General features: G+C 41.8%; 7 protein-coding genes and 1 long non-coding RNA gene across 15 annotated transcripts in view; 5 read left to right on the plus strand and 3 right to left on the minus strand.

Moving 5' to 3' along the window:
• Positions 1-206: 206 nt before the first annotated feature.
• On the plus strand, positions 207-16,480 carry mindy2 (MINDY lysine 48 deubiquitinase 2). Of its 2 annotated transcripts, none has more exons than XM_056412312.1 (9): positions 207-1,169; positions 1,531-1,588; positions 3,431-3,495; positions 9,712-9,870; positions 10,374-10,476; positions 11,553-11,695; positions 13,354-13,527; positions 14,384-14,572; positions 15,097-16,480. In XM_056412312.1, exons 1-9 carry the CDS (start codon positions 267-269, stop codon positions 15,319-15,321), a joined length of 2,019 nt encoding a protein of 672 aa, XP_056268287.1. In that variant the 5' UTR covers positions 207-266; the 3' UTR covers positions 15,322-16,480. The 2 variants fall into 2 exon arrangements, with proteins under 2 accessions (XP_056268287.1, XP_056268288.1); XM_056412313.1 differs by having other exon boundaries at positions 15,100-16,480.
• A 2,704-nt stretch (positions 16,481-19,184) lies between these two features.
• sltm (SAFB-like, transcription modulator) lies at positions 19,185-32,459 on the minus strand. The gene is given in 22 exon segments (XM_056412311.1): positions 19,185-20,371; positions 20,466-20,620; positions 21,606-21,744; positions 21,852-22,157; positions 22,581-22,626; positions 22,629-22,753; positions 23,088-23,212; positions 24,007-24,187; positions 24,280-24,419; positions 24,521-24,598; positions 24,668-24,768; positions 24,856-25,016; positions 25,099-25,199; positions 25,655-25,804; positions 25,921-26,033; positions 26,150-26,193; positions 26,757-26,910; positions 26,913-27,599; positions 28,802-28,829; positions 29,210-29,265; positions 29,356-29,443; positions 32,325-32,459. Coding segments are annotated over 22 exon segments (3,228 nt in total). The 3' UTR covers positions 19,185-20,256.
• Positions 32,460-34,202: 1,743 nt separating this feature from the next.
• rnf111 (ring finger protein 111) lies at positions 34,203-61,284 on the plus strand. Of its 2 annotated transcripts, XM_056412007.1 has the most exons (16): positions 34,203-34,241; positions 34,579-34,640; positions 37,403-38,365; positions 41,991-42,123; positions 49,421-49,575; positions 50,842-51,036; positions 51,226-51,608; positions 52,483-52,729; positions 54,448-54,811; positions 54,917-55,042; positions 55,206-55,323; positions 56,573-56,656; positions 57,267-57,362; positions 57,640-57,726; positions 58,733-58,836; positions 59,848-61,284. In XM_056412007.1, exons 3-16 carry the CDS (start codon positions 37,486-37,488, stop codon positions 59,963-59,965), a joined length of 3,090 nt encoding a protein of 1,029 aa, XP_056267982.1. In that variant the 5' UTR covers positions 34,203-34,241; positions 34,579-34,640; positions 37,403-37,485; the 3' UTR covers positions 59,966-61,284. The 2 variants fall into 2 exon arrangements, with proteins under 2 accessions (XP_056267982.1, XP_056267983.1); XM_056412008.1 differs by having other exon boundaries at positions 34,220-34,640.
• Positions 61,285-62,851: 1,567 nt separating this feature from the next.
• On the minus strand, positions 62,852-107,315 carry myo1ea (myosin IEa). 2 transcript variants are annotated; one of them, XM_056412005.1, is made up of 29 exons: positions 107,025-107,315; positions 94,071-94,214; positions 92,970-93,059; positions 91,342-91,436; positions 87,954-88,041; positions 86,530-86,619; positions 85,980-86,111; positions 85,536-85,670; positions 85,108-85,240; positions 81,559-81,755; positions 81,387-81,467; positions 80,930-81,016; positions 80,747-80,830; positions 79,597-79,764; positions 77,938-78,023; positions 75,783-75,864; positions 75,555-75,661; positions 74,314-74,412; positions 73,902-74,046; positions 70,704-70,818; positions 70,455-70,624; positions 70,227-70,372; positions 67,917-68,063; positions 67,581-67,738; positions 66,827-66,916; positions 66,525-66,732; positions 65,604-65,639; positions 64,465-64,634; positions 62,852-64,358 (listed from the first exon to the last, which is right to left on the minus strand). In XM_056412005.1, exons 1-29 carry the CDS (start codon positions 107,025-107,027, stop codon positions 64,282-64,284), a joined length of 3,363 nt encoding a protein of 1,120 aa, XP_056267980.1. In that variant the 5' UTR covers positions 107,028-107,315; the 3' UTR covers positions 62,852-64,281. The 2 variants fall into 2 exon arrangements, with proteins under 2 accessions (XP_056267980.1, XP_056267981.1); XM_056412006.1 differs by lacking the exon at positions 65,604-65,639.
• Positions 88,916-91,314, plus strand: LOC130192218 (uncharacterized). The gene is made up of 2 exons (XR_008831352.1): positions 88,916-89,087; positions 89,698-91,314. It is a non-coding gene; the product is annotated as an uncharacterized LOC130192218 (long non-coding RNA).
• A 3,114-nt stretch (positions 107,316-110,429) lies between the features above and the next one.
• Positions 110,430-127,186, plus strand: mtmr10 (myotubularin related protein 10). Of its 2 annotated transcripts, XM_056412927.1 has the most exons (17): positions 110,430-110,529; positions 110,645-110,882; positions 112,291-112,351; positions 114,462-114,598; positions 115,127-115,199; positions 116,375-116,517; positions 118,855-118,948; positions 119,107-119,254; positions 119,663-119,750; positions 119,955-120,043; positions 120,270-120,400; positions 120,580-120,649; positions 122,100-122,170; positions 122,561-122,733; positions 122,831-123,001; positions 123,439-123,621; positions 124,235-127,186. In XM_056412927.1, the coding sequence occupies exons 2-17, from the start codon at positions 110,826-110,828 to the stop codon at positions 124,835-124,837; spliced, it is 2,292 nt and encodes a 763-aa protein (XP_056268902.1). In that variant the 5' UTR covers positions 110,430-110,529; positions 110,645-110,825; the 3' UTR covers positions 124,838-127,186. The 2 variants fall into 2 exon arrangements, with proteins under 2 accessions (XP_056268902.1, XP_056268901.1); XM_056412926.1 differs by having other exon boundaries at positions 110,430-110,882.
• Positions 127,187-129,998: 2,812 nt separating this feature from the next.
• atxn1l (ataxin 1-like) lies at positions 129,999-139,242 on the plus strand. 2 transcript variants are annotated; one of them, XM_056413181.1, is made up of 3 exons: positions 129,999-130,076; positions 131,222-132,396; positions 133,353-139,242. In XM_056413181.1, the coding sequence occupies exons 2-3, from the start codon at positions 131,344-131,346 to the stop codon at positions 134,793-134,795; spliced, it is 2,496 nt and encodes an 831-aa protein (XP_056269156.1). In that variant the 5' UTR covers positions 129,999-130,076; positions 131,222-131,343; the 3' UTR covers positions 134,796-139,242. The 2 variants fall into 2 exon arrangements, with proteins under 2 accessions (XP_056269156.1, XP_056269155.1); XM_056413180.1 differs by lacking the exon at positions 129,999-130,076 and adding an exon at positions 130,135-130,401.
• A 666-nt stretch (positions 139,243-139,908) lies between these two features.
• The window catches only part of znf821 (zinc finger protein 821), a 15,988-nt gene continuing 11,717 nt past the window's right edge, over positions 139,909-144,179 (minus strand). For all 3 annotated transcript variants that reach the window (XM_056412088.1, XM_056412087.1, XM_056412089.1), the window contains exon 6: positions 139,909-143,415. In XM_056412088.1, coding sequence (XP_056268063.1) covers positions 142,479-143,415 — 937 coding nt within the window. In that variant the 3' untranslated portion in view covers positions 139,909-142,478. The remainder of the gene's footprint in view (positions 143,416-144,179) is intronic.

The raw sequence follows: 144,179 nt of genomic DNA on the forward strand, positions 1-144,179 counted from the left end.
TCAGACATTAAACCCCATATATGGGATACTGTTAGTTACGATTAATATCTTGGACCGGGGCACAGATATAAAATCAGAGCGATGAACTTTACAATCTGAGGAATACGAGCCCACCCAAAGGCATCACCCCCCCACACCCCTTGCTCAACCTGAAAGCGATTCACTCTGATGACGTCACTCGCAGAGTCGTCATGGCGTCTTCGGGACTGAAGCTCCTGCAGCAATTGAGCTAAAAAAATATATCTGTCGACAGTCTGTATATCGAAATGGAGAAAAATGCAAACCTGCATCGAGACACGGACGGCTCTTTGTGTGCCACGATTGCGGGAGCGATGGGCGACGTTACGGCTGTCGGCGGAGGGAAAGGAACAGCCGAGAAATGCAAGACTAGTGAGGCTCCTCTCAGTACTTTGGTGAACGTTAGTTGCATTAACAGCACCACACATGTTTGTGCTCCTAGCTGTGTGAATGTCATTCCCAGTGCTGGGAAGTCTGGCGTTTCGGAAGTGCTCGAAGTCCTGCCAGTCCGGGAAGATAAGAGCAGCGACACCAAGACGAGCGGGTCGGGGTCCGGGGATCAGATCAGTAACGGGATGGGGCATGACTCGGTGCTGGCTGCAGAAGATAGCGAGGGTGGTGTCTCGAAGTTAGTCAACAACAAACCCGATAGCCCGCACGCACCTCTCGCCAAGGAAGGCGCACGTGCACATGCTGAGGTGCTGGCTCGTGAAGAAAGTGAACCGACAAAACTTGTCAAACCGACTCAGCTGTGTCCGGACAAAGCAATCACAGCACAGGTCAAGCCTGCGCTGCCCGGCCATCACACCTTGTCGGAGGGATTGCCGAGTGGGTGTGACCCCGATCCCAGCCTTGGCGGAGAGTCCCGAAGCATAGATTCACTCGAGTCCTTCTCGAACCTCAACTCCTGCCCCAGCTCCGACCTGAACAGCGAGGGGCTGGAGGACAGAGGACTGGCCCTGGCCCTGCAGGGCGAGCACGGGGCTGATGGCACCAAGACGTCGTGCCCAAAGGACCGAGCCGCCGGCCAGTCCATATACCACATCAAGTGGATCAAGTCGAGGGAGGAGAATACGCCGATCATCACCCAAAACGAGAACGGCCCCTGTCCATTACTGGCAATCATGAATGTCCTTCTGCTGGCATTGAAGGTAAAAGTCTGAGATGATCTTGAAACTCTTCAAATTGGCACATTTCCTAACCTTTGCCTGTGGTTATTTTTCTATGGAGAAAAGCCCATTTATTGTAAAACTTGATTTACCTTTCAGATGTTCTTGTTGTTTATATACACATGCAACACTGCATCTATGAGTTCAAAGTGTCTCAATCCATCATCACTCCCTGTTGGAAAAGTAATGTCTGTCAAGACACGTTAGCATTAGGTATTGTTTTATACCAACATGTTTGTGCATGTTGAACGTTCACCTTTTTCCTGTTGTTTTAGTTAACTTGTGCTGCAGTGTTTTCTGAATGAATTGAACAATGGGTGTCCATGTCTCTCCTCCGCTGCAGGTTAAGATGCCGCCGACGATGGAAATTATAACTGTTGAGCAACTGATGGAGTATCTTGGTGAGTGTTTTTACTCTATAGCAGTTGAGGAAATGTTACTTCCTGTATTCTTGTTGTTCTTAGTTTGTACTCTAGGTTGAAATGCACTTATTGTAAGTCGCTTTGGATAAAAGCGTCTGCTAAATGACATGTAATGTAATGTAATATAGCAAGTTGATGCCACATCATTGGTCAAATGAGGGAAATGAAATGCGTATGATAGTGGGGATACCTCAGAGGATATATGATGCCGATTCTTATAGAGTAGCATATAAAGCAACTAGTACTGAGTTTCAAAAGCCTAGCAAACCTTCTCGTGTTTTACGCCCCGTCAAATTTGAGATATATATTCCAGAGTCAACAGAGGAAGAGACCAGAACAGGGGAATCCCCTATGATTAAGTTTGTTGCTGTTGCAAAGGAAGCCAGAGCTATCTATTTTCTTTGGCTGTGTCCTGCCCTTCGTAACTAAAACGACTCCACAATATCAAAGTAGAGTGTATGATTACAGCAGGGGTTCCTTCGAGGTAGAGCCTCCTGTCGGGGCCGTCAGTATCCACTGACATGAGTCGACTGAAGTCATCCACATCAAATCTTTTAAGGATTATTTTCCCCTCAACTGTGATTGTAGAACTGGTTTCTGTCTGGGGCTTAAACATTGCTCTCATCTCTATAATTCACTTGTTTGGGAGGACTGTCCTTGCGTATAATAATTGCACACACAGTAAATCTTGTGCTGTTTGTCATAACACACACAGAGACAAAACCACCCAGAGTGATGCTTAGTGATGTAGTTCACTGGTGGTGTTTTAAAGTGGGTGGTGGTCGTTGATCAGCAGTTCGTTGTGTAATCCGGACGCCTAGAGGCAGACGGATACAGATGTTAAGGTAACCAGGGTGAGTGAGTCCACAGTTCAAAGTACAGAGCAGTAAAACCACTCAGCTTGCTGCCCCCAAGCTTGAGAACAATCGTGATCGACGGAGACCGCATAGAAATCAAGTCGGACACATTTTTTAAAATTGCAACCAGCACTGAGGCTGTTGTTAAGTCCAACGTTGCAAAGCTAAAGTTCACATGTTGCAGAACTCGACTACAAATAGTATATGAGCCTAACTAGTGTATGACTTTGCGTTTAGTTCATACAGCAAGATTGTTTACTAAAAAGAGATTTAAACGTGCCTTTACTGTCACATGGCCCCTCACAGCATCCACATGAAGAAGATTGATTCCATTCATTCAATTCGCTTGCAAAATACTGTCGAACGTGGTTTTTTGTGACGATGTTTTTACTTAATAATGTAACAGTTTATTTGCAAGGGTTTGATGGCATTTATTTCAGTTATACTAAGAAAAAGTATATGCAGCATAGTTCTCTCTCCAGTTCCATATATATTCATGAGGCTGTGTGAAACTTAAACAAATACTTGCACAAGATTTTTTTTTTTTATGTAAGGATTTAACACTAATATATTTGCACGACCTCTTTCAGCATTATGACGAAGTAACAGTTGTGTACACACTACTATACGATTCAAGAGAACGACAAACTACAAATCTACACGTGACTTGCGGTGTTGTGGTCAGCAGGTTTGTAGCGCTGATCAGGCGGATCACAGAGCTGGAGCCAGACAGCTGGCCGGCTGTGCTCTCTGCCACCGAGTCGACAGCTCTCAGGTGACAGACTGATGCTACCTGGCCGGCACAGCCTTTTCCCGGGGGAAAACAGCTAGCCAGTGCGAAACCCTCCCAATGTGGCTCATAAAAACACCCCATAACATCAGACTTAAGCGATGAACCCGTTAATCAGTCAAGTCGACACACGTCAACGTATGTCAACATTTCTCTCCTTTTCTCACACTGCAGGAGACTACATTCTTGAAACCAAGCCTAAAGAGTTATCGGAGGCTCAGCGGCTAAACTATGAGCAGGTAAGACCCGCCTAATCACTGTGGAGTGTTATTCTTGAACAGGCATGCGTTTTTGCTGATGTGTGTGCATTGGTAAGCTGTTCACCGTACATTTTAGGAGCGGAGGGCTTTTAAGATGTACTCCCTGTCCGAGTTGAAACCAGAGTTGTGCAAGTTGAACATGAGCTGTCCCTTTCTCTCATTAACACACTCAAAATATCTCATCGTGTATTTTCACCACGGTATTCAAAGTGAGGCGCACACTGCTCTGACGTGCATTCAGTAGCTCAGTGCTTCCACCGGAAGAGAAGGTCAGTGGATGCCCCATAATGTGGAAATAAGCATCGAGTTTAGGGCTGCAACAACGAATCGATAAAATCTATTATTAAAATAGTTGGAATGAATTGATAATGATATTCATCATCGGTTCGTTGTGTCGCACGATTATTACGACACTCAATAAGTCGCGGAGATGTTTGAGTATTAAAAAAGTTGAGTTGAGCGCGGAGTAGAGCGGCGGGAGAGGGAAGAGCAAAATGCTGCGTTGCGAGAGCCAATCGGCGTCGAGACGCTCCGCTGTTGGTGAATCCAACTGGCTGCTGCTGCTCTTGTAGCGCTGGAAGCGGAAGTCCTTCATACGTAGTCGGTGTGTTATGTTATGAACCCGAACACGAGGGCGTTAGATGTTCCGACTTTTGTGAGATGTCCTCAACAAGTATAAAGCAGAACTAGTGGTTAGTTCTTCCATGGTGGATGGCTAAAGGAGATAAGCCCCGCCTCCAGGGGGCGGGGCTTATCTCTGTTAATGTTTTTGTTGGAAATTAACGTTGTTTTTTTTCTCGATAACTTAATCAACAGATTAATCGGTTGTTAAAATAATCGTTAGTTGCAGCCCGATTACGAACCACATAAAGCGACAGCTTAGCTTGAAAATGTGTCCAGGGAACAACATGGGTCAGGAGTGTCAGATTATGTTGTTTCACATGCCTGTGAATACTCGTGTGTGTGTGTGTGTGTGTGTGTGTGTGTGTGTGTGTGTCCTTGGAGATGGCTCCCCAGCTTACTCCCATCTCCACTGCCTGCTTATCGGGTGGAAGAGGCCGTGCCTCTCCTCCTCTTGCTTGGTAGAGCACCAGCACATCTGTAAATGATTTGAAGCCACACTTGTCCCCCATTCAAAGAGGAGAAAAAAATAATGTGCAGTCTCCCCGTGGAATCTCACTGCAAAGGCCTTTCTAAATATAAGTTTGGCTGAAATACAACCTCTTAAATAAATGAGTGGTGGCCTCAGCATGCACTGTTACAGTAAGGGAGTGGTCAGAGATGTGTTGCATAGTTATTATGGCAGTCTAATCCTAGACACTGGCTTGAGAGCTCTATACCATGTGGGTGTCCTCATGTCCCGATGCTGTGGTTGACCCAGTATGTGGAGACGTCTGTGGGCAGGCAGGGCTCTGGCAGCTCAGAGCAGGTTGGAGATGTGTGTATGTGCATGTCAAATGAAAAGTGTCTTCTTGACTATCTTGAAGAGATGTGCTTCCGTTGCTTATTGGATCGTTATAAAATACAACTAAAGCCACCGTGACTTTGGAAAGAGCTGCAGGAGTTCATAACAGAAGTTTTTCTATTTATGAATTCAGCTTAAAAAACATCATCTGCCACACGAGCGTACGAGGATTAAAATAGCAGTTGCACGGCTGCGCTTTAGCTATTGTTAAATATTTACTCGGCAGAGCACTCTTACAAGGCAAATCCTCCATGATGATGGTTCAAGAACTAAAGAAGCCTCTTTTGTTTTAATTTGATGTCATTCACGGCCTTGTTCACACATTTTTCTTCAAAACCTTTCTTTTGTTGGGTTGAGTGAAGCTTGGAATTCAAAAAGCATTTCTCTCAGTTCTCGCATCTCTCCTGAACCGCTGGCTGTTTGCTGATGAACGGATGCTGTTTTGGACTCCCTGGTAATCAAATTGAAGCTTTCTGAATAGTAACCTATCTGTAATTGAGTAAGCAGCGACATTAAGTGAGACAACCACATAAAGAGAAATTGCTGATGGTGATGTCAGAGACAAAGAAATGGTTTGGAATTATTGAACCTGACAACGGGAGGGCTGTTGGGCACTGATTTAATTCAAGCAGGATCAATGTTGTTAGATGATCACAGATCAAGCTATACACAGGGTTATCTGTTTGTTAGGTACATATGCACAATCTAATTCAATCTATGAGATTAGCTCCAATGCACAAGCATGATCTCCATATACTGTATGTGTGTATGTGGGTGCTGACACGTTAGAGCCTGTGTGATAGAACGATGATTCATCCGGCAGCCATGTAGAGCAGTGCAGCTGCTGATGTGCCAGGATTCATGAATGCATGACCCACATTGTGTGACATTACCGTCTCGTAAACCTGTTCATTATTTACAGCTTCCACTGATGGGTCACAGCATTATGTAATGGCTTACTTTAGTCCTGCAGGGATTGATTTGTTGTTGCTCTTTAGGTTCATAGATCTGCTGTTAATATTTGTAATAACTTTTTTTATTCACATGACTGCAGACAGGCAGATGAAGTTTGCATTAACATAAACGCTCATGAAAAATATCCGACGGTTGCATTCCCTGAGAATAAGTTGATGTAGCAATGGCACCCCACTTGATCACAGTATCAGTGATATTATGTATTCCACCACCAGAACAGTTTTTCAAGTGCATTGCTGAGAAGAAAAGCTTTAATTTTAACCTTAAAATGCAGCACAGGAAAACCGCTCATTCTCCAATCTTCATTTTCATAAAGATAATTTTTTTTATTTCTTGGCTGCATGTTTTAACTGCCTCACAACTATTATCAACCAGGACTCTGGTGTTAATAAATGAACGCTTTGGAACCAAATCCCTCATCTTGGCACTGTAATGCCATTTTCTGTCAACTACCAGTTAATTACATCTACTCAGGATTATATGTTATATTTATAGAATGTAAGAATACAGAATACAGAAAGTCCCGACAGAGCACCATCCTCATATTAAACTGTGGAAGTGCGTCCAACACAAGCACAGATGAATGCAAGTGATGCAATGCTAATCATCTGATCTCCAAGCGCTCATCAGCTGTTGAAGCCCTCCGCCCTAAAGTGACGAGATGTTGTCCATTACACGGCGCTGCTCATCCTGTCATCACTTCTGCTCATACGTGTCCTCCATACACTCCGATTGGCCAGCTGAAGGCTTCGCACCTCCGCTCAACTCCTTTTAAAATTTGACGGCCATTATACAGATTGATGGATATCAAAGAATAAAAATGTAAATCGATAATTAATTTAGAATCCTTTTGAAACACATGGCATTTTGGCACGTGACATTTCATAATTGGTGCACACATGAAATGATTGCAATACATCATGGGAAATAAAGATGCACATTAAAAAGAGTGCTGTTTTTTAACACACCAATAGTTTGTCAAAGTGAGCTGGTCAACACTGTAGTTGAATGATATTAATCTGAATATTGAAGCGTTGTCACCTATAAGATAATATACAATATAATGTGGTGTGTCGCACATTGATTTGTGCTTCAATGTTGTACATTACACCAGACCAAACTCTTTGCACTTATGAAATACACAATATAACTCTTTTATAAAGTTTTATTGGCATTTTTGTATTGAACAGTTGAATTCATGTGCAGACCTGTTTCAAAATGTCCAGTTTATATATATATACATATATATAAATAAATAAATAGTTTCTTGTGAAAGTGTTGAAATGAAAGAGAAATCACTCCTAAAAGAGTTCTAGGGCTCAGCTGCTTGACTTTTCCTGATCCCAGACTGAAATGGCAGCAGAGGTTAAAGCCAGCTGGGGAATGTTTCTCTGAGACTTAATGCAAGAATGTGTCTGTTTTGTTGGGTTCACAGGTGTGTAGATACGTACACATGACATCCGATATTTCATGCATATGATGCAGCAATGTGTATTTAAGGTCAACAGTGTTCATTGTGCAGTGGTTAAATCTTCACTCATACTTAAAGGATATATTAAGTGGAAACAGTCTCTTCAATCATTCAGTCACTAAAATGAAGGAATTTGTGTATTTATTTAAACTCGTTCCTCTACTACAAGAGAAATAATGCTTTGCAAACAGTCCACCACTTCCTGTATCCACTGTATAGCACTATCACATAACACTGACTTCCTGTGCCACTAGGTGGCGCTATGTGATTCTTAGGGACAATTGGCTTGGAGAAGTATTCAGACCATGGCATGGCCAGTCTGGGACAGATTTGAGCACGTCTTCGCTGTCCCGACGTTGTCGGTGCTCGGGCCCTCATTAAAACCCATGGAAACCGAGTGGTAGATTTATTTTATTTAAGCTTGTAAACGCCCTGCATTTAGTGCTGTCATTCTTCTTCACGAGGGCTTAAAAGCTGCTTAAAGAAGAGAACCTGAAGTAGTATTTCTATGAATTGGCTAATCTGGGAAATCACATTTTCAATAATCGCCATCCGCCACATGTAGAAACAAACTGGTAACACGGCGGTAGAGAGCCGTTGGAATTGCCGACACACATTTTGAAAGAATCCTGCTGAAATTCTCACAGACTCCTGGAAGCCAAAGAAAAGTGAAGCAATAGTTTCTCAGTCTCTGCAACATTAATAAAGCAAGCGGCAGTATCATTAGCAGCTGTCAATCAATAACAGCTTTTCTTCCTCCAGGTTGTGTTCTGGGTTTGATTCATTAATCTAGATTAGACGGTAAACCTGCCCCAGGCATCTTGATGCCTTCAGGCTTTTCGTGTTTCATTACTTCCCTGGTGAGATGACACACACCTCATACCCATGAGCTGCATCTCTGTCTACATTCAATGTTCACAGACCATTGAATGTCTCGCACAGAGCCAGGGGGGTTTAGACTCCTGTGGCCGTTACTCTTTCAAGACTTTTGTGTTTTCCTTCTGGTGTCACACCTCCGTCTGTTCATAGTGAGGGGCTTTAGTGTCATGGGAAAAAGCGATGTCATCGCATACTCTCATCCAGTGAGTCAACTCCTATCATCTGGACAAAAAGACATAACAATATGTTCACAGTCTATCTAACCTGAATTTATAATTGTTTTGTTTGCGGAGGTCTACTGACCTTCTTAACTAATTCTGGCCCACGCTAAAGTGAGAACACGCTGCAGGATGAACTCTGGAGTGGTTTGCCACGTTGCTGAATCATTCTGTAACATAATGTTTAATCCTTGAGAAAATATTAACAAATGAGCTTTCTGGAGAACGACTTTCAGTACAATACACCAAGTCAAACGGACCAGGAAGTGAACCATCTGTCTGACTACGGCAAATGAAACATTTTAGGGGCAACCTGGTGAGCTAATGGTTTGGGTTTCTGACCATGTAGTCACAGAGTCCCCTGTGCAAGTCCTGCTCAAGAGCTTTAGGCTTTTTAAGACGTTAAGTTGCAATAACAAACATCAAGAAATCAGTGATGGATTAAAAAACATATTCATCAGCTGAGCATTGTATTGCATGTCCTCTGTCCACTCATTTCCTGTCAAGTCCTCTCCTGTCACCGATCAGAAACAAAGTAAAACATCAAACCAATGTGGGGTAGTTTGCAGAGCTAGTGGATTGCATTATATTGTCAAATGCACCTGATATTTTGTCCACTCCTTTGTAATATTCATACCTGGTCTCATATCGATGAGCCTGAGCGCTCACTCAGACATGTAATATGAAATGTTTCCCTGGCAGCAACTTCCATTTCTTCTTGTGGTTGCACATTGATTCACAGTCAACCGAGCACAACCAAGTGAGTGCAGTAAATAGGAAAACAGTCTCCTTAGTCACATGATTAAAGTAACTAGAAAGAAGAAATATTTGACGAAATCCAACCATTCAAGGTGTGAGTGTGTGGGAGCAGTTTTTGTATTGTAAAGGAATAAAAGGCAGCTAATGGCTTCTTGAATGGTAGAAACATCTACCCCTGATTGCTCCAGCCATGCTGCCTGAATGCTGACGACCAGAAATAATGTAGCAGACAAAGACGGCGCACGAAAACAGCTGGACTGGACACAGCTTCTCGGTTCTGTAGAATGTGTTCAATGCAAACGCTGATATGGGTTTTGGCAAGAGATTTGTTTGCGTATAGCTGCAGTTCATATTGTTGCCTCCCTCTGCTGCATTGGGACCACATATTCCTTCCAAACATCTGAACCCTTGTTTCCCTTCCTTCCTAGAACATGAGTGATGCCATGGCAGTGTTGCACAAGCTGCAGACGGGTCTGGATGTGAACGTGAAGTTCACAGGGGTGCGAGTCTTCGAGTACACCCCAGAATGCATTGTGTTTGATCTGCTCGACATCCCTCTCTACCACGGCTGGCTGGTTGACCCGCAGGTGAGACGGACCTCCCGGACGCATCCGAGTTGTACTGCCCGCCTCTCTATCCTGGACACGTCTCTTTCACTGCGAGTAATGATGAAATGTCCTACCTGCCCACTACTGCACTTTGAGGTCACTTTCCCACCACATGGGTTCATTTTTGCCCTCCAGTTGTTTTCTCTGTTTTCTATCAACTTGAATGTATTACATACATTTAATATTAGTTTAGCTTTTTAATTCAATTTAATGTCATATCTACTTTAACAAAGTCCTAGTCCTCGTCTGGTTTGTGTTCCAGACTTCTCTTGAAATAAGTCTGTCCAGTTGTTTTGTTAATTTGAAATGACAAGCATGTACACCACCTTCTTAAATGAAGATAGTTAGGGGGTCGTAGTTCAACACGCACCCCTTGTCGCCAGAATGTTTTCTCGATTTAGACATTTTGTATACATCTTTCTTTGCTTTTAGTAAAACAGCACGACGGCTCGGTGAATATTCTTTGCTGTTTTTATTTGCAGATGCATGACATCGTCAAGGCAGTGGGCAACTGCAGCTACAACCAGCTGGTGGAGAAGATAATATCCTGCAAGCAGTCAGACAACAGTGAGCTGGCAGGGGAAGGTGAGTGCTTCCTCTTCTCTCTCCCTCTGCTTTCTGGCCTGCCTGAGAGAGAAATAAAGTGATGCATTATGGGTAACAATGTATTGTTGACACTTTTCAGCTCCTGAGCAAAACGAGAATAACACTCTAATTAAAAATTTTTTAAAAATTCTTAATTTGTTCAATTTTGAATATCTTTGTCACATAACTTGTGTCTCAAGTATCGTTTGGTACTGTAGCTGCCATGTGCAGCGTACCCATAATTCAGGGACATTCATTGCTTGTGATACATTTACTGGACTTACCGGTGCAAACACATTTAGTTCAGATGAAACCAGGACATGTGGCCGATCATCGAATGACCTACTTTCAAGGCTCACATTTGTCTTCCCAGCTGTCGCTAACTTCTCCAATAAAAATATTTGCTCATTCGACACTGAGCTTCCGGTTTAGTTGTCGGCTGGTCTGCTGCCAAGTCAACACATCAAAGCCTTTAGTCGATGATGATATTCATATGGGAGATTCACCCCCCTCTATTGTATTTGTTTTTCTTGCTGAGGGCTTTATTTGAGTGTCTTGAGGCTGATTCTACCGACCACATGATATACTCTGAAAACTATAAACATATCTGAGGATTGTGGCCATGCTAAAGCATACTTAAATATTTAATGCGAAGTATTCAATAGCTCTTTTCCAGGAATCTGTAAAAGTTGTGTCTCAGTGTTAGGCAGACGGTTTTCTATCGGAGCAGAGTCCGAATGTTCAAATAGTTCTTACAGACATGACAGCCGGGTTTTCAACACGTTATGGCTCCTTGCTTAGTTAAATATTTGATTATCTTCAGAACTTTTTTTGTGTCACAGGTTAAAAGGCGAAGCTTATCATAATAAGAGCATCACAATTAACATGGCCATAATATCACTTAATGACACATGTTTTTTTTTTTTGTCTGTATATTCTGCAAACTACACGTCTACAATCATGATTAAAGATGCGATAAAGCATTGCGGTAACACTCGTCATGGGTGCATGTTTCCTTGTTCAATCTCTCCTTAGTGTGTTCACCTGTGTGTCTTCCTCCCGTTCTCTGGCCACAGGCATCATGGCGGAGCAGTTCCTGAGCAGCACAGCCACTCAGCTCACGTACCACGGCTTATGTGAGCTCACATCCACCGTACAGGAGGGAGAGCTGTGTGTCTTCTTCAGGAACAACCACTTCAGCACCATGATCAAATACAAGGTAAACACCCAGATAGTGTTGGCATCATTTGCATGAGTCAGATTGAGGACCACTTGCTTACTTTAGAAAGTGTGTCAACTTAAAAAAAGTCATGATGTGTTATGAACTGTCCCTTCAGTCAGTGACGAGCGTTTTGAAGCCTTTTTCTCTTACAGGACCATTTGTATGCCTCTACCACGGGTATATTTCATTCTGTTTTATTGCTAACTAGGATGGGCACTCGGTAGAGCTCATACCTTCGCATATCACAAGATTGGGCATTGAGTTATGAACATTTTGGCATTATTTGCATGCCATGCCAATATAATATACCCGCGCTATGGTAAAAAAAAGATGTTTGACTTTTCATGACCTTGACCATGACCTTTGACCCTTGACCGATCGATCCAAAAAATAATCAAATGGTCCCCCCCCATAAAATTCCCAATCAATCATTTCACCAAATTTTTAATACTTTTTTTTTTTTAAATAAACTTAATAAATAACACATAATAAATACATAAATAAATATATACAAAAATAACAAAACCAAAACTTTTCTTTTTCTCAAGTAATAATCATTCATTTATCAGCCAAACTCATTCTGCCATCTTTTTTTGTCACATTTTTTTATTCGTTTAGTAATATATTCGTTTTGTAATATAAACATAAAACAAGTACAGAAATGTCAGACATAAATATATATATATATATACATACACATATACACACACACACATAGATATACATATGCATACACACATATACACATACACACACACACACACACCCAAAAAGAAATTCTGCCATCTTTAACAGACCGCCCTTTATTTTGTCTGTGAGCTAAATATCATCAATTTGCTTCAATTAAATGCACATCTGCAGGCTATTCAGTAAGAAATGTTTCAGATGCTTACTTATTCTTTGATGAAGTGAATATTAATGAAAAACTGTAATATTTAATTGAGTTTTTACATTTATAATTATTATTCACAGTAGATTATGAACAACAACTTTCTGTCATGTGTTGCCATCTACTTCTTCAGTGATTCTCCTCCTGTTTTTGGCAGAATATACAGAAAACAAAAAAAACATGTCATTGAGTGATTTAGGTCCATGTTAATTATGATGCTTTTATTTAGCTAAGCTTCACCTCTGACACAAAGTTCTCAAGATAATCAAATATTTAGCTTAGCAAGGTGCCATAACATGTTGAAAACCCTGCTGTCATGTTCGTAATAACTATCAGACCTCCTAACATGTTCTTCAAACTCAGGAAAGCTACGTATATTTATGTCTAACAGATTTAGACGGATGATGACCCTTTTAGAGGTTTGCATCTATTCCCTAACAGAGCCAGCCCATCACTCCAGTTTGGACAGACCTTTCCTGTTCTCTGCAGGAGGCGAAATGGAGCCTGCTTACTCTCATTTTGAATAGTACTAGAAAGTGTGTGTCTCCTACAACCCTCTGACAAAGCTTCATGGCAGCCCACGTGCTCTTGAAATGACACAGCTCCACCTTTTAGATGCACACGGGATAAACAGCCAAAGATAGATTGTGTGGGTGTGTGCACTAAAAGTAGAAACCGTGCAGTCCAGTATGTCTGCGTTCCGTGCAACACTGATAATAACATTTGTGTGTGTGTGTGTGTGTGTGTGTGTGTGTTTGTTTCCTAGGGCCAGCTATACCACCTGGTTACAGACCAAGGTTTCCTTACGGAGGAGAAGGTCGTCTGGGAAAGTCTGCACAATGTCGACGGAGACGGCAACTTTTGTGATTCGGAGTTCCGGTTGCGGCCTCCATCCAATCCGGAGACCGTGTACCGCGGCCAGCAGGATCAGATAGACCAGGTCTGAGCACTGATGCAGGCAAGACTAGCAGAAGCAGCAATCATCCACTCCAAAACCACGATAGCGCTTTTATCAGGATGTGCTTTTCACACCATCCGTGAATCAGAAAGTGCCAGACCAGTAAGGTCATACTGGTCTTCACTGTGCTACTGTGCAGACAGTGGAGACACACTGGAGGAACGGAGAAACTAAAAGAAACCAGATATTCTTGTAAACAACACCACCTGTGCTTTCAGCCCAGGTAAAAAAAAATGAAGAGAGAGTATAAAGGAAGTTGCTCAATAGAGATTATAGCTTTTTAAACACACACACACACAGCCTGGAAAGCACATGTCTGGCGCCCACCTCCGTTCTCTTCCATGCTTTGGGTTTACTCCGGCCCAGCACTTATCTCCAAAATGGTGTAGGTGGGAAAAATCCATTCAGGCAAAGTTCTGCACTCCTAATCACTTCCGTTAGATTGGAGAAAACTTGTATTGACCGCAGTTGGGAAATTGGGTCTTTTGTCAATGACAAATTACACGACATATTATAAGACACCGAGTATAATACAATCGATAGCAACAGCAAAAAGTTTTTGTAAATTGCACTGCAACTAATTACTCCAAAAAGAATAATGAAATGATAATAACACAGCGAATGCAAATGAATGAAGACCGACACAAATGGCCCAGTTATTAAATAATGTGACCGAAGTTGAGGATTGCCACAATGCCTGCGTCTGGATTGGACTGGTTGCAGTACAGGCTGAGGTAGTTCAGCTGTTGCATAATCGGAGCACAGCGTATCCCAGTGACAGCTCTGCTCATAAATCATCAAGCCGTTCTCTCTCTTTGTGCACGTTCATGTGTGTCAGGACTATCTGATGGCGCTGTCACTGCAGCAGGAGCAGCAAAGCCAGGATGTGCAGTGGGAGCAGCCCCCCGAGGGCAGCAGTGACCTACAGCTGGCAAAAAAACTCCAGGAAGAGGAGGACCGACGAGCCTCCCAGTACTACCAGGAGCAGGAGCAGGAGCAGCAGGCGGCGGCAGCAGCAGCAGCACAGGTGGGAGGGAGATAAAAGCAAGTGAGAGAGGGAGGAGAAGTAGGACTTTGAACAAAAGTGGGTATTTAATGTAGCATAGAGCGGATGTGCTGCCTTTTAGAGACAGATGGCTGACAGAGACTTGAAGATGAAAAGGAATAGAAGTATTATGTTTCCATGTGAAGCTGCATCCTCTCACGGTCAAGACACAGCATTGTCCCTGGAGTGGCACTGAGGGCAGAGATTACACCTCCATGTGGCATATGCGTGAGATGCGCCACAGAATATCGATTCAATGGTTTCTTTACACGGCATAATTGGAACCAATGTGACGATGCACTTTTTAAGAAGCTCTTGGTTTTGTTAGCTTCTCTGAAAGAGCTCTCTCTCCGACTAATCCTATTCCTCCTCATGTTTATTCCTAAATATATGTGTCTATATATATATATATATGTGTGTGTATGTGTATATGTGTATATATATGTATATATGTATGTGTATATATATATATATACCCTGACTGCCCCACTGTCCTGTTTGTGCAGCAGGGCCATCAGGAGCCTGCCGAGGGAGACGAAGCGGACACAGGCGGTGCAGGTGCAAATGCAGACGGTGCAGGCAGTGCAGGAGCAGGCGGTGCAGGAGCCGCAGCTGGCACCGGGACGGCAGCAGCTGCTGGAGCCACACCCAGCCCGGGAAAACAGTCCTCAAGTGGGGAACGCAAAGCCAAGAAAGAATCGAAGGATAAGGACAAATGTGTTGTTTTGTAACACACAGTGTGTGTCTCTGTGTGTGTTTTGTGCATTTGCTTATACGTGAGAAAGGGGACACATGTGTTCCTCCATGGACTAGACACGCCCCCCCCCCCACACACACACCCCACCTGACCACAAACAAGGTAAGGAGACGTTTTGAGGAGAGACTCAAAAAGACGAACGGAGGATTTGCTGTTCCCAAACCACTGGTGCCTGCTCTCCTCTTTCCTCAGAGGAAGGGACACTACCATGACAACCACAGCGTATCGTTCAGAGTCGGACAAACTGCGTCACAAGTTGCACATATTTGTGATGTGGGGGTGAAGATTGTTTGGGGTTGTATATTTTATAGCAAAAAGACATCATCTGACGTAACAGAATGTTTCCCTCTCGCCATGAAACTAAATCATTCATGTGTCATTATTGGAGCTCAAAAGCTTTTTGGTACGTATCAATATTTACAAAAACGCATATAGACAGAACCGGCTTTTTTTTCTATCAGTTGATGCCAAGATTCACATTTTTATTTATATATCTGTATAAGAGATTAACAAAGCTGTTGGGTGAGTTTTTATTTAGTCTGTGAACAGATCCTCTCACAATATGGCGTGTGAGTTTAACACTTTGTGTCCCCTCCAAAAACACTATGCCCCCCCCCCCCCCCCCCGGGTTATTTAATGCCAGATAGCTGCCAGTTATTGTAGCTACGGAACTCATCACAGCTTGCCCTGGTCAGATTTGCCTTCCCGCAGTATGGTGGTGTTGTGTTTGGATGTGAGTGTGTGTGTTTGTTTTCATGTGTGTGTGTGGTACACTTGAGGTATAATTGGTGTGTTGTATTCATGTTGCGTTTACTGAGCGTCGTTTATGAGAACGCATCCCGATTTGGAAATAGACTCATCTTTTGTGCGGCGTTCATTCAGCGACACATTCGTCTTTTATGTTGAAAGTCCTGTGTCACAAAAAGCTTTGGTTGGGACGGTCAAACTGGGAATAATGTTTCACATTTTTCTCTGAATCTGAAGTTGTTTCTGCGTGAGACACAATTATATTTGAGGCGGATCATATTTGTAGTAGATCACACCCGGTTTAGAGTTAATAGTAGTTCTGCAAGGCCCTTTATTTCTCAGTCTCCTCTTGCAGATTCCTGACGAGCTGCAGCGTGTGCGTGTGCGTGTGCTATCATAATCATCTGTTTTGGTTCTGGATGTGGAAGTTCCCCTGCAGTCAGATTTTAAAAGGAAGTACTGCAGAATTCAGTCATGTGCATGTATTATTCCTAAAGAACTATGACGGTTACATTTAATATATGTGAAGGTGAACTGTTATTTGGCACAAACCTGAATCCAAACCCCCAATTCTGTCACACCAAGATCTACAAAATGAGTTTGAACTCCAATTACAAAGTTAGTGACCCGCCTCATGTCCTGCTGTAGCTGCGTTGAGTCGATGTATTCTACCAGCGTCACGTCTTAAGGGCAATATTCATCTGTCTCATAATAGATGTTCACATATTGAACTGTCCTGGACCATATATATATATATATATTTATTCTGAATTCTGTGGCATCACCTTCTAACGCGTGTACATTTTATTGCAGCGTGCACAACACATGATGTACATATTTACCTGATGCATTCTTAAAATGTGTTTAGCCAGTGGTTTTGTGCCATTATTGTACCACGGGGACGGCCTCCAGAGAACGTTTTCTATCTCTACATTCCAAGTGGATGCCTTGACTCGAGCCTTCTGTTCCAGACCGAGGGAGACGGTGTCCTCGAAGGTCTCCGTCCTCGTGTTCAGTGAGAACCGACTGAACGGGACGATCACATGGAGGCAGCGGGCCTCCGACGGTGTGGGAAATCTTTCTTATGGGCTTCATGTTTATTTGCTCCCAACAAGTCTGTTTTGTGTTTGTGTGTGTGTATATATATACATTCTATCAACTTGCAACATATTTTCAAAGACGGAAGGAGGCGGGCGTGTTACCAGAACGAGACAATCCACGCATGTTTCACGCGGATGTCAGAACTAAGCTCGGGCCTTTTGCAAAGGGACATTTCCTCCAGTGTCTTATGTTCCTTGGCCTGTAGCCACTTTCCCCGTTGCAACTTTAAGTATCTGCTTACGTATAAACACAACTGTTTTTACAGTTTGAAGGACACTTATTTAAGACCCTCATTGTTGAACTTTACACTCTTAAAAAGCTGCTCCTTTTGTGTTAACCTAGACTACCTGATAGAAACAATAAAAACCTCACAGGGTTAATTATCTAGACTTTTCATTGACTCCTTTAGCATTTTTTTTTTCTTCTCCATGCAGCTGAAGTAAATACCACATATAGTCACAAGGTGAACGCATAAAGGCAGGAGGGGACGCTTTGGCTACATTGTGCTATATATTTTTTTATTGTCTTTTCTGAGTTTCACCTCATCTTGGCCCGTAAAGTGAACATGCTGATTAAACATTCCAGGGGAAGTTTAAGAAATGTAACTTCATTTGTGGCAGTTTGAAGATAAACATTTTGACTTGCTGTGTGAGTGAAGAGTGACTCATGCGCCGTATTATTTCAGACGTACTACTGCATTAGCTTGCTATGCCTAGCCATTACTATCAGAATGTGATATGTTGTTGTAATGTGTCGGTCTCATCCTCGTTCCGAAGCAGAATTGATCAGAAGGATGTTGTGTTCAGTGTCTCAAAGTGGTTTTTATTGTATGCCTTGTAAAAGTGGTGGTGGGGTGAATGCTGTAAAAGTGGTGTTTTGACAAGGTGGTTGTTGTAATTGGTTTGCGCTGTTACAATTATATGCACAAACAGAAGAGAAACATACCTCATTTTATACAGAACATCAATTGTTCAAGAGTGCTGTTGTCCTTTGGGTACCTTTTTAAAAACTGAAAATAGACAAAATAATAAACTCAACATGGTAGTGGTATGTTAAACCAGCTGACTGTAAATTTGTAAAAGTACAAAAAGGGCTGTTGCATTTTGGGCTTACAATTAAGGTGCTTTTGTTGAAAGAGTACCACTTCAATAACACTTGCTGCAATTTGATATATTCAGTGGCGGGCACACACACACACACACTCCCAGCACACGGCTGATAGATGGCGAGGAAGCTGTGAATTACAACTAAGCGTAGACGGATGCCATTGGAGTGAAACAGAAGCAGTTTTTCTACAAAGTTTGTGTAGCCGACACTGGTACTCGACTCAATTAGCGAAACTTGGATGTGCTCCCCTAATTCAGGAGATTATTCTTCCAGACCAGAGTCCATCATTTAACTCCAAACACTTTCACAAACTCTTAAACTAACAAAGGGAAAGGCTGCTTGTGAAGGCCGGTGTGTCATCTGTGTGGCAAGAGGGAAACCAGTGCTGAACAATGGAAAAGGGAGACATGTTCTTTAATGCAGTCAAACTCCCAGTTTGTGCATGTATAGTGTGAACTGAAAAGTTACTTAGGCAGAGTAAAATTATGAACTACCCCAAGGACATCATTTCTGCTGTATGGCCTGTTGTTTGTTTCATTAAACATAAGAGGTGTTTGAATATGGGAGGCGACTCATTTGTGTTTTCAATGTTCATCGATTTACATAAACGACCAAATGTATTTAGCCTTTCACATCAGTCACATAATGTATATGGTTATGTATATATAAATTATATATACAAAAAAATGCCTTAAAGACGAGGGACATTCAACCTGATTAGAAGTACCAGGATAATAAAAGACAGATCAACGGTTGTCGTGTCATTCGTAATCTCTACTCAGTTTGAGATGAATCCAAGAAATGTATCACGCACACGTGGAGGTCAACGAATCTCAATCTGCCTTTGACCGGCGGGGAGACAAGGAGGCCACGACAATCAGCGAATATCATTCTGCTCATCAGTTTCCTTTCATTTAATCAAGCTTCAGCGACAGGTTAAATGATGCGTGATGACACATGCAGCGCAGACCTGGATGTGCTGGGCCAACGGCAAAAAAGGAAAAATTAACATTTCCTATATTAAATGAAAACATATGACTCAAACGGGTGAAAACGCAATATGGAACTAAAGTTTTAACCTTTCGTAGTTTCAGTCAACATGCGGATTTCATGCGTTGTGCCAAATCTTTCTGAGCGTACTTCCCACTCTCGTCACAATTTGGTAGCCAGTGTCCCAAAAGCCTATCTTCTGAAATTACTGACTGAAAAAAATAAACCTTCCTAAATTGACATTTGAATAATTGTATTTGCAGAACACTTGAAATAACAATACGGCAATCTAATTAAGTGCGAGGGTCCTTTCAGGGACTCACACACCACTGAACGCTGCAGTAACGGATTCTAATGTCTAACTGTACTTCAGGAACATGAGACTCGACTCGTGGCATGTGGCGGTTTATGCTACAATGCAGGAGAGTTCAGTTTGACTACGTTTTAGCAAACCCAACTACCTTTCTCAAAACAAAGACATCCACACAAAGTATGACTTTTCAAAAAGAAATACAAATAAAAATACTCCATCCTGTCATCAGTTTCCACAGAGAAAAAAATCCAAATGAGCGAATGAACCCTGACATTTAATGCACTCCTTAACACACTAAACTTAAACATTATACAGGACTAGTGAGTGTGACACTATGCTATTGAAAATATACATACGACACTCAGAGGAGAAGCTCATAACATCACTTGGAAACGTGTTACGAAGGCCTGGGGCTGCACAATATCTTCCTAAATTGTAAGTCAAACATATGCACAGGGTTTTTCCAATGGCAACAGCAGGACTGTGGAGAACACCCTCCATCAAGTTCAACGCTTTCCTATACAAAATAAAAGTGTGTTATCAAGCTCATGGCTACAAATGTGCCACCTATAAACAGCCGATATTCTAAAAATAAGTTCAGAAAAGTCTTTACATTTTCAGGTGGTTTGAAGTGTCCGAATTTGGATGCAGCTAAAACTGCCGCTGCGTTCCTTTGAAGGGCTTGAACCCCGCGTTGCCGCCGCCGCCACTGGGGACGGAGCTGTTGGTGATCTGTACAATCCGGTTCATTCCGGACGAGGAGTGACTGCACAAAGGGAAAGGAAGACCAAATGTAAGACGGACGAGAAGAAGGGGTCATTCTAGGAGTGATGTCATCGCTTTCTGTAAGTGTGGCGTACCTGGAAGGAGCCATCGTGCGGCCCCGGCTGCCTCCCATGCGGCGATTATCAGCGAAGCCGGAGCCCTGGGAGCCGGAGCCACCGTGCCACTCCTTCCTCGGGCCCTGGTCCCGGCCGTGACGCTCCACCACGACCTGGCGGCCGGCGCTGAACGGCTGCAGAGACACAAGTTTGGCATTTTGCTTTTATGAATTGTTGAAAGCATGTGTGAGCTGCAGCTTAAGACACACAAACTAACTCCAAGCGTGTGTGTATACATGAAGGAAAAAAGAAAAAAATTTATATATCTTAATAAAATGTTACACTAGCTGACTTCCTAAAGAATAAAGTTAAACATAAAAAAGTATAATGAGTGATACAAAAACAATCGATCACTTATGACCCACTACAAGTGTGTGGTGGTGTCTGTTCTTCCTGTATTCCATTTGGTTATTCAGGTTTTGTTCAGGACATCTTCAAATTCTTCAACTTCTTTCTTTATTAACTCCTGCTCACTCCGCCCCTCCCCCCTCGCGCCCTCACTCGTGAACGCTGGGTTTACCAACAGCAACCGACAATGTGACGACTGCACATTATACCGTCAAGACATTCATTTCTGCATGACCCGTCAATATCCTGTCCCGTTGGTCAAGGGGACCAAAGGAAAGCACTCAACCTCTTGGGTCGTTTATACTTGCGCGAGTCTCCGCAGATGTCGCGTGAGCTCGGAGGACGCACAGAGGCCTTTATGGCCAACGCGCCGTTTGTTGCATTATTCTACAGAAAGCCAGAGGCAACAAAATGAACTGAACAATCAGGTGTGACGATGTAACCGGCAAAAAGCCACAAACTGACCTCCACAATGCGGAGGAGGAATTGGACTCATCTGTAGACTCATCTCTCATATTCACGGTACTTTCTTGCAGTTCTACAATACCTGCACTACATTCATAATAAAGAAAAGGAGGTTGAATATCCTGTCAACAATTTGATTTGGCCGGAATATATTTACTCGCATGAAGATCCAGACCTCCCGTTTATAAAGCATTTAAAAGCTAAATGGCCTTTGTATCATCCCTAGAGGTGTAAATAGTGTTTTTAGTCAGTAAACCGTTTGTTACACAAATTGACCAAGCGCCATGACCCCTTGCAGACGCTGACCTGATCACTCATCCCCATGGGTCTCCCTCCGTCCCGATCGCTAAAGCTGCTCCTTCCACGGTTGGCCGAGGTGCCTCCTCTCAGTTCCGGGCCTGGACCGTCTCTGCCCGACCGCTCTGCACGCATGCGCATGGGTCCTCTGGTCAAGCCAGCATTCATGCAGGTGAGATTTAAAACAAAATAAATTAGCTTTCACTATTAGGGGGGGAGAAAGTCAGTTAAAAGAAACTGCATTATATTCGTTACCGTATATCTCCCTTGTTGGAGTTCATGCCGCCATCGTTCTTCCATGCATTCCCTCCGTCCCTGGGTGAGCGGTTGTGCGACATGCCAGGCATCAGAGCTCTGGCTCCCATCGGGCGATCGGGCCCGGGCTGCCTCTCGTCTCGGACCCTGCGGTCAGTGTCTCGGAGTTCGTTGCGTGGAGGAGGTGGCGGCTCAGTTCTGCGGACCGTTTCAAAGCTCTTAGGGTAGCGCTCGAAGCCAGAGCTCTCTCTGTGAGGGGCCGGGCGGCTCTTCTTTACCTCGGGCTCACCGTCAAACCGGTTACGTCTGAGAACAACAAGAGACCACAGCGGGATTAGTCACAAATAAACTACCTTTACATGGCCGTCTAAAATGTCTTAATTTCATTATTAAATCCTAACGGACATATGTATTGAATTTTTGAGTTCATAATTAGCATAATAATTATTAAGTCATGGCCAAAAATATGTTTTGCGATTTCAAAGTGCCGTTTTACCAATTCCAAATCAGCTCCAACTTGAGTGCAAGTGGACATTTGTGCTCGATTTACAGAAATTCCCCTCCAGGCATTCCTGAGGCGTCACATTCAAGAGATTCTCTCATCAACGATGAACCGATTAGATTTTGTTGGGCAAAGGTCAAAGGTCGCACCAGAGGTTGATCGGAATGGAATTTGGTTGAAAAATAGTCAAAATATCTTCTTCTCCCCCGTCGTGTCGTCACTGGTACCTGTCGTACGTGTTGGGCGGCTCAGCAGCAGCATCTGGAAAGCGACTCTCTCTCTGGGGCTGAAGTTGGAGAAGCGGTTCTGCTGTCGGTTGTAGTTTGAGCCTTGGTTCAGTCGGCCATCAGACTCCGACTGCATCTTCTTGTTGCCGTTCCAATAAGAATCATCTCTCCGGCTGAAACATGAGATATAACAGACGTCATTCAAAGCACATCTATTGCCTCGACACAGGGAGCGCCACATCATGAGATATCTTCACAAAGCACTTTTGTTTGCTGCTTTTTTAGTACTTTGAAGATTGTATAGAGAACCTTTAACCACAACATTGAGTTTGCTTTAAAATGTCTATGCATCGATTTAAATTTCTCCTGGTGAAACCTCAATCACTGCCATTGAGCAGCAAAACAAATCTATGAGGCTGCAATAAACAGAAAGAACTACAATGTCTTTCTCCCCAGAGGAAACAACGTGGAACTGTTGAGGGAAAAATATAAGAATCTTGTACGTACCCATGTTCCACGTCACGTCCCCTTTTGAGGTTGTTTCTCTTTTCTTGCTCAAAATGGAACTGCGCTTGATGCCTCCGCTGCTCCTCGCGTTCACGTGTCATACGCTCTGCCTCTTTACGTCGCTCCTGAGGTAATACAATTGCACCATTTAAAATAACTGAGAAGCCAGAATATCATTATACAACTAGAACGAGCACTTGGTAGAGCGCATACCTTCGCATATCACAAGATTGGGCATTGAATTATGAACATGTTTGGCATTAGTTGCATGCCAATTAGATCGAAATTGACCGCGCTATGGTAAAAAGATTTTGACCTTTTCATGACCGTGACCTTTGACCCGATCGATCCCAAAATCTAATCAAATGGTCCCCGGATAATAACCAATCATCCCACCAAATTTCATGCGATTCGGTTTAATACTTTTTGAGTTATGCGAGTAACACGCATACAAATCAATAAATACACGGCGATCAAAACATAACCTTCCGCATTTTCAATGCGAAGGTAATTACAAGCATAAGGAATAGCAGTCCGAGTGGCTTTAACGACTTTCTAAGACCAATTTGGATCAATTTAAAAACAAGACATCTAATATCAGGCAAACGTGATCTTGCTGATGCACATAGCCGTCTATCCTTCTGCCACTGTTCAATATAATCATTCATTCCTGAGATGTATGCGCATATATATATATACACATACCGAGTTTTTTACATCCAGTTACATTTAATCCATTAAACAAATAGAGTAAATTGTACTTTTTATTTCTATTTAAATTGATTTTGAGAGAAAACTAATTTACTCCTTGACATCTGGATAGATGGAGTAGTTTGCTGGTCCCTGGTCTCCTGCCACCCCGTGATCAAACTACAGCCACACTGACGAAGTCCATGGCAGCGTGGATGGCTCTCTCTACCTGCTCGATACGGATTCTCTCTCTCTCCAGCCGCTCCCTCTCCAAGCGCTCCCGCTCCAGTTTTTGTCTCTGCATCTCAAGTCGATGGCGCTCCCGGAGCAGGTTCTCCCGTTCTTCACGCTCCTGGAACAGACGGTTGCCCTCGCGCTCCCTGCGTTCTTGTTCGGCAATTTCGCGCCGCCTAAAAGCAAAACACATCCCTCCGCTTAGAAATTTAAGACAACGAAAAAGATTAGAAGAACTAGTTTCAACCCGTTTGGTAAAGCAGACTACCTGCGCAGCTCCACGGCTCTACGAGCGCGGTCCACGCGAGCCACCCGCTCAAGCATCCTTTGCTCCTTCATCTTTTCAAAAGGCAGGATGTCTTCGCCCGTGTTAATAAAAGGTCGCTGTTTGACTCTTATCATCTCTAACTGGAAGAGGGAAAATAGAAATTATATTTTAAAGAAAATGCTCAAAAAAGGTCACGCAAGTTAAAAAACAACACTAAACAACATGATCAAGAGTTGTGTACCTCTTCAGGAGGAATCAACCATTTGGGCCTCCTTTGAATATTCATGTTGACGAAGGGCTTGGGAAAAAAGGTATCCGGCTGAAATAAGAGACTTATTTAACATCCTCTGGTGGCAAATTCAAAATATGCTAAATTAGGTAGTCTTACTTTGTCAAAATACCGTCCACTTCTAAAAGGTCTCATTTTGCCAAAATTAGAGTCTCCTTTGGGATGATGTAAAATGACCATCTTGCCTGGACTCTTCATCCCTAGAAAAAAGAAGAAACAAAGTTAGAGGATATATAAATCCCCTTACACACACTCTCTCTCTCTAAAGCAAAAATGTGACAACCTACTTCCATGCTTTCTATCATCTTTCTTCAAAGAATCTGGCCCCAAGTTGGATGAAACGGACTCAGATTTTCCACTTTTTAATTCCTGTTTCTTGGAAAAATCTTTGGCCTTTTCTGAGAGTTTATCCAACTTCTTATCTTCTTTTTTGTAAGATGGCTGTGCTCTTAAAATAGAAAAGAGAACCAAACGATAAATGTGCTTTCAAACAACAAAGAAGTAACTTTTCAGTTTTCTCTGTCACCCACTTGTTGGCCGTAGAACTGCGCTTATCACTTGATTTGATGGAACTTGCTCTGTCCTCAGCATCCTTCTTTGAGCCTTCTTTTTTGAACGGATCATTTTTGGCCTGAAAAACAGCAGCAGTGAAATAAAATTGATACAGGGAAACATTTTTCCCATACATAAATAAGGATTGCATTGGACCAATCAAGCTTTAACGCCATTGTGACTAGGGTTGGGGACCGAAATCCGGTGCCATATTCCTATACGACCGGTGCCACCCGGACAGAAACGCAACGCACATTTCGGTGCTTCCTTTCGGTGCCTGAGCCCATTGAAATTGAAAAATATATATATTTTTAACTTCTCTGGTGACTCCGCCCTGTCAGCAGGTTACGATAGCCTATCATTGAACTTTGAAAGCGGAGGCATGCGCCGTGTGTGTCTGTCAGGGTTTTTTTTTTTTAAGTACCGGTTCAGGCACCGTTTAGGCACCGGTATCGTTTTAAAAGTACCGGTATCGGAAAAAATCCAAACGATACCCATCCCTAATTGTGACCCAACCTCTGCTTCCTAACTTACCCGTTCAACATAGATCTTCTGTCCGTGGAGCTCTGTACAGTCGAGGTGGCAGAGGCACCGGGTCACCTCCGTACTGGAAGACATCGTCACCAAGCCATAGCACTTTGACCCAGGACTGCGAGCATTTGTAACCACCTTGGCACTCAACACCTGTTGGCAACACATTTCCAAATGTTTCTGGCAATAAACATACGGTAAACGTGATAGTTTCAGATGTATTAAAAAATTCGAACAAAATTATTCGAAATAAACTGCACGTTAATTACCTTTCCATATTTGCCAAACAGGTTCTTCAGGACAGCTGCTTTGGTGTTTGAAGACAGGCCGCTCACCCATATGTTGCGAGAACAGCTGCTGTTGCCGCTACTGCAGACGGCTGCTGATAGACGATTTTCAAAACACATTTGGGATTTATTGGGTATAAAAATTATTGCATCCTGCTGAATGAAATTAGTTTGAGTTTTATGTTTCTAAACGCATGGAAATAATTCTTACCCTTTTCATCTTTTGTAGCTTTTCCATCTCCGTCTCTTGAAGAGCTACAAAGCAAATGTTGTAACAAACGTAAAATGAGTGAACGTAAATGTAACCGGATGCAAAGTGACAGGCAAACATCTAGTGGAACAAAAACACACATTATGAACTGTTCAGAAAAAAAAGTCCTGTGCGCAAGGTGTGGCTCTGAACCAATGTCTCAAAGGCTTCATTGCTTGTCCAGTGGTGAGATGGGTCAGGTTGACAGCCAATTTATTCCCTGGACCAATGAAATCTTCGGAGGTTTGTTCAACTTCAGTGAATCATTTGACCAAAAAGGAAAAAGAAAACTGCCATCCTGGTACTAAAGCTCTTATACAAGGCTTTTCGTAGAAACTGGAAATGGCTTTAAAACTGCTGCAAAAGCCAAAGTAACAAAATAAGAGACGTTTTCTCAGCTCCTGGTAAATATCAAAACATAACCAACTTCAGAAAAATAAATCAGTAGTAATGGGCAGGGTTAGGTACACCAGTGAACATTTCCCTTATGGCAAAAGAATCTTGAGGCTACCCACAATGTTGCATTCTTAGTGAGCGGGACTTGAATAACTGACATAGAAAGACAAACCTCTTTGCTTGACCTGATGCCCCAGTAGTGAAGAGGCCTTTCTTCCCAGAATCCTTGTCTCCCATTTCAGCTTTCTTCAGGGCCTCTCTGCCGTCTTTCTTCGTGGGATCACTCCTGGAGCCATCGTCTTTCTTACCATCTTTGTGGCCGCGGTCTCTTCCATCATCATGTCATCATCTGGGACCGTCTCAGCAGAGGCCATTGGCTCATCAGTGCCCTTCTCGGCCTCTGGATATGGAAGTTTCAGATGTTTACCTGTTTCCAGGAGATCATCACCATCAACATCTAGGGTGATGGCATCCTCATTTGGGATTGAGACCGATAGGTGATCGTCATCAGCTTCTTTAGAGGAATTCAGCGTTTCAGTATCACTCTCAGACAGTTTGATCTTCAGCCCTGGCTCATCATCCCCATCCATCTCTGGGTCGGAGTCTTCATCTTCCACCTCTGGGTCGACGTCATCGTCGTCATCATCATCTACCTCTGGATCGGCATCATCATCTACCTCTGGGTTGGCATCATCATCATCCACCTCTGGGTCGGCATCATCATCATCCACCTCTGGGTCGGCGTCAGACTCAGGATCTACCTCGGCCTCAGACTCAGCATCCATCTCGGGCTCTGGCTCAGCATCCATCTCGGGCTCTGGCTCAGCATCCATCTCGGGCTCTGCATCCATCTCGGGCTCTGGCTCAGCATCCATCTCGGGCTCAGCCTCAGCCACCACAGCTTCTGACTCTGGTTCAGCCTCAGCCAGTGTCTCAGCCTCAGGCTGAGCAAGGCTGTCCTCACAGGGCGCAGGCTTAGACTTTTCACGAGTACCATCATCTGTATCAGTTACATCTGAGGGATTTAACAAGGATAAACATGGCAAAACACAATTTTAAGCATTGACATGTTGCATGTTACTTGACCTAAAAAAGTAGAATAGAAATCACATTCAGTGTTAATGGTCATCAAGGGCGTAGACACCACAGGAAGACACAGAACACACATTCTTCACTGAAAACGGGGGATGATTCAGTGATCTTCATTTCTTGACACGTGTTAAGTACTCGAGTCATTCTTCAGACGGAATTCCAGATGCTTCCTACAATGCGAGGCAGTTCTCCAAGGTAGGAATATTGTGGCAAAGTTCAAATCATCAGTTCATCCTTCAGGTTTTCTTCCATTGTGCAAAATACATCCCCAGCTGATCAGTCCACGCAAAGTAATTTAAATGTCTTCCAACAGGTCTTCAATAATCAATATCTTATCAGTACGTTTTTAAATCACTCTGAGAAAGTAATTTTTCATCATCAAAACCAACCAGTTTTTTGGATGCGTCTCGTCAACTGTGCCCAACAGTGTAGAAAAGGTCTGTCCCTTTGGTCACATCGGTCGGTCCTTCCAGTCCCAGGCCATGGTGCATGCCACATTTCTTCACTGCACACATCTGCAGAGGCTGCGATCAGCTGGCAGGAATATGGTCAATTTGGATGACTGTTGCATGCAATGTATGAAGTCTCTTGATCTTTCAGTGGCCTCCTGATTCAAGGCTTCATCCTCTTGACAAAGTGGAGGATCCTCGTGGTCCTTGAGCTACCCAAATCCAAACCCAGCTGCATTCTCAGGCCATCTCACCTGACAACGTGTAATAAGGTGTCCGATTCCCGAGGCGAGGGTAGCAAAGGAAGTATGTCCTTTGTCTGTCCACCACTTTTGTCGATTAAGTGTCAACAGGAAAGTGCAAAGATCCGTGAGTTCTACGAGTTGTTGCTTCTTACAATTCATTGGACATAATAAAATGTCAACTTGTTTGTGAACCATGCCTTTTTGTTTTACTGGAGAATGTGGGAAATTGAATGCCATAGGTAATGGTCTCCAAGCATATCCTTGATGCCGTTTGTTTTCAAGCACACTGACCTATTCAGCAGAAGCATGAATTACCACTAGATGTTGGTTATGCATTCTACCAGGAAGGCTTGTCATCAGAAATGTAAGCTGTGAAGAAGAAACGACCCAATGATAGCATTGGGAATTAGCACGCAGCATATTACACATACCTTTTTCAGATTCATTTTCCTCAGTCTCCTAGAAAAGAAAACACACGTAAGCTCACAAATATTTAGTTACAGCACCAAAAAGGTCGTTATAACTACGTTAACAGATTTTCCAAAGGTTCTAATTTTTATCCAAACACTAACTTAATGTATTTCTACACGCACACACGCCAAGTTACTTCCCCAATAGATTACAGAATCACATGGAGGAAGTTTCAGCCAATGAATTGAATTTATGTTATTGCATTCAGTTAGTGTAAAATATATCCGAGCATGTTCAGTCTTAGAAGGGTCTTATCCGTTTTGTGTTTAAAAAATAAAAGGGTATCGGTTCATCTCTACAAAACAGCAACAGAGAAACATTTATGCAACTATAGAAACATTTAAGCAACATAAGTCCATGTCATTCACCTCGAAGAGCACATCTTCCTCCCCTGCCGTGTCTGCATCTGAATCCACTTTTTTCCCTTAAAAGAAAATGTAAGAAAAAGAATAAATAAAACAAATGGTGTTGCTTAGCCACCCTATACCATGGATTAAATCAAATGCAAGATTACCTTTCGTTTTCCCACTTTTCCAATTTGATGCGTCAGTTGAAAACTGGATTTGGATATTTTCTGTGTCACCATCTTCATCCTCAAGAGTCTATAAATAAAAAGATTTGATTAGAAAAAGAAACAGTTTCAAATATTTTTTATCAAAGACAGAAAATCCTTTTTCATGCTGGTTTTGCACATCACCAATTGTCTAGTCAATTGCAAACTCATCTGCCAGGAAGACAGAATAAACTGTGTAGTGCGGTGTACAAATACTAAAAAGGTCCCGCTGCACCAGTACGTTCAAAACGATACGGTTTTGTATATTTTTAGTATCGAAACTTCATTAAAATAGCGTGCGATCAGAGCGCACTCGCAGCTCCGCTCCCTGTCATGCTGCCTGCAAGAGAGCGGGGCTGCCCAGTGCTCACACACTAATGTTCACACCAAAAGCATTGCTGGAAGCAGCAGTCCTTCAGACGTAGTTGGTGAAACTAACCAAGCAGCGTGAGCCTACGGGCGATGTTACGAACCCAAACACGAGGGCTTTAGATGCACCGATCAGGTTTTTGGTCCCGATCACCGATATCAGTATCTGCCGATCTGATAATACCGATCACGGTGTCGATTGAAGCATTCTATTAATTGTGTAGCATTATTGCCTAGGACTATGAGGAAATACATATATAAAGCAACTCAAACATTAAAGAAATTACCGATTTCTTTAAACATTTAGGACTTTTACTTTGAAAAATGTCCTAATTGATACATTAAAATTGTTTGATTGCCAGTATAGGGGATTTCAGATATGTATGGAACACATCTGCATCATTCATTTCCTGGAACTCTTGGAAATCTATTTACAGGACTTTTTTAAACATACAAAAGTCGGACTTATTTTTAGAACCTCTTCCTTGGTACAGTAAACATGTTTTAATGTTAGCATAATTTAAGATAAATCTCAAACTATCTATAAAGATACAAAATCAGTTAATTGTTTACTTTTATATGTTCGTGTATGCTTTGTCGACATCTTATTTTGATAAACGGATGTTGTTTCACGTGGTTCTTTCCACTAACTTTGCAAAACCGGATGTTGTCACTTAAATCCTTCCGCTAACTTTATCAAAACCCTCGCGCGCTCCCGATCGAATGTGTTTACCGTGAGCATCAGTCTATAGGGGCAGACATGTGAGAGTCGGCTGAGTCGACCCAGTGATTCAACTCGGGGGACGGGGACGCCGCCGTGGTGAGGATCCTCGTGGACCTCTCACTCTGCGGCCCTCGCCGGGCGATCGCTCCGCTTGTGCGCCGCGATTGAAACGTCTGATAGTTCTCGCAGATGTTACGTCATCTGATCGGCCGTTTTGAGAACGCCGATCAAAACGGATAATGGGAATATCGGCCGATATGGATCGGCGCATCCCTAGTTATTGCTTCCATGGTGAATGGTGGAAATGATAACCGTTTCCAGGGAGTAAAGCCACAGAGATAAGCCCCGCCCCCTCTAAGGCACAAATGAAGCGAATAAACTTGTCGGGTGAGTAAAGCGTTGCTTTTGATGTGAACGCAGCATAACAGGCAGCGCTCACTCACAGCGAGCGATTGCTGGGGAGACAACATGGTGTCGAGTGCCGGAGCTTTTGCTGACCGCCCTCGGCTTTTTGTAAAAAGTGAAACCTGGAAATACTTTGGGTACAATGTAGACGGTGAAGGAACGCCCACTGACCGAGACACGCAAGGAAAAAAAGTATTCCATGAATTAAGATAAAATGTGAACTCTACAATCTCCCGGGTAGCGGGATATTTATGGCAGGTATGGATTCAACGTTATAATTTTGGTATCATGATAACCCTAAAACTGTGAGCTAGATATGATTACGGTTAATGAAACTAAATTAGTTTTAACCCTGGTAAAGATTCACTTGTTTGTTCATTCCTCACATCAAGTCTTGTGAATGGAATTGATGACCAATAAAAAAAAATGGCACCCCTCAACATTGTGTTTCTGCCTTGCAGGCAGCAAAAAGTTCGACTACTTTGACGTGTACGGTAAAAGTGAAACGTGAGGTTCTCTTATGGATGTTTTTTTGATTGTGAATATGCCTAAAGATGTGTTACTATGGCTACATTTTCAAGTTGCAGGCTGATGTACCTATGACCTAAAATCGATTAAAACGAAACCAAAACAGAGGGATTTGAAACCAACAATAACATGGCATCAAACACTATTTAAACTTATTTGTGAATTTTAGAATATATCAATTCAACTTAAACAGTTCGGCCAATTGCAATATGTATTATTATTAATACATTCTTCACTCTGCTAATCATAACAAAATATGTAAGGTAACGTGTGTGTTATTTTTAACTCCCACAATTTCCAACGAAGCTAATTTTGACATTCCATGATCTATTCATCAAGACCGTCCATTTCAACGAAAACATGTCATTGGATAAATATTAAAAACATGTATGCACCACCCAGAATTAACACTACTTAATCGTGATCAAGCTAACAATTTAAAGTCGAAATACAAAGCTGCGGGAGTAACTTAAAACGCGCATGCGCACGGTGCTTCACGCAGTCAACATTAACGGTATGTCAAATGGTAAAATGTACATCATAGGAGCTGAGGAAATTCGCATTGTTTGGAAGAACCGACCGCCTACAGGGGCCTTCGTGTCTGTTGTGGCCCCTCACTTCAATGCTAACCTTGATGTATCGTTTTCTCTCAGGATTCATTCCAGCTCCAAAAGTGTTTGGTAACATTCCCCTTGTCTACAGGTATATAGTTATATAAACGTGTGTGTATGGTGATGTATTTCCACAGCTAAACTTTGCATTTGAACTTTTTTGCGTTTAACGTAACTTAATTTGCAGGAAATAGTTCACAATGTTAGCTAGCTAACGTTAGCTTTAGCAGCTCTGTATCACATTCCCCAGCTCGGAACTTTTCTCGGACACATTCGCTCATTCTTCTAGTTACCTGTCGCAATCTTGCGAGAAGAACGCTCTTTACACCAGAAGTGTCCAAATTCCTTTGTTTGAGCTCAGATTTGAGATCAACAACTCTTAAATCGGCTATTTTCTTTGACTCCGTGGAAATGGCACCCGTCGCCATTTTACCTTCCATACACTGAATCGTGCGCGAGCGCATAAGGTTTTCCCTTTATCTTCTTCGTGTATTTATTTGTGTCGTCGTTAAATTCCGCAACGCCACCTACTGGAGTGGGGGTGCAGTGAATTGACTGTCATATTGAAAACATACCACACTGTATTGTAGGGACAAAATAGTCTTCCATCCATTCAACCACGCGTGTTTATTACCTTCGCGTTGAAAATGCGGAAGGTTATGTTTTGATTTCTGTGTATTTATTTATTTATTTATTTGAATGCGTGTTACTCGCATAACTCAAAAAGTATTAAACCGAATCGTATGAAATTTGATGGGATGATTGGTTATTATCCGAGGACCATTTGATTAAATTGAGGGATTGATCGGATCAAAGGTCAAGGTCAAGGCCATGAAAAGGTCAAAATCTTCTTTTGACCATTTACCAATTTGTATCCAATTGGCATGCAACTAATGCCAAAATGTGGCGACGGTATGCACTCTACTGAGTGCCCGTTCTAGTTCCCTATGCATTAGCCATGACAAATTCCTTGTATGTAATACATACTTGGCAATAAACGGTTCTGTTTCTAATTTAGTGAAGAATAGATCAAGAGGAAGCTGTATTCTTGACGGAGAGCGTTGACTTTAGCAGCTTCTATTCACGAAAGCTTCACAAGCAGGAGATTCAAGTATTTGCAATCCAATTGGCAGAGGAGTGAAACACTTAAGAACCATTAAAAAAATGTAGGTGATTTATGATGTGGAATGTAATCTTGAGCAAATCAGGGCTAATGAAAATGTACAGTGACCTGCAGAGTTTCGTGTTCCACTGCATCTGCACTTTATCAATCATGCACTTTATAAATGTGTCCTTATTCTGTTGGCTACCCACGCCACATTTAAGATACCTCAACATGTGTTGTGTCTGCCTAAATTTAAACAGACACTATCGACACAATTGCTTCTCACTTCCTCTATAATTGTTAGGGTTATATGTGTTTTATATATAACCGACCCTTGGTGGGATTATTTGTTGAACTGAAAACTGGTCGGTTCAGACTGCACCTTGGTCCACAACACCCATTCTGTCTTTTATTATGTAATAATGTTGCATTTGAAACAGTTCAGATGACGTCAAGGAGGGCCTACTTGCACTTTTAGAATTGTACCAACATGGTTATTAGCCCATTGAAATAATTGAAAGTGCCTGTGGATTAAAGGGCCATTTTAATACATGTAATGTATAATGTTTTATTTGGCAGGCACATTTAATCTGAGATTGATTTTCATTTCCTCTTGATTATTAATATGGATAAAAAATATATATTTTTGCAATTGTATTTGGGTTCAATCAGTTTAGTCTCTACACGTCAGACATATCTGCTAGTGGGCGCGCCAGTATTTTGAATAGAGGATTTGGTTTTGGATTAAGTAAAGCCATACATGCAAAACAATGATGGGTGAATTTCTATTATCATCTGTACATGGGCGGGCGTATCTATAATCACACAGAGCTCTTGTGTCGACACGAAACAGGGCGAGCAGAGTGTGTCCTCTCCACATAAGTGTTTCACGTCTACCCGTACATCTTCAAAAAGTAAAACGGGATTAAGTCAAACTGTCGTAAAGTGTCGAAAAATTAGCGGACGATTGGCCGCGATCTGGCGCCCCAGTGCGGCAGTCAAAGAAAGGACTCTTGGATCCGGAGCCAGCGAGCAGACGACCTGCTGGGTAAACAAGAGTGGATGCATCGAGAGGCAGGAATGGCAACTTCGTCGAGGGCTAATAGTGAGACATTTCTATATTGTCAAACAGAAACACAAGCAAGAGACCGGACGATCTTTTAAGACCCCACTAGGTTCATTTGCGAGTCAAAACGGCTGAGTTTAATCGGATATTTGTTGAGGGAAGTGAACGAGCCTTTTCGTTAGCTTAGCTCGTAGCCATCCAGGGCCTATTGCCTTCGATTTTGCCTCTCGGCTCAGCTCGGGACTGTGTTGTCAGTTTCACAATCCCAGCCACTAACGTCCTCGGATCGCGATTTCTTTGTAGGCCTGCCTCGTTGTAGTTAGGAGTAACAATTCGAAAAATGCTCGTTTTCAATGGTTGTCATTATTTCCCACAGGATTTAACACCCCGTGTTACAAAAAGGACGGTGACACAGTGTGAAAAAGGACATAGACCCAGGTACGTGCTGTCTTTGTTGTCTTCTGTCTGGATTAACTATGTGTCAGGCTAGGTGGCTAGCTGTCCACTTTGCTTTCTCTTGATTCGTCGTCGTGATAATATAAACACAAGTTACTAACATTGGATATTCGTGTTTTAGTGCTTCTCCATTAACACGAGTAAGCCTGGCCCCACTCACTCCAGCAGCGTCGGTGGCAGACAGACAGACAGCAGCCGACCTTATCGTTGAAGAAACTATGCTTAGCCTCCGTTTCAGGCTTCATACTGTCGAGCTAAATGCATCTGTGGAGCTCTGTTTGTGCTTGCCTAGTCGGAGTGGTTGTTGGTCGTTTCACAGTCAGAAAGCAATGAGTAGCCTCAGCAGTAGCTCAGCATTCCTGTGTCAGTCGTACATTTTCAATGGGTTTACTCTTGCCATTTCTGGTGCTCCATACATGTTCTGCGATTGGTTAACCTAATGCTGTCAGTAGTATCTTTTATTTGTTGTTAAATGTGCTGCTTTATTATAACTGTGCGTTATTCAGCCTTGGTGCAGGGGGATTTTTTCTCTCCCTCCAGTGCTGTCCTCTGAGGCCCATGAATTCATGCATGTCATTGCGCAGCCTTCTCTGTGGCATCTGAAGGACTCTCACTTATGAGTGAGTTGTCTATAAAAGCAGAAATAGCGTTGTGGAGAATCATCCACCTCATCAGTCATATTTCACAGGTGGTGCAGCTTTCAGGACCAGTGACATTATTATTATTATTAGGAAATGAGTTGTGAATGAATAATGTGAAAGCATTCCTTGCTACATTTCTGTCTATAACAGAATATCTAATTCATTGCACCACACAGGTACATCATGAACACCTTGGACACCTGTCCAACCCAATGGACACCTGTCCAACCCAATGGACACCTGTCCAACCCAATGGACACCTGTCCAACCCAATGCAGTACACATACTCTGCAGCAAAACACAACCAGGATTGTAGTTGTGTTACATTTTTTACTGAGACTTTGACAGAGATGGAGACACTAGATAAGTCTTTGTTACCGTGTCCTTTTAAAAAGTCCATAAGAGTCTTGACTTTGCTATCAACTGTCCTACAGTGCAATCAAATGTCTTTAAATGGCTCAATGCAGTGGTTGGACGCTTACATTTGTGTCATGTTTTTCACACTTATACCAAGTTTGATTGAGATGAAGATACAATTACATAGGGAGGTTGACAGGCCCTCCAAATCTCAATGTTGTGAATAGTGTAGTGGAGGAGACTAGCAATGCACTGTATTTATTTCCTTGAGTTGTGTTGCATTACTTGTTCATATAGTCACATAGATGGATTCAGTAAAACATTTCCCCAAATCAATTGCTGAAGTAGTAGCTCCATGAATTTGTTTTCTGATATCAGGAAGTGGCACTGGCTTGATGCTGTGGGCGATATCACCATGTGCAAATAATGCATACTCCTGCAATTGTCTTCACACTGTCCCTAATATTATTAAAACACAGTTGATCAGTGGACTTCACTGCAGATATGCAACATTCTTTGTGATTAATAGCACACATCTGCAATAGAGATATCCCTATTTGAGTATTCCATGTAGAGTCAATATAATTAAATATATTCTGCTTTGGATTATTTTGATTTATATTTATTGTTTGTGTGCGTTTGCTTGAAAATACACATTATTATGCTGCTCTGGTGTTCTATCAAATCAAAGCTGTATTAGTATTAGCTTTATAAAACCTGAACTATTACAAATCCTTGGTGCTTTGAATTGGGAACCGTGTACACTTCAGGTAAAAACCAAACGTTCCCATTTTACTCCATTTAAACACTGGCATTGATCGGCCATTTAAGGGCAATAGGGTATGTGATATATTGCAAAAGAGTCATCCTACTAGAGTCTACTTTACATCAATGTATCTGAAACTGACAAAGAATATATATTCATAAACTATCACCGTTTTCTTAAGAGCAGCATTAAAAGGAACCTTCAGGTTTATTGACAGCTGACTTTTGACTGACAGGATGTAGTAAGCCATGTGTCATATGAAAATACACATGGCGTCTTACCAGAAACACAAAGTTGTTGCTGTGTTTACGAAGTAGCCTACAAGTCAGCAATGCTGGAATTTGGCGTTGCTCTGGGAGACCTTGCACTGCGGTGAAAATGTCTCCACTGCCACATGAGGCTCAACAGTCTCTTTCTCCTGGGAGTTATTTGTTAGCGTACACACAAATAAAAACAGAAATGTCCCAAAGTCATGAGACATAAGACATAAACATGAGCTGGTGGATATTGCCTCTTGAGATCACATTTTCCGTTCTGTCTGATTTGATTGTTTGTGTGGAATCAACAATAAGGCAAACTCTTCGGTATTGACTCAGCCTTACTACATCTTTAATCAGCAACTTTGGGTCACACTCGCACTTTGTACGAACAAACTGTTAATGAAAGATGTTTTGCCCTGGATTGAACACCACGGAGTACTGTCATGGGCTCATTAATGTGTGTGTTCAGATTTGTGTGCTGTGGATATGATATGTTGTAAATCAAACTCTAAAGTGCGGAAGTTAAACAATTCAGTGAAGACGGCGAAACGAGAACTACAATTGTCATATAATCTGTATCGGGACACGACTGATCATGCCTCTCCTTTATGCTTCTACGGTGTTAATTATGTCACTAACACGATGATCCGCTCTTTGGCAGTCGTGTAACACAGCGACTTGTGCTCTCGTAATCTATTCCTTTTCTTCCTTATTTTTCAGGTTTTGTGAGATGCAGCGGATGGACGCTTAGGGACTGATGCGAGTGCACTCGCTGTTTGCCCTTTGAGGACGGACCTGCCATCATGAAGAGTGAGGTGCAGTCAGAGGCCACCAGCAGACAGGAGCATCTGAAGGAGCCCCTGGTGAACCCAGAGCCCATGGAGGCAGCCAAGAGCTTCCCAAACAACATGGAGGTGATTGGAAAGGCAGGCAGCGAATTTGAGACCCTGTGTGAGTCTAGGCATCGGCCACTGAGGGACACAGAAACACACAGAGACCCGGAACGGACCCTCCCTGGTCGCAGGAAAAGAAAAGGCCAACAGGCAGGGCCATCTGACTGCTCGCTGAAGGAGGGCCACATCAGTGAGAGTTCACTGGCCCCTCAGCGTCCCAGGGTAGAACTTTTACAGCACCCAAGTGAGGATGAACATAATCACGACTCCTCTTTTAGTGACTGCGCTTCCTCCCCTTCCTCGAGCCTGCGATTTGGGGACTCGGACACTCTCAGCTCAGAGGAGGAGGGGGGGGAAGCTGGAGCAACGGGGGGCCAACACAAGGCTTCTGCCCTGACAACAGGAGGAGCCGCTGGAGTCGGCCTGCACCCTGTTCTGGGTCGAACTCGGGGGAATCGCTCTCATAAGTGGGTGCGGTCTGAAGCTGAGCCAGTGCTGCTGAAGCGGCCCTGTCTGAGCAGCCGGCGGCCCTTACATAGGAAGCGCTTTGTGAAAACGACTCCTGGAGGGGGTCAGCGGACTCAGAAGCAAAAGGAGCGACTACTGCTGCAGAGGAAGAAACGTGAAGTGATTGCACGTAGGAAGTATGCTCTACTCCATAGCACCAGTAGTTCTAGCGAGGAGCTGAGTAGTGACTCTTCCTCCCCCTCTTCTACTGAAGCAGAAGATGAGCTGTATGTAGATGTCAGCAGCACCAGCAGCCAGCCCAACAGTGCTACTGTAGCCACAGGTAACAACACGTCTCGTACATTTGTTTGTTTGCGTTGCATTTTAATCTCTGTACTCTATCCAACTCTTCTTGTTTTACGGCAGGAGGTATGGTTACATAGGCTGAATAATAATAATAATAATAATAATCATTTATTTTATATAGCGCTTCTCAAGACACTCGAAGTCGCTTTACAGTTCAGAGTCCAGTAGTCATACACACACAGTCATACCGGTGGTGGTAAGCTACATCAGTAGCCACAGCTGCCCTGGGGCAGACTGACGGAAGCGTGGCAGCCAATCTGCGCCTACGGCCCCTCCGACCACCACCAACATTCATTCACATCCATACGTGTGTCATATGTTTCACAGAATTGAGTGTGTTTGCAGCGTGATCACCGTAACGCCGTGGCCTATACTAGGCCAGACTATGCAGTTATGTGTCGGTCTTGTTGTTGCCGTCAGTTACATTTATTTATACATCAAGTTTATTGATAGACGGTAAATAAAATAAACTTTACATGGTTTAAACATATCAGGGCCTTTTTTTTAACTGTCTATATTAGGTAGCATGGGTGTAATATCAACAGGCAGAATGGTAACATAGAAAGTTGCAGGGGAAAAAAATCACAATTCAGCATGAATTAACATTGTAATTGAAGTACATTGCTGCAATGTGAATTCATATGCACTGAAGAGCAGAACAGAAAAACGGAAATGGCTTGTGCCGGAGAAGAGGTCGACATGGGTTGTGCAACTGGCAAGAGCAGCTGGACTTTTTCATTACAAAAATGGTTGTTGGTGTGTTTAAAACCATAATACACATGTATTGTCATTCATCAAACTTGTAAACCATAGACTTCCAGTTCCCTTCACTGAACAATCAGAAATGAATTTGCTAATGCAGAAGTGTGATAATGGTAAGCTCGCTCCATTAATGTGTGTTTACTGAAGTGTAATCAAGAGTCTACAGGTTCTCAATCTGTGCCAGGTAATTTAATTCTGCCTCTGAACCAGAGAAAGGGAAGTCACCTTGTTTCCTTTCGTGAAAACATGCCTACAAATAGAGCTGGCCTTTCTCATGGCAACATATTGCTGCTGTAGTGCGTCCCAAGTCTATGTATATAATTCTTTCTTTTTTTGAAAGTAAGAAATTGTATTATAGCTTTTGATTGAGTTTCCCATAAACATGAGGAATGTCGGAGCACGCATACAACTTTAGTCTGCATGTCTTTGTAACGGCTCGGGCACAGCTGATAAAGGAGTAGTTCCTCCCCTTTGCTTTTCATGGCCCCACACCTGGCAGTCTGTAATGGAAACTGCAGCCCTCTGTTACCTGTTGGAGCAATGAATTTAGAAAGCTCCTAAATCCAAACCATAGCTCTATGCTCTCAATCTCAGCAAAGTAGAACAGACGGACAAACAGAAGTTGGTATATCTTTTTAACAGCCCCACCTTTACCCTGGTTCATTGTTTTCCTCACGTAGCCATTGAGCCTCGGCGCTGCTGCTGCTGTGGCCCTATGGGAGAATGGAAAGTTAGTTGTTGGTGGGAGGCAAGTGGGAGAAACTCAGGCGCTGTTTGGTGACAGCCTTTGCATAGAAACAGCAGGTCTCGCAGGGAAAACATGGCATTTGTTTACAGCCGGGGAGAGTGAAGGCAAGTGATGAAACCTGTCTTCTAGAAGTTCCCGGTTGCAGCAGGTGTGTGCTGGAGCAGTTTCATCATACTATACACATCTCATGATTTGTCACAGTAAAATATTGGTAGCGCCAATTCCAATAACAAGCTGTGTATATATTGTTCAGTCTCGAGCACATTACTTGTCCTGGTACCGAAACCGATAGCTGGACTTCAGACAGTTGTTCCATGGACATTTGATATTTTTGTTCTCTAGTCTCGTAGGAGTAGGTCTTTTTCATCTGCACACATTGCTTACAATTCTCTGCTTAATGTAAGTACGGTGTTGTTGTCTGTGTTAACCTCATGAAGGCTTCACCAGAGGGCCAGGCTGCAAGTCTTGCAGAGGGTGCTAAGCAGCAGTTCTCAGGAGACAATTGGAATAGAAATCACACTGGGGAATTATGGCAAGACTGATGAGCACACAAACACTGTATACTCTTTTGCAGCATATCATGTAGTTACTTTGTTAACCATGTGTGTGCATGAGTGTCTGTGCGTGTATATATATTAAGATCTATGTCTGGGCTTCAACCCTAAATATAACCTTTAGATTATGCTGTGTGTTCTGTTATGAACAATAACACAACACGACATCTATTTGGTAAGTCAATGCCCCCATTTACCACCAATGGGCTTAGCAGCAGCTCCATTACAGAGGCTGAGGAGGAGGATGATGATGCATTTGGTTAGTTTGCCGTGACTTTAACGTGAGCAGCGCCTTTGAACTCGGCTCCTTGTGTGTGATGCGGTGAACAGATGCACGACCTCTGCAGATGAAATATCGACACGGATGAAGTGCATGGGGTCAATTTGATGGATGCAAATATAGATACCACGTATCTCTCATTAAATGTGGCGACTAAATGGGCGACTATGGGTCAGTGGGTAGCAGGTCCATCTTTCAATCAGTGGGTTTGAGGTTCAATCCCCGGCCCTAGTCGATGTGTCCTTGAGCAAGACACTTAACCCTGCATTGCTCCCTGTGGCTGCGTCTACGGTGCATGAATCGAACAGGATTGTAAGTCGCTTTGAATAAAAGCGTCAGCTAAATGAAATGTAAAATGTGACGATTGCTTGAAAGAATAGTTGTAGTAATTGTAGCATATCGCTGTGTAAATCATAAAATTGGAATTATCCTTTGAAAAAACTCATCCGCAAACAATGTGGAACAAAGTAGGTAATATGACGACATGTTGGTGTTCGAATCTGGCCTTTATGGTCAATATTTGTGTCAAGATCTATGCGATTTCACCGAGTGCTCATTTTATGAAAATTTTTACTCATTTCAAACGAGAACATTCAAACAAATGTCATTATTGTCAACTGTCTTCTTTCTGATGTCCTATCGCAACCATCGGCTCTTGAGTGAACACGCCTGAAGGGGCTCTCATGGTTTTTCGCCCAGGCAGAGATAAAGTGAGAGCTAGTGCACAGTGAACCAATCACAGCGCAGATTTGGGAGCGGGAAAGAATAAAAGGCCAATCTCAGTGCAGATAGAGTTGAGCACAGATGACCTACATTCCTCCTGTTAAACTGTTGAGCCTGATGATACTGCTGTCAGAATGATGAAACTATTGTTATCATGATGATGAAAATGGAGAAATGCAATCTGGCCATTTACACAACACCCTTGGTTTGAGAGTTAGCCGTGAAAAAAAGAAAGATCATGAATTTAAAATAGATGTGTACATGTCTGTGCTGTATGAAAGTAGACAACAGCATCATGCACAGACTTAAATGTTCTTATTTGCTGTTTGTTGGTTTATTTAAAACCATTTTTGATGTAAGAACATCGCAGATTAATAGAAGTAAAGTGTCATAATCCAATGAAGAGTGGTCAAATTCAGTTTTGGATCAAGTTAGTATTTTCCGTTCATTTAATTGGAGTTGTATGCTTTTTTTGCCGTTTGTCATATTGTATGTTGTATGTCTGTTGTATACTAAATTCAGCTTGTGTGCTCAGGTGCCCTGGATGAGGATGTTGTGGTGATTGAGGCAACTCCAGCTCCAGCGCCTGTTGTACCTGCAAGCGAGGAGATCAACGTCACCTCCACAGACAGTGAGGTGGAGATTGTCACAGTGGGAGAATGTTTCAGGTAGGCCCTTCAACATTTACAGCATGCATTGAAACAAATGAGCTTCCATTCATGGCAAGGGCTATGAATTCGGAGAATCGTGTCCGGAGTTGCCCTTTAACACACATAGCAAACAACAGGAGGAGGAGGTTGTCCGTGCCAGATGCATTCTCACCTACTGGAAATACTCAGTGCGTTTACATGATGGTATAATTAGAATCTTGCTTTAGTCGGACTATGCTATCTTTTGGGTCATCTGCTGTTATCCCAATATACATGGCAGTGAGTAATTCGAATCATTGGCCGAAAGCATGTCATATCCGATACGATAGGCGGCGCTGTTTTCATTACAACTCGTGGTGATACAGCCATTTCCGCTTGACCTCTTCACCACTACCAACAACATCAACATTTCGAGAAAGATGGCGAACAGAGAGCAAGGCGAAGCTACATCCCTCTACTATTCTTGCATGATGTTAATAGGAGTACAGCGAATGCAAATGGCGCTATTGGCGTTGTTTGTTTGTTTTCTGCCGGCCAGGCTCCCGGCAGTGACAACTTATCGTCTCTTTCGACTTCCGGGTCACGACATGGGAGGGAGGGGGGAGGAGGGCGGCGGGATCTCAAGCATGCGCAAAGACGCAAAGTTCAGTTCCTAATCCAATTCACCGTTACATGCCGCGATAGTCGAATTATCAACCGGATCGGATCGAGTTATCCAGGGGTGTTAATCGGATCGTAGTCGGACCGCACATAGTCGAACAAAGGTGTTTACATGAAACGGATAATTCGATTTCAGTCCGACTAAGCCAGTTATTCGAATGCATGTAAACACGGTCACTGATGCAAATACACCGGATAATTTGTCGTAGTAAAGTCTTTTGTCGTTCTCTGACGATTTTGTCTCTCTGTTTACACATTTCCGTTGGCGTCTTCATTTAAATGACCCCTCTTCATCACCCTTGGATGTTTGTATTGTTCCGGTTTCGCGGCAGTTGCATGGAAACGTCATGAACACGCCCACTCGTTCACCGTGAATTCTCCAGACAGTAACCAGCTCTATTCACACGTGGGCTCGATCCGACATTACACTGACTGTGATCTAGGGAGCTGGCAGTGGGAAGTAGTTTTAATATGTGGTCCAACCAATGTGGACATTTGCATTCTCACACGCAGCTCCACTGGGTAACGTCGAGATAAGTTCAGGGTTGCAATGCATGTGTGAAAGGAGCTTATGGTTCTCAGGGTGAAGGAGCTGAGTGGGCGGGTTGCAGTGTACTCTAGTGCTTTGCTCATGAATTCCATAGCTTGCATTGCTCAGAGAAAGTAGGTTGCATGCCTTGTTGTTTCTAGCAACGTAGCCACATCACGCTGTGTACCCAGGCCCTAAAGGTTCATAATTAGCCAGTGGTCGGGGCAAACATTTCACTTTGAGCAGGTTGAAGGATCCTTTAGTTCGCTACCACTTTAATATTAAAACAACGTGTTACTATTATTAGTTTATTGCTTGTTAAGCGCCATAGGAAGTGAAACAAATTTGATATATATGTACACTACCGTTCAAAAGTTTGGGGTCACTTAGAAATGTCTTTATTTTTCAAAGAAAAGCACTGTTTTTTCAATAAAGATAACATTAATCAAAAATACACACTATACATTGTTAATGTGGTAAATGACTATTCTAGGTGGAAACGTCTGGTTTCTAATGAAATATCTCCAGAGGTGTATAGAGGCCCATTTCCATCAACGATCACTCCAGTGTTCTAATGGTACATTGTGTTTACTAATCGCCTTAGAAGACTAATATCTGATTAGAAAACCCTTGTGCATTTATGTTAGCACAGCTGAAAACAGTTATGCTGGTGATATAAGCTCTACAACTGGCCTTCCTTTGAGCTTGAAGTTTGAAGAACAAAATTAATACTTCAAATATTAATCATTATTTCTAACCTTGTCAATGTCTTGACTATATTTTCTATTCAATTTTCAATTCATTTGATAAATAAAAGTGAGTTTTCATGGAAGACACGAAATTGTCTGGATGACCCCAAACTTTTGAACGGTAGTGTATATATATTTATTTTTGGGGTCAAATAACTGATACTGAACATTTCATAGGTCTCACTTTCTTTTTTTATCTATGGTAGCATGACGTCCAGCTGAAGTGTCCTCTTCGGCTAACCACTCATCAAAAGTCAATCCCCCAAAATATCAAAGTTCACACAAAACATGTTTGGGAACTGTCAAGCTTGAAAACGGTCGCGCAAAAAACTACCGTTATTGTTATTTTGAGTTTGTGCAGGATATTATGGCTCAATAAAGTACACCCCTTGACTCACTCTCAACCAATCGGAATGCTTGATTCCATCTACCCGTATTATAATAGAAATTAGATACATTGTCAAAAGATCTCAACTATGATTATAATTAGACGCACACAGTGGTATGAGGTTCTTCACCGGTAATGACTGAGTCGTGCATAATTAATTCTACGATATGAGAGCTTGAAGGGGAGACTGTCTGACAAGCTACTTGCTTACTGGAATATCTCCGACCACGAGATGAGTCCGGAGCCAAAGCTCATCAATCACTCCCAGTGAGTAACTTGAAACACATTGTAGACCAGAACATGCTGTGTAACCTATTCCATATCATGGTTACCATGTCATCATATAGACCGACCAAGCTTGTATGGTCTTTCTTAGAGGACGTAAATAAGGTATCAATAAGGCTTTAATACTATATATATATATATAGGATGAATAAGTGGAGGATGTAATAATTGAAACATGGACCTCTGTTTCCAAGAGAACTGCTAGATATTTATTGTGAGAGCTGTACAGTAGATAGCTCCCACTGCCATTCTCTGCAGCCCACCCCATTTTCCTCAACCTCACTTATTTCGTAATTCTCAAAATATGACTTCCTGTCTCAATACTGCCCTAATTCCTAATGTAGGTGATTACACAGCTCAATTCACAAACCTCTCCCTCTGTGTTATCTCTATCCCTTTAAAATCTTTTCCAACACAATGTCTTTCTTTCCACCCTCCTTTATACTAACGTATTGGTACTATTTGAAATAGTTCTCTGGCCAGCAGTGATTGCGCCACGCTTGGAATGCTATGGCTTGTATAATCTTCCTGTTTTCCTGGCTGTCAAAGATGTCTTTGCTCCCCAGAGTATGCAAGGATGAGCTTCCCTGAAGGGGGGATGGGCAGCAGCAAGCAGGAGGGCGGGAACCAAAGGCCAACAGAATGAGCAATAAAAGCTTTGTTGACACTGCCAGTGGTCCGATTTGTGAATGTGTGTTTGTGAGCAGTTTATGTTAATATAGGAACAATACATGTGCACACGTTCACAAATACACACATTTTGTGTCATGGCTACGGCTTTTTTTTATAGTATTTTGAGAATAACTCAATTCATTTTGTTGTTTGGGATTGTTTGATGGATTGCTTCCCCCTGATGCAATTTATTTAATTTAATCTATGTGGAAATACCATGTAAAATATGATATTTACAGAACTCCATGAGAATATATTATAATAATTTTTTCTGTTAACTTTTTCCGAGAAGTTTAACTTGTTGGTCCTACAATACACAACTAACTACAGTTGTCCAACAAAAGTATAACATTTGAAGTTTTCTGGAGGTAGGAGTTATTGCAGGATGGTTGTATTAGACTCCATTAGTGACTGTACGTAGTCCTACTTAAAATGGCTGCGTAATTGCACTCGTAGCGTCAAGCAAACTGACATTGATAAAGAAAATTCTCTTATTTCCTTTGGTGTCAAGTGGTTTTCTCATGTTTGTGGACAGAGGAGCGTCGCTCTGTAACTTGTGGTGGACAGGATTCAGACTGTCTCCTCTCTTAATCCCCAGATGGTACAGAATGTTCAAATACAGTTTTCTGCCCACTGCAGCACGTTACGGACATGTAACACAATTATACAAAAAATGTAGGAAAAACAACTATTTTTAACTCAAACCTGCTCCTCTCAGCTTAATTTGAACTGCTGGCTGCTGGTTATTTGTCTGTCGCTCCACAGTGTGCTCACTTGCAAAGCAGTCCATTATGAGAACAATCAAGTGTTTTAACAGTGCTCTGTGCGCCATGTTTGGCAGTGGGTCACAATTAACAAGGATTATGTAGCGGGTATGGATATAAAAAACAACCGTGATCAGCCCCTGTCCTTATTCTGCATATCAGCTTAGAACACTTTTTGAATGCTGTTGGACTTTCTGTGTCTACACTACATACTGCCATCCTAATTCCAGAGTACATCCTTTCCATCTATAAGAAAAGAGATGTGCTTGTATATGAGATGGCTGCAGACAAACTGTAATTAAAGTCACTTTCATTGAATGACTGATCCCCAAACATATCCCAACTGGAGATTAAAGAGATTTCAATTCACAGCCTCAGGTCTACTTTTCCAAATGTAACACTTTTTTTTTTGACCTTTATGATACGTATAGTCTCTTCTTTATTTATACATTATTCTGAATATATATTTTCAAAATGTTTCCCTCATTACAAAAGGTTCAGCCATGTTTATTATATTGTAATGTGCTCCTGATTAAAAGTAAATGTGTGAGACAGTTTAAAAATGGCAGTTGAAAGATCGCTGGATGGTATGCTATAGTTATTGTGTATGTATATTTTTCTTGCGTTTAGGATGGGCTCAAGCGAAATGTAAAGGTTTTGCAAGGCAACTCTGTAATTACAATAGTTTTTTCTATAAATAATAAATAAACATCAGTATTCATTTTATCAGCCAGTTCTTTATTGGTTAGGAAGTAAAGCCCTCCTATCTCCAATTGTGAAGACAAACTTAATATCACTGCAATGTTTAATTCCTAAATAGTTGATCACGAGTACACTATGTTATTCCCGCCTTCTATGATCTCATTCCTTTTAACTCTGTATTACTGCAGTGCTCAGCCCTCCTGATCCCCGGGGTGTGTGGCTCACATCACCTTGGCTTGGCACAGCCTCTGCTTTGCCAAGCCACCCATTCCCATAGTGTTCATGTTTACAATGTATTGTTTTCCTCCTGGCTACACCCCCCCTAGCCTCAGGAGATCATGGTGGTAAACAGATATTTACAAAATAATCCCAGGTCTACTTAATTAGGAGCCCCTCCCTAGTGGCTCTTCCTGCTCCCTGGAATCAACCCAGAGCTGAGGAGCCTGGCCAATTAAACACCAACACATTCACCATGTGCCCCTCTCTGCATACCACCCTCCTCGCGGTGTGTTTTGTGTGTGTGTGTGTGTTTGCATGTGTAGGCACAAGTTTGCTTAAGCGATTTGAGAAATATGAACGTTAATAATCTTCCTCCTACTCTATTCCACTTGCATTGTGCGGCATGTCTCACAGGAAATTGAATTGGAAGCAGACAGTATGATCTGATGGGACCCCCCCCCCCCCCATATCACAAACAGCAGTGAGAAAGGCATTTCCTGTTCAGAGAAATGTGATCAAAGCCAAATTCGTTCAGTATAAAGAGGAATAGATCAATAAGTTAATCAATCCATAACATTACATACTATTAATGCATGATTTACACCTTTTATACGGTATCATTTTGAACTCGTGTATTTTGAGCAACAAGACATCGAACATGTTTGTTCCATAATTACAGTTATTTAAGTTTTGAAATGGAAAATCATCTGTCTGTTTTGCTAATTCATTTTCATTAAAATGTTTAATTGCAAACTTTATCCAGTGCATACTTCCCATCCATGTAGTCTTTGTTTGTGCTTGGCGGGCGATATGTAGCCTGTGTCCATCGGGGGAAGGCCAGAGAAACACCAAGACCAAGAGACACGTAACACGACGTTTATTGACACCAAGAGCCAGTTTAAAGTTTTTCAATTCTCCTGACCTGTATGTTTGTGGCGCCCAGGAAACCCTTGCAAACACGGGCAATAAGAATCATTTTGAAATACCGAAACATTTGCTAAGTTTCTGTGGCTTGATTAAGAGTCACTGAGCGAGTCTATGGTTTCGCCTGTAGCTACAATGACGACTGGTTAACAAGGCAGTGCTGTTGGCACTCGATGGACAGCATTTTCCCTCTCCTCCTGTACATTTGTTTTACTCTCTCAGGGAACAACAGTGAACTCCCCAAGCCACAGAGCTCCATGGTAACCGGCTTTACGGCACTCGCAAATAGTCCCTTGCCCCTCAGGCTCATCCCTCCTCCCTCTGATCACCTGGCTTTACAGCACCGGAGGGCGGCGGGGGGGATGTGGCTATTCCCTGGGCTCTCACTCCAGTCTCAGAGCAAGGGGGAGAGTGATAGAAGCCTTTGAGAGAGAAAATTAAAAGGACAAATAAAGGAAGGGCCCAAGCGCTGGGGCGAGAGAGGAACAGAGCGTTCCAGCGAGGTCTAGGGAAAAGGAAGGCGGGTCGAAATAATGCTGATATTTGTATGGTCGGGTTGTAGAGGCAGAGCTTCATGATGGCGGTCCAGAGAGAAGAAGCTATCTCAACATGCTAATACTTTCAAGTCAACTTGGGTGCCACAACTTGATGCAGAAAGATCAGTGTGGGCCACAGGCTGACCAAAAACACAGTTTTTGTTCCATGATAATCTGTTGAGAAGATGAAGCAGCTTCATGTACATACATAATTAAGAAATGTGAGCTAAGCTTGGTTATCCATTTCAGGTTCAGGTTTTTGTGTTGTGTTCTTTGAGCCATGATGATAGCAAGGGCTGTACAAGTAATCATGTGCGGATTGATCACCATGCTAGCGCCCCAAATTACATAAACTGCATCAGCTGTGATTATGACACTTTGCATTCAGAGTGAAAAGCTTTGCAAAACAAATGAAGTTATTTAAATTTATAACATGAGTGTTAGTAATTCCATGTATGTGTGCTAGAGCTAGGACCCACGAATTATCCCAACAGTCCCATTACATTCGAGCCGTTAATATAAGTAGTTGCAGCAATGCTCTTCCCTCCATGTCAAGATGTCTGCCATGTAGAAAGGTGAAGACGGATTCGTAGCTATTTTATTTCCTTCACAAAAGGTACATTTCCTAATTGATAACATTTCAAAACCGTGTGTGGTCATAACTAATGTACTCACTAGGTATTAAGACCAGAGCCAAATGCTTTGGTCAGAATTTTCCCCTGTTCCTTCTTTGCCTACCTTTGCACCAGCAGGCTCTTGTTAAACAACCCGCTGTCCTGGAAATGAGTGTGAGAGTCTGGAAGATTCTCCACTGAGCTGTGAGACTATTCCTGGTTCCTCTACTGCAGTTGGATGTAATCGTTTGTTCGATGTCTGTATGTCCACAGGTCTCGCTCAGTGGCGGGTATTGGCAGGATTTGGGCTAATAGCTGCTCCCAGAATCGTCTCCAAGAGCCACGTGGACGTCACCGACTCTCCACCGTCATCCAACCACTGCGTCAGAATGCTGGGGAGGTGGTAGATCTCACTGTCGATGAAGACGGTAAGAACTAAAATTGTGAAAAAGTCTTCATCCACATACCTTTTAACTGTCTGTTAAATGATAACTGCACAGAGTTTCAGCTCAGGTCTCATGTTTCAAGTCATCCGGCAGCAGTGATGCCTTTTTATATTTAGCTGTGTCTTCTGCTGCAAATATGTGAAGGTCTTGGACTCTATTCTCATGTGATCTGTGATATTAGCTTTGAATCCATACAGGTATAAGGGGAAATAAAGCATCTTCACAACTTTAATGTCATAAAGTTTCTTTGTATGTCGCAATATGGATATCAGTGGACTGAACTCCCAAATACACACTCTGTGACACTGCAATCCATCTGTACTTTGTAGATAGAACTCATAACAACCATTTTACACATGATACGCATGCACAAGTTTAATGGGCATACTTTATTATATTTTACTCTTATCATAGTGCTTGTGTTTTTGATATTGAATTATTTACATATTTTCAGTGTAGCTCCATTCGCTTCCTGCTGCTGTGGCATGAGCATTTCACCCGGGGGTTAAATAATGTATTTATTGATCTCTATCTAAATACGTACCAGTCATGGAGAAATCCTAAAATATAGTAAAAAAACAACTAAATAACTAGTTTTTTGATCATGATAACTCTAATGTCCATCACTTAATCATTCAGCGATAAGAATTAACAGTTTGTTGTTCGACTTTAACCCCTTTTACTTTAATTCCTATAGAGGACTTTGTACATTTGTGTGACTCTCTTTATCAGCCCACAACCATGACAGATAGTGAATGGTAGAGCTGTGCATATTAGAGTTTTTGCATTTCGCAGGAGAAAGAGGGGAAGTTAATTTGTGAATATGAAAAGCAAATGTAGTGCAAACACTGGTATGCTGATGAGGCCTGCGGTTCTCCTGCTCTTCTCTACGAGTACACACATGTTACAGCTCGGTTAATTATTCCAGACTAAGTGTCGAGTTGGATTTGAGGTTGTCACATGAATTGGGAAAATCATGCCTTTTTAATCTACAAACACCAATTGGTTGAATACAAAATTGAAAACTTAGGTTAAATATATAAATATATTACATTAATAGTCGAAGGATTTGGAAAACAACATCAAATACAGAGAGCAGTGAAAAATGAATGCAAACTTTTACGTCGAGGAGTCGTGTCATGACTCCTTTTTAAATGCATCGACTCTGGGGAAGTAATACCTGAAGTAGAGTTAATGCACATTATTCTCCTTTTCTAAATCGTCACCTGCCTTTTACTTTCTCCACAGATCTCTCCGTTGTGCCAACAACCTCTGGCAGCATTCACCCTCAAACAATCAGGTCATCCTCTTCATCATCTTCCCATCATGCCTCTACCTCAGAGCTCCATGATGCCCCAGGCCCTTCCACTAGCTGCCCAGGCTCAATACCTGAAAGTATGCACACACAGAGGCCGAGCGGCTCCGCTCGCACAGCCACAGAGGGTAAGACTGGACCTGGCATGTTGAAACTAGTTGCTGGAGACCATTTCATTTAAACTATTTTGCTCTGAGGCAGCTGGGGTCCAACATGACTTCCTTTCAGCTGTTGATATTGCTGAAATGTTTCTACAGCAAAGTCGCATCACATGTCACCATCGGCATTTTAACAATCATTTATCTTACTCTCATCAGATGACGGCAGACCAGGTTTGTCAGGTACGGCAGGAGAGAACGCAGGCACGGCTATGCCCAGGCTCCCGTCGTGCTGCCAGCAGCACTCCCCGTGTGGAGGGCCCTCCCCCGGCCACCTGTCCCTCAGCCACTCCCATTCAAGTTGCCTGCAGGTGTCGTCCTCTCAGCAGACCGGCGGCTCTCAGCACGGCCACAGCCACAGCAACGCTCACCACTTCATCCACCACGTCCATCACCCAGCTCCACAGCCCCCGGGCACCCTGCCTTTTCAAGAGCCCAGCTGCCCCGTGGAGCGACCCAGCGCTCTGCCCGCATCCTGTGCTGGAGTCAGCAGCAGCAGCAACAGCAGTAGTAGCAGCAACACGGCCCACTACCACGACCAGGTGTGCCCACGCTGCATTGAGTGACAACATACTGGAGCTGCCTCTAAACGGCTAACATTGTGTAACGGGGAGCGTGAACAGGATCTTCCTGATAAAGAGAATATTCCTCAGGGTGTTGCTGAAACATAACCTAAAAATCGGTCTGCAGCTCAGTCTCGTTGTCTCAGCCCTCAAAAAATATATTTTGCTTTTGAAGCAAATATTAAAAAGAAGATCAAGAAGTGTACAAAGCACAACATAAAATGTATCTGACAAGTAGTAATTGAACAAATTCCATGTGTCTCACTAAAAGTATGAATACTGTTTGATTGAGGTGAGAAGATCACATTTTAAGTATTAAAGTGTCTAAAATGGTCTTGCCAATATTTAAAACTTTGCTATCTTTGTCAAATAAAAATGCGCACAAAGTCTTGAAATAGCATTAAGTAGAGCATTAAGCAGGAGACTGAGGTAAACAGAACATACAAAGGTTCCTCCTATATATATATATATACATATGTGCACATGTGTGTGTATATAAATATGTGTATATATATATAAGTGTGTGTGTATATATATATATAAATGTGTGTATGTATATATATGTAAAAATGTGTATATATATATATATAAATGTGTATATAAATATATATATACATGTGTCTATATAAATATTTATATATATAAATATGTATATATTTATGTGTGTGTATATATGTATATATATATGTTTTTACTTGGAGAGTAAAAATACAACCAAAAATAAATACCATTTCATCGTACATGGAATGTATATGACTAGAATTGTGTGACTTGTGCGGGACTCATTCAGTATTCCATGGGATAAGTCCATCCCTCCTCTTCCTATAACTTCTGTTCCACCTTTCTTCCACAGCAAACACTGCCAGTGGACCTGAGCAACAGCAGTGTTCGGAGCGGTGGAAACAACGGGGCTAGTTTCCATGGCAGCACCTCGGCCTTTGACCCTTGCTGCCCGGGCTCCACCTCACGGCCTCCTACTTACGTTTCCCAGGGCACCCCTGGGCCCAGCCAGCCAGCTGTGGTGGACTCGTTTAGCTCCTCCATGGTGGCTCAGCCACAGACACAACCCCAACCCTGCAGACATTACATGCACCCCTCCTGTGAGTATATTGGCGTAAGCGCTACAAAAAACCAGACATTCACCACTGTTTTCATTGTTTAATGTTTCATTTTACATATATATATATATATATACGTGTGTGTATATATACACACATATATAAATATATATGTGTGTGTGTATATATACACACATATATAAATATACATATAATACATATATATGTGTGTGTGTGTACATACATTATTTTTTACCACAAAAAGGATGACTAAATCTGATAGTCTGATTTTCGATTGTATATGTGTATCTATGTGTATATATGTATATATATATGTGTATGTGTGTATATATATATATGTGTATATATATATATATATGTGTATACATATATATATATGTGTATACATATATATATGTGTATACATATATATATATCTATATGTGTATACATAGATATATCTATATGTGTATACATAGATATATCTATATGTGTATACATATATATATATATTTATTTATATATGTGTCTATATATATATATATGTGTTTATATATAGATATATTTATAAATACATACATACATAGGAACAAACATATACTTTCTGATTTTATCCCCAGAGGAGAAGACATCAAAAAGTAATAAGACAGAGAATATATGATGTCGCAGACATAAAATGTAATTTCAGTTGGACCATCAAGAGGGCGACTGCATTTAGAGAATTCCCTTATTTGCAGTGCCAGTGCCATAGTGCTTCCAAAAATGTAAAGACAGCTGTGCTTCTAATGCTAATAGTAATCAAGAAAGCCTGGTGGTTAATGTGCCATGTGCTGTGGGAACTGCACCGCGCAGAAGTAGTGAATGGATCATCCTCCACACAACAGCTCAGTGTGGAGAGTGAAGCTGTGTGACGAGGTTCTCCGGTGGGGAAGTAGTGAGAGAGTTGGATGCTGCTCACGCTCACCTCATGCTCTCCTCTCCTTGTACTGCTGCTTGGACAAGTAGCGAGGAAGTCTGCACCAAGAAGAGCTACAACAATAGAACTAATTAATATGTATAAAGAGGATGACTCACAGTCGTGAACTTCTGTCTTTGCCAGAGAACAGAGAAGGTTTGTGTCAACAACAACAGCCTCAAATGCTTCAAAGGCGCCATCTTTAACACGATGAGTCTGCTGGCATAAAGTACAAAAGTAGAACTATGTGGTTTTGTAATTCCCTTCAATGGTGAGCTTGCTGCCGGTTGATCTTCTACATTCATTCTAACAAATCCCACAAAACGCCCACAAATTAATGGATCCTTTTAGCAAGTATTTGTCTAGCCTGGTGCAGCTTAGTCCTGTGTGCACCATTGTTGTGCAAGAAAAACACATCACACACAACCAAAGACAAAAAGAGGGAGCTGGGGATCCAACAGTTATACAAAACACATCAATGAGCCACATTGTTTGGACAAGCTGACATGTTTCTCGATCACATTGTATTTCGAGTCCACGCCACATGAACCTTCCTTCTGCTGTGAATAAAGCATTTTTAAAAAAAAAGGAAAGTATACATTCGTGCCCTCGGTAAGAATGAGTGGCCTCGAGGCTGAGTGCCACAGGCGGGCTGTAAAAGTCAGAGTATTGACGGAGAGTCTCACACATGTTGGGTTTGGTCTTTCTATGGGATTTGTTTAGAATAGCAAACATATAGAATATAGATAATCTTATCCTCTCTTTTCTTGTTCTTTCTTTCCCTTTTCCCTGTCCTCAAACCCAGATGGCTCTCTAGCACGCTCACTGCATCATCAGCCCTCCTCCGCCTGTCCTCACTCTCATGGGAACCCCCAACTTACCCCTCAGCCCCCTTCACAAGGCGAATACGTTATTCCCCACACTGTCACCTTTCACCCGCCACTGCCAACCCACCCGTCAGGCCACGCCGTTCCCCCTGCTCCCCCGCCGCCTCTTTCCACCCACCACCTCTCCAGTTCAAGTGCCCCACTGGCCCAGCACCTGTCTACGGACCACCAGACCCTGCCGCACCATATGCCGACGCTGGGGGCCTCGGTGCAGAGACTCCATCAGCACGAGATACTGCAGAGGATGGAGGTCCAGAGGCGCAGGATGATGCAGCACCCAACGTGAGCACCGCCATAACCCAGCTGTTGGTCTCTCAACTGGTATTCATAAATCTGGTAAAAGATGGAACTCCATACGCGAACGCCTGTACTTTGCTGTCCCCGCAGACGAGCACACGAGCGTCCGCCGCCGCACCCCCACAGGATGCACCCCAACTACGGCCACGGGCACCACATCCACGTGCCACAAACCATGTCCTCCCACCCTCGGCAGCCGGAGCAGAGAACCGCATGGTCAGTATTGGGCAACGAGGTTTGGCAGATGGCTCATTTTAGTTTAATGCCAGCCCATCAAATGTTACACGTTTTGAACGTGACTCGGCGGTTTATTGGTTTTACGTTTTAGAATGACGAGAGAAAGTTTTGACGTCATGATGACACGTGTGTTTGTCAACAGGGAGCTCGGCATCGAGGCCGGAGTGACCGTGGCCCCGTACCCTTCAGGGCACCTGCACTCCCACCTGCCCCACTACCACCCTCCCCCCAGACTGCACCACTTCCCCATCCCCTTCATGGTGAGACTAACCCTCAGCACAAATGCAATCATTAGCATAAATGAGAAAGAATCACTTGTTATATAAAGTCTGGCTTAGATTAATGGTGTTGGCCCCTTATTTATAACATCAGTTATTTCAAGGATGGTTTGCTTAACCACATGAATAATGCAGTAGCAATTAATAGTAGCTCATCAGGCATTTCAAGTGCACACTCAAAAAATCCACAAGCCCCGAGACAGATCCTGCTCAAATGAAGGAGACTGTTTCATGACGTTATTGCTTTTTTTACTTGGTCGAGCTCAGATATACCAACGTTGGTTGTCTTCCACAATCAGTTCTTCTCTGCAGCATCGATGCAAGTGCTCATGGAGTCAGGTCGCTGTTGGTCCACAGTTCATCACAGCTTGCATGCTCCAAATTAGGGCGTAGAAATAGGGAAGCAATAGCGATGCAATTTCACTAGTTGGTCTAATTTGTCGACATCTATGACCTTCATCATTGCATATTTGCCATGTGAACAACTTCATAGGCCCCTTTAATATATTTTAAAAGCAAAAAATTATGTTAAAACTTAAATACACTTCGAGAACTGCCTGTACATCTTACACAAGGTAGTTTAACTTGCAGCTGTGATATATATTTATATTGTGAAATGTATCAAATAGCAGTGAAAAAGGGAGAAGTTCATAATAATGAACCTACAAATAGTTGGTCTTCAAATCTGCAGCTCGCCTCAGCTTTATCGAGCTTTCTAGTGAGTTTCAGCTCATGGTTTAGCTTTTCTGCTTTGGTTCAGTCTCACGTTCTCGTGGCGTCAACGTACACAAACAGCAGACAGACCCCATGCTGTGGAACATTTAGCAGCAGCAGAGTCATGTATACAGTATTTCCCTCAGAAGAGTTAAAAGGAGAGTATTAACTGCTGGATGTTTAAATAAGAAACTCTTAACTAATAAGTTCACCATAGCAACTCAGAAGATGATGATGTAACAATGTGGTGAAGTGAACTCTTGTAAATGCAGGTTTATTCTCTGAGACGAGGACAGTTACTCGGATACAATCCTACGGCGTAGCTCTGCGGCCACGAGTCACACGCATGATGTTGAACCCTCACTAGAAGTTTGAGAGTGAATAAAAACAAATTCTGTGAGATTCTGACATGAAAAATGAGCCCTTTGATTCAGAAGAATGTATTGCATTCATTTATGAGAGCGACTGATTATTCTGAGAAAATGTGCTGTGCACGTTTTTCTTTTGTCCCTCGCAGCACACTGGCATATCTGAAGTGACCTACCCGCACATTCGGTACATCTCATCTCGGATGACTGCTGGCTTCGGAAGAACCTATGAGGTGAGCACTGCTCTTATTCATTTATTCTTTTGAATGTGTTTTAATCACTCCCAACACAACTCAGGCAATTGAAATGCAATGTACTCCCATTTCATCCATCACTGCCATCAGACATATTAACTTTAGAATTGCTCGACTCAGCACCGCCTGACTGATCAATATTATAACAGTAATAAGAGAACACATTTGATTATTTGGATTAAAAATAAACTGTCCTCAGCTGTCACAGGGAAAGCAGGATATATAATGATCTAGTGGAAGTGCATACAAAGAAAATGTTTAATTTCTTGACAAAATCTCTAACTCAAGGTCCACCTACTAGTTTTTGTCAAGTCTTCATCACTGGGGGAAGTTAATGTCTAGAGACTCAACTGGCAGAGCAGATACCCACGTCGAATGAACTGAACATATTATAAACGGGTTTAACTCTGAGTCACAGGGTTCAACCACTAAATCTGAATATTGAATGAAAAGACCACCTTTAGTCAGAAAAGGCACCAATGAAGAAACCAATCTGCACAGGTGTGCTTTTCTTCTTAAAACGACTTGGAGCCAAAGCGTGCATGTATCCATCATTCTCACGGAGGTTTGTTTCTGCTGCATCCATCAGGACCTGCTGCATTTAGAGGAACGATTGGGGACCGTGAACCGAGGAGCCTCTCAGGGAACCATAGAGAGGTGCACTTACCCACACAAGTACAAGAAGGTGAGGAGGCCTAATGACACGGCGTGTCGCTACGTGTTTGTTGTGCATCGGATCTTTGCAGATACCGTCTCTAGTCTTGCTCGTCGGTTCCAGTTCATTCTGGCACAGAGTGCACGGGGGTCTGTTGTGCTCATTGCAAACATCTTGATGTTTAAGTAAAATACTGTAGTGTGTTTTTTTTAGATTGCAGCTGTGAAGATATTGTCGAGGAAAAGTTTACGTCGCGGTTATCAAATGTATCTAAACAAGCAATCTGACACCCTGCCACCCAATACAGAAGGCGTTGGAGAGAGACATTGACCAAGAGTTAACCCCTGAAGCGTGGGCATCTATTGGGAAAAATATGCTCGCAACCCCAGAATCGGTGAGAAATAATGAAGAAATCAATTTGTAAACATGTCTCTGCTCACATGTGTGGTAGATGTTAGTTTTAGTATCTTGGGGGCCAGGGAATTCGGCTCTAGAATAACTTTAATTTGGATAATTTTGTATATGTTAAGCACCGATAGAAAGTGTTTGTTTTCATGGAAAAATGACCATTCTCTCTGTCCACAGAGGAATTTGTATTTTCTTTTTTTTAAATAATAACTATTAACTATTATTTATAAAAAAATAGGTTTTGTTCTAAACAGTTACATTTGTATAGACACTATATTTCTATTGAAACGTAATATGTACATGTGATGTTAGCACAGTGTTTAAATTGAGTACAGGACTGTCTCAGAAAATTAGAATATTGTGATGAAGTTCTTTATTTTCTGTAATGCAATTAAAAAAACAAAAATGTCATGCATTCTGGATTCATTACAAATCAACTGAAATATTGCAAGCCTTTTATTCTGATTTATTGCTGATTATGGCTTACAGCTTAAGAAAACTCAAATATCCTATCTCTAAATATTAGAATATCATGAAAAAGTATACTAGTAGGGTATTAAACAAATCACTTGAATTGTCTAATTAACTCGAAACACCTGCAAGGGTTTCCTGAGCCTTGACAAACACTCAGCTGTTATAAATCTTTTTTTTTACTTGGTCTGAGGAAATATTAAAATTTTATGAGATAGGATTTTAGAGTTTTCTTAAGCTGTAAGCCATAATCAGCAATATTAAATGAATAAAAGGCTTGCAATATTTCAGTTGATTTGTAATGAATCCAGAATGCATGACATTTTTGTTTTTTTAATTGCATTACAGAAAATAAAGAACTTTATCACAATATTCTAATTTTCTGAGACAGTCCTGTAATGTGTAAAACAGAGAGTGCATGAATAGGATTATTAACCATATGCTCTGTGTCTGCTGAGGCAGCTTCACCGATCAATGCTTTATATCAAAAGTCATGTTTTCCAAATGTTTCTCCCAAACAGAGAAAGCTGCTTCTTAAGCAAGACGAAGACGAGGGGGTCGATGAAGACACAGAAGAAAAATGCACCATCTGTCTGTCAATACTGGAGGAGGGGGAGGACGTCAGGTAAATGGCTGGCGGCTCGCTGCCCGTCGCTGCTCAGTTCTCAGTGTGTTCAATCACGCTTTGAGGGGCGTGACATGTGGGACGGCAGCTGTAGTAGCTCCATTCTGCCACCGTCTCTGGAGATATTTATTATTTTAGACCCAAAGGTATTGTAATCAACAAAAAAGTGTCTTAATATTACGGCCACATGGAGCTGCCTCTTGGAACACTCCGGTTCTTTTTACAACGTGGTTTTCTGCCCTCTGTTGGTGTAAAAGAGACGAGTGTCACGTTTTTATCTTCTTTCATTATTAAATTAATTATTCAGTCGTCACTTAAAGCATTTCAATGATTGAGTATATATTTGGCAACTTTACCTTAATGTCTTTTATTCTTGAATGTTCATTTAGGTAAATCACACATTTATAGGTGTTTTTATTGTAGATGTGTTAATTCATTCTAGCGAAAAGGAAAAAGTATAAATGTTTTCCGAACATGTTTTTTTAGTTAGTTTTTTGTGTGTTTATCATTTCTACTTTTTAAAAGTGAAAAGACTGAATGAAGAAAGATCCGAGGGCAGCAGTTTCTGACGAATAAACATAAGTTTTATATAAAGAACTCAGATATTTGAGGATCTCCCAAGACATTTTTAAAAGTATACGGTTGGGGATGTTTTATATTTTATTGACTACAAATCTCATAAAATGGCCAAAACCCCAATCTGTTTCTCTGTACTTTTGGTTTACCGGACCCTGTCTGTTAGCGCCTAATAAAGAAACGCATCATTTGTTGTTTCTTTTCTCTAGGTTCGTAACAAATGAGCAAATAGTGTATTTATTGGGGACTACTGTCATCCATGGATGTAGTTCTCTGTGAGAGTGTGTGGGATTGATCAAAATAAACCACAAAGCTCGTCATCGTCATGATAAAGAAACATTATTATTATGATGTTATTTTTAACAGTTTCTGGACAACAATGGAGCTCTATGGCAAAGATACGTCATTGTTGTTTTTGCCTTGTCTCCCCTGCAGACGCCTACCATGTATGCACCTCTTCCACCAGCTGTGTGTGGATCAGTGGCTCCTCACCAATAAGAAGTGCCCCATCTGCAGAGTGGACATTGAGGCGCAGCTGTCTGCTGAGAGTTGATGCTGTTTTTCTAACCACCCCTTTTGTTGAAGAAATATTTTGAGATCATATTAATTTTCTCTTAAGTACTGCAGTCAACCAAAGATGGCATGAATGACCTGCGCAGCTCTACTTTGAGAAAATAATTAAAAAAACACCTGACAATAAAGCATTGAGCCTAGAGTGCCAGCTATCCCATATTACTACAACAGCTAGAATTTTCCATTAAGGGTTTAAGATTTTATTGTATTTATAAAGCTTTTATGTAGCTTTTGATTGTTTCCTCAAGTGTCATTTTTTGTTTTTGTTTTCTCTGCATGTTTCCTTGCAATGCATTTCTTTGCACATATAACGTTGGCCTATCACAGCCTAACAACTCGCAGGTAAGGATAGCTGCTCTGGTAAAGATGCATTTCTGTAAACCTAATGCCTTGCTTTCCTAGAATGTCACCCTCCAGTAAAAAAACAACATTGCAGGATTCATTTTACCAATCATTGTATTGATTAGTTTGTTTAGAAGATGTGGATTGTTAGTGAAAGATGTTTTTTAAGTAAATCAAGACATTCCTAACTAGGGAAATATGTTAACAGATCAGCTGCTGTATTAGTGCACACCCAGTATTTCTAGAGTGGAAATAAACTCCAATGTTCACCTCACTTCCCAGAATATGCACATGCTTTGCTACGATTACACCTCCCTCCAGCACCTTCATTTGACAACAAAACACCGTTATCACCGTCATCTGTATTTTTGAGAATAAGAAGCAGAATGTCACATCCCTCTCTTGACTTCTAAACTGAGCGACTGTTGGGACCGGCTGTGAATCTTTTCTTCTTCGTTTGGTTTTGTTGGGATTCCTCCCTGCAGATGGGCCTGTGACAATGAACTAGGTTTCTGTAAGATGATCTCAGGTCTACATGTGTGTGTAAGGGGTGTGTGTGTGTGTGTACACAGCTCACATTGGGATAAATATTTACTGCTTGTCCTCGCACTTCAAAACATTTGACCCACCCTCCCTTTTGTCTCTCTGTAGTTGAGCAGCAGCGTCCTTTTTGGCTGCTGAAGGAAAAACACTAATACTGTTGATTAACTTACTCGCATAGACTTGCACAAGAGAGAAAAAGGAAGGAGAGTAGTAGTGAATATGACTGAGGCCATGTATTTCCACTCTGATGAATATTAAAAAAGCAAAAAATAATATTTTGAATGGAGTGTTGAAATGCAGTACTTAAAGCAGGTATCCATGCACTCATTGACTTAAAAAGGCACCAAGATTATATTCTGTGGGATTTATATTAGTTTAAAAAAAAAAATATTAATAAACTTGGATAACTCTTAATTGGGTCTTTTCCCTGGTCTCCTCTTTGAAAATCATGTTTGAGTGAATGTTGACTTGATGAAACAGCTGTTTTGTTTAGAACTGTCATAGAACATCATGAATCAGAATCAACAAAGAGTTTAAAGACACAAAACCCTTAATGATTGTTTAAATAAGTTGATTAAATGATCAGAGGCAATACAAGTTGTAAGAGTGACCCTAGGTAGAAAAAAATGAATTTTCAGTTTTTTTACGATGAGACAAATTAAGTTAAAATGTTTGTATTTAATTGTATTTAGTATTAAATGATTATCAATTTGGCAGCAATATTTAATATGTAAATGCACTTTACAAATACAACCAGATATATAGATATTGCTCCTTAGTGCAAGATTTTACGACGGACCACCCCTTTTTTCAGTTGCCAATAAAACAAAACAAATACTCAAATGTATAGTATATAAGTTAATATATGTTTCGAGAAACATCTTGGAGCTCCTTGTGGGGGTCACGTCCAACAGGCTTGGAGCCACCGCTGTCGCCCTTCTCTCTACCAAATGGGTAATTAGTGTGAGTGAAATGAAAAAGATTGAAGTCGATAAAGTAAAATAACGAGTTAAAAAAATATCTAAATGGACTGAAATATGGGGAAATGTTAAATAAAATCTGTAGCAACCACTAAACAGAGTAGACTTAAAGGTGTTAGGACTGTATCAGAGATGGGTCCTTGAGGTCGGTTTCTGGACGTGCAATAAAGAAGTGTCCACAGTCCAGCGCTGATGTTCAAAGAGAATACATATTCATATGGAAGCGTTAACCTGACTGGGGAATTAAAATTAAACCTTAAGTTAAAATGAAAATACAAGACCAAGTGCAGTATCTACAGCAGCCATATACCATAAACCAAGAACCTTCAGTGGAGCGCTAAAGACCCTTTGACAAGGCGAGAGGTCCACAGGCGCTCCCCCAAGATCAATAACCCAAAGCAGTGTTGCTTGTATAGGGAAAAGCATCATTATCCAATGATAGTTACACCTGGGTTGTTCCTACTGTGGCATGTGGCCAAATGCCTTTATCTTAGTAATATTCTGCCTTGATAATTGTGAGATCATCATGTCCTCTTTGGTTATACCTGAAGTGCAGTTTACATTTCAAATTACACTTATTTGTATTCTTTAATGTTCAGTAAGACAGAAAGCAGAAATCCTAAAACTACAATTCAGAACGATTTCTTCACTTTATTCTAGACGGGTAAAAAGGTCAAGGTAGATTTGTTTACCATGTCGGAAACTCTGTGGCACTGCTTCGAAATAAGCAATAACATTCACCAACAACTATATATCTGAACAGTTAAACTAATTTATTTTTAAAAAACTAAATAGGAAAAAAAAGACAACTATTACATTTATTTACAAAGAAATGAGACTATTTATGAACTTATGACTACGGGGATCATTATGCAGACTACTGGTCTGCATTAATGATCCCCGTAGGCATAATGATGCAGTCCGGATGGCATTGATTATATTATGATTGATCACTGTTCATTTAATGTGTACTCTTATAATAAAACAATAACGTAAAAAAATACAATATGACATGCTTTATTAAAAGACTTATCCGCTTTTTTTGTATTGCACAAAGATGTTTTCAACCATCCAAGATCAAACCATATTTCCAGATGCAGAAGATCTATGACAGAAGTCCCAGGTGTTTTTGTTTTACTGACTAGAGCACAATATGGTTATTTGATTAAAAAAATACGAAGGAATGTGTAAGTATTGAAACAGCAGTGCAAAAGATGTGCAGAAACAGTCGGGCAGAAGCAAAAGGAATTCGTTGTCGTGCCACGTAAAAATATCAACAAATGTCTTTCACCAAAAACAACTTTTGCATAAACGAAAAATCCATTCACCCAAATCTGTGCTAACCATTATTATCAATCTGGAACTGAACCAGAAACAAAAAGCAGCCTTATAGTATCAAAAGCAGAGAAAATTTGAATACTAAGATCCTTCAAAAGAAAATACAAAAAACATTAATTTAAACTAACCAACAACAGGCGTACTCCTAACATATGAACACATATACAGAATCAGATCTAAAATGCCTTTTGTTATCATTTCATGTAAACAAACGATTCTCCTCAGTAACTCAGCTTATTTCTCGCTTTACGTGTCCTTCATAGACGTGACTTACCGGCGGTGGCATGAGAGTGAAGATGTCTGTGTCCAAGGTCGTACCTGTACCAATAAAGTGCTCATACACCACAGACCGCATGCTCAGGTTACAGTATGCATCGCCTCTACTCGGTGTCCAAAAGATACTGGTGTGATAGAAAAACAACAAGTAAAGATGAAGATGGCTCTCCGGGTGATTCACCACGTGACCACATTGCCTTCTAAATGGGTTTTTTTTCGGACCAATTAAAATTGTTATAGCTTTGGTATTTAAAATCATTAAAAAATCACAGTGTGATGATTTACCGAAACGCCGTCCCCTTTAAGAAGTAACAAGATTTGCACCAAAATAAATATTCCTGGTAAAGCAGCAGGTCGCTTCGACTTCGCCACGGAGGTGATCGCCTTTGATTCAGCAATTGAAACCTTCTTTTGAAAAATAAAAATCACCAGCCTGGTCCCGCAGATTAAGCATACTTCATTCGTCAAAAAAAAGTTTGAGCTCAGACTCTGAGCAAGATATAAAATGACAGTAAGGAGAATACAGAAAGCTATAAATACAATAAATAGTTTGGTTCTGTACTGAAAGGGACTGTGGAGGAAAACAGACCCCAGGGTCAAGCAGTCTTCTTGTCTTTAAAGCAGAGCCTCATTTCAAGTCTTGTGGTCTGGTGGTGTCACCGAGAGGTGCGGTCCTTCATGGAGGATGCTCGAGTTTCTCTTCTCAAGAAGTCTCGCCGTGCTTCTCTCTGCCCGTCGGCTCCATCCCGTCCCCCGGGGGAGGAGCAGCGGGGATGCAGCGGGCTCTCCTCCTCCTCGAGCTGTAAACCGGCAGCTCCTAGATCTTGGTGACGTAGTTGTTGGGGAACAGACCCTGCTTTCCACGAAGTCGTCCGGTCCACCACCCGGACCCATCTACGCAACAGACGTGACGAGATTAGAAGCCCGCCACTTCCAGCCCGCTATGTGACACAAACATGCGAGCGCGTTACGATATGACGGAGACAGCGGGCCTTCTTACCCTCTTTGATGATGTCAATAAGTTCGTCAGCGTTGAAGCTGAGCTCGTCTGTGTCCTGGGCGTCGTAGGCGTAGAGAGCTTTGCACTGGGGCACCTGAGGTTTGGGTTTAGGTGCAGGTTTGGGTCGCCCTCCTCCCGGCGCAGGCCTGCTGGCTGTTGGCCGGTGGGCTCTGAGGTAAGAAGAAGAAGAAGAAAGGGGGAGACCACACGACTGTCAACATCTGCAACAAGGCGCTGCGGTGGGAGAAGCTCAGTTCACTGGGATACTGCAGTTGGCTGTGAAGTTAAGTCAGAAGAAGCAAAGTGTTTTCTGTGTGTGCATCATCACCATCTTGTCATGCAAACACATTTTGACTCCAATTAGATTTTTTCAGAAGGACAGTGACTGTAAGTGCTTGTCGGTGTTTGGAACGCCTCCTGCTGGATGTGAACACGCTGTTGCAGTTCACAAATCTGCCACAAGATGGTGATTGACACACACACACTTTATCTTTCTCAAACACACTGAAAGGATATTCAGTGCGGAAGCCTTTTAGAGCAGAGAGTTGGTCCAGAGTCAGTGGCACCTTTGATTTTTCTGTTAATTATTCGTTATACTTGCTGATTTCATTTACTTGGAAAGCCCCATGTACTGTATCAGTTCGTTCTCTTTTAAAATGAGTTTTTAACACAATGTCCAATTTAAGAATGAGAGTGATCAACTGTTCAACTAACTGAGGATCAAATCCAAATAAATGAAATGTCAGTTAGATTTTACATATGCAATATAGGCGTTTATAAGGTTAAACATTTAGGCCTCCCAGTGAGATCTGTGTTCATGAACAATCTCTAGACATCAGAAGAGGTGCACAGCAGGGATTCTTTCATGACAAAAACTCTTTCAAGGATCTTTGATTTCATGAATGAAAGATCTATTGTACTCAGATGAATTGTAAAAGAATAACCCATTGGATATCAAAGAAATTAAGCAGCAGCAGAGAATGAAATATTAGTTGCGGACTACAGTTGACTTTGAACTTTGCTTTCTTTGAAGTAAAAAAACCTAAATGTGCATGAGAAGAAGCACCCACGTCTCCTGCTGCCGAAAGCTGTTCTATTCGTTAACCACCACCCAAAACACTGCAAACGCTCCAACTCACATTCCTCCATTTGAAGTTGTCCGTCTGTCTCCATTGCTACAAAAGAATAAATCATCCAAATTATGCCAAATTACAGAAACACTGTGTGCATCAGAGTGTGTGGGCATGTGAAAATATGAGTGTGCATGTGATGCGAGACACTGCACCGTATTGCCATAAAACCTCATCACATTCAGCAGTTAAAAAACACATTGAAGAAATAAAAATATAAGTGATCGTTTGTGTATTAATAGGTTTACTAGACACAGGAATGTTAAATATCTAATGGGAGAGAGCTTTACATTTTTCAGCTGAATGCTACAGGGTGGAGTCATAATAGGCTGAATGATAATTAGCAGCTGTTAAAGTGGTCTCAGATACAATTGTGTTAGTCATACTCGTCAGATTCCCTGTCATGGAAATAGAAAAGGGGGCGTGGCCTTTTGGGAGAATGACAATCAACACTTTTCAGGCCGTGAAAATAAATCTCGACACCACAACACCAACAAACACAAATACAGCAGCACTCACTCAAACCACACACGTTTCATATTCTTTAGTGGACTCTGAGGTTTTCCACTCCGAGGCTGTGAGATTCTAACATGTTGATTCTGTTGGGTTCTTTTACACAAGATACCAAAAACATCTCCAAAAGAGCAGAACACTGTCAAAGTGCCACATCCATCTACGTCGGTTAGAGTCGTCCCAGAAGGAGACGAGCAGGGATTTGGTCGTCCTCTACCGTATGAAGCGTTGACTGATGCTGCATCCAGTTTAAATGGATCCACTTTAGTGCAGCACCAGGTCCGTATTGCTGACGTGTCATCTATGTGTGTGTGTGTGTTATGTTGTCTCCTCCTGTATTAAGTTTCTTATGTAAGTTATTATGTAACTGTGTGGTTGTTGTGCTTCAGTTGACTGTGTTTCGTGGGAGTGTCTCACCCTGCAGCTCCTTGATCCGGCACTTTCAGACAGTCCAGGTTGGGCTGCGGCCGGCTGCCGCCTCGCTCCTTCAGCTGGTTGCCGTTGCTGGGCAGGAAGGGGCGCGTCGCGTTGTCGGGCTGGGGATTCCTCTGGCTGTGATGCTGCGAGTTCCTCTGATTGGCTACGTGGTTGGTGTTTTTAAGGCCACCATTCTGGTGACCAACGGCTGCCAAAAGAAGAAGAAGACAAAAGATTGTTTTTGGACGGTCCACTCGGAGGGAAGAGAAGCTCGCTCCAGTCCTGTGAGATGGCTCACGTACCTGGAGGTCCCGGCGCCGACCTCGAGGGGATGTTCTGGTGAGTTCTGGACGCATTAGAGCGAACCTGAGAGGAGCTCCTCCGAGTGGGGCCTGAGGATGAAATAAATAAAGATAAGAGGTATCACATTAATGTAATGTATACATACAGAAGGCTGTATCTGAAATGATTGTGTATACTTTCGAGAGGTTTTTTAAAAAAAAGGTGCGTTTCAATGAGTTAATCATCATTTTCAACACTATTCAATGGTAACACCAACAGATTAATAATACTAATTCATGCTTTTTAAAGTTTGTGTTACATGGAATAAAAAATACTATATGAATATATATGAAATGAAATGAGCTATTTTAAAGAAAAACCTCCGTCAAAACCAGAAGATATTATCCATTGTGGCTCACAGTCACACTGTTCTCTCTACAGACGTAGCACATGTCCTTATGTGTTGTCTCGAAATCGAAATATTTGCAAAGATTCTATGATGTCGTCAAATTCATGAATCAACTTCAACGTGGATATTAATTCCACCCCTCATGTTCTGTATGGTGTTTCTTTCAAATTTTGTATTTTTTCTCTTTCTTATTATAGTGATATATCTAAACTGTTGACTCTGAGAGCCCTGCTCTAGGTTTCCGATGGGTCTGGACTGTTGGTCTCGGCACAAATGTCAAATAAAACCTTGAATTTTGAATCTTGACATCTCATGTTAACATAACACCTCGCCGTGAGAACGAGCTGTACTTTGTAGATACTCACGCGTGTTCTTCGGAAGCCCGGGGCCGATGCTGATCTGCAGAGATTTGCTCGAAGGCTTCAGTACTGGTATGTCTCCCTGACCCCCAACGAACTGGACCTGCCGGGTGCCGCCCCCGCTCAAGAAGCCCCAGTTCTCCTTCTTCAACTTCATCTCCAGTCTGAGGGACAACAGGAGTTTTGTCACGCGTAAACCAAAATAACTGTGACTTCTTTTTTTAATTGTCTCACTTTGTTTAACAAGTGGTTTTCAAATGCTGTCTTATTATCAATGAGGGTTGAGCACTAATATGATTTATAGTCTAATTGATCAAGAAATGTAAGTTATTCTCTACTTACGTGTTACTAAACTTGAGAGGTAGCTTCCTCTGGGTTTTCTCCTCAAACCTGCGCGCCAGTAGGCTGATGAACTCCGTCTTGAAGACGCACTCCAGCAGGATGTCGTACTCCTGCTCGTGCATGATCATGAAATCATCCTGCAGCGCACTGCAAACACATGAGCGTCACACATGAGCGTGACACTGGATGAGATACAAAACCCCAAAACCTTTGTATCAACTGAGACATGAGGCAAATCTCACTGAAGAAAAACATGCCTTCACAAGATAGTTTTATTTTATGTTTTAAAAAGACACTCCAGTCAGCGTCAGAAATACACGAGGGCAAAACCTCCTCGAAGAGCAGATGGCCAAAAAATGCCCCCATAATTTCCTCTAATAATTCTGGTAATTTTATTGCATTTTGTGTTTGTTCTTTGTTGTGTGTGTCCGATCTGTATTGCTTGTGCTAGTTATGTACACACAACAAAAATCAATAAATATTTTTTTTAGTAAGTTATAATTGTAAAAAAGAAATTGAACAAAAAAATAACCACAAATAAATAAGAATAACATTGAATACAATTGTCTGATTTATGTTTTGTTTGTTTTATGTTAAAAAAAATTAAGAAAACACTTTGGATCTGTAGACTACTGCCAAATAGTCTTAGTATTGCCATTTTAATTACAATTGCTCATATACTGTAAGCCTAAATAAGTATATTTATTATTTTTGAACAAAGGTTAAATCTTATTTCACAAGTTTCAAAAAGTGCCCCCAATTTATTTTTAAATGCCCCTGGATTTCAGTCAGTGGGGGAAAAAATTGCCCCTAAAAAATAGGTAAATGTCCAACCCTGACTCCAGTGCACCTGAACTGCTCCGTTGGATGAAAGTTAAGATGGAGAGTCAGAATCATCTTTCACATTTTCATAGAAGCGGAGGGGGCTCACAAAGCGGCTCACATCTGAAGAAGGAAGACAGCTTGCGCCCGTAACCCGCACAAGGACGCTGTGTTGCTCCCAGAGAGGTGGACTTTTACAACTCCTGCTTTCGCTCATGGCACCACCTGGTCCGTATTACCCGACTGACTCAAAAGCCACATGCTCTGAATTCTACCTCTAAAAACAAGATATACAGCGTTCCCATCAACAACAAAGAGTCTCTTAGTTCCTTGTACTTTTTTCCCCATTTTCTTTGTAGTTAACTCAGCAACGTTCTTTAATGAGAATGTTTTTGACCGCATTATATTTGGTAACATCTCTGAGATGTGGACCATCAGTCAGGCCGGCACACAAAGGGACAGACACCCATACAAGAGACATGTTTCACATACTCCACATGTTTCCAATGTCCCTTGAGTGACATTAACAGGAACATGAGAAACTAATGTGATTGGAAATCCAGACTGTCTTTAAAGTAGATTCATACAATGTGTACAGAGCATATGGAGGGCCCACGCTTCATGTTGAGCCGCCATGCTCTTGCTTTGGAAACAACTAAATATGTACAGCTACACTGGTAGACAGATGTCATGCAGCTCATTTCAGAATAATCGCGTGCCTTGTGAATGCAGCTATATACAGTCTATGGTATTTAGTGAAAATAGATTCATTGGTGGCAGACTGTGTTGATTTTTCTGTTTAGTCATGAGCACCCACAATGCCTCTGGAGAGGCATGGGCAAGTGTCACTGTTCAGCAGAGTGGGATGGAGTTTGGAAGTGCACTTAGCTTGAAACCTTTTTTCAGAAGAAACCTGTGTCCGAGAGACATACCAAGAAACGTGTTTTTCTCAGTTGCGATTTGTTTTTTAATGCACATCAGATATTTACACCAATATGCAATTAGAGTATATTGACATGCACTGCCAGTATTGGTATTTAGGCACGGTTTTTATTGTTTTTATGTTAGTCTCCCCCCCCCCCCCTGCAATATTCAGGAACCTCTTTCAATGTTTAAACTATTTGTTTTTGTACTTGAGTAGACTAATGGGATGCTCCTCAACTACGCTGTGCTAGCTTGACCATTCGATGACTGTCCATGACCTGGACATTGAAATAAACCTAAATGCAGCAGGAGCTACATTAGTGTAGCAGCAGGACGCAGGGCGTAAAGTTGACTTGTGTAGATTGAATGAGCACCAAATTTGTTTTTATGGATGTGTTTTGGAACGTGTGGTGGTCATAAATGCATGAACAGCACGGGGAACTAAAGTCAGACTCTATTAAAACCACCAAGGGAATAAAATACAGAATAGTAACTGGAAGCAATAATGAAAAGCTGTCAGAACCTGTGTTGATACAGAGGGTCTAATACTCGTAATAAACGTACCTGAGGGATACGGCCAAGATCTTCTCCACCTCGATCCTTCTCTTCAGCACCTCCGTCACCTGCCCTTTCTCTGGTCCTTGTTTCACCTTTTCTCTTCCAATCATGTACACAGACTTTGGGGTCAGTATCAAGTCCCTCTTGATTCCCTACGAAAAACAGAAGAACTCCATGAATGTTTAGTCAGTTGTTAAGAGACGGGAGCAAAGCTTCAGACGGAAGCAGACCGACCTTGAAGCGGCGGTCATATTTTGTGACTTTGTCTGCGAAATCAATCTTTTCTCTCTTGGCTAGGAACTGCCGGAGCTCGGGCCTGTCGTCCATGCCCAGGTAGTCACCGACGAAGTTCCTGTTGAGGCTGTGTCGCCGCCTCTCTTTACGGTTCAACAGCAGGTCGGAGGCTAAAACCAAGAGCATGAGCGATGAAGACAGGGGAACTTTTGACGGAGGAATAAAGCTGCCAGATGTTGCGCCGCTCACCTTCTTCCCTCATCTGGACGTACTTCTTGCGCGCCATGTATTTCCTCCAGGCTTTTTGAATGGTCCTGGCGTAGCCATCGAACTTGCGCTCCCTTGTCTCTTCCAGCAGAAAGAGCTGGAACAAAAAAATGAAATGAAATTCAGTCAGAGACAAACACACCTGCTCAAACCCAGACACACCCAAACAAAGTGACTGGAAGGAATGACTGCACACACACACTGGACATGCCTGCAGAGCTGCACAGAGACAACTCTAAACATTGAGATTGTTATGGCTTTTCAGTGCCAACTTTACAGCCAGTGTCATCATCTGATTGGTTGAAGGGATCAAATCGCTGATCTGCTCAGAGATCAAACAAAATCCCCCAGACCGTGGTGGACAGTTTTCCTCAGTGCTGTTAACGGAGCTACAACATTGATTGTGGCTCAGAAGGGATTTTCTATCAGCCAACTTGAGCAGGAGGAATGATTACGAGTCGTGTTTTTAAATAACGTGGGCCTATCTGTGATTGCAGGATGACGTATTGATTAGGTTTCCTGGAACATGTTTGATTTGTTTCCGATCATTAGCACATTGTTTTGTACCGTTTGGTGAGATCAATACAGCGCTTACCAGTATCCGTATTAAGATCATAATTTATTCTTTGGCTGTTAAGTCATTTCACCATTTCCTGCTCAAGGAGCTGACTCTGGACCAGCAGACCATCAGTCTAAGTCATTTCCTGATGGGCCTCTAGACACGCAATCAAACTCGGTGCCCTCTCCCTCCCAGACTAAACATCCTGCCCACTGCTGCAACGGGCTGGCATCACACGGCCGACCGTCATTAATTGAGACGGTGACGTCACGTAATCAGAAACTCAACTTCCCAGGTAACAGGCGGGTCAGTGGTTAGCAGGTGCGTCTTTCAATCAGGGGATTGGCGGTTCAATCCCCAGCCTAGTTGACGTGTCCTTGAGCATGACACTCAACCCTGTAGCTGCGTCTACGGCGCTGCAGGAGAGCGCGCGCACACACACACACGCGCACACACACGCACACGCACACACACGCACACGCACACACACGCACACCGCCTAAAGGAGCGCTGAGCTACTCGTGAGCATTACAACACATAGGTGCTGGTCTGCGTGCTCTCTCACTACCGCCCGTCCCCTCCCGGCCACGTTTTTTTTACGATTACCGTAATGTACCGCAAACCACTGGAAAGCTTCGCGTTTTAGCGTTCAGAGTCCTTTGGAATTACGTCGTAAAGCGTTAACTTTTGAAAAGTTACGGTAATTTGAATTTGACATGTCACTTTCTGTCGCCGGAGTCAGGGTTCGTACTACAAGAGTTTTAGAGTTGTAAAATTAACTGACAGCTGCATCCAGAGTGTTGTTCCTCAGCATAAGGAACATCAAACCCACGTGACTGCACCGCCCTGCGCAGGCGCGTCGTTAGGCCTACTTTCGGGGGGCTGCAGCCCCCTAAACTAGCTGTTAGCTATTTTGTTAGAAACTGTCTCCATTGAACGAGCAAATTCGAAATACAAGAAATAACTATTGACATCTCTATATTCTTTGCATTAATATATATTATGATCTATTTTTTTCTCCATTGAATGGTATATTTCACACTAAACAAGTTCATCTTTATCTAAGTGGTAGTGTCCAAATGAGCATAGAATATCACTATGACGCTGAAATTCCCCCCCAAAAATTGTGTGAAAACATAAACAGTTGTGGCATTCCCCTTGGGTGGGGCTTAGCCCCCCCCCTTCTTTGAAGCCTACACACGCCCCTGCCTTCACGCTAATGTATTTAGCCCTTCTGTAACAATGAGTGGACCAAAGAAAATAAAAGTCGAAAGTGAGTGACTGCTGAATATGTTTTAGTCACACAAACACTCTATCCATCTGATGCTGGCCCGGCCCATCTGTTAAATGTTAGAAGTCATTGTGGCCCCTGAGCCAAAAAGTTTGCCCACCCCTGGTCTACGGTGTATGAATGTAACATGATTGTAAGTCGCTTTGGATAAAAGCGTCAGCTAAATGAAATGTAATGTCACAAATATAACAACAAACAGCTGATGGGGGTTTATGTTGATATTACTCAATGATGAATTTATCTCTAGATGATCATTGACTGCAAGTAACATCTCATAATTATTTTCATCATAAATAAATCCTAATAATAATGTGATTAACTGATTAATCAGTTAGTGTGCAACAATTTACTTTGAGCCCCCCGTATTTAGCATTTAAACACACTAAACAAAAAATGTAATACGTGGCTATAATACACATGACTGACAGTAAGCCGTCGCTCATCCATCACCACTTTGAAGGAGAAACTCTTCTCCAACATCTGGCGTGGCGTCAAACAAACTTGACTTATTACATCCAACAGAAACCAAATGCTTCAGTCATACCACTAATTAGCTGGTGTCAGTGTCTTATCAGACAGAGAGGCTTGTTTTGAGAAGCTTGGCAGCTCATTTCAGCGGTCCGCCCTGTGTGATATTTGCGTTTCACAAGCACACCTCAATGACTTGGACTCTCAGTCTGGCAGAGTGGGGGATGGGGGACTGTTGGCATGCACGACTGCAATGAATGAGTAAAGGCATTCAGGATCAGCTGTGGGCCTGAATGAAAACTAAGATGTCTGTGTATTAGCTTACAGACATACATCACTGTGTGTGTGCATGCTCCTTCGTGCACGATGTGTACACATGTTAATAAGTGAGAGCATGGGCATGACACAAGTGCTGCTTTCATCGGAATCATGAAAAAAAGCGTAGTTATGGTGGAAAAAGACAAGCCTTTACGATGTCCCCCCCAAACTGTGCAACCACAGTCTGTACTTGTGTTTTAGTTCCAGAGCGGTGTTGACTCGGTGCTGACGTGGTGCACGGGTCGGGTTCACTCTCCTCCCCTACATCAGGGATTCGAGCATGATTTGGGACACTAGTGCCCTTTTATGGTGTTTATTGTAAAAATGGTGAGTTGAGTTTTTCCCCGCAAACAAAAACGTATTTTTGCGTGCCAACGCACATTCTGACATGAGATTTGAGTTCCACGTCTGTACATACAAAACGTGGGAAAAAGCTTTTGCTTTGTAGTAAACTTTTCTAAATTGATTTCTTCTAGAGATGTACTGTCATAAAGTGCAAAGACTTAGCAACAGCACCGGATCAGACGGCGGATGTCAAACATACCGACTCGGGGGCTTTAATGAAGATCTTGGTCCGGCCAAGCTGGAACTGATCCTGGTCCATGTTGACAGACCGTAAGAGATGAGAGACGCCTTGTTTCTCATCCCCTCGCCACGTTGGCCAGGACTCTTTGGTCAGAATGGCGAACCTGACAAAACACGGTATTTTATAAAAACATCAACAGAGGAACTGTATCCAATGGGGCTCAGTCCCGTCATGGCGACATGTGACTAATGAGGATCCTTTATTGGTACAGCAATGAGCGATAACGCTTAAAAACCTGTAATGTAATAGTTTGGGTCTATTTCTGCCCGTGTCCAGGTCAGTATCTGTGTACATTCCCATCAGGCTCACTCCTTTAAACCAAATTAAAGCCAGAAGTAAGTATGAGCCGGCTGTGAGTCTGAGGCGTTACCTGTTGAGGAACTTCTTGAAGACTCTGCGGTAGGCGTAGCCAGCACGCCTCACCCTGATGTTTTCCTTCAGACCCAGGTACTCCACTTGGTGCTTTACTCTTAAGACAGAAAAAACATTAGGATCCAATGAGGAAACTTTTTCATTATCAAAATGGCTGCTGGTTATTTTAATGTTGATTGACTGGTTGTTTCAGCTTTAAATCGGGGTAAACACATACATGATTATATATCGAATACATATTCTCATCAGAAAGTGGGTTTGTATTGACGTTTGATTTTAAGTTTACACTTGCTGGGTTTTCCTTTCCTCGCCTTCCACATTAATGTTTTACAGTTTTGTTCTCTACATTGTAATAGTTTTGTGTTGTATGTAATTATTTTAAAAAATAGAGTAAATCAGATGACAGTAAAAGACATAAAACATCCAGACATAAAAACACACATGTCCGAAAGTAATCTAGGGTGCATGAGGCTCCTGCTCCCCCAGCGGAAGTTATAAACACATGGCATTGTATGAAAACTTTTCCCTCAAACAAAGGCTGTGAGCACGACTTAGTACACTCACACTTCCTGTGAACACAACAGTTCCGGTGCTAATTAATGAGCAACTCTGCACCCGACTCACAACAGGAAAGTCGGAGGCTCTGAACAATACAACCGCGCTCCGCATCTGAACATTTAGTGCCCGAAACCTGTGAGCACGGAGGAAAGAGCGGGGAAACTGAAACAAAGGGATAAAGAGGGGGCCAATGTCTGGGGGGGTCTCACATGACTTAATCTTTCAGGCGGAGAGAAAACATCCAAAAAAGAGAAAATAAATAAAACAGCTTGAGCAAAACGGCTCACAACAATGATTCAGTGTTTACCTTTTCGGTGAGAATATTTAGAGAGTTACATTTCCATTCAAGGCAATTTTCTATTATTTCACCTTTATTTGTAGATTATAAACATAACAGATTGTCATAAATTTCTTTCATTTGAAGAATTTCACGCACAGAAATGAATTTGAAATGACAGATTTGTTCACATTGAATGTATTTGTAAAAGACGGAACGCTAAAGCTGATGTTGGGTAATCCTCGTCGCTCATTGTCTGTTCCTGCTCATAAATCAAGTGTTCACTCTCAAATGTTACTGTTCGCAGTGAGTGAGCCGCCTGATAAATGTGTCAATCAGTTTGACACCAACGGGCTCTGGATGGTTTGTAGTCATGAGAGACCGAGAGGACATCCGTCACTTACCGGCTCTCTTCCCAGTCTCTGGGCTTCTTGGTTTCGTTGGGCTTGATGCAGCGGATGTAGTGCGGAGTGCATTTCATCAGCGTGCTCACCAAATCGTTGGCTTGTTTCTAAAGAATGCAGCGAGAGCAAAGATCAAGAAAGGTAACAATGATACTGATGCTCATAATTATGTATCATGTAAACCCAAAATGTATTATGAATTACTGACGAACACACATAACCACACACCTTTATTTTGTTGCTTGCAGTTGTGGGCCGACCCTTCTTTTCAGTGTTGAGGCTCTCTGGAAACAGTCCTCTGATGAAGGCGCTGTTAGAGGGCAAAGTGGAGGAGACGGAGTTAGGACTGACACAGGAAGGCAGGTATCATACGTGTATCAACAACAACAAGTTGAACAAGTTGAACATTATGTTGAGTTTCTCTGGTTGCCAAAAGCAAAAAAATGCAGTTAATGATTAAAAAACCCCAAGGACCTTCGACTGAGGTCACTGGTTTAAATTCCTGAACAAGTTGGGAAGGTCTGAGTTGGGGGCAGTGGGAAAACAAGAGATGCGTATATGTGTGTGGGGGGGGCTTGTGTGTGTGTGCATGTGTACACACTGTGCTTTATCGGTACAAACACGTCTCTTCAAGGCCACACTGCTCCATAGAGGAATGTATGCGATAATTTGATGCCTGCTGAAATACAATTATTGATCACTTGAGATTGAAATGTGGGCTTTTAAGAGGAAAAATAAAAAACAAACTTTCTCTGAATTTATGGAGAATAACAGCATTTTACGAGTCTTCTCTTCTAAAAACATTCTTTGATCAGAAAGATTACCTCGGTGTTATCCGAGCTGCTGGTCTTGTTATTTTTTAATTTCACCCGTCATGTATTTTTTATGATGACACCTTGGTATTTTATTTCATTTTTTTCTTCTTGGTGAAGCACTTAGTCCTTTGTTTTGATAAGTGCTCTGTAATTACATTTCATTGTTATTATTATACTTACACTCCCTCCAGCAAGATTACTGGGTCCCTGCACACTTGGATTTTAAGGAATAACATGTTGGTCTAATCCTCAACATACAGTTCATAGTTTGTGGTGTTTTATAATCACAACTCCACTATGATGTGCTGCTGCTGGTCAGAATGTAGCAGATATTTGTGAAGTTTCCATATCCTGGGGTTTCTCTCAACTGAATTTCAAGAATATTTTAAAGTAGTTTAGGATTGTACTTTTGATCTGTTTTTAGGAGACTCAAACGAAGGGTTCATGTATAACTTATTTATAGAACTTGATGTATAGTATGTAATGAGTTATTATCTCAAGTCTCACATGCTTGTCTATCAGCCAGTTCCTGCATTATGAACAGTGCTACTCCCACTTCTAGACATCTGCTTTGTGATTGAATGACGCCATTGTTTGAGCAATACATTGAAGATGATGTCTTTGTTGAGGTTATGCTGTAAAATAACACTTTTCATTACCTACTTAAAGGCTACCCATTTAAAAAGGCTTATAAACTATATTTGATGAATGTGTTGACTGTCAGTGCCGGTCTAAAGTTCACACACACTGCTGATTTACATTTGGCCTTTATCAATTTATTATTTTCTCAGTGCTTTTAGTATTTTTTAAACTCCATCCCCTTTCTGGATTTCTCCCACATTGGTATTTGTTTGTTTTCAAACTTCTGGCTCAAAGCGATGGACGCAGAAGAAAGCATCAGCGGGCTGTGTGCGTCCACGTGAACCAACGGTCTGCTAACACTGTCCAGCTGACAACACTGGTCACTCCTTTGTCTTTTCAGACCTGCTGCTCTGAGGAATGAAGCCTGCTTCCTTCCTTCTTCGGCTTCCTTTATGTGTGACTGTATACCTTTTTTATCTATCTGTGTATGCAAACGTGCGTCCCTTAATGTCATGCATGTATATATTTTCCAATATGCGTCTCAATGGGATTTTGATGTAACCTCCTTCCTTGCCTCCCAAAACGTGCACACAAAGGGGGCGAGCAACGGCTGAGGCCTTCAGGGGCCACACAGACAATACAGGCTGTTTGCACAGATGGCCACTTTGACACAAAGACATCCCGAGAAACCAAAGCACAAGGGGGACGAGACTCCACAATGCAGCCCCACAGAGAGTCTGCACTTGTAAGGCCAGACTGGGTAGACCCCAAACGCCACGTATGTGGAGCAGCAGGGCAGAGGGCACAACATAACTCGGCCCTGCACACTTCTGCTTTGTCCCACAAGCTTCCGGATGCACGAGAACATCTGAAACTCCCATTCAGATGTATTCCATTATAGCCATACGTATCATAATAGAAGACTCCCTTTAAGTGTGACCCATAGAAATCCTCAACACATGTCAGTGCAATGTGCATTTACTTACATTTCACTGTTCTGCATCAGCTCAATGAGGTCAGAGAAAAGGACGTCTCGGTTCCTCTCGCAGAAACCCTCAGCGTTGTAGGACACCTGGAGAGACACACAGAGGCATTTCAAAGGAGACAGAATTATCAAAGAAGACGGGGTTGAAGCATTTAAAATGTCCAACAAAATGACAGATGACATCCGTGTGAAAATTTAAAAAAAGTGACCTGTATTCTGGCTTAAATCAAGGGCTTGAATTTTATGGGGAAAGCAAATGAAGGGTAGCAGATCCAAGCTTTACGCCTCCCTAGGATTAGCTTCCTTATAAAACTAGCAGTGGTTTAAATAAAACGGTGTTCTTTCTGCTGTACTGTAGCCTGAGACTGGAGGAATGTTTGAGCCCGGTCATGGGAGCCCTTTGAGTCTTCATGGCACAGCTCATTAAGCCTGCGGCATGTGGCCATCACACATCTGGAGAATGACACGGGACAACCTCGAGCCAAACCAGCAGGATGACAAATAAAGGCAAAAAAGACCAACTGTAATAACTGAATTGCATAAGGCTTTATAAAAATGCATGGCATTGTTAGACATGAGAGGAAGGACTGTAACTATACATTGAGGGGAGAGAAAAGGTGGTGTTAGTTTAGACGGGGAACACTTAAAAGGGAGAAGTTGACGACACCGACTGCAGAATTAAAGCTGCATAACTGGTATTTATGACAGATCATAAGACACCATAAAAAATGACATTTTAACAACTTTCTATTTCCAGAAGTTGAACTTATGCAGAACACATTAGAGTTTATAACATGGCAAAGGCAAGTGTATGGAGGTTGCTGTAAACCTTAAACTGAACTCATAATCTTTTGGTTTTGAGAATGAAAGCATGGGAGTAAATTGTGTGTTTCGGTAATGGTTAGATAAGATAAGATACACTTTATTGTCCCCCAGGGAAACTTGACTTCATACAATAAATGTTTCCAGCGTCCACACGCAGGCATAGAACATAGATCATGCATACACTCATGCATACAAATGTGTAAATACACATGTTGACACAAGTTCAGAATAATAAAAACAGGTGGAACTAGAATGGGCACTCGGTAGAGCGCATACCTTCGCATATCACAAGATTGGGCATTGAATTATGAACATTTTGGCATTATTTGCATGCCAATTGGATATAAATTGACCGTGCTATGGTAAAAAGAAGATTTTGACCTTTTCATGACCTTGACCTTTGACCCGATCGATCCCAAAGTCTAATCAAATGGTCCCCGGATAATAACCAATCATCCCACCAAATTTCATGCGATTCAAGAAGATGTTGACCTTTTTCATGACCTTGACCTTGACCTTTGACCCGATCAATCCCAAAATCTAATCAAATGGTCCCCGGATAATAACCAATCATCCCACCAAATTTCATGCGATTCGGTTTACAACTTTTTTTGTTACGCGAGTAACACGCATACAAATAAATAAATAAATAAAGACACGGCGATCAAAACATAACCTTCCGCATTTTCAATGCGAAGGTAATAAACAAAGATAATATATACATAATCAAGTCCCCATATATTAGATTGGTTTGTAAGAAACATGAAATCTGAGATTTATATGCAGATACAGAAAAAGTGTGTGCAGCAACATGAGCGCGCTCAGACGGACTGACCTTGCCGGCGTAGTGGTGGATGATGAAGCCCTGGTTCCAGCTGTTGAAGTGTTCGTGGGTGTTCATCTGGACCCGGAGCTTCTGCAGCATGGTCTGGTCGGCTCCCTCGCCCACGGCGTGCATGGTGGCGCACACATCATCGAGGACGCACATGATGCCAGGGGGACTCTGGGATCACACAGGAAACATTGCACATCTCTGTCATCGCTGGCTCACCAAGATATATTATAGTTTCAGAAATTGAGGGTTTCTTTGTAGCTAACTGAAATATACCCTTCAATCCTCGCATGTACGAGAGTTGGAAAGAGGAATCGGTTGACATAAAATTATTTTAAAACAATTTTGATAATTCAATAATCTTTTATAGCCATTTAACAAGTAATAATCTCCACTGATGATTACCTGCAGGTTTTCTTAGTCTTTTATGATAGTAAATAGAGTATCTTTAAGGTTGAGAATAAACAAGACGTTTGATGACGTTGCTTCAGGCTTTGGAAAATTGTGATTTTCCACTATTTTCTGATCATTTATAAACCTCACATTTGATTATTTGATGAAGAAAATAATCCTTTGTTGCAGCCATATTATGTGCCATTAGAAGTTGCTACTTAAATTAGTAAATATTGTGAAAAAAGCTACAAATCGTCTCAGTAACCTTCAGTTTGCACAGCTGCAACAGTGTCTATGAGTCAGAGAGCACACCTCTGTTAAAGGACACATGTTAAGTTGTCACTTGTGGGTCTGTTGTGAAGAGCAGACGGTTCAGGCACCGCCACAGATCCCTGCTCCTCTCTGGTTGTAGATGTCGTGGATTAGACCTCTCAGTGGGGCAGATTAATCAAATTAAGAGGCATGTCGGCACGTTTGAGGAGATTAAGCTACAAGTCACAGAGCAGCAACTTGGCGGGGGTTTGCAAGTCAGTTAGAAGGTAATAAAACAGATGATGATTTGTTTGAATTACATTTGACCTTTTTTTGGAATGAACTGTAAGAATGTTTTAAAAGCTATCATCGTTAACACATGTTTAACCTAATTAATTTGCAGACAATTACTGTTATTTTGACTTGTCGTTCCAGCTCCATCCATTACTGTCTATGACTGTGCGTTATCCACACGCAGCACTTTATTGCTCATGTGTGGTTTATTTACTTTGCTCTCGATGAGGTCACAGACAATCTTGTTGTTGAAGTACTCGATCTGCGTCCACTTGATGCCCTCTTGCACATACTCCTCCTACAAAGAGAGACACCAGTCAAGATATAAAACATCTAATGAGGCAACGGATTAAGAGCATGGAGAAGGACGCAGGAGAACACGGTGGAGGACGTTTACCTGCTCGGCCTTCAGAGTCAGCTCGATGAATATCTGCTGCAGTTTCTCGTTCACAAAGTTGATGCAGAACTGTTCAAATCCATTTTTCTGATGAAGAGACAACACAGTTAATCAAATCCACACCGACTAAGTGAGTACAGAAATCCACAAAGTACCCGTTTTTGAGATTTGCAACATAAAGCTCATGCTAACCAAAATAATACAAAAACATGAAGTTGTCCGATCTCGTCAACAATACTTCTCATTATACTAAACATCAAGTAATCAGATTAGAAAAGCTTGTTGAGGTCTGCTGTTGAATTTAATCCACATACTTTATAAATTAGTTTTATCCTTTGTGTTTAATCTGTTTAAATGCTCAAAGTTAAGACCCGTTAATCTCATTATTTGTTGCTGCATGGTACAATTCCAGTAGCCATGCTTCGGCCTGTGAAAAAGCCAAAAACACTTCACTTACTTCGAAAATTTCAAATCCATAAATGTCCAACACCCCGATATTAAACTCCTGATGATCTTTCACCATGGCTTTGTTGATGGACTGAAATCAAAGGATCGTGTTATCGTCATTAGAGGTTATCACAGCTTAGTGACTGATGAATACTGAACTCTGTACAAACATGTCATCGTACCTCCACCAGGAAATCAAACACTCTTGAATGCAGCGCTTTGGAGAGGGCGTCACGCGTGTAACACGACTGCTCCACGTTCAGCGTCACGTCAATGGACTCCACTGTGCTGCCCCACTTGCTGTCCATCTTCCGGCTCGTCAGTTTCTCCTTCAGGCGGTTCTGGTCGATTCCAAGCAGAAACGCAGGAAAGGCCAGAACTGTTCAGACGACACACGAGAGGAGAAGAGAAACATGAATAAATAATCACAAATGCTCATTTTCCACACTGACTTTTTTTCAGACTGCACCGGTGTGTGTGTGTATATATATATATATATATATATACAGTACATATATCTATATATATATACACACATACAGTATACATACACATATATACATATAAATAGTATTTATATGTATATATATATATATGTGTATATATATATGTAAATGTATATGTTTGTTTATATGTATGTATATATGTATATATGTGTATTTATTAAATACACATATACATACATATACATACATATAAACAAACATATACATATATATATACACATATATACACACATATACAATTATATATGTATACACACCTATATATATATATATATATATACACACACACATATATATACACACATACGTATATATATATATAATTAAACTTTACATATATGTACAGTATAATATTATAATCAGTCAATTTGGCTATTTAAGCATGTCTAAACGTACATCATGATGTTGCTGTTAACTGTTCTGTTATAAACTGAGACAGAGCATCATATTATTTATTAATTAGACAACATTAAGACACATCTCTCCATGCAAATCAACATGCAGGATAGCATTAATTCGAAAGGCAGCTTCATGTGACCTTTGCATAGCAGAGAGAACCGCTGCATATTCACAGCTCCAATATACCTTTTGCACTTTCCTTTTCCAGTTATCAATCTGGGATAAAGTCTCACAAATCAGAAAATCTTCTCCTGGCAACCACAATGCACAATGCGTGGGTGTCAAGCCACAAAATTTACGCAAAACCCTTGAAATAAAAGCGCGTCGAGAACAGCGGCGATCATATGTCCCGACCTGGCATTGATGTTCTCCCCTGAGAGCCCCTCCCTGCTTTATTACAGTGACTCACTTCCCCGAAAAGGAAATAGCTCTCGAGGCTGCAGACTCACTTCGTCTGGGAATGCTTCAGACCACTGCAGTAGCTCCGCTTATGGGACGCGAGGGTGTGACTGACCATACGCCAGCTTCAATCAGGAGGAAAAGTCATTCTTTGTGTTCAGCATCAAACGTATAGATCGGATACAAAGGTTTTTACGAAGGCCGTGTGCGGTATGGGAACAATGCTCATACAACCACATTTCCCCTGCAGGACATTTACTAATCAAAGAGGCAGTGCATAATGAGAGGAATAGGAGCCGTCCCATATTATGGGATGTGACAGACTCCCTCCTCTACAACAATTCTGGTACTTATTCCTTCATTTCTGAAATATTGACTTTGTCTATCTTATTTCAGATGTTTACATGTGGTGCAAGATAAAGAACTACAGCAAACCTTTCTCAACTGGGTAAAATTCTGTCTGCAGTGAGATATGATATTATCATTTTGTATTCTCTGAGGTTTATAAAGAAATAATGTATTAATGTATTACTGTTGCAGGCAGACTAAGAATGTATATGCATTATTGTGACGTCAAAACCCTTCTTGTGATGACACATAATGCCAAAAACAAAAACAACGCTCCTATTGAAAAACATTAAATCCAAAACAGCACGTCGCTATTGGGATCAACTTACTTTCAGCTAAATAATAACCCAACCAGACAAAATAATGTCTGAATTAGTAATCTCCACATTTATTTCGACAACAGATGACGCACCGACTGGTGCTGCCGAGTGCAAGTCGGGTGAACTCGGCGGGTGAAGTTTCATATGTGCAGCACACTGCAGTCAAAGTACATGGCAAGTGAGGAAACAGGGAAAGCAGAGATTATGGAGTGCTGCTGTTACGTCTGCAGCGAACAGACCGAGGCTTTGTGCACAGACCGCACTTTCATCTGCATCATACACAGACGCAGAATGAGGATCAGGGTAAAGGGAAGGAGTAAAAAACAAAGATGTGTAAAATGAGCCAAGAGAAGGCAAAGGGGAACAGGGCAGAAGGAGAAGTATTTTTACAAGATACTTTTTTTTTTGTCAGACAATTGGCTGCAGCCCTGCATTAACACAATACAACTGTAAACGTGGTGAGGGAGAAATATCCTCCAAAAACCAGCCAGAGAAGTGCACCTCAGGACACGGAGGAGAGGAGAGACACTCCAAACGGAAAAGAATGTAATGAGAAGAAGACGTGAACCACAATTCAGTCTCAGCTTGAACATCAGCACCATTGTCTGTAGCCTCACTCACAACCAGAGAACTGTATCGTTTTAGCCACACGAGCGATGTGACTGTCTGGTGACGTATCCACCTCTTTGGTCTCGACTGAAATATCTCAGAAACTATTTAAAGATTGCCTCGGGGTTTTCTCGTACATCGAGGCAGACGTTCATGTTCCCCAGAGGATGACTATAAACAACTCTGATGCTTTCTCGACTTCTCCTTCGGCATTCATCATTTGTTTCATTTTGTTACCAGATACCTGTAAACACTGGTGCCATTCCCATCGGCCTCAGCTGTTAGTACTAATTAGTCAATGTTCAACTCTAAACTAAGATGGCGAACATGGTAAAAACTACACCTCCATGTTAGCATGCTGACGTACACTACCGTTCAAAAGTTTGGGGTCATCCAGACAATTTCGTGTATTCCATGAAAACTCACTTTTATTTATCAAATGAATTGAAAATTGAATAGAAAATATAGTCAAGACATTGACAAGGTTAGAAATAATGATTAATATTTGAAGTATTAATTTTGTTCTTCAAACTTCAAGCTCAAAGGAAGGCCAGTTGTATAGTTTATATCACCAGCATAACTGTTTTCAGCTGTGCTAACATAATTGCACAAGGGTTTTCTAATCAGATATTAGTCTTCTAAGGCGATTAGCAAACACAATGTACCATTAGAACACTGGAGTGATAGTTGATGGAAATAGGCCTCCATACACCTATGGAGATATTTCATTAGAAACCAGACGTTTCCACCTAGAATAGTCATTTACCACATTAACAATGTATAGTGGGTATTTTTGATTAATGTTATCTTTATTGAAATAACAGTGCTTTTCTTTGAAAAATAAAGACATTTCTAAGTGACCCCAAACTTTTGAACGGTAGTGTAAGCGTTTAGCTCAAAGCCTTGCTGTGCCTCAGAGCCACGAGCCTGGTGGTGGACGAGGAGACTCGATGTAGAGCATGCTAGCATTAGTCAACATTCACCATCTTAGTTAGAGATTGCCAAAACACACACCAATAAGATCAGAATAAACATAAGAGGGACATTTTTAAATCGGCAAAATGTTCATCCAACACAAAATAACATTTTGTAAGTACATTTTCAAATGTTTGTTATTAATGTGTTATTCCACATTAAAAGCCGGACTTACACTCTTCACTCTCCACAGCAGCGTAGTTGCCTGCTTCTTTGAAAGTGATATTTCCCAGGTGCAGGACTCCGGCCACAATCTGAAGCACCATGGAGCGGTCCACGGCAGAGATGCCGATCACATCCATGGCATGCTGGGAAAAGCCAAAGGAAAATGCCATGTTAAATCATGGCTCCAGTGTGGGTTTACGCACTCCTGTGGTACCTAGCTCATGTCCTCTAATTACTCCTGTTGCGGTCTCACTGGTAAACAAAGCCAGGAGGAGATTGTTGGAAAAGAAAACAAAAGAAGACTGGAAGGGAGTGAGAGGAATGTGAAGAGAAGGCTTCGAGCCACATGAGCGCTGGCATGAGGTTCATAGACAACACACACAACATCACTGAGGGGGTTAAGTTATTGCCCGTTAAACAGAAGGAATCGGGACGTACCGTCGTCTCCTGGAAGTCACTCTTGTCGTTTATGTCGTCCACTTTGTAGGAACCAGACTGATTGAGGTAAGTGTAGTAATCAAGACTTGTGATTCCCAGGGTGCTCTTCTGCTCTCCACTGGCTCCTTCGATCAACTGCAGAAATGAAGGGGGCATAGTGGATGTAACAGAGATGTTCTTGCACAAAGACTGTGAGTAATTTCCCTTTTATACATTTTCAGGCTTATTTTTATGTGCTGTGCACCAATTACTATGTGCAGGAAACTCTTCCATGGTAAACTATCTCTTCTAGGGACCTTGGGCTAACCGCAATGAAATCAAATTGACCCTCTTCCTGCAGCCAAATGGCACTTCTAACTCAACATGTCCTGAAATTCCCTCACAGACCATCTTCACAAGCCAAATATGTATCGTTCACTCTTCGGCTCGATAAATAAGCCTCACCTGATAGAATATATGGAAACTCCTCTCTCCAGGATTCCTCATGACAACACGTGACTTCTCCAGAAGGAAGTTGAAGATTTTCCCTCCATCTGGTTCGCCACCGGAGCTGAACTGGATCTCAAAGTATTTCCCCTGGTGGATCAAAGCATGTTTTTTTGTTTCAGTATTGGAGTGGGCTCCAATAATGTTTAAAGCCAGGGCTATACGATCTGAAATACTGGCACCTGGTTGTTGTTCTGCTGCTGTGTGTGTGTGTGTGTGTGTGTGTGTGTGTGTGTGTGTGTGTGTGTGTGTGTGTGTGTGTGTGTGTGTGTGTGTGTGTGGAGTGATCTCGGGCCATGAGAGCCAAACCAAACTCATTTCCCCAAACTGAATTGGGGGGGGGGGGATGATAACTACATTATATAATTAAGCTTTTCATTTCACTCCAACGGCTTTTTCTTTTGCCTCTAGGTGTACAATCTTTGAAATGTCTTTTCAGAAGTTGTCTTTACACTGCAATGCTATCGATACTCAAAAAGTGGAGAAACTCCAAAAATAAAAGGCTTACAAATCTGCTGGAGTTGTTGTTCCTCAATGTCTTGGCGTTGCCGAAGGCCTCGAGCAGCGGGTTGGACTGGAGGATGATGTCTTTGACGTGCTGCGAGGAGACAGATGCAATGAGCGTTAGCTCCGTCACAGACAGCAGGTAGGAATACCACACACTGCATTCCCTCGCTCACAGGCTGGTGTGTATCTCTGGAACTTTCCACTCAAACACACTCAAACACACACACACACACAAAGGATAAGTCTGGAGGACATTATTTTTCCTGTGAGCCATCTGCATGTCAGTAACACATGAGTTTTATATTGGTCCAGCAGACAGAGCTATTCCCACTTCCGCTATTGAACACAGAATACATTTGTTTGCGTATCTAAATTTAGTCCTCTATCTATGTGAGGAATAGTAAGCACCGCACTTCATGCTTAAAGTACTGAACTGTTTGGTTGTCTGTAAATAACTCTATAATACTTCATTTCTCCAAGGCAGAGGAGATTCTTCCCGTAGTCATTAAATCGATGAGATAGCAACTTAAAAGTGACATCACATTTTCGACATGGTCTCAAGATGTTAAAATAAATAGTCTATATCCATAATATGTGTATTTTTTGTTCTAATTATGTGTGAATTTGTTTTGATGCGATTAGTCTTGGTGCCGCTAACACTCAGACAGATAAACAGATGAGTTGTTGTCAGGGAGTTGAACTCAAACACACTCACAAACAATAATAATAATAATGCTACAAAACTTTAATGCATGTGATGTCGTCAGACCACCAGCTCTATTGGTAATCTATAGTCTGGAGATGATTTCTAACGCTGCCTTGGTGGAAGCTGCTCTGAAAGGATTACATATTAAAATCCCTCTGCCATCATGGTGCAGGCATGTCCTCATCAAACGTTGGCTCTTTATCGAGCTTAGGAACTGGACATCTGCTGGTTTTGAGGGGCTGCCGGATGGCTGAAGGGGGCTGGGTGAATAAGAGGCTGCTTATGGGCTGATAACGGGTATAAGGAGGAAGATGATAAGAGGAAGATCTGGGTCTAAGGAGAAGTGCAGGAATGAAGAATCAACAGGTTGTTTGATTTCATAAAAATCTGCAGTCATTATATTAGATTGCATTTTGTGAATGATTCAAGAAGGAGGACGTGTTATCGAGGATACACATTCCTTTGAAAATGTTACATAATAATAAAAAAGCATTTCTACACTCCAACCTTCTTCATCTTGAAGAATCTTGATCAAAAGCTTGCCACGATGAATTATTATTATTATTATTATTGCACCGTTTAAAGTGTGTGGATGTGTTTCAGCTCCAGCAAGTCCAAAAGTATCATTTCATCTCTGCAGCTCAACATCTCAAGAATCTCAAATGTCTCATGCATGTATTACATACCGTCCTCAAAAGAAAAGAAGGCGCTCCTCTCACCTGTACTTTGGGTCCGCCCCCTGACACTCTGGAGATGTAGCCCATGATATATTTGGCCGCCACCGTCTTCCCCGCTCCGCTCTCTCCACTGAACAAAAGACAGCATGCGTTCTTCACATTCTTAAAAATCTGAGCAGAACATTGTAATCAAACAATTTATAGCAGGTGACACCTAAGTTTATGCTCAGACATCATGCCTTCAACATGGAGACCATTATGTACTTTAAGTGATTGAATGCACTTGTGTGCACGATGCCATTATTTTCACTCTCACAAAATGTTCCAACACAAGCTGTGTGTGGTTTGTTTACACGATTGCTTTACTGGGGTGAACATTGTCATGATGGTGTTTGAGGTTCACTTTGAATTCTAGGTCCCATCAATAAAGACAGTGTTTGTACATATTCTTCATAAGATAATAAAATCCTGCTTTATAATCAAGGTACAACTACTGATCTTATTCATGTTTTAAGACACTGCAGATGTTTTAGCAAAGCGTCATTGCGATGACCAATGTGCTGGTTTCTTTATGTGTTGCTGCGCATGTCTACATCTTTGTGTCTACCAAAACAAATATGACCTAACCCATTGGTTATGCTGAACCTGCTGAATAAACAGGGGAATATCCCGAGTCCTGCTTTCAAGTGTACACACACACACACACTCTGTTTACTGTACAAACCAAATTGTGTTTTACGCAACTAGAAGCAAATTTCAACTCAGACGCTAAATGTGTGATAGGTCACAGCACATCTGGCCAAATGAATGCTGCAGCAACAAGGACACTCATTCTGTGTTGTCATATTCAAAGATTTTCCCCTCATTTCGTTCCCTGTCCCCCTTTGCCAGTGTCATATTTATTTTTATATATGTGGTTTGGCCGTTAAAGTCTGTTTTCTCTCTCTCTGTGCCTTAAAGTAGGGAGTCAGGTTGGTAATGCCTCTGTGAGAAACACAGCTGCAGACTGTTAGAGGCTGCCAGAGGAAGTCATGGGAGCCACTCTATTACACAGCAGTCTCTATATGGTTCTGATCCTCCCCCTATTACCTCCTCGTTCCTTCCAAATCCTTGAGCATTGTCTGGGCTTCCTCACTGCGCACTTACTACTGCAACTAACGACCAAAAACTGACATGGTGAGTTAATGTTTTACTTTTAATGTTATAAAAAGAAGAAAAAAACTCCAGAGCTCCACAGCATTGTTTTTCCTCATGAATGTAATTCTGTGAAGAGCTTCCTTGAACACAAGCAGCCGCTGGACATGGAGTCTCATTTTAAGCCACCCAATATGGGCGAGTCTCATTGTTGTGGTATGAAATGCTGAAGGCATTGTTAACTTCCGTGGAGATGTATGAACCAAACAAGGACATGAGTTAAACAGTGTACTGCAGAGGCACACATGTTTAAGCAATCATAAATCTTGACTGACATCAGCGATGAAAAGGATGCACAGTCAACACTGAGATCTAAGAAGGCACACTGCATTCCTACAGAACTAGTTGCATGTACAATATGTTCAGGGAGACTCTTGGGATTAGGGAGCCTCGGTTTTAAGGTCCAATTCAACAGTCCAAAGGAAAAGGATGGAGTCAAAGAATCACACATCTATTTCAATTTGGACTTGATCACCAAAATAACAAACAACCAATCTACCCAAAGTGTTTGTGATTAATTCACTTCTGCGGAGGTGTGACGCTCTACTTACGGTTGTGTTATTAAAGCCTCTTTTTTTTCCTTTTTTTACAGAAGATTTTATGAAAGAATGTTTGCAGATTGGATTCAGCAGTGTAAACAAAAAATGTTTTAAGTGGAAACAAGTAACACGTTGACAGTATTGTGCGTCAAATCTGCAGCAGGAGCACGTCGGACTGTTGGCAAGGTACAACGTCTGAGCTGTTGGGCGAAAGCAGTCAAAGCAGCAATTCGATGGTTAATGTAGTCTAAAATAATTGACGCGCTGGCCTCAGCTCCTTGGAGAGGAATGAGCAAAAGTTTGGAGTGGTGTATGACCTCATGTGCAACAGCCGAGGGGAATACTACATCGGTAGAAGGCCTCTTGACAAAAGACTGCAAGAAAATGGCAAACAGAGGACATGAGCCGTCGAACAGAACCAACTGGGATGAAAGCCATCGACCAAGAGTCAGTTGACAGTACCAAGGACCACGATGATCCAACCTTTACGGGATTATGTTTAAAAGCATGGCTCTCTGTTGAATCGTGTATTTCTAATCTGCTGGGAACAGATGTGAGACAGTTGGTCCTCAGATGACAGCTCTGATTGCATCGACTAGTTTGATGGGGAGATTGATAACACCAACATGCTTCAATTCACCCCTGCCATCACACGTTGTAATAAGCAGATAGCAGGAAGATCAACTCAATAAAAAGTCACAATTCCCACAAGAATAGTCAAAACTGCTCCACCATTTCATCCTGAATTCCCCGTAAGGTAATTTCACACATGTTCTTCGTAAATGTGGAAAAGCGCTTACGCAGGCCGACGCTGACCACACTGCCTGGCCAGCAGTCCACAGCAGCCTTTGTTTGCAGAGACCTGGTTCATCATAAAACCACATCCATGCTTTTTTTTCGCTGATTTAGTCGATCACAAAATCCACCTCACTGCCTTTATGTGGAAAACTGAACTAGCAACTGCTGGCTGTCCAAACAACAGGCGAAGTGCTGAAGCAGGGGTCATTCATCATGAGGTAAGCACTATAGCAACCACACTGCTCAGGTGACTGGGCCCGTGGGATAAAGCCCCCATCATGACACAACACTTTTCTCTCTGCAGCTTTACAGCTCCAAAACATTCACAGACGAGCTCAAACAGGCCATAAAAGTAGCTAAAAACACCTAAATCTAGAGAAAGAGGGATTCTGGGCCAAGGACCATGCAGGTGTTCTTCCTGTTGAGTTTGATTCTTTTTTTTTTAAACCAGGAAGTTCTTTAAAAATAGCCACGATAACTGCTGCTTTGTTCCCATCTCACGTCCTGAACTGAGGTCACATCCAACTGTTAACTGTGCATTGTTTGCATATTTGGTATAAGTACTTTGAAAAATAATTCTCAGTCAATCAACTGTACCAAATGATGTTGTGGAACCTGTTCGGTTATCCGGTTCCCCTCCCAACCATCAACATGACCGGTAGAGCCTCAGCAGCTGCTACGCTTTGTTAAAAGTATGTCACAGGTTACAGTGTCCAGATTACTATCTCAAGTCTTTGTCTCACGCTCTCTCCCATGCAGGGCAAATGGAGATTGCGCTCAGGGACACGAGGAGTGAGTTCATAAAATTAACCCTCAATACATATTTTGTCACCTGTGATTGGTTCTTGATGTGTAATAAAGGCTGAGAGTGATACGTGATTGTAATTTCAAAGTCTTACCTGATGATGACACATTGGTTCTCTCTGTCAATCATCATGTTTCTGTACATGTTATCTGCCAGAGCGTAGATGTGAGGAGGGTTTTCATACTGAGCCTGAGAGTTGACAAAAAAATGTGATTAAAATCAATGATCAAACAGCATTTGTAACTTTGTAGAGGTTGTTAATCCAAGATTAGCGTTGCCTGTGGAGCCAAAGCTTAACATATATATATATATACACTACCGTTCAAAAGTTTGGGGTCACTTAGAAATGTCTTTATTTTTCAAAGAAAAGCACTGTTTTTTCAATAAAGATAACATTAATCAAAAATACACACTATACATTGTTAATGTGGTAAATGACTATTCTAGGTGGAAACGTCTGTTTTCTAATGAAATATCTCCATAGGTGTATAGAGGCCCATTTCCATCAACTATCACTCCAGTGTTCTAATGGTACATTGTGTTTGCTAATCGCCTTAGAAGACTAATATCTGATTAGAAAACCCTTGTGCAATTATGTTAGCACAGCTGAAAACAGTTATGCTTCCTTTGAGCTTGAAGAACAAAATGAATACTTCAAATATGAATCATTATTTCTAACCTTGTCAATGTCTTGACTATATTTTCTATTCAATTTTCAATTCATTTGATAAATAAAAGTGAGTTTTCATGGAAGACACGAAATTGTCTGGATGACCCCAAACTTTTGAACGGTAGTGTATATATATATTCATTTGTGACCTCTAGACCTCTATTGTTGTCACACTTCACTGGGTTGACATATCCCAGCATTATGATGAACATGAGCACTGTACTTTATTTTGACTCCCACATAAACAGCATCATGCTGCAGAAAATACTCACTAGAGCCCCAAATGTGAGATGAAAATGATCCTCAACAAATACACTATTTACTCCGGAATGAAAAACTACATTGACCACTGTTTTAGGAAATCACCTCTCTTTTTCAAAAGAGACAGGCAGATAGGGAAGTCGAGAAGTATTGAGGGATGGATTAACACATGACATTTGGTCTCTTTGTAGAGTTTGTTGACACAAACAAATATGAAATATATATTAACCCCACTTAGGCCTAGGTCCGCTCTGAATAAAACTAAATAAGGCAGCTTGCAAACGCCAAATGTCTTGCCCTCCAACGTCGGTACCTTAATAGTGGTTTCAAACGGTTCTGAACAAACCTGAACTGTCTGCAGTTTGAGCTGCTGAAGCTGCACTTGTCTGCCAAGCTGTTAAATATAACATGTGTGTTGCTGAGTTTTTTCACAGTCAGTTAGGATATTAGAAGTCTTTCAGTGTGTCCCTGGCTTAAGGAGCCATGCCCACTCCCAGCAGGCCGGCCAAGAGACGAGGCAGACTCCAACAGGCTGTTCTGTGAACGTACGGCCAAGTTCTGCTCAATGGTCGAGTCGAGTTTCTGACATCAACATCTGCGCCAGTCCACTGGAAACTTCGCACGGCAACTCATCCAGTGCATGTCAAAGCCTTTGTCCTTCACACCGTTGCCGTCTTAAACCCCCAGACATATCAGTACCTTTACGGTATGAAGTGAGTTTTCCAGTCTGAATGTCTCAGACAACAGAAGCCATTTAAAACGTGTAATAGGTCATATCGTATCCTACTTACTGCGCCTTGATACATCTCAACTTCTTTCTCTCCAAAGTAGGGCATCTGCTTGAAAGGGTTGATGGAGATGAGCACATGACCAATATATGTCTGAGAAGGTTAAGCATTAAAGATCATACATTGAAGAATATCAAACCAGCAGAAAACAAACAACACCAAATTAAAAAAACATCTTATTAGAAGCGCAACAGGCAAAACATCCATATTACATTTTCACAAAGAGATTATAAAGCTTTACCGAAAAGAGAGTGACCTAATCTAAGGCTACCATGACGTCAAGAGGGCAACAGTGCAGCAGTGGAGTATTTGGTGTCCAGGCCTGAGGCTAAATGAGTATCCAGTGCTTACAAATGACAGAATAGACCAGCCATGTAACTTGATGAGGTTTTATGTCCTGAAGCCAAAACGCAGCACAAGTCAAATAAAGCTGCTATTGTGGGTGGCCTAGAGTGACCCGCAGGCTTGGCAAGGAGACCTCACAGTTACGGCTATTTATTGAACCAAATCAAAGGCCCGACTCAGAGACGTTGAACCAAAAAGCATTTACTAAACTTCCTACTCCTGAGCACTGCCGCAGCGAGGATGAGGTTTATGTAATGAGCTGCTCAGCATTGCTTTTAAAAAGAGGTTATTCATTCATTCATGAAGTCATTTCACGTCATGAATAGCTCATGTGTGTTGGTGGCCACACAGCTGCACTTTTGAAACCTAACCCTCGCATTTGTGCGATGTACTGTATGAAAAAGACAACTAAACCATTTAAAATCAACACCACAACAACCAATTAAAAAAGACTTGATTTTATCATTATGCAATCCAGTATTTCTTAAACCATTTTGTTCACATTTTGCACCACAGTGGGGATAAACCCTAACTTTGGGGAAGGAGGATCTGGCTGAGGTACATACAGAGAGGCCCTTTGCCCCCTGCACATGGCAGAGACTCAGGAGGAAGGCGTTACCTCCCAACACTGACACTATTACTCACTGCTACAACAACACTATGAATGACCATTCAGGCTATTCTGGGAATAGCAGGAGCGAGACAGGGGCTCGGCTATTTCTCGCCGGGGTGTGAGCTGCGATTGTGAGCAAAGGATACAAAGATGTAGTCATCCATGTATCTCTTCTTGAGGTTGTCCACGATGGCGTCCTCATTGATCTTGCTGAGCAGCACCATGTCGTCCACTCCGCTGAGTTTGACATTGTGGCTCTGCCAGTGGTACCGGTAGTGCCCCCGGCTCCCCTGCAACAAAACACACACAATGTACAATTGTGAGTTCACTGTGAAGGCCACAATGAGACGGCGTGGACTAATCGAGGGTCTGACATCAAGGTGACACTGACGCATGTCTACGTCAACGAATAGCGGCTTTGCAGCACATTCAGGGGCTGAGGTAGTGTGGTTTGATCACAGAAATTAAAGCCATGGGGAAAATGGTTATTATCACAGCAATAAAAAGTCAAAGTGTCCACATTTTTTGGATCTCAGCAGACCGATGAGCTGTGGTGACTTTGATATAGTGCAAGGTCAGATTCCAAAGAGTGCTTTGTGTTATTTGTCCAAGTGTTAAAGATGCTCCGTCCAGACTTTTGTCCACATCCGAACAATGTGGTGTGTTCCTAAATTCCTGTTTTTGTTTTAGCTGAGTGAGTCTCCGGAGAACTGAGGTCATTCCTCATGCGCTATGAGTCAGTGTTGTCTGGCTACTGTGGACGAGAGTCACAATGTGCTGTGGGGAGTGAGTCTTTTTCTCCTGGACGGACAACCACTTAAAACTGCAGAGAGCATCCAGAACATTAAGACACACACATGTTAACTCTTGACTTCCTCCTCCTTTAGTGAGGAAGTAATAGTAGTAAGTAGAAAAACTTTTTTTTAAATTCCGGCATTAAAAAAATACTGTGCTTGATGCAGCAAAAGAGGATAAATAATATATTCTTATAATAACATATCATTTATTTAGATTTTTTATATCCCGCTTTGGATGTCAGTCCATCACTTTGGTCCAGAAGGAATCACCTCAACAACTAGAAGAAGAATTGCCATGAAAGTGTGTACCGGCATTCATTATGCCCAGAGGATGAATCCTAATGATTGTGGTGATCCCTGACTTTTCATCGAATGATTGATGTGTGTGGCATTTATTCAAATAATCCAGAGCAGCTCCTAAATTCACTCACTGCTGTTTACAAGGTCAACAATAAACTTACAGTCAACGGCACTCTGTTTGAAACTTTATGTTGAGTGTCAGAGGTTGTAGTGTCATTCTGATTTCGAAATTTTACACTAACTAATCTTACATTATGTCAACAATCACTCTTCAAAATACAAAAACTGTAGAACAAGAAGAGATATTAAGTTGATGAAACAAAAACAGCCAAGAGCAAAACCCTCAGAAGGCGAGACGCCAATTATAGCTTGATTCATTCTCTAGATCACACCCATTAACATGTTTTACTGCTTTGTAGGTGTGGCAGAGGGAGATGCTGACTTCCTTCTTTCCTTAGCAACGACGACAGGTTGATGTCACTCTCGGGAACAAAAGCACCTCCTGACAATGAGTGATGGGCGGGGAGGGACATTTGAGAGGAATTTAAGAAGCAAATTCTGATTGTGGAGAAGGAGGACGTGCATAGAAACCTTGCTTCAGCCTAAAGTCAACTGTGTTTTTATAACGCCAAATAAAAATGTTTCTCTTTGAAGGATCGAAATATATTCAGGTCACAATATTTAAAACCCTTGATTCGGTGAAGGAAAAACCGAAAGAAGAGCCACACAGAAGAGATCCACCTTTCAGGACAAACACACAGCCAATAGATGTTGTACATAGAAGGTAGATTTACAATACTTACACACTAAACGACTATATCATATATAATATTAGGCAACTAATTAAGTTTAAAAAGAGAGTTTCAGGCAAAGGTTATGTGAAACAGTCTGGACTGAAGATTGTGGATGTGGACCGTGAGCCTGTTTTCACTGTTCTTTGCATCACTCAATAACTCTTTTCATTCAGGCCATGCCGCTGCCACCTACTTATTAAAAGTACTTTGACAGATGAAACCATTTTCTCCAAAAGCTTTAAGAGACAGAGAGCTGGCCCAGCCACCGTGAGAAAACAATTTAACATGCTATATTTAACCTCTCACTGCAATGTCCGGAATGAACGTGTGCAGATTCAAGAAGGGAGAGATAATAAGATGGAGATGAAGGAAGTAAACATCTAATAATCTAAGGATTGTTCTTTTTTCTGTTTTCATTCAGGCCTTGTTTGATGAGGCAAGAGGATTAAGTGCCTGGAACACCGTCTGCTCTGCTGCACCGATGTGGAGCGCTGGGGGGTCAGTTGAAACAACTATTGAACATGAAAATGCTTCTTTACATTACTATTATTCATACTTTTTGTCAATCTCGCAGATGATAAAGATATTTCCCTCAATGTGTTATTGAATTCTGGATAGTCGTGTAATGTGGCTGAAAAGCATAACCCAATGAGGTAGTGGCTGCTCACTCACTCCTTTATTTATTTATATATTTAAACCTACAGTAATACTGTGAGTTAAGAATGTTAACCTCATGTTTGATTTAGAGATTGACAGTAAATTATTTTCACTTCTAAAAGGGCAGGTAAAAATAACAGCTGCACATCATTACTTGATGACAGTAGGGAGGATTTGTGTCCAAGTCTCTGTTGCACGCACGTGCGCGCACACACACACACACACACACACACACACACACACACTGTGGTGGCCATAACAACATCATCACCATGGAACCACAGACTTCCTCCTGAGCACGGCAACACATGGACTCATTAAAGAGCCGAACGTCTGACATCACTAATAGACAGTGTTCAGAGGCAGTTTCATCAGAATATATGATAAATCTTGACAGAGATAACAACAGTTATCAATGGAAGAATAAGACAGTTCATCAGTTTCCCCTTTGAAAACCAAAGACTTCCAGATCATCCAAAATCAAACCATGAGACCAGACCTTTTTTCGGAAGTTAAATACAAAGGAATTTCAATACCAGTCCTGATCCATAAGCCCAGGGTTTCCCTCCATGAAAATACCATTACCATATATGGAGAGTGCTGAGCAGCTCTGGCTCGGGGGACAGGAAATGGCTGGGTTTGATTCGGTATCATAAGCGGCACTTTTCCCCTCATTTCTCCCTTCTGTGCCGTTCTCCTTTTGCTCACCAGGATCTTACACACAGTGCAACATGTGTTAGGACTACGTTTGTGCTCTTCCCTCTAAGGCAAATCTGGATAAAAGCCATAAGAACAAATTCCTCTTTTCTAAAAATAAGAAGCAACTAAAGTTGCTCATCACTGCGTACCAAAAGTCTGGAGAAATAGTACAACATCTGTACAAGCAAACGATGGAGGATAAATATGTAAAGCTGACGACATGTGGTGAAGGTAAACCGAATACTGGTGGAATATGAGTTTCAGTACAGGACCATGCCGATTCTCCAGTTTGTCATCATCAGATCAGAACATTTGAAGCGGAGTACAAACTGCAGGATGTGTTAGCTGAAGCTCCTGAAGCTAAATCTGGCTTCACTACACAGCCTTCTTAGTGCTACATGCCGGATGTACTGCTCATGTACTGAATGCAACTCCAGAAATATGCCCAAAGCATTTCCGAGGATGTGACTGTGACTTGGGCCTGGAGTGGACCGCTATAGGAGAGACCCCATGTCGGATAAGCCCTCATGTATTAGATCGGCAGTGCCACCATGTACCAGCATCCTTGACCTGGTTTCCAATTGCATTGTTGCTTGAAAATGTCCCGTTCTGAAAATGTTCCTCTTTTAAAAAGACACATTTCAGAAAGTAGAGCTTCGACAATAAACATACAGTCAATGTTTTTGTAGTCCGTCCTCTTAATAATCAGACCTTACACACAGAACATCCATTTCAACTGCATGACGCTATATTACTGCTGTTAATATTACTTCTTTAGAACAGTTTAAAAGTAAGATGTGGATGAAAGGTGATGAATAACTGGCCAACAGCGGTGATTCAGATGTGACGTTTATTTCCAATACTCACCAACGACTGTGTTTTGAAAAGCCTGATGGTAAAAGAGCTACGGACAAAGACCCGAGTAATCTAATTTGGTAAACATGCGTCATAAATTAATACACAAATTAAAGGTAACTCGAGTCATGGAGGAGAGTTTCCAAAAAACTGTCAGTCTTATGAAATTCCTTTTTTTGTGTTGTTCTGGTAACCTTCAATACATTTTTAAATGTTCTAATCTATGCCTTCATTTTGTCATTTTTGCAATCGGGTTTGGAAAGTATAAGAATTTTTATCTTTTAACATGGATGTGGTCCAAATGTAGACAAAAGAGTCGCCATCAGAATACCAAGTTAAGTTTAGCATCAATAATCACAGTAAAAGCACTGAAGGGGTATCATTCTGACTGAGAGCATGTATGTCAATAATTCATGATTCACTCAGCTCAGTTTATCACATAACAACATAGTTATTCCCTGATGCATGTTGGCATATATATATATATATATATATATATATATATAGATGTATCAAACAGGCGGAACACGTCAAGCACCATGTCAGTGGTTTTGCGTGTTTTAGCCCATTAACTCCAAACCATGTATTCTTTACACGATTGAGAACCATCTTCCAAATTATACAATGAGGTTTATTTTATTGATGTCCTTCCCTCAAGCAGTTCATTTCAGTAAACAGTATGAAAGTCAACATACAGAAGCTTAAAACCTGCTTATGATAGACAAGCCACCATCATGCACAATGAGTCAGCTCCCTTTTGTTTGACGGAGTTACATAATTGTCAAACAGGGAAATCCTGATAGGTTGAAACATTTCTAGAATACTTTCTCCTCCAACCTGAGAATTACATGTTTAATACAAGAGAACAAAGTTCAAGTTGAGCTCCCTTGAATGCACCAACCAGGACTACTTGTAAAACAGTCCCGGATCACAACTGTGTTATCACACGGCCACATACTTTCTGTTGTTACACAAAAGATACCCAAATGTATGCTTTTATAGATTACCTATCTCAAGTCTGAAACCTCCTGCAAGTTCATTGTGAAACCAAAGTGAAGAAAGCACAATCTTACAAAATATGGTATGCTAACTTTCATACCTTCCTGACTTGTCACCGGGTATTTAGAATATGGGGAGGAGGAGCGGTTTGTCAGTAAAATGAGCATAGCTGGTCCACATTAAAGATCAGTCCAAAGGGATTAGCCTGCGAACCTCATGGAAAACCTCATTCACTTTAATCAGCAGTTGGACTCTTGTACCTTAATACTGTCCACGCCCACAGTCACCATGTATGTCTAGTGCTACTACAGGACACTATGTCAACCTACTAAAAGGGCTATAATGGGAACCAAGACTGTGCACTCATAGACTGTGCCAAAATAGGTCAGGGAATAGATCCACAACACATTCACACCAGTAACGTGTGGTTGATTTGACAGATGTGTTCCCCTACTCCTCATTAGAATCCAAAACGTGTCCGGTTTGACCTGAACTAAACCGCTGAAGGAGGTATGACTCTCTCTACGGCATTTCCACCTGGTCTGTCTTGCTTACTTTTGCACTTTGTCCAGGATCACTCACTGCGTGAAATCGGACCAGAGCAGATGAAACTGCTGACTGAGATGGTTAGCCTTTCCAAGGTAGAGAGAGAAGATAAACAATGATGAGAGTGTGTGTGTGTGTGTGTGTGTGTGTGTGTGTGTGTGTGTGTGAGAGAGAGGAGCAGTGACCCACGTGTGAGGCAGTCTAAACAGGTATGGGATGCTCACTGAGTCCTCCACACACACTCTTCAAGGATCATCTTAGTGCTGAAATCTCCAGATGAGGCTGGAGCTTGATTAAAGAGTAAATCCACACTGATTAAAAAAAGAATCTCTCTAAACCAACTGTTGAAAATTCACAATATAATATACAATCTAAGTTGTGGTGCCAGAAACAACATGCAGTCCCATTTGGCGTAACCCCATACAGAGGAGGAAGACAGAAAGCTTCATTGATGTACCTGCAATGGAAAAATATCTGTAGGGTCTGTTCTGATTATAAGGAAAAATAAATAGCCTGCAGCCTCAAATATAAGGCTAAAGAAACACAGTCTCTTATTTTAAACATCTTAATACTTATCGTCCTTGACAGTGTCAGTCAATTGTTAAAATGTACAGGCACAATGCCAGTGGCCCTTGTCTGAGGTCCTCGCCTGACCGTTGTCACATGTAGAAAACAATAAATCTGCTTTTGATGCAAAGGCTTGGGACCAAAGTCCATGAAAAAGTTGTACAGGAAATGTGAAATGTATAATATGAGTGATACTGAATATAAACCTTTTTTCTCCTTTAGGTGATAAACACCTGCACACACATTAGAGGACAGCGGGAAGCACAAAGCATATTGAGCATGTTTTTAGGACGGCAACAAAATAAATAATGCAGACCAACAAGCCTCGTACTTTGTTTCCTTGTGTAGATTTCTCACTCTGTTATGGATCGGAGCTGCTCGAGGTCACACACAAGGGAAGAATGAAAAGTAAGATATCATTCTGCTAGGATTTGGTAACATGAGCACCGACTAGTTGTGATGATGTTCTAATGCTGTGCCTGCAAGGCAGGGCTGAGCACCATCCCTCCCAGAGAAAGAGGACATATTGATCGAGTGTAAACAGATACTGGGTGACTTTTAACACATCTCAGAATGAACTACACAGAGTTTCACTTTTCTTTATTCGAGTGGAGTTAAACTTTGTAAACTTGAAAGCGGCTGACTTTAAACTGTAATCTCTGAAGTGGACGACAACAGCAACAAGGCTGCTAATAAAACTAAATATCAAAGACAATGTGGTCTAATTCAGCTGAAGTCCTCAGAGACGTGTCACACCGTACTGTACATTTTCTTTTTCTCAGCCTCAGTAGTGGTTGAATGTAAACAAACCATCTGCAGTGGAAACTCATTTATAGTCATGCCTTGTGCCACACCAGGGCTGCAGTCTCAAGTTTCAATCAACGGAATCCAAACCAGCATCTTACCCTCACAGTAACCAAATACATGCAAATACAGACTCTTTCAGTCAGAATCTGAGGAGGAAGGAGAAGCAAGAAGCTTGACAGAGTGAATCGTTGGTTTGGGAAAAGGCCACCCAACATGCCAGGGCTTTCTGTGTTTCCTGCCACTCAGGAATTATCTTAATGCCGCCATCATTTCTTCAGATGCAAGAGGAAAATCATGGGCTCATTACATTTTAGTTTTGACGAATAAATTGAGCAGAAAATGAATGAATCTGGCCTTTAGAGAAGTAATCTTTTTAAGTGGATTGTTAGCGTTTTACTAAAGATGGCTTTTATAATGTCAGTAACGCAGCTTTCTTTTGTTTTTAATGGGATAATAAAGTCTTGAGTTATTCACAATATACCATAAAAAAAGGCCCTCTAGTAACAGCACTAACAAGCTACACTGGCAGTTCACTTTAATAAACATCTTCCAGGATAGAAGCAAATTATTAAAAGACAAAGTTTACAAAGGTCTCAAAGAAAGCTTCTTGTATCCCGGAACATACATCTTCTGTTGTCTCCATGAAACTAATATCTATAAATATTATTTTTTTAAATAAACTTGGAAACAGACCTCCAGGACACCGTCAAAAACCGAGTTATATCTCTGAAAAACTAGTCAAATAGCATAAAAATAATTTAGCTGTGAAACTGATTGGGTGTCGAGGGCAGTGCTGAAAGGCTGACCTTAATCAAAAGGTGCCTCAGATTACTGTGAGAAAGGTCAGACAAGGCGATCCCTGCAATTTCATCTAAGAGCAAGAATACGTTGTCCTGACATTACGTGGTTTCAGTTAACATCGCTTGTTCTCCAGAAAGTTTTTAGTCAGATCAAAAACCATCGAGGGCCCTACAGCCTTTAATATTTATGACCAAACAACTGTAAGTGAAACTAAAGCAGCTTTGGATTGCATATATATATATATATATTCGTGCATTAGTGTTTACTGTTGCAGGTTCACTTTGGGTGAAGGGGTGTGGTGCAATCATATAACAAATGGAAATTTAATGACGTTGATATTTTTAACTCCACCAAAGTGAGTACAGTCATAATGTACCTAAAAGAATGACTCAGCACCGACGTCACAGAAACCGCTGCGCTGCCTCTCAGTACGTGGTGAATGGAGCACCAGCCAGCGCTGGTTGATGATGCATAGTGTGATTCTCATAATTAAAGAGCAGTGCTTAAGTGTTGAAAAAAGAATACTCTTACGGGTGTGTTCAACCTGACTATAAAAAAAAAAGATGGAAATAAATGCTTGCCACTTTGATAAATTATAGGTGGTGACTTAAAACAAGAAGTGCATCAAAGTTTGCCTCGGAATTGATTTGCTTACTCAGCTTCATGTCAGTAATGTATCCGTTTGTTATGAACAATAACAAGCTGAGTGCAGGAAAGAAAAGATGGACTCCATTCAGAAGACAATTGTACCGTCTGGTAGTAAGAAAAGAAAAGTTAGATACACATGCTGTGCCGACTGTATTACAAGTAGGAAGGCTGCTAGCATACAATAACTGTTATTGGAGATATTATTTGTCATTGTAATTAATTAAACCTCATTTTAATCGATATGTCAATACTACAATGCTAAACATAATTGAAAGAAGCAAATATATCCTACTTTTCAATGCAGTACAACTTTCTGTGATTATACCTCAATATCTTTGAAATGTACAGTTTACAGATGTCTCATTTCAGTCAGATCATCAGAAGATGAAGCTGGTGAACGTCCTATTTTGGGCATTTTATATGGTTCATAATGTATTGAGTTTTGTTTATATAATTGTGACCCAGCTGTAAGTAACCACAGTATTAAATGTAGCTGACATTGTAGAGTATAGTATGAATATTACACTGTAAAACCATGTTTAAGGATACAAATAACCTCTAAGTTCAAGAGGATACTATTCCAACACTACAGCCACTGCACGATTCCACAGGTCAGAAATGCACCCACTCATCCCCAGCGCCAAAAAGGACATCTAATTCAAACCAGCTAATTTTACATCATGTCTCTCCAGGAAAAACGTAACGGCTGACAAGCCTTTTAAAAGCGTTGACGTTTGTTCAGTCTACCATGTTTTTCCCACATGGTCTTTGCTAAAAATATACACTCACAACTCGATATTATGTGGCTAACACTGTAAGATATTCAGAGATATCCAAAGATATAAGAACATCATATGACTGCTCTTGGATAAATAAAGGTCTTTTTTTTGTAACTAAGACAGTACAGTGTCTCTGTGAAGATGATTAAACAATAGCAATCAGGCCAAGCCGACAGCAAGTGACGACATAAAGACAAACGAGGTGGACGAAGTAGAAGGCCGAACACTGTGTGGCATGTGACGCTGTGAAGCTATGAGAGATGACCTCAGCACTCAGTCACCGATGAGGGAGGTCATACATGCAAATAGGCAGCTGTGACAGGACACTGCTTGGTTCATGGTCTGAAAACAAGGAAAACAAACTAAACACACATTAAAGGACGTTACATGAAGCAGGTATTGAGGATGATCTAAAAACAGCTGAGCAAGACAATTTAGTTTAACAACCTACAGATTTTTCAAAAATGTTTGAGAAAATACTTTGAGCACAGACACTGAATCAACTCTGACAAAACAATTCCATCAACTTCACTCTTATTAGCGTGATGGGCATGTTCATCAACAGTGAGAACAGCTGCAGATACATCTGTGCTTAATGTGACCCCTTATTTCAGTTTCAAATTCAAACATGTTGTGGAAAAATGTTTGAGAGAACTAAATCCCTGCATTAACAAGTTTAGAGGTTCTGTGAGGCCGTAATAACCCTCTGGTCACCACTGACATCTGTACCAAATGTTATGGCAATACATGCAAAAGGTATTAAGAGATTTCCGATTGAACAAAAGTACTGGAGGCAGCATTAATATTCCTAGAGCATGGTTAAAAATGTAATTACTGTCACGCCGGTACAGCTGATGTGATTAAATTTGAACCCCATGATAACTCCATAAAATATTACAGCTGTGTAATTATTGGCCGGTTAATCTCCGAAAAAATGTGCGCAGCGCTCTGTTCAGTTGCTGTGTGCATCCTCTCCTCGTCCCTCATAGTGACAGTTATAGAGCTACAGCAGTGGAAGTACAGGCGTCCATGGTTTGAGAACAAGGCTCCGGCGTACACATAGAGGCACACCGGGCAGCGACTCTGAACTCTTGGCCACAGGAGGGGTAACACACAGAGCTCAGGGGACCCGGTAAACAAACCGGGTCACGCCAACCGCTGAGTGTATTCTCACCTCACCACTTCCAGGGTTCAATATCATGTTTCACAATTACAGGAATACTAGAAGCCTTGATGCCACCGACTGATGATAATTGACAACATTGAAATAATGTTGTTGAAATAATGCTTTATGATCGGTTATGTTTAACACATTTTGGAGAAAACAAACCCAAAAGGTGCCATGACACCTTAGCTTACGTATCTGATCAAACGGCTAGTGTGCAACAATAAAGAAATAAGGAAGAAATCACTAGTTGTTGTCAGTAATCCAGCCTCTTGCATCACGTGCACAGATAAATTGTGCAGGAAGCTATAGCACATAAATATTCAATTTAAGATTTAAATAAATCAATTCAACTGTAAAATGTTCCACTGTATAGGCAGCTGCTTGACTCCATTCCTGATTTTTAAGACAGAACAAGATGTATCGTCTGCCAATTAAGAAGATGAGGTAAGTATTGGAGTACATTATTATGAGTCGGGTGTTCATCTCTCCAGTGTCAGGCTATAAAAGGGTTTTGATGTTGTGTCAACATTTTTCATGACTGGGTGTGCTCATGTGCAACTAAATCTAAAACAGGAAAAATAAAAAAATAGTTCCACATTTGCTTGCGAAGCATAAACAATAAAAGTAAGGTTCCATTTCCATTAAACATATGAAAAACAAGATTTGTTAAAAGAAGTTAAAAAAACCCAGTATTGATTCAAGTGCAGACTCATACAGAGTGAAAAGCTCATCTACTTGATGGTCGTCGACAACAAATGTTTACAATGTGAAATCGATATGCTTCTTTTATCCAGAACGATTTACAACAAGTGCAACAGTAGAAGGAGTCAACACTCATGATGTCCGTCATCGCAAAGAGCGGAGCATTGAAGACACAGTTTTGTAACAAATAGGTATGAAACTGGTCGAGAGTGTACGAGTGTACTGAACCACAGCGATAAGCCGAACGAGTTCCCCAGGTCCACAGAAGAAGTGTTCGTCCTGTTTCAGAGAATCGGCTTGAATTCCTGAGCAAATCTCGACAGCAGTGGTCGGTATGAAAATGGAGCGCCAGCTTTTAAATCAAGGGAGATGGGGGTTACTCGGTACACACCTCCCTGTAGGAGAAACTAATGCAAACCATCTGCTGTCATACCGACTTGCTATTCAGCATCTGGCAGAGAAAGAACCAGGCAGCGATGCTGGTGTCTGCGATTCTAGACAGTTAGGATGACAGCCAGACTTCTACTCTCCACGTTAGCCGATACTCTCTTTAACTGATGATACTTCCTTTGTTTTTAAAGAACAAATCCAACAATAGGTGTTTTGACTACATCTTGGACGCCATTCTTGAAACCGCTTTATTCATGTCATAGCTGAAGAGTGTTTTGAGTTACCTCACAAGAAGAAAGCAACTGTGCCGACTGCTCTTTCACGCTACACAATCCGATGTGATAACCCCACAAAAACAGAATTAAAGCATGAATGTTGCAGTAACGCATTACATCTCAGCTCAATATGCTGACTGCATATTATGCAACCTTTGTCCTTTTGGCTGGTCTCTAGGCAACCCGACCTACAGGTCAAATACAACACTACGTCCTACCTGTTTTGAATAGACATACTGTGTGTGTGTGTGTGTGTGTGTGTGAGTGAACAAAGCAACAGGTAGAAAGCTGCAATGATGTAGGCAAACAAATGTTTCTTTATATTCCTGAAGGCAAATATTAGGCCCAAAACAAAATCATGTTTAGTTAAAAGTGGCGTCTACAATCACAAAGAAGCAGCCATAATGTCAAAGACATATTAATAGGTGCTAAAAAAAAAAGCTGCATCAAAGCTGTATTAATATTTTTATCAGTCAAAGTGGAAATTATGCTACAGAAGACGGTAGCTTTAGGAATTGTTGCCAAAACACAACAAGGCCACACAACCTCCTCCATAACTTAGCTCCAGGGATGGCATTCAGTAACCAGGAAAAACCTGTCTCCATGTAATGCACACGCACACACACACACACACACATAACAACAACAATGCTGCACACATGCAAAATCAGAATCAGAAACAGGTTTATTGCCAAAGAATGTTTTCACAAACAAACGAGGAACTTTTTTTGGCGGAAGGTGCAAGAATCGCGCACCAAGACACCGAGGCTCCATCTGACACACTCCCCAGCTGCCTCTCCTTCCAAGACTAACCAGTTTTAAAGGAAAGGCTGCACCTCATGACACATGTTTTTAAGTGGCATTGCATCCTCTCTGGGTGACACTCACACACGTTTAATTCTACCGCTGTGACTCAGTGCTGTCTAATTACTTTGACTGTAGCCCAAAACAAGTCTATGTCAGTCAGAGACTGTCAGGGTGGAGACGGGGGAGGAGAGTCAAAGACAGATGGATAAGTGATAAAAATGGGAATAAAACCAAAACAATGTACCATAAAAAGAAATACCAACAAATGACACCTATAGCTTTTCTCAACAATAAAGTAAAAATAACAGAAACTGGAGTTGGTTATAATTTAAACTATTTAGTTAATAGTGTGAAGAGATAAATAACCATGACAGAACCAACAATATTTTTAAAACGTTTAATTCTTGGGACTAAATTTCTTATATATCGATTCCACCTCTGTTTCTTTATATCAACTGAGGACTACAGGATGATCTGATCTTAAAACATGAGCCAGTGTAAATACTCACCATCCTCTGACTTCAAAACAACAGTCGCAGTCTTCTCAGTCGTGTTCTCCGCGATCCGGTAACGTTGGTTGTCGCTACAAACCTAAGTGAAGTTCACAGTAAAAAAAAAAAACCTCTCTAATTATGAAACCTAAATCCAGAGGACAAACCCCCAAGTTAAAAGAAGATATTCCTGATAAACTCCAGCGAGCATGGATCCTCAGCGGTGTCCTCCGTCCATTGTGCAGACAGACCAGAGTCCGACGCTGACAGCAGTGGAGCAGTGCGCGAACACGGAGCGAGACGGTCCTTCCCCGGGCAGCAGTGCCCTCAAAGCTCGCCTCTGAAAACGCAACACAGGAAAGCCAGAAGCCAGAAGGTCCAATCAAAAGACGCTGCACGCGGAATACGCATACATATTCATTAGGTGCTGGGAGAGAAACAACTGGGCATGCGCAGCTCCAGGGCTTCCTTCCAAGTGACTCAAATGCAATCCAACCTGTCGGATCCAGTACATCATGAAGCACATTGATGAAGTACTACATTTCCTCTCACAGGTGTTGTTGTTTTAGGGGCCTTTCCCTTATGTTTGTGCAAATTAAACACCCATTAGAAATGTATACCAATATGTATTAAAGGTTCTTGCGCATATGTCGTTCTCTTGTGCTTTACAATGTAACTTATGTTAGCAGTTAAGCCTTATAGCTTCTGTCAGGATAAGCAGGACTCAAAAGGAGTCATGTGGAGATGGAACTGATTATTCCATTCAATATGCAGTATTGTATGTGGAATAATCATTTTAATTTCAAACACAGACAACATGATTAAGTGACTCCGTGTCATTAATATCCAGTTCATGTCCTTTGACCGTCCTTAGTCTCTGACTTAATTGTATCTTTTAATACATTACTTCTTTTTGTCCACACATTTTGTACAGTGATTCAGTCCCACGCCCTCTTGAGACGAATGCAAATAACTCAAAGGAAAACTCGTTTGTAGTCCAGGGGTGGCTCTAGTATCCACTTCTCACAACCAGTCTCCAGACAGACTGAGGCTCGCCTTGAAATGATGTTGGGCGGTGAGGACACTCTCTGGGTGTAACCTGTCTAACAGGCTCCAGGCATGGTGTGTGTGTGTGTGTGTGTGTGTGTGTGTGTGTGTGTGTGTGTGTGTGTGTGTGTGTGTGTGTGTGTGTGTGTGTGTGTGTGTGTGTGTGTGTGTTTGTGTGTGTGTGTCCTGAAGTCCTATCTCAGTGTCATTTTATATATACTTCTTAAGTTGTAAGATACATATTAAACACATTCCTCACCAAAGCAGAATTAGAACTCACTTGCAAAAGCCGAGATGTTACTGCCTAGTATTTGTTATCTGACTGTAACTGTGAATGTTTTTTCCAAATATTAATAGACGGAAACAAATTGGCCAAGTAACACGTGCAAAACAAGAGAGCTGCTATAATGAAAAAAGGTGTAAAAGTCATGGAGCTTCGGGGATGTTGTTGGTGCAGTATTTTGTCACCACCCAGCGGCCATTATCGGACAAGGCAGAACATATCAAAACACTTCAAACCACTGGCCAGAAGATGGTTGTTGTCAGGGGCGTCGTAAGGCCTATTTTAAGGGGGCTTCACCCCGAATGTTCTTCAGCAGCCCCCCCCCCCGAATGTTGCATTATTTATTTATTTATGTTTGTTGTTGTTAATGTCATTAAATTAAACTATTGTTTCTCACATGGACACATTATTTATAACTCTAACATGCTACTTATGTGCGTGCGTTCTGGTTCGTGCGTTTTCTCCTCCTTCAAATTACAATCCAATAAATAGCCTATCATCATACTAAATGAGAAAATCCCCAGGCACTAGGACCTTGGGGAGGCTGGTGTGCTGGCTCTCACTGCCAAGTAAGTCTCTCATCAATGACAGCCAGGATTACAGCCAATGAGTTTAGCTCAAAGTAAATGATGCATGGAGTGAACAGTAAGTCCAGGTAGTTATAGAATGTGGCTATCGGTTGTTGTTAACGAGTGTTACCTGCTTACATTTATGTTTACTTGAGGCGAATTAAAAGGAAACTTAGAAACTGTCTCCAGTGAGCGAGCGTGTGAACGAGCGAATTCGAACTAAAAGAAATAACTTTCAACATCTCTCTATTCTTAGCATTAATATACATTATTAATTGGGAAATATGACAAAGTAAATGAATATTGTTTATTTATTGCAATTTCTACAAACACGTATGTTTCCCTTGCTGTAAGGGATGGCTAGAGCTCTATTATTGTTGGATTATAATCTTTCCCTTTTGGCTATAAGTATAAACACTTCAGTCAGCGTCAGTGAGATGCCAGGACTGTGGCATAGTCTGACCTCTACTGGTGACATAACATCTTTCCTGAAACACTTTCACTGTTGGTTTCTTTAACTTCTGTGGGCATCTTGAGTTTTGTTAAAGCAGACCCTGTGGCTGGAAACTGTGCAGTGGCGAAGCGGTGCAGAGCTCTTTGAAATATTCTTATTCAAGAAGGTGGTGGATAATTTGACCCAAATCTTAAAATTTAAGAGACAGTTTTAGGGGTGTGAATCAACTGATATCAATATTGGGATCAGAAGCTAAAAGCAACCAAAAAAAGAGCTTCAAATAGAAAGGTGTCCATGTTCAAACTCCAGTCAATTAATCTGGCCTGGAGCCAGCAATATTTATGTCTTATTTATGTTGTTATTAAGCCTAATCGATAAATTATCCAGAGGCCTCGCATTTTAAAGCATTATGCTAAATATTGTGAAACTGGATTGAGACAAATCTGAGTCTGATCCAGCATTCCTATCTGCATATTTAAAGGACTTTTTTATTCATAATTCCCCCCAGAAGCTTATAGTTACTAATATAATACCTCTAGATCAGTGTTTCTCAACCTTTTTTCAGTGATGTACTCCCTGTGAAAAATTGTTTTCAGCCAAATACCCCCTAAACAGCACACACACATTTTTTTTAAACAACAAAGAAGTAATATACAGCGCTGTGCTATCAGTATCTGATTTATTGAACTGTCAGGTCGTCAGCAGGTCGCCGCAGCTAGTCAGTAGGTCGTCAGCAGGCGGAGGATCGGCGTGTTTGCGGCGTGTAAAAACCCCTGACCCGTAAGCTGTCAGCGCCTCATGGGAGTTGTAGTCCGTGGGTTGTGTTCTTGATCAATGCGAACAAAATAATCATTTATTTGTATTTTTGTATACACATAACGTGACATGGCTATCGACATTCACTACAACGTGCAGTGGTAGAAAGTAATTTGGTTTCGGGTATGTACAGGATACCCCTGTGTGCTGTTCAGCTTTAGAGAAAGTTTGATGACAGATTCGGGACACACGTACAGCTCAGCAGCGCAGCCCGGAAGTAGGCTGCACCTCGGCTGCTTATGAACATGGCCGTTAAGTCCTTCACAACGCGGACTGCGTTTGGCTGAATTATTGAGACATTCAGGAAGTCACTGAGGCCGTTACAGGTGGAAAGACAACGTGGACGAACAACGGGTGCCTCTCAATTATTTTTTCCCGTCGTTTTGATCTCATTTCTAAACTTCATAGTACTTCCTGCTCGCCAGCTAACCGAGCTAACTTACGACTCTAACTTCTGTCAACTGTTCAGACAGCTCGCGTGACCTGCTCCCGGGAGTGCGGTCGCTGGCCCAGGCTGTCCCGATGAATATTTCACACGCGGACGTGTCGGATTTACTGAGCTGAGGACGTGACTCCGCTGAAGGCGCCCTTTGGGTTGTTGTTTTCGCTTATTGAGGAACCTCGTCGCTGAGAGAGAGCGGACATAAACAATGTTTCCTGTCAAACCCACGAAACCAACTTTCAAGTGTTATCTTCCTCCCCTGCAGGTATGTTCGTGCTTGCTTTCATGTCGACTGGTAAAATACTTTAAATTAATTCAGACTGACGTTGTCGCGAAAGGAGCGTTCATTCTGTATGCTGCATAAAAAAATAAACAAGGTTTAGGTTGTACTTATAATACGAGAGTTTTTAAACGTTGCACCGCCGGAAAATGCTGACGTATTTTATTCTGACACTTATTAGAAGTAGCACGAGTTTTCTCCCTATGTTTCGTTTGAAGCATTTATATCTTATACCGTTTTGAAAAGGAGATGAAGTGTACACTTTGACATTCAATGTGTGGCTATGGCCTCGTGCTAAGCTACAGGTGTATGCACTTGTCCACACAGCCAGTCAACGCGTTTGTTTACTTGGTGCAACAGCTCAAACTAAATAAGTGTTTTACTGTCGAGGTCAACACTAAGGTTGGGTTTTGCACATAGATACCTTTTTTCTGTTGACATTATGTTAAAAAAAAAATAGCATCACATTATTTATCCTAGCATACATCATCATGTTGTCTTGGGCATGCTCAGGTCTTGGTAATCACGTTAAAAATTACACATGTATATTTTAATTATCTAATTTGTGTCCATGTAAATGCTTCCAATCTTAGATTATCATTGCACATTTATGAAAGAATATGACACAGATTACATTTTACTGAATTACCTTTACACTCTGAGGGGATGTAATTCATTTATGTTGTTAAGTTTTAGTATTTTGCTTATTTAACAAAATAATACTTTGGTATTTTTCATGTATAATGCTTGTATTTAGGTAGGTTTAGTTTTGGCCGTGTACTCTAGCACATTGGATTGTAAATAATGCAATAACGTTGATGTTAAAACTTTTTAGAAACTTTTAGTTTTTATATTACATCCAAATAGCCACAGCTAACTCACCCGATAGAAACTGCAGCCCTTTATTTATTTATATATATATAAACCCAAGTGCAGAAAATGCTATGATTCCTAAACTTCCACCCCAAACGCTTTGAGTTGAAAGTCAGTACTTAAGCCTCTTGAACATCATTTGGGGTTACAGTATTAACAGCATTAGTTGACTGCTGCGTGTCTTTGGTTCGAGTCTAGTTCTCTAAATGGCGTGCCCCAGGCTTATCATTTCTAACGGCATGTTGTTCTGCAACATTCATTCAACAAAACCAAGCATGAGAGCTGTTAAGATGTTCATCTTATCTGCAATCCCTATAACTAGTCTCTTCCTTTTTTAATTAATTCTACAAAAGCAATTTAAATCCCATGCTTTGTTAGCAACACAGGGTCACACAGAGTGAGTGAGTGGTAATATTCTAGCCCCTGCACCTTGTAATGGCACGTGATTGCCATTATTCCTCAACCATCAAAACATGGTAATGTTTAAGTAACTCTGAAGCGACTTGTGCTTTTTCTCTAGACGGATGTGAAGAAAACGATTGAACCACCGATTAAGAAGTTGGAACCCAAGTTACTTCAAGGCAAGTTTATTTTCCTAAGACTAGTTGGCATCACAAACAACCGGTTACTTATTGCTTGATGCATAACTAAGATTCTGGTTCAGTGTCTGTCAGCATCATTTTTAGGGCTACCCCTCAGTTCTGCCCTTTGCGGCCCAGTTCCTCTCTGTTTCTGTGGCATTTCATCCTCTTAGTTGTGGAAAGTTATCTTTTGTATTGGAAACAGCTGTTTTAAAACTCTATCATAAAAGTGGATTTTAGACACAAAGACGGTGCACCACAGTTTTAAGTGTAAATCGTACGCTAACTGGAGCAACAGGAAAGTCTATACAGGACTGTTTCAGAAAATTAGAATATTGTGATAAAGTTCTTTATTTTCTGTAATGCAATTAAAAAAACAAAAATGTCATGCATTCTGGATTCATTACAAATCAACTGAAATATTGCAAGCCTTTTATTCTTTTAATATTGCTGATTATGGTTTACAGCTTAAGAAAACTCTAAAATCCTATCTCATAAAATTTTAATATTTCCTCAGACCAAGTAAAAAAATAGATTTATAACAGCTGAGTGTTTGTCAAGGCTCAGGAAACCCTTGCAGGTGTTTCGAGTTAATTAGACAATTCAAGTGATTTGTTTAATACCCTACTAGTATACTTTTTCATGATATTCTAATATTTAGAGATAGGATATTTGAGTTTTCTTAAGCTGTAAGCCATAATCAGCAATAAATCAGAATAAAAGGCTTGCAATATTTCAGTTGATTTGTAATGAATCCAGAATGCATGACATTTTTGTTTTTTTAATTGCATTACAGAAAATAAAGAACTTCATCACAATATTCTAATTTTCTGAGACAGTCCTGTATATCAAAGGTTCATTCTGGTTTGGTCTGAGCTGTTGATTTCGGAGCCTCATGGGAGTGGCTCGACACACCCTGGGCATAGTGTCACGTTGCATGTGATTTGGAGTAAATATACAGTGATGTCTTCCATGAAATTATGAGAACTCCTACATTAATTATTTGTCAGTTGTACATCTTTTTCATGTTTCCTAAGAGCCACAAAGAGCAACATCTTCATGTGCAGACATGCTGTACTTTATATAGTGCATTTAATGAAAGTAGGACAATCATTTTCATTGAGTACTAAATGCCTTGTTAAACAGACCTTCCATTCGCAGGTAGGATTTACCGCTTAGGAGTTGTCGATCTTCTCCCATCGTGATTTTGGAGCGGACATATGAACATGTTCCATGACGAGTCTATGTGTTTTTAACTTCCTGTGCATTTGTTACTAGCTGCTTTGAGGCAGTCCTTTGATGTGTCCTCGTCTGTAGGACTCAGCCGTGCTGCCCCAGCTCTCGTCTTTTGATAATCCATGGGACAACATTTAGTGTCGTTATTGTTTTGTTCAGAGATAATTTTCATCAACTCTGAGTTAAGTAGCTTCAGCTTTTTAAAGTAATTTAACCTTTTGGTTTTGCCACAGAGCCCTTCACAAACATGCTGCTCTTACAGAAACACATTGGGGATGAGATAAGTGATGTTTTATACAGTGTCTGCTATGCTTTTTGGAAAATTTCGTGGCGTATCACTGACAGGTTGAACTCCTTTGTTTTGCACTCGGTATTTACGGTAGTTTAAAAAGTGATGTGTAATGTACATTTCTCTGCTGGCCTTAAGAATAGGAAGATTAATTCGCCAACATGTGTTGTATGGAAAGGAGTTGCAAGAAGGTGATGCAGAAAGACAATTGCTAAAAGAAAGAAACAAATCACAAAAGTTTCAAACTTTAGTTCATAAAGTTTTTTTCTATAAATAAAATGCATTATTATTAAATGTAACAACAACAAAGGATGTGAAATTCATGTAATTAAGTTAATTTTTCTGAAAACATTAGATGTTTTTACATATTTTTACACATTGGTGTTCATTGGATACCAGTGGGACGTCTTTATTTATTTTAATAAAAGAATAAATAGCCAATTACTGGAATGTTCAGAAAGTCAGAGCCAAGCTAATTCATTTTATTTACTTTGTTATTTTCACGATATAATCTTCCTTCAACCGTATTGTGGTAGATTGTAGGTTTTACGTTTGCATCTTTTTTTCTCATTTGTCTGTCCCCAGGGGAGATCGTAGTTAATGAGGTGAACTTTGTGAGGAAATGCATCGGTGCAGAAAGCAGCCAGGATGACCTTTGGGGGAAGCTGATCTGCACCAACTTTAAGGTCTCCTTCATCCCGTCAGAAGCCCCTTCTAAACAGGTATCTGTGGTGTAAGATTTTTAAACAACTCAACTGTGTTGTTTTGAATATTTAGTCATTCTAAAAACTATTAAAAAGACATAAGGTTGTTGGCTAGATTTCGGTCATGTTTGACAAGTCCCAAACACATTTTTTTAAACTTCCTCATATACAGTGCTTCAAAGTGTCAACACTTTATATCGGTGAAATGTATTGGTGCCACCAGAATACTGCTCAACAGCTTAAATACTTAGATCCATTTCTACATCCATGATTGTATGTGCAGTGCAGCTGGTGCGGAGGAAGGAACAGTTGTGTACTTTCCTGTTCTACATTGTCAGTGATAACCCACAAGAAGTGAGAGAACAGATGTCTTTTCCATATGTGGCAGATTGTTGCCATAATACAAAAATGGAACTTGATCATAACTCAGTCTGAGGAGGATCAACTCCATCTAGCTACCACTTATATTATTTTGGTTAGTTTTGGGTGTAATAATGTCTCCAGGATGTGACTCATACTATTTGTTGTTGTTTGCCTTAACTACAGAAGTCCTATTTGTCCCACCTCCTGCTTGGAGAACACGACGTCCCCCTAACCTGTCTGGAGCAAGTAGTAACAGGTACATCTGGTGTAACATAACATTACTTTTTTCTTTTGTCTTCTGCGGGTTTGCTTTTGTCATGGAAGACACACATCTACTGACTTCCACATGTGGAATTTGTCTTACCAGAGCCCACATTTTTCAGTCTCCAGATAACCCTAACTATTAGTTTTACTTACGGTATTAAAGAAACGAAAGTTAATGTTTGCATTTTTTAAGTGTCTAACTCAATCGACTGTTTCATAACAAATGGTTAGCATCCGAAAGTCAGAATTCAAGTGACACGGGCCTCTCATTTCTCTTTGTCGGCTTGCTTGCCTGGTTTTGTTGGTCGGTCTCTTTCCTGATCCGAAACCTGATAACAAGTGATGTCACAGCTAAGGCAGCGTTTAGTGGCACTGCGGCCTGGCTGGGATGAGACTTGTTTAAGTATCTCATTGCTGCCGATCGCTGACACTGCAAGGGCAACTGCCCAGAGCAATGTGTGTTGTGTTTCAGGGATGAGGCATTAGGCTCTGTTCTAGCCAGCTTGTTAGCTTTATCATTATGGGATATGCACAAGTATAGGAGTATAATGATGAGATTAGGCACTAGTGATGGGTGATTAAATCAGTCAAATCAATCAAATCAGTATTTTTTGGTTCTACTGAGAGGTAATATAGACTTTGTGCTTTCTCATAATTTGGGTGGTAGTGTCTTAATGCCCCAATATTCAATTTCACAAATGCTATTTAGCTTCATAGTTGTACTAACTCATAACAATACATGATAAATATTTGCACCTGGAATTACAATGTTATTCGTATGTTTAGGTCAAGGTCATTGATACAGTTCTGCACAAGTGTAGCACTTTTCATGCAACAATGCATTGTTGGACATATAGAACATTCAATATTTGGTTGAGCCCAAAAGCTATTCATCTGTTTCTGATTTGCTATACAGTTATATAATTAGTGGCCAAGTTCTTTTTGCTGGGGGTCTATAAATTGCCACGACTCTCAAATACATTGTAAAAGTCTTCAAATATCTTAAGACAACTATTCAGCCATGGCATAGATATATGTTGAGTGTTTTGGACTTGACTTGAGTTTTTATGTCCACAGAGGATGCTTTAAAAATCAATCTTGCATCACTAAGCATTGCCATCTGCATTAGAGGAATTTGAGTCATATTTTGTGTTTTATTCTTCCCAGTAAATGATACAAAGGGGAAGAAGAAAATATTGGGGTCGAATCAGAAGCTGAAGTTCAACCCGACGGAGCTCATCCTCTATTGCAAAGACTTGCGCATCATAAGATTCTGCTTTCGTGAAACTGGGCCTGACAGTGCCAAAAAGGTGAGTGATGCTACTTTTGTTTCATATCAAATCCAATAATGTCATAGTGATCTTTGTATAAAGGCCTTTAAAAACATGAGATTAAAGCCTGTCAGACTCTCCTTAACTTTAGGTTTAGGTGGGATATGAGCTGACTGAAGTTACTTTTAATGCTTTCCAAAATATTTTGTGCCCTCAGTAGAAGCATAAAACAAAATCACACTCCCATTCTACATCTTCCATGTATCCAAACCCTGGGGCCCTGAGATGAACGGGTTGAAGACGACACAAACGGCACCAGTTTACCACAATTGGCTCATTTTTGTGTAATTTAAATCTTGCCTTCACAATAATTTCAAAGCGCCACATGAAGTTTCAACACATTGTGGCGACAACTCTTCAAGCTGCAACATTTATTTTAGAAACATTGTTTGTTATATTTGTAATTGTTATACTTAACATCAGCAGAAGCCCAACAGCAATCAATAAATCGAAAGCTCTGGCAAAAAACAGCAACTGGAATCTGGCTGTCGCCGGATTGTAATATAGCCATATTCTTTAGGTTCATTATGATATGTTCATTTTCATTGTTATAATTTCGGGTAAGTGGTTTGAGGCCTCAGTTTTGCCGTCTTGGAGACTTTCTTGCTGGATTTAGTGATTTTTGGAGCTAGTGTAGCTCGTATACCTTCAACATAGATTCTCGCTGGTTTCTACAATGTCGCTGAGCCCAGCTTTTATTGCCTCTATTGATTAGTATTAACCATTCATTCCCCTTTCTCAGTTTTCCTTGTCCACTTTTACTTGTTGGTGGCCAAACTTTTTCTTTCCTGACTGTGACTGTTTCGCTTAATACTCTGTGTCAGTGCTATGACTACTTCCTCAGCAACAAGGCTATTTCCAACACACACACATACACACACACACTTTGATAGGCTATTCTCTCCCCCTCTATCTGGATATAAACCACTAACTTCTCAACAGTGTGGCCATTAGCCAAACGATGAATAAGAGACGAAGAGAACAATGCTCATTCAAGAGCCTAAACTGATCCTTTTATTGTAGGAACGACTTCCAGCGTGACTCTGACTCATCTCCTGCACGGAGAGAGTACATAGACAGATGTCCATTCTTCAAGCTAGAGCTCAATATAGATCCTGTAAGTGAGTGTCATTTTTAGAATATGATATTATATGTAAATTAGTCAGTTATGTCGTGAGTTAAGCTGTTGCGGTAATTGGCAGCAATTAAGGCTTTAAATGAATTTGCCAAAACCTTCATGCCCTTCGTTTAAAACATTAAATGTTAACCACAAAGTTGGCACCATGGACAGAACCTATCAACACGTGAATGCTTGATGAGTGGACTAAACCAACTCGAAACACAGCCAACGGTAACAAAATACACATTCAGCAGACTTGGGCTATGTAAGCACGGATGCTGTATTCAAAGCATTGTGGTATCGGAAGTTGTTGAAGTCCAGAAAATAAATGTGTATTTGTGAATTCTATGCGGCGAAGTTTTCAGGAGCTCTTGCGGCCTCAGTACCTGACCCACAAGAGTTAGGCAGCCGTATAGCTCAAGTTTACAGCGTGCCAATGAAATGGATGTGACTGCACATAGCTACCTGTCTGATCTCTCGCATTTAATCTGGGAGCAATTTGTGTAGATTTTGGAGAACTTGGAGCTCCATAGCACATACCTACAGCACATCATAGTGTGGTCGTGCATTGAACAGTCTTCTGAGCAGCATTACAAGTCTCTATATCAGTTATTTCAGTGCTCTGCTGCGATAACAGAATCTGGAAGGGTGATTATGTGTAGAGCCCTTGAAGTCGGCCTTCCCTCACTTCTTGTGAGTGTATTTATGGACACCGTGTATGTAATTACAGTGTGAACCTAAAACAGGCCTCTGTTCTTTTTTTCTTTGTGACCTATGGAGTGAAGCCAACCTATAATAGCTTATTTTGCAATTGGAAATTACAGAGTTGGGTGCAGCCTTGTCGACACACACACATTGATGAACACACACTTTTTCAGTGTGCTCTCATGTTATTCACAGCTTTAGTACTAAATGGATGGCTTTGTGTGACTCTGGTGGAGCCACAGGGAGATTCAGTCCTATAAACCCAGAGCAGTTGGCTGTCAGTTAAACATTTGCTTTCCCAGGTTGTACTTGTTCTTGTGTGTTTAAAGAACATGCCTCATGTTGGCACTCCGAGTGTATCGGAGCTGAATGCAGCTGAATGGTTTTGATGAAACCTAATCTGCCGTTTTAATTGATTTCCTCCATTCAGCTGCACTTCTCTTCTATTGTACACCGTGTGTCCCATAAGAGCACTTTTCTTTTTATTCTAGGTTTGCCTTGCTATCGCCCACTATTCCCATCCAGCTGATCTTCCACTGCTGTTTGGCTTTGAGTATCAAGGGCGGCGGTACCATGAATCTAAAGGTATGTATTTAGCATGCCATATTTATTTTATTGCTTTCAGAAGGCATAACATGTTTGTTTGTTTTTAAGTGTGATCTTGAGGTTAATCCACGTGTTTTTTGTTAAATGTATCTGCATTATGCTCCAGAAATGATTTAAAAGTGTACATGTATTTCCAGGTCAGCGAGTCAACGGTGCTACCCCTCGAAAAGGATTACGGACTCCTATCTTTGACCGCCCATCGGACTGGGATCGGGAGATCAAGAGAACGGGGGCATTGGAGTGGAGAGTGTGCTCCATCAACGAGGGTTATGCCATCTCTCCAAGGTGTTCAGTTCACGTTGTTTGTTTATTATGGGCGTTCGAGGCAGATTGAGTCTGTAGCTCCTTCACTTGGTCTTCGTTGTTACAAGCACTCGTTATTCACCCGTTACTTGTACCTGGTATGTTCTGGCAAGACGGTGTATTTACACTGGAAGCCTTTTCCCTCGCTTCATGAGTGACTCGAGAGAGAAAAAACTCAGTGTAACATGCAAGTCTATTTTGGACAATATGTGCTATTCATCTGAGTTCAGTGGTGACATCATGGTGGGTTTCAAACTGAGGATTGTACAGTGTTTAATGTGAAATTTGAGGAAAGACTCAAAACTGCATAAAAGTAGCGTTTTTTGGAAATATATTGTTGGTGTCTTGTGGTTGATTTTTGTGTAATGGCAGTCAAAATGTTCTTTTCAGTCTTCCAGAGCACATTGTTGTCCCAGTTTCACTGGCAGATCAGGATCTAAAGAAGCACTCCATATACTTCATGAATCAGCGCATCCCTGTGAGTTTTCTAATATGTCCATTAACAGCGTGCTGGTTTTCAAGCTTCACTTTAGAAATACTCAATTTATCTGCATCGGTTATATATAATTAGGCCTTGAATGTTATTTTATCATGTACTACAAATGGAATAATTTGTAATCTTTGATTGATCAGAGCGTCCCTTTTTATTTGCCTGCTGATTTATTTCCATTCTTCCTTGTAGCTCTGGTGCTGGAATCACCCAAATGGAAGTGCTCTTGTCCGCATGGCCGGCATAGGCGATCCACTGCAGCAGAGAAAGATCGATCAGAAGTACACCTCACTCCTTTACTTTATTAAGAACATTTATTCTCATTTATTTTATATTTCTACTCTCTATTAGACTGGAAGGCAATAGCAGCAAACAGATGTTCAGCTGCAGCAGCAGTTTTAATTTAATATAAATGTAAACATGTATTTTTATGGTAATAAAGCTTATATCTGAATATATGGCTATGTTAAGACCTCCATCATCGAGTTTTGTCTTGTGTTGTTGTAGGGTCTTCACCGCCATCACAAAAAGCCACCCACAGCGCAGTGAAGTCTTCAAGTCTGATCTAGACAAGTGTCTGCCCAACATCCAGGATATCCAGACTGCCTTTATTAAAATCAGGCAGATCTGTGTCATCGGTGAGCCTCATTTCCACTTTCAACAGCAACCGTAGACAACCACAGCAAGTATCCACATAACGTTTGTGTGAAATCTATCCCAATTCGCATTTTTTTCTAGAGGAAAGACAAAGGCATTCTCCACGTGTGGATATGTAGTGTTGTAGGAATACAAGTATTTGACTGTTTTGACTGTCTAGATCCTTTCGAGGAGGCGGAGGAGAGGTGGCTCTCATCTATTGAAAACACACGATGGATGGAGTATGTCAGGTATGTAAACAACCCAACACTGCATGATGGCTCTTTATATGTCCTATCCTGTTTATCATCTACCTCCTCCCACTTGGACTCATTTTCCGCAAACATAACATTCAATTCCACTGTTACGCGGACGACACCCAACTCTATGTTTCCTCCAAACCCTCTTCCACATTCCCGCCCCCCTCCCTCTGTGCCTGTTTACAGGAAATCAAAGACTGGTTCACCTCAAACTTCCTCAAATTGAACAGCAATAAAACCGAGGTTGTCCTCATTGGCTCCAAGTCCACTCTCACCAAGCATCCCAGTTTCACCCTTACAATAGACAACTCCTCGGTCTCCCCCTCCCCTCAGGCGAAGAGTCTGGGTGTCGTCCTCGACAGCACACTGTCATTCCACACTCACATCAACACCACCATCCGGTCTGCCTACTTCCACCTCCGAAATATCAACCGCCTCCGCCCTTCACTCACACCCAACAGCACCGCAATCCTGGTCCACTCTCTTGTCACCTCCCGCTTGGATTATTGCAATTCCCTCCTCTTTGGTCTCCCCCAGAAACTCCTCCATAAGCTCCAACTGGTCCAGAACGCTGCTGCCCGCATCATCACCAAAACCCTTCGATCTGTCACATCACCCTGTTCTACAACAACTCCACTGGCTTCCCATCAAACACCGCATTGACTTTAAGATCCTGCTCCATGCATTCAAGGCCATCCACAACCTCGCCCCTCCATACCTGTCTCACCTCCTCCAAATCAACATCCCCACCCGGTCCCTCAGGTCTGCCTCCTCCATCAACCTGACTGGCCCCCCAGCTCGTTTGTCCACCATGGGGTCACGAGCCTTCAGCCGCTCTGCCCCTCGCCTATGGAACTCTCTCCCCCCTGACATCAGAAACATTGACTCTATCACTTTATTCAAAACTCACCTCAAAACTCATCTTTTCAGGCAGGCCTATGGCTGACCTGTTCCCCTCTTGGTTGCTCTGCTGCAGACTGTTCTGCTTTTTAACTGTTTTGCTTTTTAACTGTTCTGCTTTTTAATTGTGTCCATTTTTAAATATGTTGTACGGCGACCTTGAGTGCCTTGAAAGGCGCCTTATAAAATTAATGTATTATTATTATTATTATACAGTTTTAAAACGTCTGTGTTAACCATATATTCCCTCTGGAATGTAAAATACCTGCATAAACAAATGTATATTGCTCTTATATCTTTAAGATGCATGCACACATCCTATATATGTTGAGTGGGCAGCAACTGGCTACTGTCATGTGTTTTTTGGGGAAACGAGCACTAAAAAGACTTGAAAATGATAACGTTTACGTTTTGTCAAGACACTAATCTTTTACTTGTGTACACCTGTAAAAGTTACGAGTGCTAAGCTGGTTTTGTGTAGAATAGTTCTCCATGTTTTGTTTTTTAAATCCATTAATGTTTATGTTCTGTTGGCCTCCAGGGCGTTCCTGAAGCACTCGGCTGAGATGATGTACCTCATGGAAGGAAAGAACACTTCAGTCATTCTTCAAGGTAAAACTCCCCATCTGTAAGTCGTCTTCCTCAGTCATTTGTCCCCATATTATTTTGTGATTTGTGTGTGAGAGGGATGGAATCCCCCCCCCCCCCATTAGGGAAAAGGCATCTACAATCTCTCGCAGTCTGTCTCCTTCGAGGCAAACTAATAAATTGGTACTGAAGTGTGCATATAGCAGGAGGGAAGTGAGATTCGATCACAAGTGGCCATTTGAGATGCATGTAGAAGCGCATCCTAATACCGGTTGTGAACTGACGTAATTAGAGCCGTCCACTTATGATGAGATCACCCAAGAGGCACGTTAACGCCAAGTCTGAACAGCGCTATCGTGATGTTGTAAGTGTTTGTTTTAAGCTTTTGATTTCACTTTTTTCCTACCTGTGCAGAAGAGGAAGACAGCGACCTGAACTGTGTGGTGTCCTCCTTGGTGCAGCTCATGTTGGACCCTCATTATCGCAGCCTCATTGGCTTTCAAAGTTTGGTGCAGAAGGAGTGGGTGATGGCCGGCCATCGCTTCTTGGACAGATGCAACCACTTAAAGAAGAATGACAAAGATGAGGTATTTGTCTGGCAGTAAATAAGCCACTCCCAGAACTCATAGAAAGGCCAAAACACTGATGTTTCTCTTTTTGTTCTTCTCCGTTTTCTCGGCCCAGTCCCCGCTGTTCATGCTGTTCCTGGACTGCGTGTGGCAGATGATGAACCAGTACCCAGCAGCATTCGAGTTCACAGAGGCCTATCTGACAGTACTGAGTGATAGCATGTGGATCCCACTCTTCAGTACTTTTCTCTTCAATTCTCCCAAACAGCGCGCTCAGCACCTGGTGGTGAGCGACACACACATGTGATTGTGTATTCCTTTATTTAGTTGAGTTGATAAATGTATTCATACATGGAAATGCCACAGTAAAAACAATACTGTCCACCAAATGCAAAATTCCATAATCTGGAATATTTACTGTATATGATGACAGATGATCAACTACTATTTGTCTGTGTGTGTGTGTGTGTGTATATATATATATATATATACACACACACATAAATAGTAGTTGATTAAATAAAATATACACGTGTTTTTTTGGTATTATCTCATGTCAAATATTCGAATGTTGTGTCAGGAATGTAACAAAATGAAATTGGCAAAAGCAAATTATTGCAGTTTGGGTTTTATTTAGTTTACCTACATGGATTGTCAGCTTAGGTCTGCACAAAGCATCACACAAACATCCGGAGTTAAAATAACCACATCTATACTCACCAGGACTTTGCCAAGAACAAAGCCATCCCTCAAGGAGAAGACCAGGCTGTGTATTTCCCGCCTGTTTGGGACTGGTCACAGCAGTTCTCTGCGAAAGACCAGACGCTCTTCAACAACCCCATGTATGTCGGCAAAGGAGCGGCCTGCGTTCAGAATGGGGAAGTGAAATCCTTCAGACGCACTAAGGTAGTGGAAGCAGCACATATATTCTTTATCTGTATGTTCACTTCTTTTACGACCTTGGATACACAACAAACTTTTTTATTTCAGTGTCGGCTTTTTACACCTTAGTTTAATGGTATTCAGCCATGTTGAAATAAAGGAGACCAGTCTTACTGGTCATGTAGATCATTTCTGTGTGTGCAAAGATGCTCTTTTTTTTAAAAGAAGCTATTCAGTAGTTTTCAGAGTTTAACAACATTACTTTTTCTGTTGCTGGATAGGAATCAGTGTTGATTCAGTCTAGCTGCCTCACTGACTGATTTATAATTAATTTAAGGTGCTTATTTTAATGCATTTTTCTGAATGTCTAAAGAATTTCTGATGAAGTAAATGCTTAACATGAATTATCCATCCAGTCAGTAGTTTAATAATTGCTGCAGAGATTTTACGGGCAACATTTTGTTTTCCTGTAATCAGCAAAAAAGGTGAATCATTACACAGAAAATAAATCATTGTTTTTTCTCTCAAGTTGTCAATGTGAGGATTTGATGACTCAGGAGGAGATTCACTAAAGGAGAACCTGCAGCGAGTGAGCTTTGGTAACAATAAATATGATAAACTGTCTTCCCTCCACCAGAAAATGTACAGTTCCACATTGCGAGGAACGCCGGCATCTCTGCGCAATGGACTGAAGGTTGGAGAGGAGACTTTGACCCGACGGGGCTCTCTGCTGTCGGAGCTGAAGCCCGATTTCTCACTCGTGCGAGACGAAAGCCCGTCGGAGCGCTACTTCAGGGACTGGTTCTCTCGACCTGCTGACCAGCAGAGCCTCCTGATTCCCATGCTCATGCCCTCCCACCTGGCTCTCTGGAAGCTCTTCTTCCTACGCTGGGTTCCTGAAGCCTGCATTTCCAAAGGAGGCCCCATCACCGCCTACCACAAGCTCTCGCAACTGGTCGATGAAATTGAGATTCTGCAGAGCCAGCTCAGGCAGTATAAAGGACCCGGACACGGCCGCTCCCCACTCCCCAGCCCAAGTGGGCCCCTCTCCGACCAAAGGAGGATGTATTTTAAGGCCAGCTCCCCCCCTTCACCTCCAGATTTCCTTACTTCCTCCTTTCCTTTCACCCCAATGGGAAACCTGTGTCGCCGCAGTAGCTATGGGACCCCCATGAGCAAGTTTCTGAACGGGGCGAGGATCTGGCTCTCCACTGAGACTCTTGCTAATGACACTCTCTGAAGCCGTGGGGCTTTAAGGCTCACTTTCCTGAGCTCAGTACAGGTTTGTGTAACAGTTAAACATCAATATTTTCTGTTACCTTTGTCTCCGAAAATGAGAAATGGAAAAAATAACGAATTTGGACTTCTGATTTCCTTTATTATTTATAAGCTAGAATTTACATCATTAATGCTGCATTGAAATGTGAGGTAATTTCTAAACTGAAGTGTCCTCTTTAGGATTTCATCATCACTGTCCATTACAGTTTAGGAATTCAAATCAACTAAAGCACATCCTTCTTATTGGCTCATGAGTTGTGACTGTGAGGTCTCTTCTGACTGAGAGATTTTCTTACTTATTGCATTTTTACATAAGATCTATTTTCTTGTCTTCTATAGGAGTATTATATCACCCACCCAAAGAGGGCTTTTGTAAAACTTTAATACTCAGTTAAGAGCTTCCCCTCTGCGATTAACCTGTGATTCAAGACACATTTTTCAAGCAATAGTTGAAATGTAACTAAGTAAGTATGTAGCAATGGCACCACTTTAGTGGTCCGTTTGTTGAATCCTCGTTGTTCAGTAAGAGTTTCCCACTGTAATGGAGTTGAAAAAGGTAATCCAAATAGTAATGCTTGAAATTATAAATGTTTCCCATTTTACTGCAGCAGCAATCATGCATTTCAATGAACACTGATTTCCAAGCACTCAAATTACATTGTAGCTTCCAGGAAAGGTAATTGTCAGTGTAATATGTTAACTAATTTTTATTTTAGAAAGAGGAACAGAAAGTAACACTGCTAACAAGTATTTTACTATGTGGTAAAAACGAAGGGGATCTGGCCTGGTTGAATGTAACGGGTCGTTGTTTCGAGGTTGTTGTTTTTGCACACACTTGATGCTATTTGCTCCAAGGTTGAGGTTTCACTGTAAACAGCAAATAGTGTGATTTCAGGGTCTAACTTTGTAGATCGACTCTATTTTTGAAGCAGAGAAAGGGGTCTATATTTCTAGTGTCATAAAGAAGGTGATAATTAGAAGGCGAAGTGGAGCTGTGATGACTTTAATCTGTGGTTGATACTTCCGCTTCTCTTTTTGACGTGGGTTTATTCAACTTTTATAGAGGCCTTCTGGTAAGGCACTGCGGATGAACTGTTCCTCAAAACAGTTGCTGAATGGGTAAATATTTGAAAACAAAGGGACAAACGAGGGCTTTGACTCCAATCAGCGTGTAGTTGTAGTGAATCTACTGAAGCTCCTGATCCAATGAACCAAACCACGATGGGTCAATGACATGTGACCCAGATTCAAGGCAGCACAGGAGAAAATATAAGCAATACATCCTCTGGATAACAAGTGTCATAAATGCAAGAGCAATAATTGTTTGTAAAAGCATCTTGTTTGTTCCAGATAAAGCAGAGGAAGAGTGATGGTTAGTTTTTTATTTCAGCCGTGTTTTCATGGTGCAGTCACTTCCCAGTGTGCGGCAAATACTTTGTCATTTGGAAACCCTTAAGAGTCTGTCTGGAAAGTTTACTACTTCCTAAGCTAGAGAGTGCTTTAAGACACTTTATCTTACTTTTTACTTTTGGTGAGCAACTAGCACTGTGTAATATCCTCATGTCAAATAACAGTCTAGCATTTAATATCAAATTCCTTTTGTTATTTAAAATATTATAACATTGGACAGACTCGACATCTGATTGACCAGTTTCCATCCAATGATAATCGGATAAACTTGTGATTCTTTGGCAATAACTAGTTCAGGTGTTTATTTCGATATCGATGTGTGAGTGCAGAACCTGCTCTCCCAAATGCTTTTAATTGCACATTTTATTCATATCGAATATTTTGTTTTACGGTGGTTGTTAGATATAATTTTGGCAAATATTATAAAAACTGTATATGCTTGAAAATTTCCAATTCATATTTTTGATTAATGGTACAAAATAACGTTTATTCCTTAGTCTTAATATTTTCTGGAAAGATATTTGTATGCTGTGTTTTTCCACTAATTCACAATGTTGCACTCTGCTGTAATTGCATGATGACTGTGCTTCCACTGTGGCACAGTTTGATATTGAAGGGCAGCAGATGTATTTATTCAGTTATGCAAATGTTCTCTAAGAGGAATGCAAGTGCTACTGTACATCCCCTGTGCCTTTTTGGGAAGATTGACCATTTTTGTAAGTATATCCTAAATCTGTTGACTTGTTCGTTTTCTAAAACTGTTGATTTATCTCTTATGTAAATCTAGTTAAATGCAGTGGTACTGCCACTGAAGCTGTTTCTCCTAACAAAGTAAGGCTTACATGTGTACCAGTAACCAATCATTACACTATTTTTTCAAATGAAGTTGTGTTGTATTCTGGCTCATGAGTCCACTGATTTTGTCGATTACGCTGATGCATTATAACCGGCCTCTCGCACATCATATATATATATATACATACACTACCGTTCAAAAGTTTGGGATCACCCAGACAATTTTGTGTCTTCCATGAAAAATCACACTTTTATTTATCAAATGAATATAAAATATAGTCAAGACATTGACAAGGTTAGAAATAATGATTAATATCTGAAATATTAATTTTGTTCTACAAACTTCAAGCTCAAAGGAAGGCCAGTTGTATAGCTTATAGCACCAGAATAACTGTTTTCAGCTGTGCTAACATAATTGCACGGGTTTTCTAATCAGACATTCGTCTTCTCAGGCGATTAGCAAACACAATGTACCATTGGAGTGATAGTTGCTGTAAATGGGCCTCTATACACCTATGGAGATATTTCATTAGAAACCAGACACTTCCACCTAGAATAGTCATTTACCACATTAACAATGTAGAGTGTATTTCTGATTAATTTAATGTTATCTTTCTTGAAAAAAGTGCTTTTCTTTGAAAAAGTCATTTCTAAGTGATCCCAAACTTTTGAACGGTAGTGTATATATATAAATTAATTGTCTCCAAAGACCAAATGGCACAGATCATGCACGTGTTAAGGTTTGTGGTTGATCTCTTCAGAATTAGTACCCAACTCTAAACTAGTTTATAAAGATTTACAGCGTGGTTCAAACCAGAAGAACGGTGTAAGAAATAAGAACATTTGTAAGCAATATTATAACAAAAAGTAGAGATCCTAATGAGGGAAGTGCTACTGGAGGTGTTTCAATAAGTCTGAGGTGGCTCGTTACACTTCTGGAAGGTTGTCTTGCATTTTAGGGATAACTGATCTTTTTGGACTGCCTGCAGTGAGTTAGTGGAAACTCGGGCTTTGATCACTGTCTCATACTTACATATACATGTATGCATACATAATCACATATGCATACATAATTCCTATTCAATGTGGAAAAAAACTCCTGATAACCTTCCCAGTGTTGACTGAGCCATCGGTGGAACGCACTTCCACATATAAGGTCAACGATAGATTAACAACCAGGCGAGCTTCCCTATGCTCCCCATGTTTACTGCATGTCAATTGTTTTTTGTGTTAATGAGTTGCATGCAAATGTCCTTCTACATCGTTCTGCTGCTTTGACACAGTAAACCGCCAGATCCTTATTTCCTCCCTTCAGGAGCTGGGTGTCTCAGGCTCTGCTCTCTCCCTTTTCGCTCCCTACCTCATCAACCGCTCTTTACATAAGCATTAGGTAACTTGGAGAGGATCTGTGTCTGAACCTACAGGGCTCCAGACTAACTTTTTTTACTAGGAGCACAGTGGCCCCTAACTTAAAATGTTAGGGGCGCAAACAGAAAATTTAGGGGCGCACACTATAAATCGACTTGCAAAGTTTTCCCATCATTTTTACTGTATTACTGATAAATAATTTGACAATATACAATCTTATGCCTGTTTGCCTTCATGAACTGCAAAAAATTCACAACAGAACTCTTCAGAAGTTACTGTATTGAGTTTAAACATATTTTAAGAGAAAACATACCTTGAGCATGTGCATGTTGCACTTCGATGTGGCCAATCAAAACATTTATTGGTTTCTAGAGCTGCACCGATCAGGTTTTTGGTGCCGATCACCGATCACTGAAATCAGTATCTGCCGATCCGATAATACCGATCACCGATCACGGTGTTGATTGAAGCATTCTATTTATTGTGTAGTATTATTGCTATGAGGACTATGAGGAAATACATATATAAAGCAACTCAAACATTAAATAAATTACTGATTTCTTTAAACATTTAGGACTTTTACAGCTAAATCTCAGAAACGATCTATAAAGATACAAAATCAGTTCATTGTTTACTTTTATATGTTCGTGTATGATTTGTCGACATCTTATTTTGAAAAACGGATGTTGTTTCACGTGGTTCTTTCCGCTAACTTTGCAAAACCGGATGTTGTCACTTAAATCCTTCCGCTAACTTTATCAAAACCCTCGCGCGCTCCTGAACGAATGCGTTTACCGTGAACATCAGTCTATAGGGGCAGACATGTGAGAGTCGGCTGAGTTGACCCAGTGATTCAACTCGGGGGACGGGGACGCTGCTCGGTGGTGAGGATCCCCTCTGACCTCTCACTCTGCGGCCCTCCGCTGCGGTGCGCCTCTTTTCACACATTAGCCCCCCCCCCCCGCTCTCACACACAGGCCAGCCTTCTTCTTCGGTTTTCGTGTCCTTTCTTCTTCTTCTGGAGTTAATGTCGGTTAGCAAACCAGTCATTCAGGCATTACCGCTAACTATAGTGGGCTGAAGTGTAGAACAAGTTTGTCAGCAACAAAAATATTTAATAAAAAAAAAAAATCTGCTAATTTACTGGTCGCGCATGCGCGAGTTGATGAAAAATTTACTCGCACTGTCTAATTTTAGGCGCAAAATGCGACCATTTGGTCGCAGTCTGGAGCCCTGACCTAGTCCTTTCACTTCTGAGGTCTCAAGGCTCCGTCCTGGGTCCCCTCCTCTTCTCTCGGTACACCAACTCTCTCGGCTCTGTCATTTGCTCGCATGGCTTTTCCTAGCAAAGCTATGTTGATGACGCCCAACTGATCCTCTCGTTTCCCCAATCGGAAACACAGGTAGCAGCACGAATCTCTGCCTGCCTGTCTGACTGACATCTCTCTGTGAATGTCTGCACGCCACCTTAAAATTAACCCTGACAAAACTGAACTCCTTTTCCTCCCAGGGAAAGGCTCTCCCACCCACAACCTGACTTTTACCTTCAACAACTCTGCCAGGAACCTCGGTGACACTCGACAGGCAACTCTCCTTGACTGCCTACATTACTGCGACAACACATTCCTGTAGGTTCATGCTGCACAACATCAGGAGAATACGTCCTCGTCTTACTCAGAAGGCGGCACAGGTTCTGGTCCACATTCTGGTCCATGCTCTGATCATTTCACACCTAGCCTACTGTTGGGGCAAAACATAACCGTATGTGGCTGACACCTTTGCACGTTCTTGCATTAAAAATAACAGGAAATTGACTCAACTTAGTGACGTCATCGGCGAGCGCCTCTACTGGCCTTCGAAATGGGCTCGACTCCTTTGCCTTGATTTCTTCAATTGTCCCTCCGCATATCAACTTTTTTATGAAGAAAAGCCTGTTCGCGATGACATTTGGAGGTAAGTCCACACAACAGCACTGAGCAGCGACATCTTTGATCGGCGTTCTGCGCGTTGCCATGTTGGTTGTGAGCAGATGTGAGATGTCGAGCAGCGCTGGAGTCGGTTAATGCAACGTTAGCTCGTTGTGGCTGTTAGCCGTGAAGCTACCTAGCCGGAACCTTTGGGCTGGTGCCCAGTGAGGCATCAGAGCGAGAACTAAAGTGCCTTATATGACGTTATTTATTAACTGTACTCAGCATGTACAACATGTCATGCTGTCACTTGCCTGTGTTTCCTGGAAAACGATGACTTAAAGTTGCTCGCTAACTTTAGCTAAGTCAGCCACTGAGCTAGCTAACGGTAAACATAGTTAAACTGATAGGAAACTGACTTGTAACGACATGTATATAACGGGTATTTTCTATCCAATGCTGGTCAGCTGGTTGTTCCAGGAACTAAGTTTACTGAAATAATTCCAAAAGCCACAACGCAGAACAGTTCAGTGTTCAAATAAAAAAGGACCTGCGGACTAACTCAACATGATGAGTTAACTTGGTGAGAGAATTACAGATGTTGTATATCTCAGAGCAGATGAAGATAATATTGAGCCACTGTCATGGTTTAATTAATATCAAATTAACTCTGTCAAAGAGGCTGATGACAACATTCACCATCAATTTCTGACCGATGCAGTACCATCATTTTAAACTAAAGATGATGCAATACTTCATCTAATTCTATGCATATTAATATTTCGTGCCCAGATGTGATGGACTGAACACGCCCTAAGAGAGGCTTTGAATCGTGCTAACTTTTCACTTTTTTATCTTTGTTCTAGGTAACTTGGCAGTCGAGGTCAGCCCGGTGATTTCAGAACTGGTTCTTATGCAGGCTGACTGGCCTGCACGTTTCAGTTCCTCTGCAGTACAGTAAAGGCACTTGCTTGGTCAGAGGATTGCTATGAAACCAGCTCATGAGCGCAACCAGGAGTGCCTGCCTCCTAAGAAGAGAGACCTCCTAGTTTGTAACAGCAGTGCTGCTGCAGGGGCTGCAGGAGGTGGTGGCAGTGGAGCTGCGGGGGCCGGAGGAGTTGGGGCTGCAGGAGGTGGAGCTGGCAGTAGAGCTGGTGGTGGTATTGGAGAAGATGAAGCGGTTTCCATCCAGAACTCTGCAACCAACAGTGACACTCAGGAAGGGGCCCCATCTGGAGAGTGGCTGCGAGCTCAGCCAGGGCTTCATTATGGAGTGGATAATTGTGATGGCATATCAGCAGTGCCAGTGGACCAGTATGGTATGCTCTACAAAGTGTCTCTTCCATCTGTTACCTACTCGCCTACTAATCTTCACCCAGTGTTAAGCCACATCTCTCCAGCCTACACTGTACACTCCTCTCTCCTGCAGCATTCAGGCCTTTCCTATCCACCTCTTGGTTATGCCCAGATCCCTCATTCCTCTCTCCAGTTTGTTAGTTCCCCTTATGCAGCGGTACCTTATGCCCTACCCCATGGCTTTGTCCCGGGATCATTAATCTCTCCCTCAGGAACCATTCCTCAGTCCCATGCCGTGTCCCACCTTGTTCCCTATCCATCGGTCATACAGGAAGGTGTTGTTTCCCCACCTCCCCAGGCCCAGGTAGCTGCTCATACCTTTGCCAAAGTTGCTTCAGAGCAAGCTGCCCAGCAGCACCATGGTAATATAGGAGTCCTGCCCACAACAGAGCTTAGCTCTCGAGGGTTGCAAGTCTTCTATCACTCTCAGGGCGCCAGGGCTGCCACCAGAGACCCCCACAGTGCCCAGCAGGAATATGAACCAGAGATGAATGGAGGCGATAAAGAGCAGGGAGCTAGGGAGCTTGTCCTCGAATCGGCCTTCGCTGCCAGAAATGCACGTCTGCTTCAGGGAGCATCCAACTCTTTAGCCCAGGATTACAGCCAAGACCGAGGCTCGCTGAACCGAAGGCTTGAAGAGAGGAGCTCACCTGGCCAGCGCAGCACTCCAGACAGCGACCTGGAGGTAAGACTCACTGAAGGACTCCTAATGTGATTTATGACTGCTGTTAATCTCTATTCCCAACTTTAAGCAGTAGACTAGACCAAAAGGCAACTCCTTTTAAAATAATCCACATGTTGATCAAGCAATAAAACCGTCTTTGAGTACTATGAATAGCGCTATAGAAATTGTATGTATTATTATTATTATTATTATGAGCATAAGAATCTTGAGTACATTTTGTTAGACATTTCAGTTACCTACATTGTAATTAAATATCTATAGTATATTAGTCTTAACTGTACACCTTCTTACCTCAGTATTTGTAGGACTCAATCGCATGTGTTTATTTCAGACCCTGCCTTTGTGCTGTGGGTCTGTAGGTAATTGGGCAATCACTTACAGCTATAATTACTACTTTGTGCCAAAGCTACGCTATTGGTGGGTGCATGGAGATGCCCATTGAAGCCCTGGTACCTTTTATGTGATGACGTGCAGGGCAAGGACACTTTAATTATTACATAAGTAAAATGTATTTGGTCCTCTTGGTTTGTGCTGGCTGAAATAACTAACAGCTATTTATTTATTTTTGTTGAATCAACCAAATCAGGAGAAATGCTAACGATACCAAATACAGACCATTGCAAGTAGCTGCAGCCTCTCGTGATCTTAAGAAAATGTTGAAAAATAAGGAATGCATTTTTTCAGTTTTAGCCACAAAAGAAGTCGTCAATGTGAGTCAAAATAAGTCGCTTACACATGGTTCACACATGCCGCCTAATTGGAAAGTGTGACGTCAAGGCATGTCGTGCATCATTAGAAGTTGTGTGTTGGAGTGAAATAGATTTTATTGAGATATTTCTTACAGGCGTGCCGTAACTCTGTCTGCTGCTGTAGAAAAAACATATTGTAAGCTTAAATTGTGTATTTCAGCAAAAATGTTGTCTGTCTAACATAAAATTACCATCATCAACTTTTAGGTGCAGCAGGTGGTTGGTCGTTTGACTTCGTCCAGCTACGGTGGAGTGCGAAAAGAGGTCTCCTTTGCCCCCTTGAACCTCTCTCAGGGTACCCAGAGAGCCAGAGATGTCCATGGAGAGGGCACAGGAGTGATTTCCGGGCGGGCTGCGTTCACGGCCCAGGCTGTGAGTTACAATGACCCCAGAGTGACCGGTCTCCAGCAGCAAGCGGGACAACCAGGCCATGCTGTCATGCTTGCCAATGGGCAGCCAGTTCTCATACCATTGGAGTATCACCTCCAGCATCACCACCAGCCCCCACAGCAACACTACCTAGGACAGGCTAACGATGCCTCAGCCAGCCATGAATCCACCACCATGGCCTCCCCTAACGCAAGCTTTAAAGCCTCTGATTCTTCAGCCAGAGTGTGCCTCCTTGAAAGGGCAGAGCTCACTACAGCTCAGCAGCAGCTGCCCCAGCAGCCTCCTGTCCAGCCTGCAGCAGATGTGACTCACGCCTTAGGGTCAAGCCTCGCTCCTGCCTCGTCTCCCCCCAACCCGTCACACTTCATGAAGGGAGCCATTATCCAGCTGGCGACCGGGGAACTGAAGCGTGTGGAGGACCTCCAGACTCAGGACTTTGTGCGGAGCGCCGAGGTGAGTGGAGGGCTTAAGATCGATTCCAGCATGGTGGTGGACATCCGTGTCAGCCAGCAGAGAACGGGTCTTGTGTCGCTTCACTTCACTGTGGGGGAGCAGCAGAGCAAAGTGACCATCGATGTACCCCCGGAGCACCCTTTCTTTGTGTTCGGGCAAGGCTGGTCGTCCTGCAACCCCGAGCGCACGGCCCAGCTCTACGGGTTGGCCTGCCATCATCTGCAAGTGGGGGACGTTTGTGTTTCCATCACCCTGCAGCAGCAGCTTCAGCAACAGCAACAGAAACCACCGCAGCAGCATCATTCACAGCAGCAACAGAAACAGCAGAGCCTGTCCAGGACTTTGAGCAAAACCAATGCTACGTCAAGCCACCAGCTCATGGGGCCTCCTGCCCCCCAACAATCACGGCCTCCGTCTCATTTCAAGCCAGACCGCATTCACAGAGAAAGACAGAGGGATGGGGAAAAAGATGCGGTTGAGAAGGAGGAAACCACACATTTTGCAGTTGTCGGGCACTCGGAGTCGCCCATCAGATCAAGTAGGACCTCAGCAGAGCATCCAAGGAGCCAGAGCAGCTACCACTTGCACACAGAGGCCTCTACTTTCGCAGGGGCAGGGATTGGCGCCATGCAGACTGCGCTAGGGGCTTCTCAGAGGCGCTGGTCCTCCCCTGGCCTCCAGAGATACAGTATGAAGGGAGACGAAGGGCCACACCCTCAAATAAGCCCCACCGGCCACACACGGCCCTCCTTCATCCCCCAGGAGGTGAAACTGTCCATTGAGGGGCGCTCCAATGCAGGGAAGTAGCATCACATTTGGTAGCAACGATAGTCGACTGCCACGAATGAGTCTGACAAGGAGAGAAAGAGGAGGAGAAGAAAAAAGAGTGCGAATGTAGCCTCAGAATGTTTGAGATTTTGCACACGTAAAATATACAAAAGTACAAGGTCTCTGGGGAGGAGCTGGGGTTTGGTTCGGTTGTCACGCGCCCTGTGGTTTCCCAGCCAGCCGAGGTCCAACGGAGACATCACAAGCCGAGTAGAAAGTATGTAGCGGATGAAATGCCGGCCGTAGTCCTTGCACACTGCATTTCTCTTTCCCCCTCGCCCTTCGTCATCCCCGTTCCCATCGCATCCAGAACACTCCAGCTTCCTTTTTGACCACACTGTCTCTGGAAGACTACGGGCTCCGAAGCATGTGTTCGCAGCACAGCGAAGCTGCCAACTCTGCAGGTTCTGATGCATTTAAAAGATCCCAGCCCGCGATCTTTTACCGCCTCCATTCCTAAGATCCCGTTTCCTTCAAAAAGCATTTACCCAAAAAAAAAGAGAGACGCTGCTGACATCCGCAGCTTCTGTGGCGATGCGTCGGCCCCGTTGACGCTCGCGGTCGGTGTGTGTGTGACACGATGCTCCTCCGGCGGGAGTCTCAAGCCTCTGCTGTGAGCCGAGACGCTCTCTCCCCTCCTTCCTTTTCAGGAACGAACGGGATCCTCTCTCAGGCCAAGTGTGGCACGTTGCACTTGTCTTACAATCGAAATAGTGAAAAGTCAATCAGTATGTCTGTTCGTCAATCAGTGTGTCCACTCAGAAAAGAATCCGATCAGACCCTCTGGTTGCCGTTGAGGGTCGTTACGGCTTCGTGTGTTTGTGTGAACGATGCTTTGTTCTCTTTGAAGACGAGAGATCTGTTGCATTCCAGTATCATCAGTGAGAATATCCATCACTTAGCATTTCACTTGTTCTCACTTCCTATCCTGAGGGACACCCTCCCTCCCTCCTCACTATACCTCTAAAATTTCCAGAACCAGACGTGGTGTCTTTTAATGAAATTTTAAAACATCATAATTAACGGAGCCACCTGTGGGAATGAGGAACCCCCCCCCATCACAGCAATAGTTATTCTGACAGTGTGCGGCGGCTCTGCTCTCCCCAGGAGTCTCTCGCTCTGTTTCATATCTCTGTTCATCCGATGTGCGAGACCCTATTTTTAACCCGCGGCCGTTAAAGGTGATTCACTGTCGACGGTGTTCATTTGAATCAAATCTTCAGTGTTTCTACACAAGCGATGCGTGGTGGAATTCTCCAAAACAATCCGTGGAGATGAAACCGCTTCTCTTCGAGTCTCCATCTCACTGGTGGTATTCTATGTTTTACAAGTGCATCTCCAAGAAAGGCTCGACTCTAATCGAGTCGTGATCGTCGTCTGTTCCGTCTTTTTGTTTCGACGCGTCGGGACGAGGAGACACTTTATCCAGAGTATCTGTTGATCGTCTTGTGTTGCACATAGAAAATATCACTCGTTGATTTCACACTGACCGTGTTAATAGGAATCACATTACAGTCAATGTTTTTTTTATGAAGGGAATATGTTTGAAGTATTGTTGGTGTTGTGTGGTGAGCGTGAGAAAGAAAACTGACTTGAATTTTGAACCCTGTTTACAAATTAGCCAAGATGAATGCTGCAGTTTCCTCCTCCAGGCAAATCTATACATCGTTGACACTGATAATAAGAAACAAAGTTTAATTAGTAATAAGTGCAATTAGACCACACATAAAATCATTTAGTTTTATGATCGGACGGCATTCCTCATGCAGACATTCCAGTCAAAGAAAAAAGTATTAATCACACAGTTTCTTTTCTGTCATAGATCTTTGGGCTTACCTCTGGCAAAACATTAGATATGTGTTTAATATTTCCTTTCATTGGCTGTGCTCAGACAGAATGTGTGTGTTGGACTAATGTGCTGGTACTGCCCATCAGCCCCAAACACTGGGATGTCCATACGTGTCCTCTTCATCCTCCTTCTCGTACCTTGCAGAGTATACAGCCGGAACCCGTCAGCGGGTATGGAGGCCTCAAGAGAATGAGTATCCTCGGGTTTAGCTTGAAAGGATAGCGTTGTATTCTTACTTTAAGTAATTCTCATACGCCCGTTAAGAGTTCTTGGTCTGTGTCGTCAACACTGACCGTACAAAGACTTCTTCATGCTTTTCAAGGTTTCTCTCGGTGGCCAGAAGGAATGAGTACGACGAATGACACTCAGTGTACACATGGAATGAGTATTGTATTAAAGACTTGAAAAGGATATGAAGCTATCTCTTAAAGTGCTTTGCTTTCATGTTGCCACTGTCAAAACCCCGTCTTAGAAGATCACCACATTGAGTCGTTTTCCTGCTTTAAGCAATACACATAATACCTGAACGCATTTCACGTAGTCTTGGCATTTTCTATGCAGTCAACTCAATGTTGTGCCCTTCATCGTCTTAAGGACGGCTCTCTGAAGCAGTTGTGTTACCCTGATGCCGGGTGATAGGAGTGTTGGCTTTGGAATGAGCTTTTTTATAGGAATACAAACCAGTATTTTGCTACTTTCTATTTTTGGCTCCGTTGTCCCCATCGCAGATCAGTAAACCTTCGTCTTCATCACGTTGCCACATGTTTGGAGCCAAATTTGGACCCAGCAGTGAGACGAGTGTCGCTTAAATTGTCACGCGCTTGTCCAGCTTTATATTGGCACGATCGCAAAGGAGCTCGAGATGCATTTGGTGAGATTGAAACGGTGGTGTGTGTGTGTGTGTGTGTGTGTGTGTGTGTGTGTGTGTGTGTGTGTGTGTGTGTGTGTGTGTGTGTGTGTGTGTGTGTGTGTGTGTGTGTGTGTGTGTGTGTGTGTGTGTGTGTGTGTGATGCTCAACTTCTTCTACCATGATGTCCGATGAATCTGATTCACATCACTGATAGTCTGTTGCTGGAAGTAATTGCACTAAATTCCCTCCTTTTGCAGTGTTCTGAGCTTAAAACTGTTGGTAATTTGAAGAGTTCCCAAATGTAAAGCACACAGAACCATGTAGAAATTGCAGGTCTGTGTTTCTGTAGATAGCTGTATTTTTGTTGTGTAGGTGGCTTTGATGATGCTTGTTGATAACGCCTTAAATTCCGCTTTGTTCAATGTGTGAAGTTGAAATGATGGAATGCTTCTGTTGGGCTTGTGTTCCCTTCTCAGGCGGCACGAGAGCCAATCACAAATGTCAAGCTTTGACACTCTTGTCACGCCTGTAAGCAGAAATCAATTTTCATATTTCTCAAGGGGGGGGAGAGAGATGGTGAATTCTTTCTGGGACCGAGGCGCCTCAACCATGAAATCTACAACGTCGTGTTTCTGTGGCGTTTTCTTTTTTTCTTTCTTTTCTTTTTTCATGAACTATTCCGTAAAAATGCATCCTTTACTCTCATACTTAACTTTTTTAATTCCTGTTTTTCAATGTGTGTAGGTGAAGTAAATGGAAGCACTTTTCTGCACTTTTTTTTTCTCGAGATTATGAGAAGAGCGTCTTCAGCGGAGGGCAATCCATTAATTACACACACACTCACACACACTTGTTTCTTTGTTATTGTTGCACAAGATCAGTAGTTTTTTTTATCCCTAGATTTAATGGATTGTGTTTGGTGTCTTGTGTTTTGTCTCTGGACAACTGAACCTAGGGGAACAAATGGAGACGGGCTGCGTTAATCAGATAGCTTTCCATTGGTGGTAACGTAACAGTTGTGATGTTGTGGGGAGTTTTACTCCGTGTGACCGCATCGAACTGCAAAGCTGCATTTAGATGATTGTGTTGTTGCTGATGTCCAGTTAAATCAGGAGAATGATAACGGTTAAAAGTTTTAAAGAAGTCTGTATTTTCAGATTTTATATACTTTTTTTTGCCACAAAGTGACACTGCTTTTTATGTGACGTGCAACTATTGAAAAACAAACACAAAAAACAGCTTTTTCTCCTTAAAAAAAAAAATATTGCCTAAATCTGCAAAATATATGCAATGATGTAAATGTAACATTCAATCCTCAAGTATAATCCAGGTTGTATGAACTTTGTATAGTGAGTTTTAATATCGTATGGCCGTACCAATATGTATTGATCTTTATCAGAAGCCTTAGTTGTCGACCGAAAGTGCTCCCTTAGAATACCCCACACCTACCTGACTTTAACAAAGCATTAATATCTCTATTTTGTTGCATTTTTATTTGTACTGGTTTTGAATAAAATAGATTTGTACTGTATATTTGTACCTCTCTGTGAACTACTTAGGGTGTTTTTTTGTTTTTGTTATGCTGTTTTAATTGTACTTTAAGGACACAAAGATATTGTATTTTTACTGTTACAGCTAACTTGGAGACATTGCATTTATCATGTTTGTTAAGTAAACACAATATAATATATATATATATACAAATATAAATATAAACTATTATCCAACTTGTGTGCTGTGTTTCTTTAGTCGTATTTATTTTAGTTTTCTTTTGTTTAAGTGGCATTTTTAGGCGTTTAGTAGTGGAAAAAGTTGAGATCCACTTTTATTCAAGTGAGAATACAAGGTTATTGTCACTGATGCATTACTATAGAATTATGTTAATACTGCAACTGGTTATGGGGGAGTTCATTTGACTTACATTTTTATATTATGTAGTTTATGTACAAATAAATCATTGGATTATAAATTCAGCTGGCAAACATGGTGGTATATGGAAGCCATTAATATACATAATGTGAGTGTTATAAGCAACTGAATATGTAATAACAATTTAACCACTACTGAAGTTGAAATACCAGAATATATAGGATTGAAATGTACATGAAATTTCTATCTATCAAGTTGAAAACATGATAAAAATAGGACTTTAATTTGGAAACCCTGTTTTTTAAATCGGATTCCTTAACATGACCTCAAAACTTCAATCGATGGTTTTCAAAGTAAAATATTTAAATGCTGTAAAATGTTTCAACAATACAAAGTGATTCATTTCCCAATCAGCGGTTCATTTTCTTACATCGGTATGGCTATTATTTAACTTGCAGTGAGGAAACGTGACACTGCACATGTGCATCTGTGTGTACAACAAAGGAGGGAAGCGACTCAGGACATTACCAGTGTAGTAAAGTCGGTGTTTATTTGCACATCCTTTACCAGCTTCCATCACGGTCTGTACATCTGGAACAGGATGCCATCCAGTCAGAATGCGTTGATATCGCAGCAAGCACGAATGTTCTTATTAGCAGTGTAGCTCATTCATTTGGCCTTGATCAGAGGGATTTGTTTTGTAAACATGGACATTGAGAGAAAATCCTGATAGAATTAAAATAGAAAGGCCAATTCTTTTTTTCTTCTTCTTTTACAACATTTTCCTTTCAATTCAACTGTAAAAAAACAACAGGCAGGCATAAACTAACAGTAGAACACACACTCATATTGAACCATTCTAGGACAAGTGCAGTTTCCCAACATGCAGTGCTTACCCAACCCCTATACTGAAAGTACTGCTCGTTACAGACCAGCATCACCTCAGAGTTCAGAATACTTCCTTAGACGCTGCACTTTTCTGTCACGTTGGTCCACCGGAGGACAAAAGGTGACCACAGCAATTTCAAAGAGCAACCTCTGAGAATACCCAGTATTCATAGTCTGAGAGAAGAGAGAAATAAATGACACCTGAAGCCTCCGTGGAGAACGCCATGAGTACGACGGCCGTGAGAAACCTGTCGCTTTCATGTGCGTTCAGCACACACCGAAGAAACAAAAGCGTCTGGGAAAGTCACAACTGCTCCGAACGGTTTCCGTCGCATCGTTTGACATGCTTCTTCTGGACCGCGGCGGCGTCTCCGGGCTCTGAGCCTCTCACTGAGTTAAATTGCCTGAGAAGCGGAAACTCTTTTGCATTGAAGTCTAAATTAAAGTTGCATTCTGCATAGTTTCTGTGAAAAGTGAATTAATTTCCCTTGAATCGATAACGTCTGTTGCATAGAGGTTTGACGCACTCCTAGAAAAGCCTCTGAGGACGTCGCTTGTGTTTTTCAGTTGACGCAACAAACGGCCAGGGAGATGGGCTCTCGTCTCGGAGTGACTCAAACAGAACCAGTTCTTGTCTCCGATAGTCGTTGAACATTTCAGAAACTACTTATTGACACTAACTGTTTGCATCTGGAGCAGTGAAGTCCAGGAACGCTGGAAGTAAACCTTACAGGCAGGCAATTCAACATGGGATATCCAGACATGGCCTCTAATTTAAACATTTAAAACCATTTTATACCACTGACGGTCGGTAACAAATAACCCAAAACATTTTCACAAGAAAAATATATTCACATCATTTTGCATAAATATGAGGTTAATGAATATAGATTAATAAAATCTCTCCCAGTATGGGCTGTATGTGATGAGATTAGCCCCAGTGCTCAGTAACGGAAGGGAATTAAAAATACAACAGGTACGCGAGTTTAAAATGAGTCCCTCTGTCATATGAATCAATAAATATCTCATCAATTCTCCTGACAATTTCACCTCAATTTAAGTGGTGCAGGTCACATATATTGGAGGTCCTGTAGCGTTACAAAGCATGTGAAGGCTCCACAAACTGCATGCAGACGATGCTTTCTGTGTTACTCATCTTCAAGTAAAGTATCATTAACTGTTTCATTGTGACTACTTAATGGAATATTTTAGTCCAAAATATATAAGAGGTAACTAATGTACTGTACAGTACAATAACAGCAGCAGAGACGGACTTTATATGAGCCAAAACAACACAAAAAGTTAAAAAAAGAAATCACATTGGCAAAATATTCAGAGTGTAACAAGGTAGGAAAAAAGAAAACGGATTCAAATATTGGCAAAGAGAATGTAAAGAGGCGAATGCATCAAGTGCGACACAGCGGGTGAGTGGGAATGTCGCTCAACACGTGTTCAATAGGACAAAACATTCTTTGATTTGATCCGTTAAGAACTAAGAAACATTAAATTTAGACCTGGGACTTTCATGTGGAACTGGTGTGTTTGTAAATCAGTTGCTCCTGTGAATGTGTGTGTCCTATTAAAAGTGCCGGAATGATAAACAAAACAAATAGTGGGAAGCACCCTCTGTAGTCGTGTAGAGTACGTGAAGAGCTTTGGAAGCCTGGAGTGAGAGCGCAGAACGCCGCGAGACGGAGGCGCCCGCTGAGGTAGTAGAGTTTGACAGAAAATGAACTTCCCACGGTGGCAGCTTGACGAGAGGCGGAGCTACCAGTGAGCCCGAGTCACTGGGCTGGCGGAGTGGACCAGCAGGACGGGGGGGGGAGGGGGGGGGGGCTGAGGCTAAAACGTCCCCACTCCTGTCACCGAAGGTCCGTGTGCAAAAAGATTTCTTTCTTTTTTTCCCTCAAAAGGAAGTATAGCCGCTCCTACTAGAATGAACTGTTAAATCTGCTGACTAGCAGATCAATCTCTTTACAACATGCTTTTACGTCATCATCCATACAATATGAAACACTCAACCCTGTTCCCAAGGTTTTTTGAAACTGTAATAAATTAGAAATTGAAGTCGTTTTTGCTGCATTTAACAAAGCAGCGTGTGAAGCCGGAGGAAAACCTGGGTCACTGTGACCACGGCAGCCGGATGGCAGAGGTGAATGGTGCTGCTAGAGGTCAGTGCCCCCCCCCCCCTAGTGGCCTGGACCCTTTAGGGCAGCTTCATGAACAGACCGTCGTCAATGGAAGGGCCAGGCATGGGGCAGGGGAATTGAAAGAGGCTCATGTCCGCGGTGAGAGCGGCCATGGCGGCAGGGTCGTGCTCTATCTGTGTCCGCAGAGCGGGGTCGATCTTCTCCAGCCGTCGCTTGACCCTCTTCGCCTCCCTCTCGCGGATCAGCCGGGCCTGCCTCTTGTCCGGCGTCTCGTTGGCCCTCTTCGTGCGCATGGCCTCCCGGTCCCTCTGCAGCCTGCGCGCCCGCTGCTCCTCGGACTCCTGCATCCTCTGCATGCGCTTGGCCTCGCGGTCCCGCAGCCGCCTCAGCTCCCGCTCGTCTTCGCTCTCGCACGCCCGCTTGTTCTTCTTCGCCGTGCGCTCGCGCTCTAGACGGTGCATGCGGGCCTCCACGGGTTCATTCTTCCTACGCAGGGCCCACTTATGCATCGGCGACTGCTCGTCCACCAACTGCTGGTAGGCCACGCAGCTGTTGCACACCAGCAGCACTCCGGCAGGATACACCGGCACGGGGCTCAGGATGTCGGAGATGGGAGGAAAGCCCGAGGGGGAGGAGTCAAGAGCATCGGGGATAGATGCCAGTGATGGCCCTTCAGAGAGGAGGCTGTCGGGCAGCGAGGGAAAAGAGGGTCCCTGGTCAGAGCCCACGCATGGTCCAAGGCCGTGACACGGTCTGGGGCCTTGACACTGGCCCGGTCCCTGGCAGGCACGATGGGCTTGACATAGGTTGGGGTCGGGGTCAGGGGCTTGACAGGCGTGAGGGCCCTGACACGAACTGGGGCCCGGACCATGGCAGGAGCAAGTGCCGTGGCCCGGGCTGGTCATCGGGCTGCTGGAGAGGGACATGGAACAGCTGTCCCCTCCTTCAGAGACGTCCATCCTGGTTGTGTCGAGGACATCTTTCAGCTTCTCCCTAAGAAAGGACACGGTATTAAAAAGCTGGTCGTACCATGTATGCATTTAGTAATCCCCTTATTTATCTGAATGCGTTCTTAGAAGCTGTCGGTCCCTGAAAAAATATGTTGTCTTTCCTTTATCTGACCCCACGATGTATACGCACTGATGCCGTTTTACTTATAGTAACACCAACAAGCTCGAATAGCATGCCATCTTTTTCTGCTTTTACATTACAGCTTCTCACGTCATCCCTCCACTGTGTGTCCTGACCTCACTGTTTGAATCTAAAAAGGAATGGTAGTTGCTAAGCAACACACATTTTTATTTTCATTTAATCTGTCAATATGGTACTCTTGTTATCGCTCCTTGATATTCAGCATCTTGGCTTATCTCCTACTTTGAGAAAACCACTCCTCCATTGTTTGAGTGTTAAAGACACGTGTTCACATCATTTTCAGAACATACGGCGCGCAACGTTTCACAGCTTTGACTCCCTCGTTGGAGAGACAAACATAAAGCCAGTCAACTTTTGAAGGAGTGTGACCTGCAAATGCTGACATCATTTTAATTGGTTCGCTGCCGTATTTAAAAATGAGTTTTCTTCCTTCCAGTGATGTCTTTTGCCTTTCTATGGTGATAAATGGATCTGCAGTGGTAACTTAACCCTCAGTTTAAATAATTCATGAATGAATTAAAAAACACCAGCAGTAAAACACTACAAGATAAACACTGCATATGCATTGTCATTTATTTGTCATTTATGTCCTTGAAAACTGTGGA

The sequence above is a fragment of the Pseudoliparis swirei genome, chromosome 4 (assembly GCF_029220125.1).
Source record: "Pseudoliparis swirei isolate HS2019 ecotype Mariana Trench chromosome 4, NWPU_hadal_v1, whole genome shotgun sequence".
Taxonomy (NCBI): domain Eukaryota; kingdom Metazoa; phylum Chordata; class Actinopteri; order Perciformes; family Liparidae; genus Pseudoliparis; species Pseudoliparis swirei.

Coding starts and splice junctions, on each gene's coding strand:
- mtmr10 (XM_056412926.1), top strand. CDS start 110,826: ATGTTTCCTGTCAAACCCACGAAACCAACTTTCAAGTGTTATCTTCCT. Junction 112,352..114,461: donor GGAACCCAAGTTACTTCAAG/GCAAGTTTATTT, acceptor GTCTGTCCCCAG/GGGAGATCGTAGTTAATGAG. Junction 116,518..118,854: donor GGCCTGACAGTGCCAAAAAG/GTGAGTGATGCT, acceptor TTTTTATTCTAG/GTTTGCCTTGCTATCGCCCA.
- myo1ea (XM_056412005.1), bottom strand. Junction 81,017..81,386: donor ATGGATTTGAAATTTTCGAA/GTAAGTGAAGTG, acceptor TCTCTTCATCAG/AAAAATGGATTTGAACAGTT. Junction 74,413..75,554: donor AGAGACTGGGAAGAGAGCCG/GTAAGTGACGGA, acceptor TTCTGTCTTAAG/AGTAAAGCACCAAGTGGAGT.
- rnf111 (XM_056412007.1), top strand. CDS start 37,486: ATGAAGAGTGAGGTGCAGTCAGAGGCCACCAGCAGACAGGAGCATCTG. Junction 52,730..54,447: donor ACATTACATGCACCCCTCCT/GTGAGTATATTG, acceptor CCTCAAACCCAG/ATGGCTCTCTAGCACGCTCA. Junction 54,812..54,916: donor AGGATGATGCAGCACCCAAC/GTGAGCACCGCC, acceptor CTGTCCCCGCAG/ACGAGCACACGAGCGTCCGC.
- atxn1l (XM_056413181.1), top strand. CDS start 131,344: ATGAAACCAGCTCATGAGCGCAACCAGGAGTGCCTGCCTCCTAAGAAG. Junction 132,397..133,352: donor CTCCAGACAGCGACCTGGAG/GTAAGACTCACT, acceptor ATCAACTTTTAG/GTGCAGCAGGTGGTTGGTCG.
- mindy2 (XM_056412312.1), top strand. CDS start 267: ATGGAGAAAAATGCAAACCTGCATCGAGACACGGACGGCTCTTTGTGT. Junction 1,170..1,530: donor TCCTTCTGCTGGCATTGAAG/GTAAAAGTCTGA, acceptor CCTCCGCTGCAG/GTTAAGATGCCGCCGACGAT. Junction 13,528..14,383: donor AGCAGGATCAGATAGACCAG/GTCTGAGCACTG, acceptor CATGTGTGTCAG/GACTATCTGATGGCGCTGTC.